Source organism: Lolium rigidum, chromosome 3 (genome assembly GCF_022539505.1).
Source record: "Lolium rigidum isolate FL_2022 chromosome 3, APGP_CSIRO_Lrig_0.1, whole genome shotgun sequence".
In the NCBI taxonomy this organism is placed as follows: domain Eukaryota; kingdom Viridiplantae; phylum Streptophyta; class Magnoliopsida; order Poales; family Poaceae; genus Lolium; species Lolium rigidum.
In genome coordinates this window covers 66,593,826-66,738,004 of record NC_061510.1, presented here as the reverse complement: position 1 = coordinate 66,738,004, position 144,179 = coordinate 66,593,826, and the positions used below count along the sequence as shown (strand labels likewise).

The window sequence follows — 144,179 nt, the reverse complement described above, 5'->3', positions numbered from 1 at the left end:
CCTTGTTTGGGAGAGAGACACGCTCCGCTTTTTCATATGAACACTTGTTCTTCGTTTTACTTTTAATGTTCAATGATAAAAGTTGGAAGCTATTGCACTTATTTATATTTGGTTGGAAACAGAAAATGCCTCATCATGTCTTGGATAATTTGACACTTGGCAATTGTTTTGAGCTCTCAAGTAGATCATGATTAAGTTTTTTTCATGTATTTTAAACCTATTAGTGGAGAACTACTGTAGAGCTTGTTGAAATTGGTTTGCATGATTGGTCTCTTTTAAGGTCTAGATATTTTCTGGTAAAAGTGTTTGAGCAACAAGGAAGACAGTGTAGAGTATTATAATACTTGCAATATGTTCTTATGTAAGTTTTGCTGTACCGGTTCATACTTGTGTTTGCTTCAAATAACCTTGCTAGCCCAAAGCCTTGTACTGAGAGGGAATGCTTCTCGTGCATCCAAAACCTTGAGCCAAAACCTATGCCATCTGTGTCCACCATACCTACCTACTATGTGGTATTTCCTGCCATTCCAAAGTAAATTGCTTGAGTGCTACCTTTAAACAATTCAAAATGCTTCCCAATTTGTGTTAATGTTTTATAGCTCATGAGGAAGTATGTGGTGTTTATCTTTCAATCTTGTTGGGCAACTTTCACCAATGGACTAGTGGCTTCATCCGCTTATCCAATAATTTTGCAAAAAGAGCTGGCAATGGGATTCCTAGTCCCAAATTAATTAACCAAAATAGACACTCCTCCATGGTATGTGATTGTTGGACGGCACCCGAGGATTCGGTTAGCCATGGCTTGTGTAAGCAAAGGTTGGGAGGAGTGTCATCATAATGAAACTAAAATAAAAAGGCACTCCTTCATGGTATGAGATTGTTGGCTGGCACCCGAGGATTCGGTTAGCCATGGTTTGTGAAAGAAAGGTTGGAAGGAGTGCCACCCAAAAATAAAAATAATTCATGGGAGCCGCTCTTTGAAGGTTTGTCTGGCAAGGGGGTTAGAGTGCCCACTACCATTCGTTGACAACAACAAACACCTCTCAAAACTTTACTTTTATGCTCTCTTTATGTTTTCAAAATCAAAGCTCTAGCACAAATATAGCAATCGATGCTTTCCTCTTTGAAGGGCCATTCTTTTACTTTATGTTGAGTCTGTTTACCTACTTCCTTCCATCTTAGAAGCAAACACTTGTGTCAACTGTGCACTGATTCTTACATACTTGCTTATTTGCATTCATCATATTACTTTGTGTTGACAATTATCCATGAGATATGCATGTTACAAGTTGAAAGCTGTAGGATAACGTTGCATAGAAAACAAAAATTTTCCTACCGCGAACACGCAATCCAAGCCAAGATGCAATCTAGAAGACGGTAGCAACGAGGGGTTATCGAGTCTCACCCTTGAAGAGATTCCAAAGCCTACAAGATGAGGCTCTTGTTGCTGCGGTAGACGTTCACTTGCCGCTTGCAAAAGCGCGTAGAAGATCTTGATCACGATCGCTTCGGCGCCACGAACGGGCAGCACCTCCGTACTCGGTCACACGTTCGGCTGTTGATGAAGACGACGTCCACCTCCCCGTTCCAGCGGGCAGCGGAAGTAGTAGCTCCTCTTGAATCCGACAACACGACGGCGTGGTGTCGGTGGTGGTGGAGAAATCCGGCGGAGCTTCGCTTAAGCGTGCGGGATGTGGTGGAGGAGAGAGACCGCTAGGGTTTGGGGAGAGGGGCGCGCTAGGGCACCCTTGAGGGGTGCGGCCATGGTGGTGGCTTGAGTGGCCGGCCAGCCCCTCTCTCCCCCTCTTTATATAGGTGGAGGCCCCAAGGTTTAGGTCAAAGAGTCCGAATAAGACCCCAACAAAACCTTCCAAGTGTCCAAACCTAGGGGAGTGGGACTCCCCCTTTCCTTGGTAGGGTGGCCGGCCACCATGGTGGGGAGTCCACTTGGGACTCCTCCTCCCTTAGGTTGGCCGGCCAAGGTGGGTGGAGTCCCTCTGGGACTCCACCTTCCATCCTTATTTCTTCGGGACTTTTCTAGAACCTTCTAGAACCTTCCATAGAACCTTCCGGATCATTTTAATTCACATAAAATGACATCCTATATATGAATCTTATTCTCCAGACCATTCCGGAACTCCTCGTGATGTCCGGGATCTCATCCGGGAGTCCGAACAAATATTCGAACTCCATTACATATTCAAGTTCTACCATTTCAACATCCAACTTTAAGTGTGTCACCCTACGGTTCGTGAACTATGCGGACATGGTTGAGTACTCACTCCGACCAATAACCAATAGCGGGATCTGGAGATCCATAATGGCTCCCACATATTCAACGATGACTTTAGTGATCGAATGAACCATTCACATACGATACCAATTCCCTTTGTCACGCGATATTTTTACTTGTCCGAGGTTTGATCATCGTATCACTCTATACCTTGTTCAACCTCGTCTCCTGACAAGTACTCTTTACTCGTACCGTGGTATGTAGTCTCTTATGAACTTATTCATATGCTTGCAAGACATTAGACGACATTCCACCGAGAGGGCCCACAGTATATCTATCCGTCATCGGGATGGACAAATCCCACCGTTGATCCATATACCTCAACTCATACTTTCCGGATACTTAATCCCACCTTTATAACCACCCATTTACGCAGATGGCGTTTGATGTAATCAAAGTACCTTTCCGGTATAAGTGATTTACATGATCTCATGGTCATAAGGACTAGGTAACTATGTATCGAAAGCTTATAGCAAATAACTTAATGACGAGATCTTATGCTACACTTAATTGGGTGTGTCCATTACATCATTCATATAATGATATAACCTTGTTATTAATAACATCCAATGTTCATGATTATGAAACTAATCATCCATTAATCAACAAGCTAGTTAAGAGGCATACTAGGGACTCTTTGTTTGTCTACATATCACACATGTACTAATGTTTCTGGTTAATACAATTATAGCATGATATATAAACATTTATCATAAACATAAAGATATAAATAATAACCACTTTATTATTGCCTCTAGGGCATATCTCCTTCAGCTCTCCCACTTGCACTAGAGTCAATAATCTAGTTTACATTTGTAAAGATATAACACCTTGGCCTTATGGTGTTTTATCATGTATTGCTCACGGGAGAGGTTTTTAGTCAACGGATCTGACACGCTCAGAAACGTATGTATTTTGTAATTCATTTGCGTCTCAACGCATCACTCATTTCCAAACGAGTCGGCATTAAATATGTTTGGTCTTTTGGTGGAACCTTAATTCCGCGGTCTGAAATATGTCACTAATATTGTCTCATAAAATATAGCTTCAAAGTTCTGACTCTGTCGGAACTACACCAAGTTCTCAAAGAACCTCTTGACTTAACATCCTTTGTCATTGTCAAAACAATGACATACTCCGCCTTCTTTTGTAGAATCCGTCACAATATTTAGAACTCTTCTAAATCTAGCATAGACAACTTCTAGCTCATTGTGCTACCTTTTAAAAACAACACTTCGTCTAATTTGAGATTGAAATTTTATTTTTATATGTGACAAAACAAATATCGGTGTAATCACCTTACAGCGATTTGTTTGTCATTTCTCCATAAAAAAAAATATATATATATATCCTTGGTTTTTCTAAAGTACTCAAGGATACTCTTACTGTCGTCCAATGATCATCTCATGAATCATTCTGTTATATGCTCATAACATTTTAGAGCACAAGATATCTGATTTTGTACAAATTATTCGTGATCTAAAATCACTCATGTGTTTTTACTCATTGAGTGTCAGACACACTCAAGTCTTGTTAAAAACTTCACATGACAAGAACATCTTCTTAATATTTCTGTATTGAACTACTTCAATATCCATTCTATGTACTTTGACTTAAACTTATTATGTGTTTCAATCTATCTTCATAGATCTTGACACTAAATATGTTTTAGTCCATATCCTTTCATTGAAATTAATTTCTCAATGAAACCTTTTAATCAAGTATATAATTACATCATTTATAACCAACTATATGTCATCTACATAAAGTATTATAAATATGTCTCAGCGCTCCCACTTAATTTCTTGCAAACGCAAGCCTCTTCATTGTCTCTGATGAAATCAAAAACTCTTTGACTATTTCATCTGGTGAAGATTCCAACTCCGCGATACTCACTTCATCCAATTGAAGTTTGTATACCTATCTAGTATTCCATGGATCAAAAAACTCTTGGTTGTATCTTGTATACACCTTTAGTACACACTTCGATAAGTAATGTATTTTGCCATCCTACTAACATATCTCATAAAAGAAATATGTAGTGATTACTAGAATAATCCACATAGACTATAAGCATTGCTACGGAAGATCTAATCTTATCATAGTCAACTCTTTGAACTTTGTCGTAAACAACTTTTCGACAAGTCAAGCTTCTTCAAGGATATTCCATCCAAGTCCATCAATTTTATAGATCCATTTACTTTCAAAAAGTATTCATCTATCTTGGATTTTATGGCGTATAGCCATTTTAACGGAGTCAGGGCCCATCATAACTTCTTTATTTGTAGTTGGTTTATCATTGTTCAAAATCAATCCTTTGTCCACAAATCATTTATTTGATCACAAAGTAAACCATACCTACAAGGTTCAATATGTACTTCGATCTCCATGGCTAAAACACTTTGTAGTCATGGGAGCCATGATCGTCGTGGCCGCTTCCGAAACCAATTCCGATGCTGCGCTACTCTGATCATTATGCTCAGTTTTCATAAACCTTATCAAAATATATTGTCCTCCCACTCAAATACTTCATTAGAAACAATTTCTGGAAATAAGAAACATTGACAAACACTTTTGTCTTTGTCTTGTGGGAAGAATTCCCAATTAAATCTCTCGGGATAACCAACAAAGACATTCATCCGATTTTGGTTTGTAAACTCTTAGACCAAAATTTAAAGAAAGGACTATTAGGATTTATACCCATGCCATAACTCGTATGGTGTCATTTCAACGGATCATGATGATGCTCTATTTAGTGTAAAAGCGGTAGTCACTAAAGCATAATCCACAAAAATATAATGGCATCATAATATTTTATCTCATCATTAATCCAACAAGGTTTGGATACATCTCTCGGATACTTCATCATCACTATGATACTCCAAGAAATGTGAGTTGTAGAACAATTTCATAACTCTCTTAGATGTTCGCTAAAACTAGTAATTCAAATATTTCCACTATGATCCAATCATAGATATTTGACTTTTCTATTACGATGATTTCTACTTCATGCTGAAATTTATTTGAATCCATTCAAATGTTTCAAACTTCTTCCTTATCGAATATATCCACATATATATACTCAATTCATTGTTTGAAGTTTTCATGCAAGTATAAGAATCTTCCGCACACAACTATGCCCGATGATCCATATACATCATCATGTATGTTTCCACTAAGTTAGTTGCCCGTTCAAAACTTGGCCTATGAACGGTATTTTAGTCATTCTCTTTCGTAAAAGATTTGCAAGCGCCAAACGATTCAAAAAATCAAATGACTCCAAAAATCCATTTGCATGGAGTTTCTTCATGCGTTCCTTTCCAACATGACCTAAATGGCGGTTCCACAAATAAGTGGAATTCAAATCTTTTGCCTTATAGCATTTTAGCGTCAGTGTTATGTATGTGTGTTTCACCATTAAGATTTATAATAACTTATCCATCGTACATGGAGTAATGTCATAATTTAAACAACTCATTGTTTTCATTTGACCAGAGCAAAATAACAATTATTAAGTTCTTTATTATAAATTCTAAGGGTTAGATAGAATGCCAACGATGAACATAATAACACTTTATTTTTGTTCCAGGCGTGCATTCCTATCATATTCCTTGTCAGTCACTTAGGCCATTGTATTCTTGTATTGCGTTGTTTTGTATGACACTTCATACCAACCAATATAGTACTAGTACCCAAGAATTTCTTAGTGTGACTTAACTAGGAATACAACCATAACATGTATATCATTTATATACACCTGAGCTAGACTTTCTAGTCTTTTCTTTTCTTTTTGCCAAAATATCTTTTGCAGTTTCTCTTTTAGCTTTCCTCATTATTCAGAAAAACACTTCAACATCAATAACTTCTAGGTTTGTTGGTCTAATACCAATAACCTTGAGGTTCTTACTTTGAAGTTGATCATCATATGACAAGTGTTCTAGATTTCACTAATTAGTAACTATGTAATATGATGAACAATTTCACTCATAATTTTATCCATCAATTCATGACAACTTTCTGAGACCATGTCTATACATGCTAGGCTCATAAAGTTTAAACCTTGGTATTTGCATGTGCAAATCTAGCTTGCACCCGTTGTATGCACACGTAGAATCTATCACACCCGGTCATCACGTGATGCTTCGAAACGACGAGTCTTAATAACGGTGCATATTAAGGATGGTCACTTCATGGATATGCGAATATCGTTAGTGCCCCAATAGTTGGAGGATTGTGACGCCTTGCGTCTTCAACCTTTGTACATTCCCATAAAACTTATGAGTTCATGTAGTCTCACCAAATTATATTCTATCATCTTGCAATAAGGTCTTAGATATCACATATATCTCATACCTTGATTATTTCGAAAACTAAATTTTCAGCTCCTTACTTTTCAAACAGATTTGAACTTCAAGTTTTACGGAGACAAGATAACTTTAGGTACTAATTGAAACCATAGCTCTTTGAATCAACAATGTGAGGTTTACTAAAAGTTTGCAATAGGACTTAATCAATTCTTGATTCTTTAACAATACGGTACCAATCCGTAAAGTTTCTTGTCGGATTTTAACAGTATTTCTATCTCAATAACAAGACTAGCGGATGGTAGAAAACGGATGCCAATACTACAAAATTAATTCAAAATACTACTCAGACTATGTTTATGATAATTAGTTCATGTTTTAATCTAATTACTAATAAACTCCCACTTAATACAACATCCCTCATAGTTGTTAAGTGGTACACGATCCAAATCCACTACACCAAAACCGATCATCACGTGAGATGATGTAGCTTCAATGGTGAACATCAACATGTTGATCATATCATCCATATGACTCGTGTTCAACCTTTCGGTTTCCGTTGTCCCGAGGCCATGTCCGTACATGCTAGGCTCGTCAAGCAAACCCAAGTATTCCGCGTGTGCAACATGGCTTACACCCGTTGTATGTGAATCGTTGAATCTATCACATCCGATCATCACGAGATGCTTCGAAACGACGAACCGTTACAACGGTGCATACGAGGGGAGAACACTTTATTATCTTGATATTAATGTGAGGGATCATCTTATAATGCTACCGTCGCGATCTAAGCAAAATAAGATGCATAAAGGATTAACATCACATGCAGTTCATATGTGATATGATATGGCCCTTTTGTCTTTGCGCCTTTGATCTTCATCTCCAAAGAACGGACATGATCTCCATCATCAACGGGCATGATCTCCATCATCGTCGGCGTAGCGTCAAGGTTCATGGCGCCGTCTTCATGGTTGTTCACCTCATGTAGCAACTATTACAACTACTTTGAAATACTACTCAACATGAAAATTAAAGACAACCATAAGGCTCTCGCCGGTTGCCACAATACAATAATGATCATCTCATACATATTCATCATCATATCATGGCCATATCACATCACCAAACCCTGCAAAAACAAGTTAGACGTCTCTAATTTGGTTTGCATATTTTACGTGGTTTAGGGTTTTCGAGTAAGATCTAATCTACCTACGAACATGAACCACAACGGTGATACTAGTGTTGTCAATAGAAGAGTAAGTTGAATCTTCACTATAGTAGGAGAGACAGACACCCGCAAAGCCTCTTATGCAATACAAGTTGCATGTCGAACGAGGAACAAGTCTCATGAACGCGGTCATGTAAAGTTAGTCCGGGCCGCTTCATCCCACTATGCCACAAAGATGCAAAGTACTCAAACTAAAGATAACAAGAGCATCAACGCCCACAAAACCATTGTGTTCTACTCGTGCAACCATCTATGCATAGACACGGCTCTGATACCACTGTAGGATAACGTTGCATAGAAAACAAAAATTTTCCTACCGCGAACACGCAATCCAAGCCAAGATGCAATCTAGAAGACGGTAGCAACGAGGGGTTATCGAGTCTCACCCTTGAAGAGATTCCAAAGCCTACAAGATGAGGCTCTTGTTGCTGCGGTAGATGTTCACTTGCCGCTTGCAAAAGCGCGTAGAAGATCTTGATCACGATCGCTTCCGGCGCCACGAACGGGCAGCACCTCCGTACTCGGTCACACGTTCGGTTGTTGATGAAGACGACGTCCACCTCCCCGTTCCAGCGGGCAGCGGAAGTAGTAGCTCCTCTTGAATCCGACAAGCACGACGGCGTGGTGTCGGTGGTGGTGGAGAAATCCGGCGGAGCTTCGCTTAAGCGTGCGGGATGTGGTGGAGGAGAGAGACCGCTAGGGTTTGGGGAGAGGGGCGCCGGCTAGGGCACCCTTGAGGGGTGCGGCCATGGTGGTGGCTTGAGTGGCCGGCCAGCCCATCTCTCCCCCTCTTTATATAGGTGGAGGCCCCAAGGTTTAGGTCAAAGAGTCCGAATAAGACCCCAACAAAACCTTCCAAGTGTCCAAACCTAGGGGGAGTGGGACTCCCCCTTTCCTTGGTGGGGTGGCCGGCCACCATGGTGGGGAGTCCACTTGGGACTCCTCCTCCCTTAGGTTGGCCGGCCAAGGTGGGTGGAGTCCCTCTGGGACTCCACCTTCCATCCTTATTTCTTCGGGACTTTTCTAGAACCTTCTAGAACCTTCTGTAGAACCTTCCGGATCATTTTAATTCACATAAAATGACATCCTATATATTAATCTTATTCTCCAGACCATTCTGGAACTCCTAGTGATGTCCGGGATCTCATCCGGGAGTCCGAACAAATATTCGAACTCCATTACATATTCAAGTTCTACCATTTCAACATCCAACTTTAAGTGTGTCACCCTACGGTTCGTGAACTATGCGGACATGGTTGAGTACTCACTCCGACCAATAACCAATAGCGGGATCCGGAGATCCATAATGGCTCCCACATATTCAACGATGACTTTAGTGATCGAATGAACCATTCACATACGATACCAATTCCCTTTGTCACGCGATATTTTTACTTGTCCGAGGTTTGATCATCGGTATCACTCTATACCTTGTTCAACCTCGTCTCCTAACAAGTACTCTTTACTCGTACCGTGGTATGTAGTCTCTTATGAACTTATTCATATGCTTGCAAGACATTAGACGACATTCCACCGAGAGGGCCCAGAGTATATCTATCCGTCATCGGGATGGACAAATCCCATTGTTGATCCATATGCCTCAACTCATACTTTCCGGATACTTAATCCCACCTTTATAACCACCCATTTACGCAATGGCGTTTGATGTAATCAAAGTACCTTTCCGGTATAAGTGATTTACATGATCTCATGGTCATAAGGACTAGGTAACTATGTATCGAAAGCTTATAGCAAATAACTTAATGACGAGATCTTATGCTACACTTAATTGGGTGTGTCCATTACATCATTCATATAATGATATAACCTTGTTATTAATAACATCCAATGTTCATGATTATGAAACTAATCATCCATTAATCAACAAGCTAGTTAAGAGGCATACTAGGGACTCTTTGTTTGTCTACATATCACACATGTACTAATGTTTCGGTTAATACAATTATAGCATGATATATAAACATTTATCATAAACATAAAGATATAAATAATAACCACTTTATTATTGCCTCTAGGGCATATCTCCTTCAAAAGCAACCGCTGAAACTTATATCTTCCTTTGTGTTGCTTCGATGCCTTTACTTTGAACTTATTGCTTTATGAGTTAACTCTTGTGCAAGACTTTTGATACTTGTCTTGAAAGTACTCTTCATGAAAAGTTTTGCTATATGTTATCTATTTGTTAGCAACTATAGATCATTGCCTTGAGTCACTTCATTCATTTCATATGCTTTGTAATAGTATGATCAAGGTTATGTAAGTAGCATGTCACTACAGAAATTATTCTTTTTATCGTTTACTCGCTCGGGACGAGCAGGAACTAAGCTTGGGGATGCTGATACGTCCCCGACGTATCCATAATTTCTGTCGTTCCATGCTTGTTTTATGACAATACTTACATGTTTTGCTTGCACTTTATAATGTTTTTATGCGTTTTCCAGAACTAACCTATTAACAAGATGCCACAGTGCCGGTTCTCGTTTTCTGCTGTTTTTGGTTCCGAGAAGGTTGTTCGGGAAATATTCTCGAATTGGACGAAATCAACGCCAAACCTCCTATTTTTCCCGGAAGGCTCCGAACACCGAAGAAGAGTCGGAGAGGGGCCAGAGGGCCACCACACCATAAGGCGGCGCGGCCTGGCCTGGGCCCGCGCCGGCCTATGGTGGGGAGCCCCCAGGTGCCCCCCTGCGCCGCCTCTTCGCCTATAAAATCCCTTTCGACCTAAAAACACCGTACGACTTGACGAAACTCCAGAAAGACTCCAGGGGCGCCACCACCATCGCGAAACTCCAATTCGGGGGACAGAAGTCTCTGTTCCGGCACCCTGCCGGGACGGGGAAGTGCCCCCGGAAGCCATCTCCATCAACGCCACCGCCTCCACCATGCTCCGTGAGTAGTTCCCCCATGGACTACGGGTTCTAGCTGTAGCTAGTTGGTATCATCTCTCCCATGTACTTCAATACAATGATCTCATGAGCTGCCTTACATGATTGAGATTCATCCGATGTAATCGGTGTTGTGTTTGTCGGGATCCGATGGATTGTTACGTTATGATTGTCTATCTACAAAGTTTATGAAGTTATTGTTGCTGCAATCTTGTTGTGTTTAATGCTTGTCACTAGGGCCCGAGTGGCATGATCTTAGATTTGAGCTCTATACTTATTGCTTAGATTGTATCTACAAGTTGTATGCACATGTCGCTGTCCGGAACCAAAGGCCCCGAAGTGACAGAAATTGGGACAACCGGAGGGGATGGTAGTGATGTGAGGATCACATGTTTTCACGGAGTGTTAATGCTTTGCTCCGGTGCTCTATTAAAAGGAGTACCTTAATATCCAGTAGATTCCCTTGAGGCCCGACTGCCACCGGCTGGTAGGACAAAAGATGTTGTGCAAGTTTCTCATTGCGAGCACGTACGACTATAATTGGAAAACATGCCTACATGATTAATGATCTTGATATTCTGTCTTAATGCTATTTCAATCCTATCAATTGTCCGACTCGTAATTTGTTCACCCAACACTTGTTATTGGAGAGTTGCCACTAGTGTAGATCGTCGGGAACGCCGTATCATCTTTCAACATCATATACTCGTTCTACATGTCATTGGAAGTAGTATCAACTATCTTCTGGTGCCATTGCTCTCGTGTTACTATTACTCGCTGTCGTGTTACTGTTACTACTGCTCTCATATCACTGCTACTTTCACATCACCCCTGTTGCTAGTGCTTTTCCAGGTGCAGCTGAATTGACAACTTAGTTGTTAAGGCTTATAAGTATTCTTTACCTCCCCTTGTGTCGAATCAATAAATTGGGTTTTACTTCCCTCGAAGACTGTTGCGATCCCCTATACTTGTGGGTCATCACCCTTATTTGCACTCGTCGGCTCCTTGAGCTAGTTTCGTCAAGGAAGTCATCGGCTGAACCCAGTTTATCGACTCAGACCCAAGCCCCTTGATTTTTGTAACAAACTTATGCTCGAGCTGATGTGAAACATTGTTCTGCTGCAAAACTTATGCTTGTAATAAACTCTGTGCTAGCAATGTTGCTAGCACACCTTTGTTATGATATTTCTACTTGCACTTCTCCCGATGGGAGTTGCTTCGGATGCTCAACTTGACCATATCTGTCATCCTTTTTAACGTTGTTTCCTGCAGGTTTTCCCAGTGCCCTCATTTGTCGAAGACTCTTCGGGTGTTCTTCCTAAGGGTGATCGGATCCAGCGTATGAAGGATCGGATCACTCAGATGGAAAAGGACCTGCGCAACACTTATGCTTTAGCTGCTATTATCAATAAGAAGAGCGAGATTGCAGCCGAAGTGGAGCGGTACGCTTTTACTGAGCTACATAAAGCTACCAAGAGTTTGAACTGTAAGCTTCCTGATTCCTTTGCCTTTTGTCAACAACGCCTTGTCCGATCCTTTATTGATTCCTTTGCCGGTCATAGCTTTGAACCGTGCGGAAGAGAACAAGCGGATTCACGAGCGAGTGCATGCTTTAACCCAGCTATCCTCATCCGAAGAGATTTTCTCGGCGGGAACACTCGAAGGCTTCGTACTGTCGCAAAATTTCGAGGATCGGGTTCAAGCAAGTCCACCATTTCTTTGACAAGTGCTACAAAGCTATGAGGGTGGTTTGGAAGACGACGTTCCCTTTAAACGCAGTTCCCCTATGCTGTCTGTCTTTGATGTCTGAGTTTGGGAATGCCAAGAAGATTCAAGACTTGGTACGAGCTCAGGTTTTCGCAGGGGCCAGGTTGACGCTTGCCCTTGTGCTTGCACGGTACCCCTCGGCGGATCTGCTTGCTATTGCCAACGCTGTTGCTGACTTCGATACTTTGTATCCGAAGGTATTGCTTCCTGCCAATATAATCGTCGATAAGCTTGAAGGGCATTCGAGGGTACCTGAAGAAAGAGAAGCTCCACAAGGGTGATTTCGTGGATTAGGGTTGTTTTTGTAAATAGGTTAGTTTGACTGCTTTATCCAAGTGTTAGGATTGTTGAGCCAAGAATTTTTATTCGGTAGATACATGTATATGTACTTTTACCGTAGTGGTGCCGTTGGCGATTTTTGAAGGAGCAAATCTTAATTGTCCGCTTAAGAATTTTTCATATTCGTTGGTCAGCAAACGTTTGAGTGATCAGCTCGTGTTGCAGGTCTTGCTAAACCCGTTGTATGTGCAACTTTGCTTTTAACCGATGTATGTTGCGACAGTCACTCCCGAATCTTTCGGGTGTAGTGGTTCTGCCGATGATCCCGTTGTTCATTGATATTTCCAAATGTAAAATATCGAACGTAGGTTGTGTTTATATGTATTTCCACACTCTTGCTATTTACGGCACTCGTAGAGGCATCTATAGCAGAGGGAAGGATTAACATCCTTGTTTGCTTTGTGTCTTTTAGCACTCGTAGAGGCTTTTTTTATGAAGCACGTTCTTCTGCCGCGTGCTGGTGATGCGGCTTAGACGTTTTGAAGTACTGCAATGCTCAACAAAGGATCGAAACTTAGGTTCTCATTAATAAGGTAAGCACGAGACTAGAGGGCGAAAAAGGAAGGCCCTATTTATATAAAGGGGAACAAATTAATGCTAATAAATTGCTTAAGAAAGGAAGGGGTTCTTCTCATCTTCTGGATTTTTCACCACGTTAGTGGTTGCCGCGGCGTTGTTGACTTCACCAGGAGTCTGGGCAATGATTGCCAGCGTCTTGCCATCTCCTGTGCCTTCTATGCCGTCCGCTGCCGAAGCTTTTGCTGCCGAAGCTTTTGCTGCCGAAGCTTCTGCTGCCGAAGCTTCAGGAGCAAGGTCGGCTGGCTTCTTCTTGGTTTCCCTGACATGTTTTTCCTCCTTGATTTCTCGTATCGACAGCTTGGGCAGAGGGTCGACAATTTCTCGTTGTGGCCCAAACTTCGCAGCAATCCTTTGAAAGTCGCGATCACAATTGTCCGAGCGTGAGAAACTTCCATAGACTGTGATGTTCGTCCCGTTGTTTCCAGGCATTTTCAGCTTGAGGTATGCATAGTGCGGCACGGCCATGAACTTGGCATAAGCTGGTCTCCCGAGTATGGCGTGATACTGTGACTCCCAGTTCACTACCTCAAACTCGATCTTCTCCTTCCTGAAATTGTCGGTTTTGCCAAAGACGACGTTCAGGTAAACTTTGCCAAGAGAGTAGCCCGGTGCAGTTGGGAGAATCCCATGGAAGCAGGTGTCTGTTTCTTCTAGCATCTTCATGGTGATCCCCATACTTTTGATTGTGTCGACGAATATCAGGTTTAATCCGCTTCCACCATCCATGAAAACTTTGCTCATCTTGAACCCCCCGATTTGTGCCTCGACTACTAAGGCAGTGTGTCCCGGTTTTGGTATGGTCATCGGGTGATCTGCTCGACTGAACGTACTGCTCTGAGAGGACCACTCGACATACTCGGGGATGTTTGCCATGATTCTTTCTGCCAGGTTAATCTCTCGGGTGAGCTTCTTCATCTCTCTTCTTGAGACACCTGTCCTATGGATCACGCTCATCTGCCCCCGTGGTGGTGGAAACGCCTCGTTGGGTTGATGAGGTTGAGCCTGCTGGACTTGGTGCTGCGGTGGAGGTGGAGGTGGAGGTGGTGGTGGTAGCTGTTGCTGGCCTCCCTGCTGGATGAGTTTATGCATGTCGATGAACTGCCGACAGTCCCTGAGCAGGTGACTCGACTTCGTTTTTCCATCTTTAGAATCGGTATACGAGTGCAGGTAACAGGGAGCGTTGATCTTCTCAGCGTAAGGCAGTTCGGGGGCCCTCTGCTGCCGAGGTTTATAATTTCTACGGTTCCCGGAGTTGTTCCGATTACTGTCCTGTCGATCGTCTCTTCTGTCGTCATACCGATCATCCTCGCCGATCGAGTACCCCGCGGCTACCGCATTGTTGTCATCATAGTTGCGGTTCTTCCTTCTTTTGTGGCGATCCCTTCGGCCACCGGAGTCGTGCTTCGGCTGGTCATCGTCTTCGTCGTCACTGCGCTGTCGTGGCCTTCGCACGTTGTCCTCGCCATCAGCCCAGCTGTTGGCGATTTCCATTAACTTGGTTATGGGTTTAGGCTTTTTGCGCCCGAGTTCTTCTATGTAACTCTCACACCGGACGCCGTCGCTGAAAGCGTCAATTGCTCTGTCGACAGACAAATCTTCGGCAGCGTTTAGGAGTTTGGTGAATCTCCCGATGTATGAGCGCATCGACTCCTTCTGCTTCTGCTGGCAGTTCCGTAACTCTTCAATCCCGACGGGTCTCTTGTACGTTGCTTAGAAATTGGCAACGAAGGCGTCTACTAGATCGTTCCATGATTTGATGGAACCCTTCGGCAGCCCCCTTAGCCGTGCTCGCGCCGAATCTTTGAGATAGAGCCGTAAGCACCTGCATTGCTGCTATTTGGTTCCCCTTATGCAGTATTACAGTCTGCAGGTAGTCGTCTATCCAAGATCTTGGCTCTTGCTGCCCATCGTATTTGGCAGCGTCGGTAGGCGTAGGCTTGAATTTCCTGGGCGGCATTGCCTCGCGGATTCTGTGACTTAAACAGTCGGCTCCCCTGAGCTCGCCGTCGTACTCCTGATCCTCGTCCGAAGAATCGCTGTCATTCTCGTTCCTAGCGGCGCGTCGTCGCCTTGCTTTGTCAATCCTGCTCTGGGTGATTTCATCCCGAGCGTCTCTCGCATGATACTTTGAGCCACTGCCCTGCAGCGTGGTCTTTTCCTTTTTTGGAACTAGATTATTTCCCAGTATCGCGAGACTTTCCAGGGCGCCTCGATGAGCTTTGGCCATGGACCCTTCGAGGCGCCGGTTGATGAGGTATGCAGCAAGGTTGGCGGTTGCTCCCGCAACGGTTTTCGGTCGTGGCATGCCTGCGGTGTCCGTAGTCATAAAGGACTTGGTCGGGTTTGACGTGATTTCTCCGGCATCATCTTCCGAGAGCCTCGGACAGCCTCGACTCCGTGCTTGCCTACCCCTTGGGTATTTCGAGAGGCGCTCGCCTGCGAGCCTCTTCGCCGCTCACTCGGATCGATCTGCCGCGGATAGGCGTCTCTCGAGAGAGGCTTGTTCCTTTGACGAGGTGCTCCCGGTTTTCTCTAGTATAGAGCGATAAGCATTGAGGGTTCCAACCGAGGTTCCCGCGGGGAGCGGTGTGTTGTTGAGTACTGCTGCCCTGGCGGCTGCCCACTCCTCGTCTGCGATGGTGTAGTCGCTGTCGTGGTTGCTGGCGCTGTTTTCGAAACTCGCCCGCCTACTAGAACGAGGAGTATGGCCTCCGTTTCTTCTGTGCCTTGTGTTTACTGTGTTATTGGCGACACAGACCTGATGGTGCGCCGTTCTTCGGGTGGTTCCTTGGACGATGCTATCGATAATGTCCTCTCCTGACGAATACTGGGCATTGCAGATGAACGGGGTGTCTCTCGATCCCATCCCGTGCTTGGTGTCGCAGTTCAAGCAGTAGTACGAGGTTAACTCCGAAGATGTGGGGTCATCGGATCCCACCGACATGGAAGACTCGGAACGAGGAGTCGAGGGCACGGCCGAACTTGTCGAGCCTGTCAGACCAGCCGAAAGGTCGAGTGACGATGACGCGCTTGGACTCGTCGATCTGGAGATAGGCGATTTTCCAGCAGTCGAAGGATTCCCTCCGCGTTGACGTTGTAGTGGACGCTGCCGAAGGTCATCTCCATGTTTCCTTGTAGGTCCGAGAAGTTCGATCGGGAGGAATCGCTGTGCGGGGTGAACTCGTAGGAGCCGAACCGAATCGGGCTTCGCAGGTTCGGCGAAGATGGTGTTAATGAAGTTGCTGGTGAAGTTGCCGGTGGAGTCGCCGGTGTCATGATTGGATCTGCCGATGACCGATCTTGTGCCGACAGGTTTCCCACAGACGGCGCCAATTGTCGAGGGTGCACCTCGGCAATGCCCTCCGATAGGGGCTTAGTGTTGATGGAATCCTGCAAGCTGACACGAGACATCGGTTCGCAGACAAGCGGGGAGGGCGATTTACCCAGGTTCGGGGCCCTCGATGAGGTAAAACCCTTACGTCCTGCTTGTCTGTTCTTGATTATGATGATAATGGGTTACAATGGGGTGCCGAATAGTTCGGCTGAGATCTCGTCGAGTTGGCTAAGCGCTAAGGTAACCTAGCTTTAAGCTTTTGCTGGCTAAGATTGCTAAGATTGGTTGTTCTTCTCGACAGCCCCTCTCCTGGCCTTTATATAGGAGGCCAGGTCTCAAGAGGTCTAATCGAGTACGACTGGGTTTACAATAGATCTATCTCTAAGCTTTCCTTGTTCGGCTCCTTCCGTGTCTTGTACTTCAAGGAATCTTCCGCCGCACTCCCCTGGCGGCCCATCCTGCCGTCGAGTGCCTTCATGGGCCTCCAACTAGAAAATATAAGGTAGGGCAACATTGGTTACTCGAAGGGTAATGCCCACGTCAATCGTGATTCTAGATCAGATCGATGTCCATTAGGCAAGATCGCAAATCGCAGGATCATAAATAACAGTCGTAAAATCGTGGATTCTAATTACGGAATCATAGAATCGATCCAATCTAGTTAGATTGTAAAGTCATTAAACCGTATAATAGAGGAATCAGGATTCTCATTATATACCTTGATACCAACCCTTCTTAAAGCTTATGAATAAAATAAATTCAAGCATATGAATAATTTATACATGTGGATAACATACTAACGAGTAAAAGCATGTCCTTGTATTTTGTAAAAAAAGTATATCATTTGCTAGCCGCAAAAACTAGTTGTTATACAATATACTAGAGTACATTTTATTGAACTTAAAATAGAACTTTGACACACCAATATTCTAGAAGAAAAAAAGATGTGACACATCTTACAGATGGTTATAATGTTTTACAATAAATTACGTGGATATGCTAGTATTTTTTAATTTTAATATATTCAAAAGATGTAAGTTTTCTGTAATTCAAAATATTAGACCATACGCAACTACGGACCTTATACTAATATTTTTCTAAATATACTCTGGTATTCAACTATTCAAAATAGGGGTATGGTCTTCATACTATCATTTTCAAAATATACTCAACTCGTCAGCTATTCAAAATAGGGGTATGGACTTCAAAGGGGATGTTTGCTTTGAGCAACAAACCTAGTTGCTGCCTCTTGCACCCACATGTCTCCTCCATTCCCGACTAGCAATCGACGGTCCAGTCTTCTCTTAGCCAAGCTCTATGCTGCCTCTGGAACTCCGGATTATCACCGGAGTTAGAACATCATTGTTTAAATGATAGGGAAGTCGCCGGTGCAAGACCAATGATGTTATTGTAATGGTTTTGTTCTACTTAATTTATGGATTTTGTCGTTTTCGCAAACAAAAATATGCTTCCTCTACTGAAAACAAAGGTATTTGTCCTTTGACATAATGTGAAAAATATTACATACACCCTCCTCTAAAAAAAAGTTGCTTAATTTTATCTAGATACGGAGATAGAGAGATATGTTTTAGTTGTAGATACATTCGTATTAGAAAAAATGGAGCAGCATTTTCTTGAGAGGCGGGAAGTAGTTCAGTTTGCAAACTTGCTAGAATTTTCAACCATAAGTCCGCACCAACCGCCGCCCTCCTCAACATCATCAAATCCAAAGTGAAGCTTTGGGTTGCCGCGGGTGCAAAGTGTTTGAGTTTTGTAATAATGGGAGAGTAATCCTTTAGCTTCCTTTCGAGTGTTTTTCCTTGGTGAACCTTCGGTCTTGTCTAAACTCTTCCCCTTAATTAATGAATAGTGGCAAATCTTTTGCCACTCGTTTCAAAAAAAAATCCTTTCAAAGGTTCTCTCCGGGGTCCCAGTAAATAAGTGTGGCATTTTTCATGCTTCCCCGCCGGTTGAGCCCTGACATGAAAACACCCCTCAAACAAGTAGCCACCCAGACCATGATCTGAATGCATGCAAATACCAGGACATACCGACCAAGGTACCGAAGATCGTGATTCTGGATCAGATCGATATCCATTAGGCAAGATCGCAAATCGTACGGTCATAAATAGCAGAGCCATAATCGTGGATTCTACTTCCGAACTCATAGAATCGATCCAATCTAGTTAGATCTTAAAGTCATTAAACCGTATAATACAGGAATCGGGATTCTCGTTACCATGATACCAACCATTCTTGAAGCTAATGAATAAAATAAATCCAAGCGTAAGCTTTTGCCTCCGTTTGAAAAAAAAATTATTCATGTGGATAACATACTAACGAGTAAAAGCATGTCCTTGTATTTTGTAAAAAAAAAAGCATATCATTTGCTAGCCGCAAAATCTAGTTGTTACACAATAAAGTAGAGTACATTTTATTGAACTTAAAATAGAACTTTGACACACCAATATTCTAGAAGAAAAAAAGCTCTAACACATCTTACAGATGGTTATAATGTACAAAAAGTTACGTGGATATGCTAGTATTTTTTAATTTTAAGATATTCAAAAGATGTATTTTTTATGTACTTCAAGATATTAAACCATACGCAGCTACGGACCTTATACTATTATTTTTCTAAATATACTCTGGTATTTAGCTATTAAAAGCAGGTCCTCATACTATCATTTTTGAAATATACTTAGCTCGTCAGCTATTCAAAATAGTGGTATGGACTTCAAAGAGGATGTTTGCTTTGAGCAAAAAACCTAGTTGCTGCCTCTTGCAACCACATGTCTCCTCCATTCCCGACTAGCAATCGACGGTCCAGTCTTCTCTTAGCCAAGCTCTAGGCTGCCTCTGGAACTCCGGATTATCACCGGAGTTAGACCATCATTGTTTAAACGATAGGGAAGTCGCCAGAGCAAGACCAATGATGTTATTGTAATGGTTTTGTTCTACTTAATTTATGGCTTTTGTCCTTTTCGCAAACAAAAATATGCTTCCTCTACTGAAAACAAAGGTATTTGTCCTTTGACATAATGTGAAAAATATTACATACTCCCTCCTTCTCAAAAAAAAAAGTTGCTTAACTTTATCTAGATACGGAGATAGAGAGATATGTTTTAGTTGTAGATACATCCGTATTGGAAAAAATTGAGCAGCATTTTCTTGAGAGGCGGAAGTAGTTCAGTTTGCAAAGTTGGGCTCTACCCCACACACACCTTTTAAAAGGAGTTTGTCCTTGCTGGAAGAACAGTGCTTCATAAAGGTATTTCCGTATGATTGCGTGATGTTCGAATCTCACAGACTGTTTCACGTTTGTTGCTATGGCTGAAGTGCAAGTTGCGTTAAATCTTCAAACTACCATTTCTTTTATTGTTGGGTGGTTCTTGTCTAGATCAAGTAGTACTATATTCTTTGAAGTTGATGATGGGATTATTTGTTCCATCTACCCAGTTGATGTAGAGTATATAACTTAGAAGTTTGTATGGCACGGGAACTCATACGGTCCTCCCCTTTATCGTTGTTCTTCTTTGGCTGAATGAGCAGTGCTTCCTTTCATGAAAAAGAAACGGAGCGGGCATCTCTTTCACTTGACGGCTACTCTTCTCCTCTGCATTACTATCCGCTCCAAACTTTCTTTAAAATTGCCTCTCGTTAACATAGGAAATTTCTAAAGGCGGTGCTATTATTTGCCTTGGACTAAGCTAGTGACCTCCTTCTTTCTGATGATCTCTCACACTCATGCACGGTTCGGTCAGAATGGCAGGTTTATAATGCAAGGCGTCACCGACCGTGTCCCCAATTCCCCATTGAAAGCACCTCCATAGCCGACTTTTCCGATCTTACAATTGATTAAGGTGTTTCGATCAACAAGTTCGGTTCACTCACTACGGGAAAACTGCGCTTTGCCGTGCGACAAATCGCACGGCAAAGGACCTTATATGCACGGCAAAGGCTCTGCCGTGCGTGGACGCACGACAAAATCTACCCGGCAAAGGATCCGACGGTAAAGAAGACGTTGCCGTGCGCATGAACATTTCGCACGGCAAAGGCCTTTACCGTGCACACTGTTGTTTGCCGTGCGGGCTAGGGTTTGCCGTGCTGGCCAGCGTTGCCGTGTGGGGCAGCGTTGCCGTGCGGCAGCTCTGTGCCGTGCGGCTGGCTTTGCCGTGCGCTAGCACGCACAGCAAAGGCCCTACAGGCACGCCCCCAGGAGCTCTCAGGTCTACAGGCTGCCGCCACATGGCTTCTTTGCCGTGTGTGTGCACATGACAAAGTGACCAAATGTCCTTTGCCGTGTGCATACACACGGCAAAGAGCCCAGTTTTTTCATTTTTTTTGCTGTTTTTTTGCATATTCCCTGCATTTCAAAAATAGCAATTGACAATATAGCATATACAACATATAATCTTCAACATATCATCACCAAACACTACGGGAACACACAAATATATCAAACGCACATATCCATGCATACAATGCATTACATAGAGTCCATAGTCCATCCACACAAGTTAAATAGCAATAATGTCCATTATTACAATCCATTACAAGTGCATGTGGACATATGATATGTGTGAAAGTGTGGTGGAAGGTGTAATTGTGCAAAAGTAGCCCCCCTAAACCCTAAACCCTAAACTGGGGAGGCTTCGAGCCCTAAACCCCTAGACCCTAGACCATTAACTACACGTGCTGACACCGGAGCTACAAAACCCTACATCATAAACCCTAACCCTAACCCTAAACCCTAAACCTATACCTAACCATAAATCCTTACCTTGACCCTAAACCCTAGCCCTAACCCTAAAGATAACCCTAACCAGTAGAGCAGGCACACCCTCGATCGTGTGATAATGGCTCTAGTTGCCGGTGTATGTGCCAAAGGGTCCCAATCTTGGTTCTACATGTGTATATGTCCTAAACAAAGCTAAAAGAATGAAAAAGTACATTGGTGCACCCCCGCGCGGAGAAATCTAGGGGGGTAGACCCGCCGAGGCACACATACCGCTGTTTTTTTGGGGGGAAGGGGGAGAACGACCGCCGGAGCACTGGAAGCCCACCAAATCTTGCATGTGGAACTATGATATGTGTGAAAGTGTGGTGGAAGGTGTAATGGTGCAAAAGTAGCTCCCCTAAACCCTAAACTGGGGAGGCTTCGAGCCCTAAACCCCTATACCCTAGACCATTAACTACACGTGTTGACACCGGAGCTGCAAAAGCATGCATCATAAACCCTAACCCTAACCCTAAACCTATACCTAACCATAAATCCTTACCTTGACCCAAAACCCTAGCCCTACCCCCTAAATCATAGCCCTAACCCTAAATCTAACCCTAACCAGTAGATCAGGCACACCCTCGATCGTGTGATAATGGCTCTAGCTGCCGGTGTATATGCCAAAGGGTCCCAATCTTGGTTCTACATGTGTATATGTCCTAAACAAACCGAAAAGAATGAAAAAATACATTGGTGCACCCTCGCGCGGAGAAATCTAGGGGGTAGACCCGTCGGGGCACACATACCGCTGTTTTGGTGGGGGGAGGAGGGGGAGAACGACCACCGGAGCACCGGAAGCCCACCAAATCTTGCATGTGGACCTATGATATATGTAAATATGTGGTGGAAGGTGTAATGGTGCAAAAGTAGCTCCCCTAAACCCTAAACTGGGGAGGTTTCGAGCCCTAAACCCCTAGACCCTGGACCATTAACTACACGTGCTGACACCGGAGCTGCAAAAGCATGCATCATAAACCCTAACCCTAACCCTAAAACCTAAACCTACACCTAACCATAAATCCTTACCTTGACCCTAAACCCTATCCCTACCCCCTAAACCCTAGCCCTAACCCTAAAGCTAACCCTAACCAGTAGATCAGGCATACCCTCGATCGTGTGATAATGGCTCTAGCTGCCGGTGTATGTGTCAAAGGCTCCCAATCTTGGTTATACATGTGTATATGTCCTAAACAAATCTAAAAGAATGAAAAAGTACATTGGTGCACCCTCGCACGGAGAAATCTAGGGGGTAGACCCGCCGGGGCACACATACCGCTGTTTTTGGGGGGGAGGATGGGGAGAACGACCGCCGGAGCACCGGAAGCCCACCAAATCTTGCATGTGGACCTATGATATGTGTGAAAGTGTGGTGGAAGGTGTAATGGTGCAAAAGTAGCTTCCCGGTGTGACCTTCTCACATTTGGGCGATAACACTTAGCAGATTTTCCGAAGCGCCGATTGCTCCGAAACCCTCATATATGTGGGGGATGAACATGGAGAGTAATTTTGTATTGCACATTGTCTTAAGTAACACTAATAAATAGTCATCACAAAGTAAAACTAATTAAAAAATAAATATAAGTGTTAGATAAAATAAAATAGAAAGAAAAACAAATAAAACGAATGGTGGCGCACGGCAAAGAAGGAATCACACGACAAAGAAGCCTTTGCCGTGCATCTTGTCTGCCCGCACGGCAAAGGGAGCGCCACGACAACATCCAGACCCTTTGCCGTGCAGCATTTCTTTGCCGTGCGGCGTGCACGGTCTTTGCCGTGATGCCTTTCTTTGCCGTGCGTGCTGCTTAGACTTTGCCGTGCAAAGGTTCTTTGCCGTGCGCCGCTTCTGAGTATGCCGTGCGGTTGTTCGTTGCCGTGCGCTGCTCTAAATCTGTGCCGTGCGATTTGTCTTTGCCGTGAGGGCTGCTTGCTGCGCACGGCAATGATGTCTTTGTCGTGCAGCGCCGCACGGCAATGATTGGCTGCACGGCAATGGATTTTTTTTCTCGTAGTGACTCAAGTCTCAACCACCCTTCTTCCCCTTCAAACCTGGAAACTGTGTGAGGTTGTTTTTTTTGAAAAAGGAGGTGGTAATATATTAAAGTGACAGGAGACGGGTACAATATGCATAGAGGCCCCTAACAGAACTCGCCCTACAGAACCTAAGATTAGAAGATAAGGCATGTAACTTTACAAAGAACACCCCAGAACAAAAAATAGAGAAGCAATCAGGTCCTGGAGCGGCGCCGTCGCCACTCGCCGGCATCCTCGAAGCGTCGCCGCCAAGGAATGGAGAGAAGGAGCTCGAACTCTTCCGTCCGGCGAGAACCCACCCCCACTGGCAACCTGCTCGCCGCCGGGAACGAATCACTTGGCTGCAAGTAGGCGTCGAGCTCCAGTGGGGACAGGGAGAAGCCTCCGTCTTGGAGGTTGAAAACCAGCCGTCGCATCGGCTGCAGATCACAGCGGCCATGGCGGCAGCTGCGTGTTTGCACTTGTTGGGAAACCACCAAAGAAAGAAGAAGAAGAAGAAGAAGAAGAAGAAGAAGATACGGCACCGCCTCCAGTGCTCAACAGCAGCGCCGCCGCTGTCCTCTCTCTTGCCTCCATGGCCGACCAAGAGGAACAACAAGAGTGCTATGCTTGTGCACCAGAAGCAGCGCAGATAAGGCCACCTAGCAACAGTCGACGAAGATCTGGCGTGACTGTGCTCCTCGTCGCCTCCATGGCCGGCCAGGAGCACGATCACGCCGTTGGCTGCAAGCAGGGACGCTTTTCCCCCCTCGCCGCCGAGGCCGGCCAGGGAAAAACGCCTCCCGCCGCAGTCGATGTGCAGAAGTTGGTGCGCCGCCACTTCTTTATTAAGCCGAGCGGCCGTCATCCTCTCTACTCCCACCTCCGACCACCAGAGAAACAGAGAGAGGAGGAAGAACCCTAGAGCGGACGAGATCCAGGCGGGCAGATCTCCTCCACCGCTCGCACTACTGGGCATCCAGCCCCCTACCGGCATATAGCCACTAAACCTAGCTACTCTATGCACACCGGCACCTCCCCTCCACCCATCTCGACCGGCAGCGCCGGCGAGATCGGCTTTGGTTCGGCCCGAACCCTTCGAGGAGGAGCTCAACTACTGTAGCAGAGCGAGAGAGGGGGGAGGGGGAAATGAGAGCGTGCTCTGTGTGAGGTTGTGAACCGTCCATTTCCCCCACCATAACGTCGGTCGACCTGACTACCTTCAAGCTAAGCTCGATCTACCAGCACATCACTAGCTTCATCAGTGAAGTTCCGGGCCACTCTCTTTCCATGCACGTTTGCACATCAAGAACTTGACGCGCTGTGTGTGCTAGCTGACATGGGGGGCAGCCTCAGCCTCAGCCTCAGCCTCGTGTCCCTCCTCGACTACTTCGCCCGCCGCCAGTTCCTCGCCGCCGGCCTCCGCCAGCACTCCGTGACGCTCCCCTACCCCGACGGCGGCTCCTGCTGCACCGTGCACTACTGGGCCCCGCCGGGCGAGCCGCGGCTCCCGCCACTTCTACTCATCCACGGCTTCGGCCCTCGGGCCACCTGGCAGTGGCGCTGCCAGGTCGGGCCGCTCTCCCGCCACTTCCACCTCATCGTCCCCGACCTCCTCGGCTTCGGCGGCAGCTCGTGCGACTTCGCCTCCTCGCCGCCGCCGTCGGAGGCCACGCAGGCGGCGGCGCTCGCGGCTCTGCTGGACTCGGTGGACGGGTTGAAGGGCAAGCGGGTGGCCGTGGCGGGGACGAGCTACGGCGGGTTCGTGGCGTACTGCCTGGCGCGCGCGGCGGGGCCCAAGAGGGTCGGCCCCGTCGTGGTCGCCAGCTCCGACCTGCTTAAGACGGAGGCGGACCATCGCGCCTTCATGAAGAGGGCCGGCGAAAGGTGGAAAAGCGGGGACGAGCTGCTCATTCCCACGGAGCCTGCCGGGATGAAGAGGCTCATGGAGATGACCATGTACCGGCCGCCGCCAGCGCTGATGACACTGGACTTCGTGCTCCGGGACTTCATCCAGGTTCGTACTGTACTGGTGGCACATTTGACTCTTCTTTTTCCTAGTGAAGTCGGTGACACCGTGAACAAGACCACGAACCAGACCTCCAAGACTTCTGCTTCGTCAAAGGAAAAGTTTAGCACTTTAGCTGCTTATTTCATTAGAAGTAAACTGGTATAAATTTGCCCATCGAGATTGAAGAGTGACCATGCGAATTCCGAAGGGATGTGAAATTTCTACAGGTTCAATTACAGAGTTTCAGACTATCACCACAGCCATCATCCTGCTCTTCGTTTGCTCATTTGATATGTCTAAAGTTTGTTTCTTCTAGTGAGCTCTCTCTAATTTCCAGATGGCGCCTATAGTAGTCAAGGTTTATTTTTCTCATAGGAAGATAATTCAAGTTAGACCTTCTAGTTATTATTTTCTTGAAAAGTCATGGATAATTCGCAAACTGCTGCCACACAACACGGACAAACAAACAAATAAGGAGAACACCCTGCCAAACAACAAACACAATAACAACAAAAATATACTTGTTCTACTAAAGAACTGACTAATATATCCTGGTTGGTAGAAGCAGACAACACTTCCAGGTTTATTAAGCAGACAACACTTCCAGCATTTTTCAACGAGGACAAGTGGAAAACAGCATCAGCTCAGCTTGATAGCAAAATGTCCAAACAAAATACTAAGGCACACCTCCTAACAAACTAATCTAGCGTTGTAGCATTAATTTCCCCTTTTCAGATTTAGTAGTTGTACTCCAGTACGGCCACTGCAATAATATGCCGAACTGAAATAATCTACAGCGTTCTTGATGTCATGACTTGATGAGACCTGAGTACCTGACCTCTAATTTCAGCTGTGCTTCAGCCATAAGAACATCAATATCGGTAGAATACAACAGATGTAAACCACTTGCTGTACTGAATCGGATGATCTTGTTGTGGCCTGTCAGAAACTCTTCACGGACTACAGGGAACAACTCATCCATGTTCTAAAGGGGATCACGGTCGGCACAGACAAGTTCCAAGTAGCACCATTATCTCAGGTATACACCCCTCTTTGCTTAGCTGTGTGCGTCTTATTATACGCAGGTTGTTCCCATCATAATCTTCCTGCCCGTGCGTATGTGTCTCAATGTAGGAAGTGCTAATTGTTTGGGGAGAGCATGACCAGTTGTTCCTGGTAGAGAAGGCATCTGTAATTCAAAGGTAACTTTCACTACATGAACTTCACTTCAGTGTATGGCAGAGGAACCTGATTTCATCATTTGTATTGAGCACGGCTCGACTCATGCTCTGCACAAAAAATTACTTTGTTTTCAGATCTTTGGACGGGAAAGCTAGAGTGGAGATCATAAGTAAGACAGGCCACTGTCCACAGATCGAGGACCCATCACGGTTCAACAAAATTTTGAAGGACTTCTTGCTGTCTGCTGACAAGCCTGATCCTGTTTGCATCAAGGACAGCTCGCTATGAGATGAATAGTTTTGCAAATTGCAATAAGTTTGCTTAGCCATCTCGGTCATTTCAGAGGCGGTGTTGGTAATGAAATCAAAGCTACTGCTTATGTACACCAAATTATTTCGACAACATCAATGAGTATAAATGGCCCGGGGAGTCACACAACTCTTCCGTATGTGCACTCTATTTTGGTGAACCTTGTATTTTCAGTTAATTCTTATCTTTGGTCAGTTCTCATTATGATGATTTATTTGAGGAAAAAAATGAAATCTTTACTTGATCTTGATTTCTTCAAGACATGCTCGTCAAAGCCTGAATTCTCTCATGAACAATAATGGGATTCAACATGAGCAATCAATTGTTTTTTTATGCTCCATCACAATCTCTTGAGATACATGCAAAATTATTAAGTTGATCGCATGCTTCAAACCTTAATAAACCATGCCTCATCACATGAGTCCACCATGACGTTAACTTGGATCCATATCTTAAATACATCTCATGTAACCGTCTCTCAAGATTATTTTTAACTGAACATGCAAGAGTTCTGCCTTTGCTTTATAGAAGGGGGAAAATACCCATAAGCTTTACAAAAAAAGACTATACACACCCGATACTCAGCCAACAACAAATTTAAGATTGGTTTGGGAAGTTGGCAAAAAAAAAGTACAGGAGAAAATAGTAAAACAAAACTACCATCATTGATGTCTGCCTAAACCATGCACCTCTTGTCAAGCCCTCTCATCCACCAGCCCCGGTTGCAATTCGACTCCCTGAAGATGCGCCGATTCCTTTCATTCCAAAGATTTCCAAGCAATGTATCCAGCAAGAGTATTGTCTTCGGCAACGTTGTTCTTTGTCCCAGAGTTCGAACTCTTCCACCACCCCTCGATGTTAATAGATGTGGAGGCAATGACCGCCACCCTAGGGTCCGTGGGGCGAGAAACACGCCCTCACTCTCTTGGAAAAAGTGCAGAGCAAGATCAGATGGTTGGCTGTTTGATGATCTAATCTCAAAGACAACATTTGTCGTCAAGTAGCCATCCTTTGTGACAAAGACGATCTGCCATCCAAAAACGATTTTGTGGAAATAGCCAAATGAGGAAACAAATTTTCTCCTCCATCTCCGTCTTCCAAATCTACTCCAAATCGGACAACAGCAAACACCCAAAAATTGTGCCTCATAAGCAGATTTTGCAAAATACCGAGCATCTCCCATCAGGTTGTAGGAAAATTTGTCAAGGCTGTCAGACAAATGGACATCATGAATTCTCCCCCATAACTAAACAAAACCTTGGGCGACATGATACGCTGGAGGAAAGGAGGAAGGGAATCCCGGTCCAACTCTCTATTCCACGCGCAGCAGGCGGCAGACAAGGGAAACGCAGGAACGGCCAGTATATGACCGGCCTTGGGCCTTGTCATACCGTCCCAATTTTCTGCTTCGCCCCAGGAGGAAAAAAGGTTTGGCGTCACATGGCCCGGTATGACCAGCCTGGGGCCCAATTATACCGGCCAATTTCACTGTTTTGAGAAACAGGAGGAAAGGGCAAGGCACCCGGTCATACAGGCCTGAGGCCTGGTATGACCAGTTGAACTTGCTGTTTGGCAGACAAAAAAGATCAAGAAAAGCAATTTTTTCTTTTGAAGTTAGTGTAGGAAGTAGATGAATAGCAATATGTAAGAGCAAATATTTTAATGTAATTCAAGAGGAATTGATTTGATCCAAGTAACAAATAAAAGCTTCGATTCCCCTGTTAATAATGTGGGGTTCCTATACTCAAGCGAAATCCAAAAAAGAAGGACTATTGATGTCAATGATTAGTCCTCTCTAACCTTGTATTCATCAAATACCAAAATAAAGATTAGGAAAAAAATGCCCTTACACCCATGACGCTGGATGTGTTGGTGGAGCCGTTGTTCAAGACATGGAGCATGCAACGTTTTGCCGGAAGAAGCCGACGATGACGGAAGCAGAGCGCCCAGGATAAATACCCCAAAGGCACACCCTCCTTCATCACAACGGACACAGGAAGAGCGTTGAGACCTACAAGATCTACATCCTCAAGAAAAGAGGGCATGGACAAGCTCTAGCAAGGTTGGGTACGGGAATCTCTTGCTGGCTTTAAGGCATCTTCGAGGAGCTCGACTCAGGAGACCTCTCCGAAAGTCGCGAATCGTTCCCGGTAGGCGGCTCGAGAACCCTTGGTAGAGCACACGTAAATGTTCGTGCTGCGTGTCCCCATCAACAAAGGCACCACACGAAGAGGCGCTTCGCGGGAGGGAACACATCCTGGATTCTGCACCTCGATCGATCCATTCCACGCGTTCCCAGCGTACGAAGACGTGTCCACCCTGGGAATGGCATGGCAGACACGTGTCACCATCTCCCTGGGAATAGTGCAGGAGTATTCAATGCCCACCAGGTTTAGTGCATCCTGCCACACTGCGTGCGGAAGCATGGCAATAAGACGACTCAAGGACGACGCGTCGGCTCCAACCATGAGGCTCGCGGACAGCTATGCCACCAGCTTGTGACCTCTCCCGCGGGCCGCCACCTGTTTAGTGTAGGTGTCAAACATGTAGCTATCCCATTGGTAACCCCTTGTGGTATAAAAGGACATCCAAGGCTCAGTAGCAAAACGTTAGAGGGTTGGAGACTTGGGGGTGTGGACCGGAGGAAAAGGAAGGGGGAATCTTAGCTCCCTGTGTAAAGAACACATGAATACAACTCAGACAAGTAAAAAGTAGGGAATCGCTTCGTGCGGCGGATAAAAAAGCTCTTATGTCTTTGTGCTTGCATCGCTCGATCCTGGGTAGCAGCTCTTCGCGCCCACTACCGACATAATACAGGGGGTGAAAACCCCCGATGTATGTGTTCTCGCATACGCGACATATGGCGACCCACCTCCTTGAGGCCTAGTGAAGTGAATGGTTGCGGGATCGAATGATCCACTACTGCGCCATATGGAGAGTCTCACATGCTACTACTGAATCATGGATCAAGCATAATGGTAAAACCAATTATACATATCATTTAATGTACCAAACATGATTGATACTACCGAAATGGAAATTGGGTGAAATTATGGATAAATAATTTGAGCGATCGTGGATCCAACAAAAAGATATGAGTCAAATGGTTATTGACAGAAGAAATCAATTCTGTATGTCATGAATGACATTTTCTTGACAATCTCATGTATTTACACCAACCAATGCATGGTCAAACGAAGAATCCATGATTCTTTCTCGGTATCAAGAATAAGACAAACATTTAAACTTCTATTTTGAGAAAAAAACTGGCAGTGTAATTTTGCAATGAGCTAAGGAGACGAAGACTGGCCGTGCAACTTGTCAATGAAATACACTAATCTTGAAGAGTGGATGGGAAGTTTTTTGATAGCATGTGTTGTCAACATCAGTACATCATCAACCCTCGGACAAGATAAAAGAAAAGAAGCTTAGCCGCCCCGCTGAGAACACCATACTAGCTAGCCGACATTTTCTTACTTGCACTACTTAATTATGATACTGCTATATTTCCTTTTTCTAACTTGGAAGAAGGTACGTTTGGTGTTCAACAGCCCTTCTTCCCTTGCAAACCCGGAATGCTCTGAAGTCTGAACCCTCCATTGTCCCACCAGCAACAGGTCTCTTCCTCTTAAGCTAAGCTCCACCGGTCAGCTCGTCACTTGGATTTCATTCTCTTTCCATGCACACTTGAACAAGAACTTGAGGCTGTGGTGTGCTGCTCTTCTTGGTCAGGCCGGAAGCACCACAAGCTAGAGCCATGGGGGCCAGCCTCAGCCTCGTGGCGCTCATCGACTACTTCACCCGCCGCGACTTCCTCGCCGCTGGCCTCCGCCCCCACTCCGTCACGCTCCCCTACCCCTACGACGGCGGCGACGGCAAGTCGTCGTCGACCTGCACCGTCCACTACTGGGCCCCGCCGGGCGAACCGAAGCTCCCGCCTTTGCTGCTCATTCACGGCTTTGGCCCTTGGGCCACTTGGCAGTGGCGCTGCCAGGTCGGTCCATTGTCCCGCCAATTCCACATCATCGTCCCGGACCTGCTCGGCTTCGGCGGCAGCTCGTGGGACTGCCCCACTGTGCCACCGCCGTCAGAGGTCACCCAGGCGGCTGCGCTCGCGGCGCTGCTGGACTCAGTGGAGGGGCTGGAGGGCATGCGCGTGGCCGTAGCGGGGACGAGCTACGGCGGGTTCGTGGCGTACTGGCTAGCGCGCGCGGCGGGGGCCGGGAGAGTCGGCCCGGTGGTGATCGCGAGCTCGAACGTGCTCAAGACGGGGGCTGACGACCGCGAGGTCCTGAAGAGGGCCGGCGAAGAATGGGGCCGCGTGGACGACCTGCTCCTTCCGGCCGAGCCCGCCGCCATGAGGAGGCTGATGCAGATGGTCGCGCACCGCCCGCCGCCGGCGATAATGTCGCTGGACTTCGTCCTCCGGGACTTCATCCAGGTGCGTATCACTCTGGACTGATTCCACGTTCGACTTCTTCGTTCTTCCGTCCTAAATTAAGGAAGGGTCAAGTCAACAAGGTCGGTCGACGTATCACTACAGGACACATAGCTCTGTATTTTTTCTCTTGGGTTGCTGCAACGTGAACAATGCTGAATCAAAACAGTTACGATATTTTTTGGATCAAGTCAACAAAGTCAGTAGATAAACTTTTCATGTTCATCTAAAAGATTAACGAGACCAACTCGGTTTGGTAGCTAGTATATTAGAGAACAACAAAGATATATTTGATTGGTGTTCGTTCTAATCTATAATTTCTTTTATTAGCTATAGTTGTTACTCTAGCGTGCTAGTCTTTTAACAATTTCTCGTTTGTCTACTGCATCAAGCACAAACAAAACCGTTCATGTTTCCCAAGCACATGCCCGGGATTCAACCCCACGCGTTTCAGGCGCAACTCAATTGCGCAAACTATCGCTTCAGATCGGCGCGCCTCAACCGCAACTCATCGTTGTCTGTTGAATAACAAACTAACGATAAGAACAACTCCAACAGAGATGACATATCGCGCCTACGCTAAAATAACCGATGATATACAGTGCGGGCGGTAGTTTTGTGCCCTCCAGCAGACGCACTAAAATTGCGCGCCATCTAAAACTTTTTCCATGTGCGCACTAAAATTGGGGCGCCATCTAAAACTTTTTCTATCAAATTTTTTTATTTTCCATGTGCGCCATTTTGTGTCCTCCGACGCCCCAAAATTGATGCTTCTAGTCCAGCGCGCGCTATCACCGTGGCTCGCGCGTGAACACGCAACCACCGTCCGGAAATTTTCACGCGCCTGCGCCCTTGATCCCCCCTCGCCTCCGCGCTATTGGGTAAACCATGTGCTTGCTTTATGTTGTTCTTTGGAACTAGATCGTTCAATTTAGTAAGATTGCAGACAACCAACCCATAGCGAATAGCAAGTAGCCTAGTAGCCACAATCCACGCAAAGGGGCAAAACCTATTTATCGCTGTTGTGGGGAATGCGCCCATTAACACCGGATGCTTCTGGTATACCCAGGTTTTGGGAACCTTCTAGAAGTTTCTGTGTGTTTTTTCTGTTTCTTTTGTTCAGGCGGTTTCTTCCCGGTTTTCTTTCAATTTTTCGGTTTTTCTTTTTATTTCCGTCTTTTCCTTTTTCTGTTTCTTCTTTTCTGATTGATATTTTAAACATTTTTAAAAAAATTGAAGATTTTTGAAATATGGACATTTTATATTTCCGAACAAAAAAATTGAACAAATTTCTTTTTTGAACTTTTTTGAACAAAAATTCTTGGAGCTGATTTTATTTTTGATAAAACAATTTTTGATCTATTCGGCTTTATATTGCCGTTCTAAACTAGTCGGAATTCAAAAGAAAAACACAATTAGTCGTTTTGGTTCATAGAAACAAATAAGTGTATTTCTATTGTTTGCTCTATGTAAAATATTTTAAAATTTTACATTAGTCTCACTAGATGAGCCTCACTAGATGAGTCATGTAGTTTCGTATTATAACGATTTGATGTCATATAGGAGTATTTTGATACTATTTTTAATAAAGTAGATCAAAGTTTAAAGAATTTGACTTAATACAAGAGGTAGAAGTAAACTTATTTCAAGATGGGGAGGGGGGTGGGGGTATATGCAAAACTTGGATGCCAAGGTCTAATTTTGCAATCCTGGCCGCTCCTTTGTGCGTCGCGCAAAACACGAGAGAGCTTGCCATAAGGAAAACTCCAATTTCCTACTTTTCGCCCTCACCAGCACGGTCACCACCATGGTTGAATCTGGCATTCCCCTCGTCCTATAAATAGTCGAGCTCGTGGGGATGCCAATGGGCTTTGTGATGGACAATGGTGTGAATTTGGCCCAGGGCCACGCCTGCGTGAACATGGACATGTATGGCCGTCCATGAGCGGTCGAGCAGTTACCCCTCTCCGCCTGCAAGCTCGAGCTGCTTGCGCGAACATTGCCCTAAGTGTATTCCTTGCCACCACTGCTGGCAACACCGTGGCAAGCCGTATCGTCCTCACCTCTACCAAAATCTATGTGATGCTTATATTTGTCGAAGAAAATTTTTAGTTGCCTTGCGGCGTGCCCATTTCAATAAATTTCTGGGTCTAACAACAAGTTCTACTACGACAAATTTTGTCTGACTCCAATGATGAATGGGCGAAGACGGCGGCACGCCTTCAGCTCATTCGAGTGCTTGTAGTCGTTGCTAGGTGACCCGAGAACACACTTGTAATTTTTGTTATTTTTCGATACTGCTGAGGATTATAAATAGTTGGTCGACTTCTCATAAAAAAAATAAAACAAACCACATTAGCTTCGTAGGATAGCAAAATTTCCGGCCACAAACCACAACACCTCCTAGCAATCAAATCTAACACTGTAGCATTGATTTCCTGGTTTTCAGATATAGCAAGCGTTTATTTCCGATCGAAAAGAGAAAATGCACACTGCAATAATGCCGAGCTGCTTATCCTGACGCAGTAGTCAGCATGATTTATCCCTTGTTGATATCGTTGGAGCCTGGAGCGTTAGCACTCTCGTGACTTCGTCAGAGATCCGACCTACAGTTTCAGCTGTGCTTTTCTATCATAAAGATAGCAGTTCAGGTAGATGTAAACCACTACTACTGTATTAGATGCTAAATCATCTGGTATCTGTTGTCTCCTGTCAGAAACTCTACACTAATAGGGAACAACTTAGCCATGTTTACAAGGGGGTCACGGTCGGCACAGACAAGTTCCAAGTAACACCGCTATCTCAGGTCTGTATCTGTGTATGTACATGCTCAACAAATATTTAATTTCAACCAATACGTTCACTGAAACGCTCTGCCGCAGCTAACCTTGTTGCCACGTTGCATGTATCATGTATGGCTACGCAGGAGGTGCTGATTGTCTGGGGAGAAGATGACCAATTGTTTCCGGTGGAGAAGGCTTTTGCGGTTCAGAGGTATAAGTGTATAACTTGTCAAAAGCAGCAACTTTGAGTCGTCTTACGGTGTGCGCTCGTTTAGGTTCTTGACGAACATAATTTTGCCGTTTTTTTGCGGGTAAATTTTGCCGTTTTATTAACTGTCTACCGATGTTTTCACTTTTCAGTGCTTTGGGTGGGAAAGCAAGAGTGGAAATCATGAAGGAAACAGGCCATACTCCACAGACCGAGGACCCGGCCCGGTTCAACCATATAGTGCTGGACTTCTTGCTGGCTGCCGACAAGCATACAAAACCTTCCATCAATGGCAGCTCTCTATGAGTTGCTCAGCCAATTGCATTGTCCACTACGCCATCTCGGCCCATTCAGAGCTACTACCTCAGTTCCATAGTATAGATCGTATATATTTTTCAAAGTTAAACAGTGCGAAGTTTAACTAAGTTTGTAGAAAAAATATCAACGAATATGATGCTATATAACAATATGATAAAAGTATATTTCATGTTGTATCTTGAGGCTTTTTAGGGTAGGCCTACTGGAGAATGTTAATAACCGTACGTCTAGTATGGCACATCCAATGGTTCAGTTTGATCAATACTACTTGATTTAAAAAGTAGTATTTTTTCACCCAAGGGCAGATTTGGTAGGCGCAAAAATACTGACCCATCAAATAAAGGAAACTTTTCCCTCCCTTAACGCATTCCATATATTCGATCCATGTATTGGATATCTTTACGTTCATAGAGAGAAAATACTAAACTAGTTTCTTGTTTATCTCTAACAAACGGGGGTGGAGGAAAATTTAAACCTGAAATCTTACGGGCGGGCGTGTGCCGGATGGACGTCCCGGGCACACGCACCAGGCAGTCCAGTTGTCAGTGAAATGGTAGGCTAGCTGGTATCATGTGTCATTTTTAAAAAAACTATAACTTTTAAACCGTGCGACCAAATTATAATTCGTTTTCACTACTAAAATCCCCATGACGAGAGCTTCGAAACTAGACCATATTTTCATATGTTTCGACGAATTTTTTTAACAAGCAACTTTGATGCGCGGTTGAGCAACTTTATTGTGCAGCAAACCAACTTTGATATGCGACAAAGCAACTTTGGTGTGCAACGAACATGTACATTTTTTGGTACAGGAAGGCACAACTTTGGTGCCCGACAATAATTTTGGTGTCCATGGGAGCAATTTCAATGTGTGACGAAGCAACTTAAGTGCCCTGCATAGCAACTTTGGTGCCCGGCGACGCAGTTTTTGAACCCTGCAGAGCAACTTTGGCGCCCGACCGAGCAATTTTTAGTGTCCTGCGAGCAACTTTGGTACTCGGTCGAGCAATTTTAGTGTCCTGTAGAGTAACATTAGGAGTTGTTGCTGCAGCTGTTGTGAAGCCTACCATCGTTGTGAATCAAAGTGTTTTTGTTGGACACCAAAGTTGCTTTGCCGCATACCAAAATTGTTTTTCCGCACAATAAAGTTGCTCTGTCGTGCATCAAAGTTGCTTGTTAAAAAATTGTGTCGAAACATATGAAAATGTGGTCTAGTTTCGAAGCTCTCGTCGTTTGGATTCTAAAAGTGAAAACGGATTGTAATTTCGCCGCACGGTTTAAAAATTACAGCTTTTTTAAAACAACAAAGTGATATCAACTAGCCTACTTTTTTGACAGCTGTACACATCTTTTCGTGTGAGCACTTTCCATTTTGGTTGACCGCTCAGAATAACTAACAGGCATGCGGCCGCTCGCTAGACGTGTCCAAATTTAAATAGAGTGCCCAAATCTTGGTTCAGAACTTAAAAATTTGTTAATATGTATATACAAAATAACCAGAATGATAATAATTTTCTCACATTGTAAAACAATGTACTGCTTGTTATTAGAGTAAATTTTGTGCAGGGATAGGTTCCGTGGTTTTGGGTGACGAGATTTGATAAATCCTCGGTTGATTGATGATTAGCAAAACAAAATTTATAATAGTGCAAAACTCCATTGCAATGAAGATGCAGTTCTATCTATATGTGTCATGGGCATACCCTTCGGGTACCCATTATTACCATACCTGGCTCGGCCCAATATGGAGAAGGCCCAAGAAGGCAACTCGAATGAGTAGTTGACTAGGACTCTTGTAAAACCCTAGGCTGGTTGCATATATAAAGCTAGCCAGGGCACCCGATAGAGGGGGACAACAGATAGACAACATAGCTCCGCTACGGCGGCCCCTGTAAATATACTTATGATCATATACTAGATTGCTAGCAGCACGTAGGGATCCTCCATCGAGGGTACCCGAAGCTGGGTACGTCGTGTGCCTAATCTCGCTCCCGGAATCTCCATCGTCGCTCTCTCCCGAATCTACAATACGTAGGTATTGGTGAGGTGATCCCTCGTCAATTGACGTCGTCTGTGGGAATCGCGACAACAGGATTTTGTTATCCGTCATCGCTGGATTCATCGACAACCTTCGTTGGGATTGCATCGCAAAAAACTTCATCGCCGCTGGCCAGATTCGATCGCCAAACGTACCGTCAATTCTTTGCTCTAGATGGATGCTGTCGAGTTCGTGCTGGGCTTGAACATGGTGGCGGAAAGGAAAAAGATATGGCTCGGATCATCCATCAGGAGCACAACAAGGACCCAAGTCCCTAGAAGAGCGACTCCATCAAGTCCAATCAACCCGCGAATGATCGCATCCGGCAGGCAATGCCTTGGCTAGCTTCAATATATGCTTATATCTTCAATGCTTCATATTTAATAGCGTAATCTTCAATGTGGATTCATCTCAATTACTTCATCTTGGATTCATCTTCAATGCTTCATATTTAATAGCCTTCAATGGGGTCGACAATTTCATCGGATTCTCTAGTGGAAGTAAAAAATGAGCAGAAGATGTTGCAACTTTCGTCATGACCCAGACGTATGTGGTCATGATTCTCTAGGCAAAGCAAAAACAGGTTACGTATCCATGGAGCCAACACTCGGGGGCTCGACAACGACTTTACCCGCGAGCATAGCTACAACATAATATTTCAGGCGACCACTACTTCGGTGCAACATTTTCAGCAACACTAGGGAGCTCGACACCGATTTTGCCGCGGGCCACAACTACGAAATGGCGCCTAAGCAACAATCATGACATCACCCTAGCAGCGCTCGGGGGCTCGGCTATTTCTTCATCAACAATTTGGCGGCATCTATTTTCACTATTTGGTGGTTTCTACTTCGACTTGAATTCTTTTCTGCACTCGAAGACTTTACGCGCGTTGACTCCGTCGTGCCCAATAAGCTAAGTGTTTCTTTATTTTACATAAAGTTGATTATCATTTATTTTTGCCGCACCCAATACTCGGGGGCTGCGCGGCATAAATTCACTTTACATATCATCGAATCCGAGCGTCTGACACCGCATGCAAAAAAGAGAGTCAAGGAAAATATAGAAAAAGTTTGTTTATTTGTGCAAGAGGAAGCAAATATCAAAGTATACAAGTTCTTGAGCCTATGCCCGGATGCGCGCACCCGACCATAGCCTCGGGGGCTACTCCCATCGGGAGCACTGGTCGCGCACCCGACGAAATCTTCTTCAGGGAGGAACCCGACGAAATTTTCTTCAGGGAGGAACACAACGAAATTGTCTTTAAGAGAGAACTCGATGAAATTGTCTTCAAGAGAGAACCCGAAAAATTTTCTTCAAGAGAGAGCTCGACGAAATTTTCTTCAAGAGAGAACCCGAAGAAATTATCCTCAAGGAGGAACCCGAAGAACTTTCCTCAAGGAGGACCCGAAGAAATTATCCTCAAGAAGGACCCAAAGAAAATTTACTCAAGGAGGAACTCGACAAAATTTTCATCAAGGAGGAACCCAAAAAAAAGAGAAAAAAAAAAGAGGATGGAAAAATCTTCGGGTTCATTGACTCGTCATTTATTCCGATCAACAGCATCAGCGATGTACCTGATGAAAATATAGAAGAACCCAATATATTCGGCCATCCCATCACGCCGCGAAAAATATAGAAGAGTCCGAAAAATGGGTCATTACATCAGCCGAACAAGGCGCTAGACAACATATTCTCGGAACCCGTCCGCCGCGGTAAAAACTCCGAATGCCGTGACTCGTAAAAAGGTCACGAAGATAAGACCCCAGGATCCGTCCTGTGTGGCGTGGTATCGCACCCGTATGAGCTCTGCCACTTTATCCACATCAACAGATGTGAAGAAAAATCCCGGGGGACGTGTTGTGGACCAGATAATTTTGCTGGAATTCAGTTTCGGTAAGTCCTAAAGCAGCACGTTATGAATTACGCTAGTATCCTGAATTCGTGTCCGGGGACGTGAGTTTGACATAGGTTTATCTGGATTTTCCAATAGAGAAATTAACTGGTACCTGATCCGTCAGATGAACGAGCCGCATTTACCAATATCCATGTGCAATATATTTGATGAAGAAAATATAGTGCCTCTTTGGTCTCGAAGAATTTGAAAAAGATAAAAAGCACGGAAATTTCATTCAATTATGTACTTATAGAAAGGTTTGTAGACTCAACCCGACTCTGCGACTCGAGTGGAGCCTACTCCCATCGGGAGCGCTGGATTTCATTATGTCCTCTAACAGGAGACGATAAAAAGAGGGGCTGTGCCCAGAAATATAGCCAAGTTCTTCGTCGAGTAGTACAACTTGAGTCTATGCCCAAGTGCAAGCACTTGCCCCTAGACTCGAGGGCTACTCTCATCGGGAGCGCTGGCCGCGCACCCGATAGAAAAATAACTTCGAGAATCGTCGACATCATCTACACTACATAGGATCTACGACATTGACCTGATATATTTCCGGATCAATGGCCTCGCCTTTCTTCGACTTCGGAGATGATTATGATTAGAGTCTCTAGGCAAGTCTTCGACTTCCCTAGACACTCGGGGGCTACTTTCATGGGCATACCCTTCGGGTACCCATTATTACCATATCTGGCTCGGCCCAATATGGAGAAGGCCCAAGAAGGCAACTCGAAGGAGTAGTTGAGTAGGACTCTTGTAAAACCCTAGGCGGGTTGCATATATAAAGCTAGCCAGGGCACCCGATAGAGGGGGACAATAAATAGACAACATAGCTCCGCTACGGTGGCCCCATGTAAACATACTTAGGGATCCCCCATCGAGGGGACCCGAAGCTGGGTACGTCGTGTGCCTAATCTCGCTCCCGGAATCTCCATCGTCGCTCTCTCCCGAAACCCAAGTCTACAATACGTAGGCATTGGCGAGGTGATCCCTCGTCAATATGGTAGTGGTAAGTTTCGCCAGCTTTTAGACCAGATGGTTCTTGATTTGGGCCACCCTATTTTTTTTCTAGTTATTGTATTTCAAATCATGTGATGTTTTTCATTTATCTAGACATCCATATGGTTTGTTATATAGTATCTATACATCTCTTATATATATCCGGCGATAGTGCCTTCACGGCCTCCTACTGAGCCATTGTCGCCGATGCCGAGGTCAACGTAGTTGCATGTCTCGTGCTTCGACCATGCAATGCGGACAGACAAGGGCGCCACCATCACTCTCAAGTGGTTGCATGATTCTTCAAGGGCAAGCATGAGCTTTGGGTTGTAGCCGGGGTTGTCAGTGACGCGCAATAATACATGGCACCCGACGTCCTCCAACCAAGGCTCCTCCTTGGCCTTCTTCGTCGGGTGCCCCTGCTCCTTCTTCGAGCGGCAGAAGGCGATCCGACCGTGATGTGTCGATGGCTGTCGTGTTGTCTCGTGAAAATCAATGTAGCATGGTGCCACCCGCTTACTCAGCAGGGAGATCGACTCCTCCTTCAGCTCGCTTTCGGACGATGAAGGGTGGGGTGCGCAGAGCCAGGGACAAAAAGAGAGCCATCGAAGACGATGGTGGTGGTGTTGTCCTCCTCAAAGTACATTGTGTCTCTGCACGTGGTGCAGATGGTGGAGGACGAGGCATATGCACTCCGTCGCCCTAGACATGGGCGATGGAAACATCGAGGGTGCACCCTAGAACACCATACCAGCATTCGTGGTCGTCATGGTTTTGTTCTCTATGTTGTTGGTATCCCAAAGAGGGCAGCTCGCTCCATGTCCATCAACGCCTCATCTCAGTTGTGGTAGAGAGCCCACACCGTGTCTACCATCAACTTACGGGCTAAGTCCCTTCACGGCCACGCCACCGGAGCTGTGGCCACTTCCCTTACCGCCCTGCGATATCGTCGACCTCACCAACATGCGCCGGTGCTTAGAGTGGGAGAGAGAAAGAGAGAGGAGGAGGCGCTTGCGGGCTGTGGGAATGTGAGTAGAGGTGGGGCACCCCATGGCTTATTGAAACACGAGAGGAGGCGGTGAGGCGCATTAACGCTGCCACATGGGAAGGCCGCAACAATGTCTGGACGCTCCGTTTGTCGTCGCTCGGGGAACCGTCACCGTATTAATCAAAATTGGCCGGCACTGGATTAGGATGACCAAGTGCTATACCAATGATATGGATGGTCCGTATGTCGGTAAATGACGTGGCATCGACAACGAATTATGTTCGGCGCTCGCGTAACACGCGATTGGGGCCGCGACTGGTATGGTCTTAGGAATAAGAAAAAGCATCTCGTGAAGAGATAAATTTTGGTACCGACCAAAATTGCCAAAACTTTAGTGATTTCGAAATACATTTTGGATTTCCATATTTAAAATTCGAACAAAATTTATCCAAAATTTACATAATCTCCTTGAATTATTTCAAATAAATGATACTTGATAGCAGTTGCGGCCTTGGAGTATCTACTAAAGACTGTACAGAAAAATCGACTGCTATATTTGGCTGAACCCGAGTGTCAGAAGAGGATACACCCCATACGTACATCCAGAAAATGGTCACATTATTTTTTGTGCATGTGTACGGTTAAAATCTTGTGGACAAAATTATTGGTCCTGGACTAAATAGTATCATGGAAATATTAAGTGTAACGTGGCACTCATTGTGGTAACAAATCAACCTAAATCTACGTCACGATTTTCTTATCTCTACTACTTATAAAGGCACGAAGTTACGTGGGAAAATTAGATCTCAACCGTTCGCATTCAAGCAATAAACGATCCAGATTTATTTGTTCTCCCTCCGTCTCTTGCCATACCCACGACCGGCTAATTAAACACCCTCCCCGCTAATTAATCTTCTCTTTCCTCCTCCCGCAGTGCGGTTCCTAGAAATCAGGATCGCAAAGTACTCAGCAGTCACCACGACCTCTCGACCTTCCCTCAAGGCCGCCGCCGCACTTGTGGTTACCTCCTCGAAGTTCGACTCCCTACATCCTAACGCCGGATATCTTTGCCCTGCCGGATCACTCCCCTCAATTGCAGTCTCTTCTAACTGCGTGGAGGCGTCAACTTGGACGACGTAGACGGGAGTACGGGACATCCTGGACATGGTCACGATCATCGTTGCCGCTGCGCCCCCACTCCTCGCGGCCGCCTTCAGCCCATACCTCACAGCGACTGGATTTCCTCTCGATCAGACCAGAAGGTCATACATGGCACTAGCATCAGGTACTTCTTACTTGCGATCTACTCCCTATTACCCTCATCTGTTCGGGCTACTTACCCAATCGGAACGGGTCGAGATGGGATGGAACAGGTTCCGGCTGCTCCAACGATGTCGCTCTTGAATTGATTTGCGAAGGGTCCTTGGATAGGCACTTCGGATCATAGTTTTTTTAAACTGAATTGGGGATTAGTGATACTTTGTATGATCATTGCAAGTAGCTGTCCCAATATAAACCGCACTGATTTCATACTATCCATCTGAACAACATCCTACTTCTTTAGTATCATCTATGAACTGCTTCAAATGCGATCTTTAATAGTAGTTCTGATGGATTCGAATATCCTCAATTCTAAGTTCGATGTTTGCTGCAGGAACATACTTTATTTTTCTCAGGGCACGTGCATTAGTTTTTCATAAAATGCTGGGTTACTAGAAAAAATTAAATGAGTGTGCTGGATAAACAAAGGTGAGATTTTGCTACCCCTTGTACACTGCAGGCCATGGATGCATGTATTCTTTCACTGAACCTGTAGGTATATGTCCCAGCTCAAATAAAGCCCTTCGGAGAGAATGTATGTCTGGACATGGCAGTCATACCTGATTTGTACGGTGTATTAACTGATTGCTATAATTTCTTCCATTTTTTATTCCAACATTAACTAAGGTAGCTGGGGCAATCCTAGAATATCATTTTTGAAAATACTAATGCAATTCTGATTTCTGTAGAGTATTACATAAACAATGACAAATGCCTTCTTTTAATGGCAGCATGGCGGATCATTTTGTTTTATTTACTTGTCAGTATGAGTATCCTTATGATCTTGATACTTTCTAAGAGATTAATAGCTTAGGTGCAGTTTATGAACCTTCTTTTGAAACTGGGATGTTAATATTTTTTCGCATGCATCTGAGTTCAAGATGTTGTTGTGATGTGATTCAAAGATATCATTGTATATTATTACTATATCTGCCATGCTCCATATATTCCTTTTTCATATGAGAGTGAATGGCATTCTGTTGCTATATCTCGGTCTTGCGCCTTAATTCTTGCAGACTGAATAGAAGGTCAAATGCAAAAATTGCACAACCAACTCTTATGCATAAAAACATCAGAAATGTAACTAGGATCCATTGCAGTTCTACTCAACCTTCTTCTAAGTAGCGGAAACAAATCACTATGTGAGTGTGCTCTACCTTTCTTATCTGGTATCTTATATTTCACATCACTTAGGTCATCATTAGGCTCATATATCAGATACAACAAAACTTGAGACCAAGTCTACTCTTGCCGGCCTTGCTTATGGATGGATTGTTAATTCAGGACATTATCTCCACTAAGTGGAAATAAGATCTTGAAAACATGTCAAGTACAACCAAATTCGTGTCTCCCAGTGTAGAGAAATCGTGTAGAGCCATGGTTTATTTTCCTCTTGCTTTTAGTCAAACAAAGAGATGTGTGAATTCTCGAGTCTCCTTTTCCTTCTCATGTTCATGTATAAATGATTCATCCTATTGTTCAAGGGACTTCTGTCATTTTTGTTTTGTTAAAAATACGAAGTATTTGAAACTGAGATTTTACAAGTTTGTGGGAAACAGAATTGGCTATATATGGATACTTTGATATTTCTTGAAAGACATAAATATTGCTTCTGGACTTTTTAAAATAGCAGGTAGAGCTCGCGAACCAAAAACTCCACTCACTTATACTTTATGACTTTGTTGCAAACTGACTGACTTTAAAGTATATACATAATATTTTTTGCTTCATACTGCTGGCTGGGATTTTGTTTAAACATTGTTTCGTTCTACAGTTATTTTTTTACTTAATATTGAATTTCTTGATTTCTTTTCAAGGCTTGAGATTACGATGAAAAGAACTCTGACTTCCCTTAGTTATTGCAGAAGAATCTGCATGCTCTGATATCTGAATGTTGGAGAAAAAAATCTCATGGACATGGAGGGACGAGAGGACCTCATGGCTTCTCATGGACATTCCTTCAAGTTCGGATTGGTCATCAATTGGCTACATCTGAGGGTCCACAATATTTTACTGATGTTTTTATTGTTTGATGATTTGATGGATCTTATCTCTATGATTGGTCTTCAATGGTTTTCTGCTGTAAAGAAGCTTGTGGACACCTTGTTCCAGTTTAATGTTGATCTGGATATCCCATTGCCAATCCTGGAAGAAGATTATCAAAATAATTTTGTCAGCTTCCGGAGATGTGCAATGCTGCTGCACGTGCAATTGAGATGGGGGATGCTGGAGTTGGAATTACCTCAGCACTCTTTGCTCATCCAGTGTACAGAAAATGCTACATGTGTTTCCTTTCAGCTATTTTTGGAGATAATAGACATTCCGTACCGTTTATTCCTGATTTGCTAAATATCTGTAAAACAACTAATTAAGAAGAAGTAGTTGTAATTGCAAGAAACATCATGTACACATTTCTTTCAAATCTCATGTTTGAAATTACAAAAATGATTCCACTACGTTACTCGACATGTGTGGTTTGTTGGTATCCAAGATATCACAGGTTTCATTAGTAATTTTTGAAGATAGTGGTCAATAAGTTATTCATGTATTGGTTATTTCTACAATCAATTTTTTTTTCTTGCATATACCCTATGGAGGCAGTAACTTTTAGTTGTATGATGTTAGTATAGGATGCAAGATGTTGTTGTCAGAAACATGTATTATGGAGGGTGTCATTAGGAAAGTGAAGGGTTAAACCGAGAAATGCTTGTGTCTTGTCAAAATAACTTTATCTGGATAGAGGAATGGTTTGTTTTGAAACTGCATTACATATTCATATTTGGTATTTTGTTAACATTTTATCTCTACTTATGTGGATTTAAGAATCAAATTGATTATAGTATCGAAATTCAGTAATTTTTTTTAAGTAGCGCATCGTGTTTATTTAGTTTGTCAAGTGTCAGTAGTGTTAGGAACAAAATACAATGGGTGTTTTATGCAGGTGGATGTTGGACTAAAATAAAATCTGTTGCTAATCTTGTGATGGGAAGTTAGACATTTTTTTGGGTGATTTGCGTTTGTTTTCAGATGTGTCACCAAGAGACCGAGAGATGCTTCTTCCCTGTCAATGTTATTTTTCTTAGACAAAGTACTAATTCATAGAGAGAATAGTGATTCCTATATTTAAATTGCACTAATATGGTGTATTTAGATTGCATAACTGATTTTGGCGATGGCATCACTGTGCAAAATGTTCGCAAAATCTGGGAGGAAATATGATTGGGAGTGTGTGATATAAAAAAGTAAGATGAGTGTCATTGAGTGAATATATAGACGTGCAATGCACGTGCACGCTTACTAGTCCCATGAAGTTCTGAAAAATACCCCTCAAAAATGTTTGATATTATACACGGGAACCAACACGTGAACCGTTTTATCTCGCGCATGACGATCTCTGGGCGACCTAGGTCGTGACGACGCCGCCGTGGCGGCGGCTGCGTTTTTCCGGTGTTCTCCGGCATCAGTCCCCGTTAGGGTTTTTGTCCTCCCTCCGTGTCCATCCGGAGGTGAGTCTCTGAAGTTCCATCCCGATCTGAAGCTCGCAGCTGCTGTGGAGTAGATTGGTTGGGTGTTTGTTTCCGGTCTGCATGTTAGTTTCAGTCCACGTATGGATTGGTTGGTTCTGGTTGCTCGTCTAGAGATTCTGTGCCATCTAGTTTGAAGTTTTTGAGTTGTTAGAGGTCTGGAAGTTTCTATAGGGTACTGCTCCGAGAAACAGGCAGTGTGTGCTGCTCTGGTGGTGTTCTGGGCTGGAGAGCCGGCCAACTTTGTTTGGCAACATCTGCAGTAAGGTCAAGAGAACATCGGAACATCCTGATTGCCGGGCACAATGAATCTTCTCTCTCTCAATTGTCGGGGTTGCGGGCAAGTCGGGACAGTTAACGAGATTCGAAGCCTTGTAGTAGTACACCTATGATAGTGTTTCTGTCAGAGACAAAATTGTCTGAAGAAAGGGGGAAACACCTGAGATATAGCTTGGGCTTTGATCATGCCTTTGCGGTCAAGTGTGATGGGAGAAGCGGGGTCTGTGTTTACTTTGGAATAGCGACTCATCAGTGTCACTTAAATCTTTTAGCAACTCTCATATCGATGTCATGGTTCAGAATGATCTGACAGGAGAAGGGGAGTGGAGATTCACAGGTTTCTACGGAGATCCAGTGAGACCAAGGAGAAGAAGAAGTTGGGAACTCATGAAATACTTAAGAAGAGAATTTGACAACCAATGGTTGTGTACAGGAGATTTCAATGAAGTTTTGTGTGCATCTGAACAATTCGGAGGAAATGATCGGATGATTGGAAGATGGAGGGATTCCGTGATGCGGTAGAGTATTGCCGAATGATAGATTTGGGCTATCCGGCAATAAGCGCTCGAATTGGCTACGGGGCCTGTTATCCCTAAAACCATGAGTAGTGCGGTCAGGGAAGTCCTGGTGAAATCTATATGCCAGTCTATTCCTACTTACTCGATAAGTTGCTTTCGGCTTTCAAAGAATATATGTAAGAAGCTAACTAGTATTGTTGCTCGGTTTTGGTGGGGTGGCGATGAGAACAAAAGGAAAATACACTGGAAGAAATGGAGAGATATTGCAGTACCCAAATCAGCAGATGGAATGGGATTTAGGGATTTTGAACTATTTAATCAAGTGATGCTAGCAAAACAGGGATGGACGTTACTTGTGAATCCTGAATCTCTCTGTGATAGAGTCCTAAAGGGGAAGTACTATCATGGTTCGAATTTTATGGAGGCCAGGATGAAACGTGGGGCTTCTCACATATGGAATGCCATTATGTATGGGAGAGAGGCCCTCAGTTTGGGTTTGATCAAAAGATTTGGAGATGGTGCAACGATACGCATTTGGGAGGACCCCTGGATTCCATCCAATCAAAGCAAAAGACCAATGGTCAGGTGACCGAATAAAGAAGTTAATTTCGTTCATGAGTTGATTGATGTAGACACAAACTGTTGGAACTATGGGAAGATCGACGAGAATTTCGTCCCTGCGGATGCAACAGCGATTTGTAGAATTCCGGTTGGGAGGTTCATAGATGATACTTGGGCTTGGTTAGAAGAAAATAATGGTTTTTTCTCGGTCCGATCATGTTACAAACTGTTGATTAGAAGACGAGGGGAGACTATGATGCCATCAAGCTCGAGCGAAGGGACAAAAACATATTGGAATAAGATGTGAACATTGTCAGTTCCACCTAAAGTTCGTTGTTTCTGGTGGAGAGTCATTCAAGGCTTTGTTCCTTGTCCCCAAGTTCTAAAACAAAGGCATATGGAACTAATAGGCCATTGCAAAATCTGTGGTGTTGAGGAGGAGACAACTTTTCATGCTCTGTTTGAATGCTCCTGGGCCAAGCAATTTTGGCATGAGTTGAAGGAATCTACGAGGATCAAAGTACCTGAATTATGTCTGGCCACTTGGGAAATAGATCTGGTAGAAGGAAAAATCACGACCATGGAAAATGCAAGTGTCATTTTATGTGGATGTTGGGTGATTTGGACCGAACACAACAAGGTGTGGCATGGTGATAGAAGAAGACAAGTTTTTGAATCAGTTAAATGGACCTTAGAAACCACAATGGATCTTGCCCGTGCAGGCAAGCACAAGGTGCCTAAACCTCCTCGGACATGTTGGAAGAAGCCTGGTCAGAACGTCCTTAAGATTAACGTTGATGCGAGCTTTAGAGAGGTGGAGATGCATGGCTCAACTGGGATAGTGATACGTGACCATGAAGGGGAGTTGATTCTGGCACAAGCTCTCTGGTATCCTCATGCTGCTAGTCCGATGGCAATGGAAGCTCTGGCTATCTGTGATGTTGTCCAGCTGGCGGTGGAGAGATGTTATCACATGGTTGTAATTGAATCTGATGTTCAAGAGGTTGTTAAGCTAATGAAAGAATCTGGCATTGACAGATCTGAAATTACAGGTATAATCCAAGAGGTAAAAGAGCTTAGTGCTTTCTTCACTAGTTTTAGCATCAGTTACATAACTAGAGATGCTAATTTAGTAGCCCATCGATGTGCTAGAAGAGCCTCTACTAAAAGAAGGAGATGTTTGTGGGTAAATTAGAAACCACAGTTCATTATAGATGCTCTTCAGAATGATTGTATCAGTTCTGAGTAATATATAAAGCTCTTTGTTCGCAAAAAAATACCCCTCAAAATACTACTACTCCATAGGACTAGTAAATTGTACCGTAAAAAATATCAAATTCACCTTGTTTTATGGAACAGAGGTAGTACCGTATAATAGATTTCACTAAATTATTTTGACATGGCTAATCAATATAAATATTTGCATATTGTTTCCATTTTAGCCTCATGTCAATGCACAAGGCGTGGTAGATGGGATTTTTTTTGATCTAAATGGTTTTTTTACTCTAAACCACTTATGTCCCCTCTAAATCTTTTAAAGTTTTAATGGTCTCTAATGGTCCGAGAGGATTTTCACAGGGTTTGACATCGTTGAGTTCAGCCATATTGGATGGCGTGACCTAACTAAAGTAGTCAAACAAACATATGTTGTTTTTGATCCATCTTAGACTAAAAATATCCAAGTCTAGTGACTCAGATTGTCCATCCAACATAACGCTTTTTTTTAATAAAGGGCGTTTTATTACTCAAAGTTAAGAAATACACCCGGTCTCTACATAGTTAGGATGCACACAGCCCTCAAAAGAAGTACAGTACCAAAGAAAAACGTTAAAGAGAACACACATAAAAGTGAAAGGAGCCAATTAGGCCATAGGGGCCGTGTAATGTCCCAGGTTTAGAGACGATCAAGGGGTAGATTTTAGAAAGGGATGTGCATTGCATAGTAAATTCTGGGGAAATTTCGCGCTTTTAAACAAAAACTGCATCGAAGGGGGACAAGTTTCTCTCTCGACACCTTACAGGGTTAGGGTTTCGAGAGTGCGACAAACTTGCTTCTCACTTCACTAGTTTAGGGTTTTCGAGAAGAGAGGGGAGAGTTCACATGATTGAATTCTAAATGTTATGACATGATTGAATTCAAAACAAGGTTGAATTTGAATTTCAAATTCAAACATTAAATAATTATCCTAAATAATACAATTAAGGAAAATCATTAGGTAAATAATCAATAATAAACAATACAATTAATAAATAATAGAGCTCATTAGAGAAACCTTGAGCTTTATTGATCAACACACACATAATACATTGTCTTTACAATATTCAGATTTGAAATATGAAATTACAACATATTACAAGAATTGAATAAATAGGAAAAGGAAAAGGCAAATTACAAGATCTCTAAATGCCCTAAACTACATTGTGATCTTCATGAATTCTTTGATCTTGATGATCTTGAGTTCATCCCGATCAAGCACTTGATACCCGCACACATACACAACAAGCAAATTATTAAGCCAAGTGGCAAAGCCACTTGGCAGGTTAACTGAAAAAATGAAATGTAGGGGATATGGTCAATCAGCCGAGCTGATCCTCTCCGAGCCAAGTTCACAGGATCTGGTTCACACGGACACCCAAGCAAGCACACACATCGGTGTGCATGCTCAACACCGAGCACTCGCTTGTGCATGCCGCACACACACACGAGTGAGTCACAAGGGTGGCAAGCGGGAGCTGTCGACCGGTGAGGTTAGAGGACAGCCATATATAAACCCCTTCAACGAGTGAACCCTAGCCAATCCATCGGCGGAATCTCCAAAGGGTAAGAACACCAAGAACGGGAAGAACAGCCGGAGCCGTTCAACCTGTCCAAAGATCACCACCGAACCAAATCAAGCCTCACAAGATCACCGGGAGGAGCAGGGCAAGTAAATCCACCACAAGATCCACACGAAGCAAAACCTCTACACCAACAACTCATTCTAGGAGCTGGAGTGAGGTATACACATCATCATGAACAAACCAGAGGGTTTTGTTCATATATTGCACAGGCATTAGCACAAGCACACAAAAGGGTGGGAAAACCTGGATATATCATCATTTGGTTGCAAAACCATTTGGTGCTAGTAAATAAAGCAAAGGCTAGAAGGAAAACAACCATGGGAACACTGGTTGTGTCAACACAGTGACACAACCAGAGAAATCCATCATGGATTCAATCCTTTAAAGCCATTCAAAGTCACCAAGCACCTAACAGCCTAGCTACACCATCAGAATGGTAGAAACACCAGTTTCTACTAGTTTTGTCAACATCAAAGGGCTTCTGGCAGTCAAACATGATCAGCCAGAAAGCATCTATCCATCACAGAAAGCCACAGGAGAAGGGAGCTATCCTTGACAAGCATCACGATGCTCGCTAGGACTACCTCAACCTACAGCCAAGCACAAGAACCCACACATCACTATCCATATGGATTCAGCTTTAGGGCTAGGGTACACAACAAGGTGTTGGCATCCATCTAGCCCTGTCATAATCAATTGGATGATCACAACGCATAGCAGTTCACATCACTTATCCATTCCGAGTAAATCCGGACAATACAGATAAGTGAACAATACAAATAATCAAAGCATCGTAGCCTTGCCGATGATCCAATGGATCATTGCAAGCAACGAGTGAGGTTTAAACCAGCACCAAGCACACACCGTAGCAAACTCGTGTGACACACACACATCACAGGTTGAGTAGCATGTGGTGCAGACACAACACAGCAGTATTTTACAAGCAACTGATGAACATATGATCATCAGGTGTTGGCTAGAGCATGCCAGAGCATGCTAAGGCATTACTGGCATCAAGTATGAACCAATTAATTAAACAATGGCATCACAGATAAATGAATTGAAGCACAGATAGGATCTCACCAGGGGCACTGGCAATTGCAAGTATGCAATAATTAACCACCACAACTAAGCCTAGGACTAGATTAAGCACACCAGTAGGCCATGAGCATCACTGGAGGCTCATGAGCAATCACAGAAGGACCACAGCCAAAGTTTACAATAAACAGAAATAGCTAGGGAGCACAGTGAGCAATTGAGCAAGAACAGCACAGCACATCAAGCTAGGATCTGTGGCGACAGCAGTAAGCCAAGCACAACAGCAGCATGGCAGTGCCGGCATCTCCATGAGGAGAGGCAGGCTGGGGACTAGAGCATAGCATCGAGGAGAAGGTAAGAAGGGAGATGATGGAGGCGTACTAACCTGGAGCTGCGCGGCGGCGTCACCATGGCGGTACGGCGGCACAGCCTGGCCACGGCAGCGCCAAGCCATGGCCAAGCCAGGCGGTCGCCGAAGCGCGGAAGCTCCAGCACAGGCACGGCGAGGCACACGGCCTCGGCACCAGGCGCGTCGGCGGCGACCAACTCGCCCCAAGACACCACGACAGGGCGAGCGAGGCGAAGGGGGACGCGACGTGGAAGCAGCCGAAGCACGGATCGGCGCGGTGGATCCGAAGCGCCGTTGAACGGCGGATCGGATGCGCCGCATCTCGCCGGCGGCGACCGCCGGAGTTGGTCGGATTAATTCGGCGACGGCGGAGGCGACGCGAGTCGCCGCAGCAAGGGAGAGGATTAGGGTTAGGACGAGCGGCGCGTGGAGAGGAAGTGAGCGACCGACCGCTCGGGTCGGTTGGACCCGAGCTGGTCTAGCCAAACCGTTGGGCCACCCTGACAGGTGGGGCCCAGGGGCATTTCTGCCATTTCACAAATTCACTTTAAATGCACAAACTTTGGAAAATCACTATAATTATTTAACAGCTCTAAAAAAATAATTAAAAATATGATAATTGATCAGCATAAAATTCTCTACCTAAATAAAATATCAAAGAGAATTTTTGAAGACAATTAAGAATGAGTCTTAATTTGAGGATTTAAATAATCATTTAAATCACATATATATTTTTCAATAACAAAAATAAGTCTATTAATGCCTTTGGACTTCAAAACACCTTGACAACATTTCAAGGTTGTATTTTACTCTAAATCAAGGATTCCCAAATCATTCTTAGTATTAACCTCTTACATGAAATACTAACAACATCTGAAGGGGGAACAAACCCTAAAAATGGAATCATGCATAATCGCTTTTTAACCATTGCCCTTATCGGACAATGATGCTATTTTTCAGAACAAGAGGACAAGGGTCAGTCCATACCTACCAACCGCAGAGCTTTGCGGTTGTTCGAGCAAGTTCATCACTTGCTCATGTCATTTGAGTATTTCTATCAAATTACTTGCAAAGTATTATGATTATCACTATTGCACAAAAATCAAAACCACTACTTTCATAACTATGAATATGACTAAGTGGTGGGCAATGGAACCATGGATTGTGTTGATATGGTGGAGGTTCCATTGCACGGGTTTATATCCATCTAGGATTAAACAACAAATGTCGCCAGCGATTCTTGTGCCGTAATATCCGTGTTAACCATAAGATCCGGAGTGGGACGGAGTAGTCAAAAGTGTTTCCACCTCTCGTTCATCAACGGATGCGCTTTACCGTAGACACTTGTTTCTGTCGGCGGCAAGCGGTAGGCTGGGGAAGCCTTAAGTCCCCACGGCACAGTCCGTAGACACTTGTCGTTCGAAGAACAAGCGGTAGGCTGGGGAAGCCTTAAGTCCCCACGGTATTGCGGTCTATGAGGGATTGTAAGGTGTCCGGAACGGTCTATCCATGATGATAGGGGAAGGCATATGAATGCCCGGAACGGTCTCATCATGGATATAGGGGAGGACAATCTTACAAAAGGGTGGGTGTTCGAGGTAGCGGAGGAACATGATTGGCTAGACCTTATACCGGGCCTCACACCGAAGGAAGTGTGGACGGGAAAGCTGCCCGGTTGGCACCAAGGATAAGATCTCTTATGGGTAAAGCAACACACCTCTCGCAGAGTGTAAGAATCGTGACTCCGTCACTCCCCGTTCCGGATTGAGGAACCGCGAACGCGGCCGGAAAGGAGCTCCATGAAGTTCTAGTAAACCGGTGAAGGCCGACGGACATAGCTCTTTGAAATAAAAGCAATCTCTTGAAGAAATGTTTATCAAAACTTGCATTGGTATTAGACTTTCTGGTCTAATATCGTAGCTAGTGCATTAAACACCTCTTATCTATAATGAACTTGTTGAGTACGCTCGTACTCATACCACTCTTAAACCCCATGCTTAGATTGTCTGAATCGTCTGGAGGAGGACTGCGACAACAATGAAGGAGCCGAGATCATCGGCTATGAAGAACCTGACCTCTCAGGAGGTGTTGAAGGCGTAGACTACATCATCGTCTACGGATCCGGGAGGCTTCCGGAGGAGAACAAGCCTAGAGATATCCGAGGAGTAGTAGTAGCCGAGCAAGCACAAACTCTTACCATGTAGCCGCTCGATTAAATAAATGTTTAGTTTAATGAGACTATGGTATTGTAAGCTAAGTTGGGTTCACCTCGAACCCAAGAGTTATCCTCTTAAGACCCAAGAGGAGCTCCAAGACGACTTGTGTATGATGATTGTAATAATATGTGAATGAGTTATGGACCCCGCTATGTTCCGTTGTACTACTCGAGGGATGTAATATTTGCGGAATGGTACTTCGCGAATGTTATATCAACGACCGGCATACTACAACATGCAGTGGTATGCAGTGGTCACCACAGCTTGGTATCGGAGCAAAAGCTTTGACCTTAGGTTGGAACCTAGTAAATGGGACTAAAACGTTAGGAGTCAAATAGGATTAGTAAAGAGTTCTCTAAAAATATGGTGTATATTCAATTGAGAATACAACAATCATATCTTTTAGTGCGATAATTCTTTATTATCTCTATTATGATGCATTATTACTAATCTCATAATCTTTCTATTTCTACAGCCAACATGGCAAGTGCACGACCGGGAAGAAACGTGAAAGTTATGGATTCCACATCGAACGAATACCAAGGAGGACTTGGTGATATCCTTCGAGCCATGTTGCTGGAATTTGGGTGTGATTCCCGATTCCAAGTAAAGAAGTACATGTTCTATGATGGACCGGTGTTGGCCAAGTGCGAGTAGGACTGCGACTTCCCGAGTCTTTGGGATTGAGCGTAGTCATGCCGACCGGGGAAGCAAGAACAACCAATACAGCCTACCATATAGCCGTTATGAGAGCCATAACCGACATTCGGGAGCATAAGACGAAAGCGCTTATGGGTTCCGAATTCACACACATTCCTCATATGGAGGAAGATAATGATCCCATGCTGAACCATTTCAAATATGCCAAAAGAAAACCAGCCGAAGCAGCCAAATACATGGATAACAGCCGTAACTTCATATCATTACTCTTTCAGCTGAACCATCATCTGATAGGAGCTATTGATACGATGCTAGAGGAATTTACCGAACCCAAGGAGGAGAGTAGGGGGAAAGAGCCTATGGAGAATGTAGTGCACACACCAGTTTATTCAGCTGGTGACTACATCAGCTTTGATCCACTTGCACGTGAACCTACACTGCTACACCCGGGAACTACCCGAATAGTTCCTATGGGGGATACGAAGGCGGAGCGGAATCCGGAAACAACCAGCGTTCCGAGACTCCGATCGAGAATTCTAGGGGTTGGCGTTGGGGTAGTGATATTGGAACCCATAGTACTACTGCGTACTATGATGGAGAGATGAATGATGACGCAACAACCCAAAACCAGAGTTATCCTAGTAATGAAGGAGTGGATGGAGGATATCCGACACAGGTTGAGTCGGGTATGGGTTTTGGTAATCCTTATGGTGGGGCTACAGGAGAGTACACCCGATGGGTGGATTATGATGCACTCAACGATCAGTTCATGAACACGGATTTCTCCTTAGGATCATCATCCGACTCGGATTACAAGCCAACGGGGAGACCTTATGTTCCAGTGGTCTATCGTGAGGACGACACGTTCGACTGGATGGAAGCCTGGAATGTACCGGGAGTGAAGACCAATTAGAAGACCACCAAGGGAGGCGTGGCTATAATACACAAGTACCACGTGTATTATAGTTTGTAACATTTGTATAAATTTTGTACATATACTTTAATAAGTGAGTTTGCATACTCACATCGACTTGAGTTATGTAATAAGACCACTTATGTATGTAAATATATGGTATATGTTTTGTATGATTTGGATTTGCTTCTTGATTTCCATTGCGTGACTAGTTCTCAGTGCACAATGTTGAGCTCGTAAAACTTGCGCATGGAGTAATTATGAGTATCATCTTGTGTTGCGTAACTAGGGGGATATGTCGGGAACGTTAGGAAACGAGATCGAAGCGCAGCCGCATGGAGCGCGAAGCAAAGGAAAAGGAAGAGGCTGAGGGTGCAGCCAGAGATCAGTTTCCACCACCACCACCACCCATGACGCAGCAAAACTTTATCCAGTACATGCAACTGGCGGAAGAGAGGCAGCGTGTAACACTGGAGCTGCAGAACAAATTCCTTCAGGATCTAATGCAGCAGAATAGGGTGGAGAGACCGGAGAACCAGGGAGTCTCATTAGCGGACTTCCAAAACACCAAGCCGATATCTTTCGCATACGCGCCAGAGCCTATGGACGCGGAAGATTGGCTGATGGATACCGAGCGCAAGCTCAACACCGTTGGATGCAATGATCAAGAGAAGGTTAGATATGCTACCCATCCGCTATGTGGACCTGCCGCATCATGGTGGGACAACATTGTAGCCGTGTATCCGGCAGAAAGGTATTTACCCGGGAGGAGTTCGCAAGGAAGTTCAGGGAATCCAATGTCCCCGAAAGTATCGTGGAACCGAAGCGTCGGGAGTTCGAGAGTCTCGAGCGTAAGGACAAGGCAATCCCGACCTATGTCGTGGAGTTTTCCAAGCTGTCCGGGTATGCGGTTGAGGAAGTTAATACCGAGGACAAGAAGAAGAAGAGATTTCGAGGGGGTTAAGTCCCCAGCTCAAGGTACAACTGCGAATGATGAGAGCAACGGAATTCCAAGAGCCGGTGGATGCAGCCATCACTCTTGAAGATGACTTTAAACAACCGCAAGAAGAAAAGAGGAAGAAGGCCAAGTATGAGCCGAAGAGGTTTGTTAGTAACAAGCCTAACACCAGCCTTGAGTTTCAAGCCCGTATACAACAACAACAACAACAACAACAACAACAAGCAACTACTATGGTAGTAGGAAGAATCAGGCATTCCAGATCGCAAATCAAAGCGTTTGCAGGAGCTGTGGACTTCCAGGGCATTTTGCCAGGGATTGCAAGAAACCAAGGATTATATGCTTTGGTTGTCGCCAGGAGGGGCACATGCTGAAGGACTGCCCCAAGAGAAACACGGGAGGAGGTCAATCTGGAGGAGGAGGAAGTCGAGGAAACACCGGAGGGAATTGGAAGAATAAGAAGCCCTTCGGCAAGCTGAACTGTACCAGTCTGGAGGAGGTGGTCAATTCCGACCAGTGCGGTGATAGGTACGCTCCGCATCCTCACTCATCCTGGCAAAGTACTTTTTGATACTGGTGCAACTACATCATTCATTTCTCAACAATTCATCATCAAACATGGGATTAGTTGCACTAAGTTAGATACACCCATAACCATACTTTCGGCGGGGGGAACGATATTAGTAACCCATGCCAAACAAAAACAAGTCATTATGATCAATAAGTGCGCGTTTGACGCGGACCTCGTTCATTTTACCGATGAAGGACATTGATGTCATTCTTGGTATGAACTCGGTTAGAAGCTAATGGAGCATTGATCGATCGTGTAAACAAGACGGTGTCTTTGAAAAGTCCCGATGGAAGTAGAATGATCTACCAAGGCGACAAACATACACAGATTGAAGTGGAGCTACAGACTGAATAGCATGAAGGAGGTGAAATTAGAAGATATCCCCGTAGTAAATGAATTCCAGGATGTGTTTCTCACGGAATTACCCGGTATGCCACCGTATAGGGAGATAGAATTCACTATCGACCTAATTCCAGGAACAGCTCCGATTGCCAAAGCACCATATAAAATGGGGCCAAAGGAACTAAAGGAACTGAAGGAGCAATTGGATGACTTAGAACAAAAGGGATTCATTCAAGAAAGTGTTTCACCATGGGGATCACCTGTGATCTTCGTGGATAAAAGAGATGGAGGAAGAAGGATGTGCGGAGACTATAGAAATCTGAACAACGTCACAATCAAGAACAAGTATCCACTTCCAAGAATACAAGATCTATTTGATCATGTTAGAGGAGCGGGAGTCTTTTCCAAGATTGATCTAAGATCCGGTTATCACCAGATAAAGATCAAGAAGGAGGACGTTCCGAAACTCGCCTTTGTCTCAAGGTATGGACACCATGAATACCTTGTAGTACCTTTTGGATTAACCAATGCCCCCAGCAATATTCATGAATCTCATGAATAAGATCTTCATGCCATATCTTGACAAGTTTGTCATCGTATTCATCGATGATATCTTGATATATTCCAAGAACAAGGCAGAACATGCCGAACATTTGAGGTTAGTGTTGCAAACACTAAGGGAACATCAACTCTATGCCAAACTCAGCAAATGTGAATTTTGGCTAGATCAAGTGGAATTTCTTGGTCATGTCATTAGCAAAGAGGGAATCGCCGTCAACCCGAGCAAGGTAGCAAGCAGCTTTAGAATGGGAAGCACCCAAGACTCGTCAAGGAAATCCGAGGATTCCTAGGAATGGCAGGATATTATCGGAGATTCATTGAAGGATTCTCCAAGATAGCAGGACCAATGACAAAGCCGTTAAGAAAGAACACACCATTCGTGTGGTCGAGGAGTGTGAGAAGAGTTTTCAAACTCTAAAAGAGAAACTCACCACAAAGCACCGGTGTTAGCAGGTCCCGAAGTCGGCAAGGACTACACCGTGTACTGTGACGCATCCAAACATGGATTGGGTTGTGTACTCATGCAAGATCGGAAAGTGATATCTTATGGATCGAGGCAACTCAGACCTCATGAAGTAAACTATCCAACACATGACTTGGAATTAGCAGCAGTCGTATTTGCACTCAAAACTTGGAGACATTTTCTCTATGGAGCTAAGTGTGAGCTCTATACAGACCATAAAAGCCTCAAATATTTCTTCACTCGAAGGAACTCAACATGAGGCAGAAAAGATGGCTAGAATTGATTAAGGACTATGATCTGACAATTAATTACACACCAGGGAAGGCTAATGTTGTAGCAGATGCCCTGAGTAGAAAGAGTACCGGAGGAGTAGAACAAGAAATATCACCGGAGTTGAGGAAGGAAATAAGCCAAGCCCAAATACAACTTTGGGAGAAGGAAGCCCATGAAGGATTATCGGCGTTGCAAGTAGCCGATGAGTTGAATGTCAACTCGAAGAATGAGATAATGATGGGTCAGTTGGACGATCCATTCATTGTAGAAGAGATGAGGAGAATAGATGAGGGAAGACCATCAGAATTTCATCGTGGAGAATCTGGATCATTGTGGTTCCAGAAAAGAATTTGCGTTCCGGATATTGCTGAAATTAAGGAAGTAATACTCCGAGAAGCTCATCAAACACCATATTCCATACATCCGGGAAGTACAAAGATGTATATGGATCTAAAGGAACTATTCGGTGGAATAATATGAAGAGAGAGATAGCACAATATGTTGCAGTAATGCCATACCCGTCAACGAGTGAAGGCTGAACATCGTAGTCCGGCAGGGAAGTTACAACCTCTACCTATTCCAGAGTGGAAATGGGAGGAAATAGGGATGGATTTCATCACCGGACTACCCATGACTAATAAAAAGAAGGACATGATATGGGTAATCGTGGACCGGTTGACGAAAAGTGCACACTTCTTAGCAAGAAATCAACAGGACAAAGGAGAGAAACTCATTGATCTTTACATCAAGGAGATCGTGAGTAAGCATGGAGTACCTAAGAAGATAGTATCGGATCGAGGATCCGTGTTCACATCAGCATTTTGGAAGCAACTCCACGAAGCTTTGGGATCCAAATTGGATTATAGTACCGCTTATCACCCACAAACAAAGCGGACAAACCGAGAGAACCAATCAGATCTTAGAAGATATGCTTAGGGCTTGTGCCCTAGACTTCGGAGGATCATGGGAGGAGCATCTACCTTTAGCAGTAGTTTTCATACAACAATAGTTATCAAAGCAAGCATCAAGATGGCACCATTTGAAGCTTTGTATGGAAGGAAGTGTAGATCACCCATATGTTGGTATGAAGCCGGAGCAAGCAAAGAGTTCAACCCTGATTATGTCAAGGAAAAACAACAAATCATTGACATTATCAGAGACAGGCTCAAGATAGCCCGGAGCCGGCAAAAGAGTTACGCCGATCAGAAGAGAAGGACGTGGGAGCCACAAGTTGGAGACATGGTATATCTTAAGGTAAGCCCGATGAAAGGACTTCAGAGATTCGGAGTAAAAGGAAAGTTGAGCCCTAGGTACATAGGACCCTTCAAGATACTGAGTCAAAATCGAGGTTTAGCCTTTGAGTTGGATCTACCGGGAAGGTTAGCTCAAGTCCATAATGTATTCCATGTGTCACAACTTCGGAAATGTTTGAAGACCCCGTATGAACCAATATCACATGAGGAGCTCGAGTTACAACCAGACTTGACATACATCGAGAAGCCAGCCTAAGATTCTCGAGGAAAGCCGGAAACAACTCGTAAATAAGGCGATCAAGTATTGCAAGATACAATGGAAGCATCACCCCGAGAGGGAAGCCACCCGGGAAAAAGAGGAGGACCCGAGGAAAACATACCCCGAGCTGTTCGGTATTACAACCACAACTTCGGGACGAAGTTTTCTTTAAGGGGGAAAGGCTGTAATGTCCCAGGTTTAGAGACGATCAAGGGGTAGATTTTAGAAAGGGATGTGCATTGCATAGTAAATTCTGGGGAAATTTCGCGCTTTTAAACAAAAAACTGCATCGAAGGGGGACAAGTTTCTCTCTCGACACCTTACAGGGTTAGGGTTTCGAGAGTGCGACAAACTTGCTTCTCACTTCACTAGTTTAGGGTTTTCGAGAAGAGAGGGGAGAGTTCACATGATTGAATTCTAAATGTTATGACATGATTGAATTCAAAACAAGGTTGAATTTGAATTTCAAATTCAAACATTAAATAATTATCCTAAATAATACAATTAAGGAAAATCATTAGGTAAATAATCAATAATAAACAATACAATTATATAAATAATAAAGCTCATTAGAGAAACCTTGAGCTTTATTGATCAACACACACATAATACATTGTCTTTACAATATTCAGATTTGAAATATGAAATTACAACATATTACAAGAATTGAATAAATAGGAAAAGGAAAAGGCAAATTACAAGATCTCTAAATGCCCTAAACTACATTGTGATCTTCATGAATTCTTTGATCTTGATGATCTTGAGTTCATCCCGATCAAGCACTTGATACCCGCACACATACACAACAAGCAAATTATTAAGCCAAGTGGCAAAGCCACTTGGCAAGTTAACGTAAAAATGAAATGTAGGGGATATGGTCAATCAGCCCGAGCCGATCCTCTCCAGAGCCAAGTTCACAGGATCTCGGTTCACACAGACACACAAGCAAAGACACACATCGGTGTGCATGCTCAACACCGTGCACCGCTTGTGCATGCCGCACACACACACAAGTGAGTCACAAGGGTGGCAAGCGTGAGCCGTCGACCAGCTGAGGTTAGAGGACAGCCATATATAAACCTCTTCAACAGTGAACCCTAGCCAATCCATCGGCAGAATCTCCAAAGGGTAAGAACACCAAGAACAGGAAGAACAACCAGAGCTGTTCAACCTGTCCAAAGATCACCACTGAACCAAATCAAGCCTCACAAGATCACCAGGAGGAGCAGGGCAAGTAAATCCACCACAAGATCCACACAGAAGCAAAACCTCTACACCAACAACTCATTCTAGGAGCTGGAGTGAGGTATACACATCATCATGAACAAACCAGAGGGTTTTGTTCATATATTGCACAGGCATTAGCACAAGCACACAAAAGGGTGGGAAAACCTGGATATATCATCATTTGGTTGCAAAACCATTTGGTGCTAGTAAATAAAGCAAAGGCTAGAAGGAAAACAACCATGGGAACACCGGTTGTGTCAACACAGATGACACAACCAGAGAAATCCATCATGGATTCAATCCTTATAAAGCCATTCAAAGTCACCAAGCACCTAACAGACCTAGCTACACCATCGGAATGGTAGAAACACCAGTTTCTACTAGTTTTGTCAACATCAAAGGGCTTCCGGCAGTCAAACATGATCAGCCGTAAAGCATCTATCCATCACAGTAAAGCCACAGGAGAAGGGAGCTATCCTTGACAAGATCACAAGTTGTCGCTAGGACTACCTCAACCTACAGCCCAGCACAAGAACCCACACATCACTATCCATATGGATTCAGTTTAGGGCTAGGGTACACAACAAGGTGTTGGCATCCATCTAGCCCTGTCATAATCAATTGGATGATCACAACTGCAAAGCAGTTCACATCACTTATCCATTCCAGTAAATCCAGACAATACAGATAAGTGAACAATACAAATAATCAAAGCATCAGAGCCTTGCTGATGATCCAATGGATCATTGCAAGCAACAGGTGAGGTTTAAACCAGCACCAGCACACACCAGAGCAAACCTGTGTGACACACACACATCACAAAGTTGAGTAGCATGTGGTGCAGTACACAACACAAGCAAGATATTACAAGCAACTGATGATCATATGATCATCAGGTGTTGGCTAGAGCATGCCAGAGCATGCTAAGGCATTACTGGCATCAAGTATGAACCAATTAATTAAACAATTGCATCACAGATAAATGAATTGAAGCACAGATAGGATCTCACCAGGGGCACTGGCAATTGCAAGTATGCAATAATTAACCACCACAACTAAGCCTAGGACTAGATTAAGCACACCCAGTGAGGCCATGAGCATCACCGGAGGCTCATGAGCAATCACAGAAGGACCACAGACCAAAGTTTACAATAAACGTAAATAGCTAGGGAGCACAATGAGCAATTGAGCAAGAACAAGACAAAGACATCAAGCTAGGATCCGTGGCAACAGCAAGTAAGCCAAGCACAACAAGAAGATGGCAAGGCCGGCATCTCCATGAGGAGAGGCAGGCTGGGGACTAGAGCATAGCATCGAGGAGAAGGTAAGAAGGGAGATGATGGAGGCGTACTAACCCGGAGCCGCGCGGCGGCGTCACCATGGCGGTACGGCGGCACAGCCCGGCCACGGCAGCCGCCAAGCCATGGCCAAGCCAGGCGGTCGCCGAAGCGCGGAAGCTCCAAGACGAGCACGGCGAGGCACACGGCCTCGGCACCGGGCGCGTCGGCGGCGACCAACTCGCCCCAAAGACACCACGACAGGCGAGCAGAGGCGAAGGGGGACGCGACGTGGAAGCAGCGAAGCACGGATCGGCGCGGTGGATCCGAAGCGCCGTTGAACGGCGGATCGGATGCGCCGCATCTCGCCGGCGGCGACCGCCGGAGTTGGTCGGACTAATCCGGCGACGGCGGAGGCGACGCGAGTCGCCGCAGCAAGGGAGAGGATTAGGGTTAGGACGAGCGGCGCGTGGAGAGGAAGTGAGCGACCGACCGCTCGGGCTCGGTTGGACCCGAGCTGGTCTAGCCAAACCGTTGGGCCACCCCGACAGGTGGGGCCTGTGGGCATTTCTGCCATTTCACAAATTCACTTTAAATGCACAAACTTTGGAAAATCACTATAATTATTTAACAGCTCTAAAAAAATAATTAAAAATATGATAATTGATCAGCATAAAATTCTCTACCTAAATAAAATATCAAAGAGAATTTTTGAAGACAATTAAGAATGAGTCTTAATTTGAGGATTTAAATAATCATTTAAATCACATATATATTTTTCAATAACAAAAATAAGTCTATTAATGCCTTTGGACTTCAAAACACCTTGACAACATTTCAAGGTTGTATTTTACTCTAAATCAAGGATTCCCAAATCATTCTTAGTATTAACCTCTTACATGAAATACTAACAACATCTGAAGGGGGAACAAACCCTAAAAATGGAATCATGCATAATCGCTTCTTTAACCATTGCCCTTATCGGACAATGATGCTATTTTTCAGAACAAGAGGACAAGGGTCAGTCCATACCTACCAACTCGCAGAGCTTTGCAGTTGTTCGTGCAAGTTCATCACTTGCTCATGTCATTTGAGTATTTCTATCAAATTACTTGCAAAGTATTATGATTATCACTATTGCACAAAAATCAAAACCACTACTTTCATAACTATGAATATGACTAAGTGGTGGGCAATGGAACCATGGATTGTGTTGATATGGTGGAGGTTCCATTGCACGGGTTTATATCCATCTAGGATTAAACAACAAATGTCGCCAACGATTCTTGTGCCGTAATATCCGTGTTAACCATAAGATCCGGAGTGGGACTGGAGTAGTCAAAAGTGTTTCCACCTCTCGTTCATCAACGGATGCGCTTTACCGTAGACACTTGTTTCGTCGGCGGCAAGCGGTAGGTCGGGGAAGCCTTAAGTCCCCACGGCACAGTCCGTAGACACTTGTCGTTCGAAGAACAAGCGGTAGGCTGGGGAAGCCTTAAGTCCCCACGGTATTGCGGTCTATGAGGGATTGTAAGGTGTCCGGAACGGTCTATCCATGATGATAGGGGAAGGCATATGAATGCCCGGAACGGTCTCATCATGGATATAGGGGAGGACAATCTTACAAAAGGGTGGGTGTTCGAGGTAGCGGAGGAACATAATTGGCTAGACCTTATACCGGGCCTCACACCGAAGGAAGTGTGGACGGGAAAGCTGCCCGGTTGGCACCAAGGATAAGATCTCTTATGGGTAAAGCAACACACCTCTCGCAGAGTGTAAGAACCGTGACCCGTCACTCCCTCGTTCCGGATTGAGGAACTGCGAACGCGGCCGGAAAGGAGCTCCATGAAGTTCTAGTAAACCGGTGAAGGCCGACGGACATAGCTCTTTGAAATAAAAGCAATCTCTTGAAGAAATGTTTATCAAAACTTGCATTGGTATTAGACTTTCTGGTCTAATATCGTAGCTAGTGCATTAAACACCTCTTATCTATAATGAACTTGTTGAGTACGCTCGTACTCATACCACTCTTAAACCCCATGCTTAGATTGTCCGAATCGTCCGGAGGAGGACTGCGACAACAATGAAGGAGCCGAGATCATCGGCTATGAAGAACCCGACCTCTCGTGAGGTGTTGAAGGCGTAGACTACATCATCGTCTACGGATCCGGGAGGCTTCCGGAGGAGAACAAGCCTAGAGATATCCGAGGAGTAGTAGTAGCCGAGCAAGCACAAACTCTTACCATGTAGCTGCTCGATTAAATAAATGTTTAGTTTAATGAGACTATGGTATTGTAAGCTAAGTTGGGTTCACCTCGAACCCAAGAGTTATCCTCTTAAGACCCAAGAGGAGCTCCAAGACGACTTGTGTATGATGATTGTAATAATATGTGAATGAGTTATGGACCCTGCTATGTTCTGTTGTACTACTCTGAGGGATGTAATATTTGCGGAATGGTACTTCGCGAATGTTATATCAACGACTGGCATACTACAACATGCAGTGGTATGCAGGGTCACCACAGGCCGTAATACTACGATTATGCAGCCAACTATGTTGGGTAATAAACTCCTTTGCCATATTCTCCAAACGTGTATACGCCTCCTTAAATAAGTCATGATCCTCCAAGCGTTGAAGCGACGATCATAAACGGAGCAAAGGCATACACCGGTAGATGACCTGCATAAGAGAAGAACTTTTATCATTAAAAACATTGTCATTCCTACATAGCCAAAGCGACAATATAACTGCTATCGCTCCCACTCTTATAAGAATCTTAAACCTAGAATCCACCGCGTTTAGCTATTTGCCAATAATATTTGCAACACTGTGAGGGGGAGGGGGTATAAAGTAGAACATATCTGAATGATTGACCATGGAGAACTAGCGAACCGACGCTGGAAGAAAAGGTGTTTTATTATCTCGTCTTCATGACAGAAAACATATTTTGTACACCCATGCCGGTTGTGTTTTGTAAGGTTGTCTTTAGTAAGAATAACACCACGCGAAGGTACCACACAAAAACCTTAGTTTTCAATGGTATCTTCATCTTTCAAATGGATTTATTATTCAACATCGGTTGGATGGGTTTGATTAAGGATTTATACATGGACCCTACGGAGAATACACCATTCTTGTTAAGTCCACGGCAAAATTCATTAGACCCATGTACCAACTAGACTGAAGCTAACCGTTGTAGCAATTCATTCCAAGAAGCCAACTGAGGTCCAATAAGATCACGCATGAACATCATAGATGGTGGAGATGTTTCCATCACTTTCTGTAATGTAGACGAACAATATTGTACAAAGATGGATATTGTTCTCGAAGGATGGTTGCTCCCAATCATTTATCCTTCAAAACCTTATCTCAGACCCATCCCTGATGAAAAAAAAGAACTGTATGTCAAAAAGTGCTTCTTAGTTGCCCTAATACCGAGCCAAAAATGAGAATCTTCAGATTTCCAAATAACTTGAGAAATCGCATTTGAGCCGATATACTTTCTCCGCAACAAGTTTTGCCATACGCCATCCTCAGTTAATGATCTAGCTAGCCATTTTGCTAAGAGGGCCTTGTTCTTAATTTCAAGATCATGACCAACAAGTCCACCTTAATATTTTGGATGGCAAACGACAATATATTTAGTCAACCAATATTTCTTCTGCTCACTATCTCCTTGCCAAAAGAATCTGGAACGGAAATAATCCAATCTATGCTAGACTCCTTTGGGAAACTGGTAGAAATAAATCATATATAGTACCATGTTTGTGAGTACTAAATTTATGAGGACTAATCTTCCGCCTAGAGAAAGCAATTTTCCTTTCCAGCTACTAAGGCGCTTATGCGGTCCTTCCTCTACTAGTTTTCATTCCGCTAGCGTGAGCCTCCAATAATGGATCAGAATGCCCAACTAACTGATTAAAACTTCCTAGCCCACATCCGAAAAGTTCGTTATATAGGTTCGCCTCGTCCTGAGCCTCGTCAAAACAAAACAATTCACTTTTGGGGAAATTAATCTTAAGACCTAACAAATGCTCAAACTCTGAAGTATTAACTTCATATTTTGCACTTTTTCCAGATCATGCTCCATAAAAAGAATTATGTTATCGGCATATTGAAGAATAGACAGTCCACCATCAACTAAATGAGGAACCACTCCTTCAATTTGACCATCAACTTTAGCTCGCTCAATTAAGATGGCCAACATATTCGCCACAGTGTTAAAAAAACATTGGAGATAATGGATCGATTTACCTCAAACCTTTCTTTGTCTGAAAGTATTTACCGACATCATCATTGACCTTGATAACAAAACTTTCTCCAAAAACAAAGGTGTTAATTAATTAAAGCACGTCACTTATCAGAACAACCTTACATTTTGAGTTTTGTTGAAGAAAAAACCACTCTACTTTATCATAGGCTTTTTCAAAGTCGATTTTGAGAATAACTCCATTCAACTTTTTGCGATGCAACACATGGATTATTTAATGCAAGGTCACAACACCATCAAGGATGTATCGACCTTGCATAAAAGAAGTCCCAGTGGGGCGCACCACGTGATCAGCCACCGAGTTGAGCCTAATAGTATTTAAGTTGGTGAAAATCTTATAGCAAACATTAAGTAGATAAATTGTTATATATTGTTGCATCTGTTCTCCATCTTTAACTTTTGGTAATAGGATAATCTCACCAAAGTTGATACGGAACAATTCAAGTTCCCCAACATGAAGTTCGACAAACAAAGCCACCAACTCACACTTTATAGCGACTTAGAAGGTTTGTTAGAACTCAGCCAGAAAACCATCGGGACCTGGCGTCTTATTGTGTTCCATTTGGAAAACAATCTGCCTTGTCTCCTCTTAGGAATAAGGAGCGGTAAGGATATAATTTTCTTCTGGAGTCACTTGAGGAATGTCATCTATCATGGATTCATCCAAGAATACATCCGATCCATCTGGGGCGCCAAACAAACCTTTGTAATAAGACGTAATGTACAAATCGGGCTGCTCATGTCCTTCAATTGTACCCTCGTCCTGAACCAAAAACTGAATGAGTTTCTTCCTGTGTCTGCCATTGGCAACACTATAGAAGTATCTCATATTTGAATCACCTTCCAGCAAGAACTGAGCCTAAAACCATTGGTACCATTTGAGTTCCTCCTCGTGCAGGAGACCAGCTAACTTTGCACGGTACTGACTTTGAAGATCAATTTCATGCGTCGTCAACGGTCTTACTTTAGCGATTGCCTCTAAATCATCAACATAAGATGATAGGCTGAGTTTCTCTTGTTTAAACTGCCTAGTCACGTGCCGAGCCCACCCCGAAGTTATCTACACATGGAGTATAGTTTATCGTTCCACCTTTGGATAGGGGTCGACCCAGCGACTGGCTTGCCCCATACATTCTTAACCAAATCCGAGAAACCATTCTCATATAGTCATCCAAGTTCAAATTTGAACGGACGTCTACGCTGTGGCGCTGGTGCTCCAGTGGTCAAAAGAATAGGAGCCTGATCCAACAAAGCCTCAAGTTTAGGTAGAACCCATTCTGAGACCAGAGGAAATTTTAGTTCCCAATCTGAATCCATCAATACTCGATCTAACTTTTCATAAGTTGGCTCTGGGAGATTGTTTGCCCAGGTAAACTGTCTCCCAACCATTGAAATCTCCCTTAAATCCAAATTATCAATAACAACATTGAATAAAAAAGATCAATGGTTGTCGAAACTACCTTTACTCTTCTCATGAGGATATCTACGCAAGTTAAAATCGCCTCCTATAATAATAGGGTGTGGTTTATCCTTTGCTAGATTAACCATCTCCCGAAGGAAGGCATGCTTATGAACGTCCTGAGCAGCCCCATAGACGATGTCAGAAGCAGAGCACCTAGGATAAATACACCCAATGTGCACCCTCTCTCTTCATCACGGTGGACACAGGAAGAGCGTTGGGACCTACAAGATCTACATCTTCAAGAAAAGAGCGTCTGGACAACGGCTCTAGCAAGGTTGGAAAGGGGAAGCTCTAGCAGTAGAGCTTCTCGAACATGTCTTTGGTGCTAGCCTCAAGACATCTTCGAGGAGCTCGCCTCAGGGGACCTCCCTGGAAGTCACGAATCTTTCCCGGCAGGCGGCTCGGGAACCCTTGCTAGAACACATGCAAATGTTCGCGCTGCGTGTCCCATCAACAACGACACCACACAAAGAGGCGCTTCGTGGGAGGGAGCGCATCCTGGGTTCTACACCTCGATCGATCCGCTCTGTGCGTTCCCAGGGTACGAAGATGTGTCCACCTCAGAAACGACATGGCAGACATGTGTCGCCATCTCCCTGGGAATAGTACAGGAGCATTCAATGCCCATGAGGCTTATGGGTCCTGCCACCATGCACGCGAAAGCAGGACGACAAGACGACTCAAGGACGTCGCGTCGTCACCAACCATGAGGCTCGCAGACAGCTATGCCGCCAGCTTGCACCTTGGCGGCCGGCCACTAATTGTTAGTGTAGGTATCAAACATGCAGCTATCCCATATGGTAACCCCTTGTGGTATAAACGGAGGTCGAAGACTCAATAGCAAAAGGTTAGAGGATTAGAGACTTGGGGATGTGGAACGGAGGAGAAGGAAGGGGGTATCTCTTGTTTCTTTGTGCTTGCATCGCTCGATCCTTGGTAGCAGCTCTTCGCGCCCACTACCGAACAAATACGGGGGGTGAGAACACCGGTGTGCACGTTCTCGCACACACGACATATTGTGACCCTCCTCCTTTGAGGCCTAGCAAAGTGAGTGGTTGCATGATCGAATGATCTACTACTATCCGCCATATGGGGAGTCTCACATACTACTACATCATGGATCAAGCATAATGTTAAACAAATTATACATAACATTTAATGTACCAAACATGATTGTTACTATGGAAGTGAAAATTGGTGAAATCATGGACAAATAATTTGAGCGATCACGGTTCCAACAAAAGGATATGAACCAAATGGTTATTGACAGAAGAAATCAATTCTCTATGTCATGAATGACATTTTCTTGAGAATCTCATGTATTTACACCAACCCATGCATGGTCAAACGAAGAATCCATGATTCTTTCTCGGTATCAAGAATAAGACAAACATTTATAGTTTTTTTTTTGAGAAAAAACTGGCAGTGCAATTTTTCAATGAACTACAGAGGAGACGAAGACTGGCGGTGCAACTTGTCAATGAAATACACTAATCTTGAAGAGTGGATGGGAAGTTTTTTGATAGCATGTGTTGTACATTCATGGGTTGTCAACATCAGTACAGCATCAACCCCGGTCAAAATAAAAGAAAAGAAGCTTCGCCGCCCCACTGAGAACACCATACTAGCTAGCCGACATTTTCTTACTTGCACTTAATTATGATACTGTTATATTTCCTAACTTGAAAGAGGGTACGTTTGGTGTTCAACAACCCTTCTTCCCTTGCAAACTCGGAATGCTGTGAACCCTCCATTTGTCCTACAAGGTGGTCTCCTCCATTTAAGCTAAGCTCCCCCGGCCAGCTCGTCACTTGGATTTCACTCTCTTTCAAGAACTTGAGGCTGTGGTGTGCTGCTCTGCTTGGTAAGGCCGGAAGGACCACCAGCTACAGCCATGGGGGCAACCCTCAGCCTCGTGCCGCTCATCGACTACTTCACCCGCCGCGAATTCCTCGCGGCCGGCCTCCGCCCCCACTCCGTCACGCTCCCCTACCCCTACGACGGCGGCGACGGCAAGTCGTCGTCGACCTGCACCGTGCACTACTGGGCTCCGCCGGGCGAGTCGAAGCTCCCGCCTTTGCTGCTTATTCACGGCTTTGGCCCTCAGGCCACTTGGCAGTGGCGCTGCCAGGTAAGTCCATTGTCCCGCCAATTCCACATCATCGTCCCAGACCTGCTCGGCTTCGGCGGCAGCTCGTGGGACTACCCCACGGCGCCCCCGCCGTCGGAGGCCACCCAGGCGGCTGCGCTCGCGGCGCTGCTGGACTCAATGGAGGGGCTGAAGGGCAAGCGCGTGGCCGTAGCGGGGACGAGCTACGGCGGGTTCGTGGCGTACTGGCTAGCGCGCGCGGCGGGGCCCGGGAGAGTCGGCCCCGTGGTGATCGCGAGCTCGGACGTGCTCAAGACGGCGGCCGACGACCGCGAGTTCCTGAAGAGGGCCGGCGAAGAGTGGGGCGCCGTGCACGAGCTGCTTCTTCCAGCCGAGCCCGCCGCCATGAGGAGGGTGATGCAGATGGCAGCGCACCGCGCGCCGCCGGTGATGATGTCGCCGGACTTCGTCCTCCGGGACTTCATCCAGGTGCGTATCACTCTGGACTGCTTCCACGTTCGACTTCTCCTTTGTTTTGTCCTGAAGAAAAAGTAACGAAGGGTCAAGTCAACAAGTCAGTCGACGTATCACTACACAACACATAGCTCTGTATTTTTTCTTGGGTTGCTGCAACGTGAACAGTGCTGAATCAAACTGTTACAGTTTTTTTTTGGCTCAAGTCAACGAGGTCAGTAGATAAGCTTTCATATTGATCTAAAAGATTAACTAGACCATCTTGGATTGGTAGTACAGTATTAGAGAACAACAATGATATATATCTGGGTTCTAATCTACGTTTTTTCATTAGCGATGGTTGTAGCTCTCCTACCCTGATTTTTTTGAGATTTTAGCATGAGAACTTGTCATCTATTTGACGAATATAACATTCATGTTGCCCGGGCACACGCCCCGTGCCCGGACTTCAACCCCGCATGTCTCAGGCGCTAGTCCATTGTGCAAACTATCAATGTTTGTGGGCTTCATATCAGCGCGCCTCAGGTTAGTAGCTAACTAATGATTATGGTTGTCAGTATCGCGATACAGGTCCTAGTATCTTACGATACTAAGATCTTACCGGACTGAAACGATATGTATTATAATGTATATGCTAATAGAGTGGTATCTTTATGAAAATGCGATACAATACCTTGAATCGATAGTATCCCGATACTTCTTCGAGAGGTGATACCACACATAGGTTAAAAATAATCAAAGAATTAGTTAACCTGTTGAAATAGCCTTATAAGCATGTAATCATTTTATTGGTTTCCGATGTGGAATAAATATACTATTTTCCACCTCTGCATCCCTCATGTGGCGTTGGGTTGCATGCTTTAAGTCTAGAATACGATATACCGCTCCTTTACAAGAACAGTTGCCAAACTGTTCTCGCAAGGGAGTGGTAGTATTGCTTTAAGTCCAGGTAGTATCCTTTTCAAGAAATATATGCCAGGTAATAATTTTATTTAATACATAAATGATTTTTGAAAAATAGAAATATCATAGTATCGTGATACTATGATACGATCCTACGATACATTAATGTTGACGGAAAAACGATACTGCTTAGTATCTCGACACCGAAAACCTTGCTAACGATAACAATTGGCTTTTTGTTTTCCTTTTTCTTTATAAAAAAAGCCACGGTCCACGAGCGAAGGGGACCACCAATGCAAAAGTGCGTACAAGACTAATTTGACATTTATTTTTTTAGTTATACGTGATATAATACGGTATCTACTTATGATACCACTATACTCTTCCTCATCATTAATTATGATGACACGTTAGCTTTTTGTATGCATGAAATGCATGATATATACTATCTATGATATTTATATTGTGAGTAGTCTTACTTCGTCAGAGGCCTGACCTACAATTTCAGCTGTGCTTTTCTGTCGTAAGGATAGCAGTACAGATACTAGATGTAAACCACTATACTATATCTGTATTAGATGCTGAATCATATGGTATTCGTTGTCTCCTGTCAGAAACTCTACACGAATAGGGAACAACTTAGCCATGTTTTCAAGGGGATCACGGTCGGCACGGACAAGTTCCAAGTAACACCGCTATCTCAGGTCTGTATCTGTGTATGTATATGCTGACCAAATATTTATTTCACCCAACACGTTCACTGAAACGCTCTGCCACAGCTAACCTTGTCACCACGTTGTTTGTATGGCTACACAGGAGGTGCTAATTGTCTGGGGAGAGCATGACCAATTGTTCCCGGTGGAGAAGGCTTTTGCAATTCAGAGGTATATATAACTTGTCACAAGCAGGAACTTTGAGTCGTCTTATGGTGTGCGCTCGTGTAGGTTGTTGACGAACAGACGGTCTCCGTTTGTATTGACTTTGTCAACTCTGCTTTCAGGGCTTTGGATGGGAAAGCAAGAGTGGAGATCATGAAGGAAACAGGCCATGCTCCACAGCTTGAGGACCCGGCCCGGTTCAACGAGATCGTGCTGGACTTCTTGCTGGCTGCCGACAAGCATGCATTACCTTCCATCAGTGGTAGCTCTCTATGAGTTGCGCAGCTACTTGCATTGTCCACTACACCATTGTTTGTAATAAGACCGCTTAGCCACCTCGGCCCACTCAGAGTTACTACCTCAGTTCCATAGTATACATGGTATATTTTTTTTCAAAGTTAAACAGTGCGAAGTTTAACTAAGTTTGTAGAAAAAATATCAACGAACATGATGCTATATAACTATATGATGAAAATACATTTCATGTTCTATCTAATATCAAATTCACCTTGTTTTATGGAACAGAGGTAGTACCGTATAATAGATTTACACTAAATTATTTTGACATCACTAATCAATATAAATATCTGCACATTGTTTCGCTTTTAGCCGTGTGTCAATGCGTAAGGCGGTAGCTCGGAGTTCTTTGATCTAAATGGTCTTTTTAGAACTCTAAACCACCTATGCTTCCTCTAAATACTTTAAAATTTTAATGCCCTCCCTTGATCAGCGGCGCCTCAAATTGTTCAAGCTTTGCGACATCAGTTCCAAGATGTGTTCGAAGAACCAACTGGGTTACCTCCCCCCCACGTTCCTGTGATCATAAGACTCCCTTGATTCTGGGTGTCCAGCCCTTTTCCATACGTCCTTATCGCCATTCACCTGCCCTTAAGGATGAGATCGAAAGACATGTTAAGGAGTTGGTGTGAAGTGGAGTAGTTTCTTTTCGAAATGGGGAAAACCCCAGCCTCCGCATCAATAGATGCACGCAACTTTTTATTTATTGTGGTGTTTCAAGTATTTAAAAGTTTACAATCATAGATCAGATAGGATTGAGACATGCATCAACCATCGAAAAGTGAAAAGCAACATGAAACTATCCATTTTGCAGCCTACTGTAAGACAATAGAATTGGGGGAACCGGCTCAACCCTCTAGGGGTGGCCTATTACATTATATATATAATGGGTGTGTTACAATGGTACAATACGTACACGTATACAGAAGCTATACACAGTCTAACACCCTCCCTCAATCTTAGCCACTTCCTAAAGAATCGAGAAGGGTAAGATTGCGCCTACAGGCCTCGAACTGTGGTAGAGGCAACGGCTTGGTGAAGATGTCTCGCAAGTTGATCTTTAGAAGAGATGAACCTGATCCGTAATCGCTTCGTGACACACGTTCCCGTACAAAGTGATAGTCAACTTCAATGTGTTTCGTTCGGGCATGAAATACCGGATTTGCAGAGAGGTATGTAGCACCGATGTTATCACACCAAAGGATAGGAGGCTGCGGTTGGGATATACCCAATTCCTGAAGCAAGGACTGTACCCAAATGATCTCAGCGAGTAGCATCAGCCACAGCCTTATACTCAGCTTCGGTACTGCTACGTGACACGGTAGCTTGTTTCCGAGCACTCCGAGGCGATCAAAGTAGAGCCAAAGAACACAGCATAGCCCCCCGTAGATCGCTCTGTCATCCGGACTGCCAGCCCGGTCCGCATCGAATACGCCGAGAGCACCCCATAGGGATTCGGTCGTATAGAAAGGCCATAAGACACGGTGAAGTCGAACATAGCGCAATATGCGCTTGACAGCAGACCAATGAGTGTCGCGAGGCGCACTGTAAATACCGACAAACTCACGTTGACGAGCATAAGATATATCTGGGCGTGTGATCGTCAAGTACTGTAGACCACCAACAATACTCCTGTAGACTGTTGCATCCTCAGAAGACAGAAGCGCACCATCAACAGCAGTAATCTTGTCAGTAGAAGACATGGGTGTAGTAGTCGGCTTACATGTGAGCATCCCAGCCCGCTGCAGCAAGTCCAAAGAGTACTTCTTTTGTGTCATAATAAGTCCAGCACCACGAGAAGCAACCTCCACTCCAAGAAAATAGTGAAGTTGCCCAAGGTCCTTGACAGCAAAATCAGCACCAAGGGAACGAATAAGAGCATTAGCAGCAAACTGAGAGGAGCTGACCAAGATAATATCATCCACATACACCAACAAGTACATAGTGACTGCAGGCTTCTGTAGAAGAAATAATGAGGAGTCAGCGGCGGACGGTGTAAAACCATGAGCACGAAGAGCAGTCGCAAGGCGGGCATGCCAGGCCCGAGGAGCTTGTTTCAACCCATAGAGTGCTTTAGTAAGACGACAGAGATGATCAGGACGATCAGGATCAGAAAACCCAGGTGGTTGTCGCATGTATACCTCCTCCTCCAAGAAGCCATGAAGAAAGGCATTCTGCACATCAAGCTGCCGAAGAGACCAACCTCGAGTGACCGCAAGAGAGAGAAGAAGCCTGATGGTGGTAGGCTTGACCACTGGACTGAAGGTGTCTTCATAGTCAAGACCATAACGCTGTCGAAAACCGCGAGCAACAAGACGCGCTTTATAGCGCTCAATAGTCCCATCAGAGTGCTTCTTCACCTTGAAGACCCATTTAGAATCAATGACATTAACTCGTGGTGGGGGAGGAACAAGAGTCCACGTCTCATTACGAAGAAGAGCATGATACTCCTGTTCCATAGCCTCTCGCCAATGAGGAATACTCATAGCAGCCTGGTATGTGCGGGGCTCGGAGGACGGATCTGCAATTGCGGCAGCCATACACGCAGCATGCCAAGCGACAGTGCCGTCAGTGCGCTCCTTGGGGCGAAAAATGCCACTTCGGCTGCGCGTATGCGGGCGCAGCACAGGAGCTGTCGATGTCGAAGGAGCAGCCGAGGAGGGGCTGGAGGACGTCGACGGAGAGGGCCCAGCCGACGAGGGGCTGGGCGATGGCGACGACAGTGACCCAGTCGTCGAGGGACTGAGCGATGCACTGCGCGTCGGAGAGACCGAGCCAGGATCTGCCAAAGGCGTCACAAGCGGTGAACTGCTCGGCGAAGGAGGCAGTCCAGGAGAGGCTGGCGACGAGGACGAGACAGGCGTGGGGCTCGGCGGGGCAGTCCAGGACCGGGGCGAGGCCGGCCCAGTGCCAGAAGGCGAGGCAGCCCGCGGCGTGGCGGGCGGGTCGGGCGAGCGTGCATGGGCGCTCGGACCGAGGCCATGCAGGGGCGCAGCACGATCGACGTGCGCGTCGGATGGCAGCGGCGACGAAGGTTCTGGGACCTCCAGAATTTCCAAACGAGCTCCACGTCCAGTGCCTGCACCATGGTTAGGTAAAAGTACAGGAGAGTATGCAACATCATCAAATTGGCCAGAGGCAATGGAAGATGAATGCAAGGAGGGAGACTCATCGGTGGAAACAGGGAGTTTGGCAAAAGGAAACACACGCTCATCAAACACGACATCCCGAGATACGTAGACACGATTAGTAGGAACATGAAGACATTTGTAACCTTTATGAAGGGAACTATAGCCAAGAAAGACACACTTTTTGGACCTAAATTCCAGCTTGCGTTTATTATATGGGCGCAGATGCGGCCAGCAAGCACAGCCAAACACTTTAAAGAAAGTATAGTCAGGCTGTTCATTCAAGAGAAGTTCAATAGGAGTTTTCATGTTAAGAACACGTGTGGGAGTACGGTTGATGAGAAAGCATGCAGTGGTGAACGCATCACTCCAAAACCGAAAGGGAACCGATGCATGGGCCAAAAGAGTAAGACCAGTTTCAACAATATGACGATGCTTACGTTCTACAGAGCCATTCTGCTGATGTGTATGTGGACATGCTAAACGATGAGCAATCCCAAGCGGCTCGGAAGAAGGAGTTGAGGTTGCGATACTCACCACCCCAATCCGACTGAACATGAACAATTTTATGCTTGAGAAGGCGTTCAACATGTTTTTGAAACTGAACAAAAATATCAAACACATCAGATTTGCGCTTGATAAGATAAAACCAAGTAAAACGACTGTAAGCATCAACGAAACTGATATAATAATTATGACCACTAACAGAGGTTTGGGCAGGGCCCCATACATCTGAAAACACAAGCTCTAGAGGATGTTTGACCTCCCTAATAGACTCCGAAAAAGGAAGTTGATGACTCTTCCCCTGCTGACAAGCATCACACACTGATACATCTTTATTACTAGGTGCGGTAGGAAGCTCATGACGACGCAAAACATGGCGAACAATAGGAGTAGCAGGATGACCAAGACGAGCATGCCACTGTGACGGCGAGACGCGAACTCCACTGAAAACGCGAGAGACGCCAGGATGCTCCAGACGATAGAGGCCCTGGCATAGACGCCCACTAAGAAGCACGTCCCTCGTGTCCCGATCCTTAATAAAAAGATCAAACGGGTGAAATTCACAAAACACATTATTGTCAACAGTGAGTCTAGGAACTGAAAGAAGATTGCGCGTCACAGATGGTACTCTAAGAACATTGCGAAGCTGAAGACTCCTATTTGCATGGCTAGTGAGAAGGGATGCTTGACCAATATGGGAGATGTGCATACCTGCTCCGTTGGCGGTGTGGACTTTGTCAGACCCATGGTAGGGCTCGGTGGTGTGGAGCTTCCCCATCTCGCTCGTCAAGTGCTCCGTTGCCCCAGAATCCATGTACCAATGCGGATCAACGGAGTAGGACTGAGTGTGCCCCTGAGACTTCGAAGGCGGGGCGGGGCGATCAGCCATGGCAGCTTGACGCGCATTGTTGCGCGTATCCCGGCCATCATTGCCAAGTCCAAGAAAGCTCTTCTGGAAGCGACGATGACACTTGGACGCCCAATGACCATCAATACCGCAGAGATGGCAGACCCGCCGCCCCCAGCGCCGAGCGGCGTCGAAGGAGGAGCAGGCGCGGACGCGGACGGCGCAGGCCCCTTGCCGGACGTCGGGGCGCCCGATGCGGAAGAGCCGCCCTTGTAGGCAGCATGCGCGGAGGGAGAGCCACGACCACGACTAGCACGGCGCGCCTCAACACGCTGCTCAGTAAGAAGAAGGCGGGAGTATATCTCATGAGCCATCATAGGATTGGAGTGCCCTCGCTCATTGATGATTTCAACCAGGCCATCATATTCTTCATCAAGACCATTGACGATGAAGGAGTTGAACTCGGAGTCCGTGAGCGGCTGGCCAATGGATGCCAGCGTGTCGGCAAGGGACTTAACCTTGTTGTAGTACTTCGTGGCCGTGGTGTCGAGTTTCTCACACTCGCCAAGCTGACGACGGACGGCACTAGCACGAGCCTGCGACTGCGACGCAAAGGAACGCTCAAGGATGGTCCATGCCTCGTGAGAAGTCTTGGCAAAGACAATGAGCCCGGCAACAGCCGGGGTAAGCGACCCCTGGATGGAGGAGAGGTTCGCCTGATCCTGCCCCATCCAAACACGGTGCGCCGGATTGTAGACCGGACCGTTCACGCTGTCCACCAGCGCGGGAGGGCAAGGGAGAGAGCCATCGACGTAGCCAAGCAGGTAATGGCTCCCAAGGAGCGGCAGAACCTGCGCACGCCAGAAGATGTAATTGTCTGGCGACAGCTTGACGGTGATGAGGTTGCCAAAGTGAAACGGCGGAGGCAACGAGCCCGTTGTGAAGACTGCCGGGGGCGCGTACGCCATGGGGGCAGAGACGGGCGGCACGGGCAGGGGCGCAGTTGTGACACCCGCAGGCGGCGATAGCACCGTCGAGGATGCAGACCCTGCCGGAGGCGCGGACGCCGTGAGGGCAGGGTGCACCAAGGCAAGCCCGGTGGCGGAGGATCCAACCGTCCCCGCCGGCGACCCCTCCATCGACGTGAGGGCCAGAGACCCAAGGGCGGCGGCCAAGGAAGCGGGCGAAGAAGAGGCGCCGGAGGTAGCAACCATGAGCGCATGCGGGTTGGAGAAGAAGGAGCCGACGCTCCTGGTCCCGATCGGAGGCTGCTGCAGGGCAGCGGGGTCGACGGGGCGGGAGAGAAGCGCCGCGAGCGAGGCCGGAAGGTAGCCCGCGGTGGAGGAGCCGGAGGTAGCCGCGCTATCCATGGCGGCGACGAAGATCGGGCGGCGATGGAGGTGGGCGGCGGCTAGGGTTTAGGGTGGCGGAAGCGTAGGACCAAAACTAGTCTGATACCATGTAAGACAATAGAATTGGGGGAACCGGCTCAACCCTCTAGGGGTGGCCTATCACATTATATATATAATGGGTGTGTTACAATGGTACAATACGTACACGTATACAGAAGCTATACACAGTCTAACACCTACTAATATGACACGACCCAGTAGCATGGACATAGAAGTCATGTGTAACCGGTTAGCATACGGTTGGATTTAGTAACCATAGGCTCCCTCTGATCCATCGGGAGAAGGTAGGCCCATTGTTGTATCCAATACGTAGCTCATCGGATAACCTATAAAATATTAGTGTCCTTCTATTTGTTAAAAATAATGTCATTCATACTCGTTTAAATAGATCAGCATAAAGCTGATACACCAATTCATATCCTAACTCTATCATTTTTCTTCACCCTGTTCAGCCAATTACCAAACATATTAGTAATGTTAGCAGATAGTGGTATATTATAAGTGAGATAAATTATACACCAAACTATGTTAGCAAACGGACACGAAAGGAATAAGTGTTGTACAGTTTCTAAAGAATCACGGAAACAACATTTTTGACACTCATTCCAATTACGTTTAGCCAAACTATCTTTAGTGATCAACACTTTATTATTAAGGAACCACATGAAGATTTTTATTTTGAGAGGAATTTTTAACTTCCATAAATATTTACGTAAGAACCTGATATTACCGTTCATTAAGTTAAGATACATAGATTCGACGTAAATATCTCTGAATCAGTAAGTCTACACACAAACTTGTCCGGGTAATTGGACAATTGCACTATCAATAACCGTTGACATAAATGTATCCATTGATTCCATTTATGATTATTGAAGGTCCTTCTAAAATCAATACTCAGTGGCGTTTGAGCTAACACATTAGCCAACATAACATGTTTCCACTGCACTACGTTATATAAGGACGGGCATTGCTGCGCTAAGGAAGTATCTGATGTCTGCGCACACTCCTAGGCCTCCAAGAGCAGAGGTTTATAGAACAGCAGCAAGTTTCCCTTAAGTGAATCGCCCAAGTTTTATCGAACTCAGGGAGGTAGAGGTCAAAGATATCTCTCTCAAACAACCCTACAATTAAGATGCAAAAAGTCTCTTGTGTCCCCAACACACATGATACACTTGTCAAATGTATAGGTGCACTAGTTCGGCGAAGGGATAGTAAAACACAGGTGGTATGGATGAATATGAGCGATAATATAAATATACAACAAGTAAACATGCAGTAAAACAGTAAAGGAATGGTGGCAGAAAAGAGCTTCGTTGGCACTAAGGAGTGTGATGTAATATTTGGAAACAAGGCTCAGGGATCATACTTTCACCAGTGACACTCTCAACAATTTAATCATAATAAGATATAAATATAAGCACTTCATCATGCTACTATGAAACACTTTCTTGTTAGATAAAGAACATAAACTCATCGTGCATGGGCTATAAAAGCACACCTCAAGATGCAGCTCCAAGTACCATGAACACCCCACGCTGTCACTTTGAGCATTCATAGGAGGAACTAACATTACACAATTCATAAGGGAGCCACACACGGTACATACCGCGATCACGCAGACCCCAAAGTTCATTTGATAAAACACTAGAGTAGCACAACAACATCTAGATTACAAAGCCCACGATCACATAAAAGATCATATCACGAGAGAGAGAGAGAGAAACCACATAGCTACCGGTACGGCCCCTCAGCCCCGGGGGTGAACTACTCCCTGCTCATCATAGGAGGCAGCGATGGCGATGAAGATGGCGATGGAGTCGATGGTGATGGCTCCGGGGGCACTTCCCCGTCCCGGCAGGGTGCCGGAACAGAGAACTGTCCCCCGAAACTTGGTTTCGGCGATGACGACAGCTACAGAGCTCTTCTTTCACGGAAAAGTTACGCCTCGTAACTTTTAGGGTCAGGAGCTTCTTATAGGCGAAGAGGCGACGCGAGGCGGTGCTCGAGGGGGGAATACATGGGGCAGGGGCGGCCAGGGCCCAGGTCGCGCCTGGCCCATGTATAGCCACCCTGTGGCTCTCCCGGCACTCCCCTTCTGGCTCCCGGAGTCTTCTGGTGAATAAGAATTTTGGTGAATTTTCCAGATTTTTCCGAGCACTTACATTCTTGGACTATTTCTGCAATAAATAGACATAATAAACAGAAACTGGCACTATGGCACTTGTTAATATGTTAGTCCAAATAATGACATAATATGATACAAAGTGCCTATAAAACATGTTGGAATTGGTGCAAACAAGCATGGAGAATCAAAAATTACAGATACGTTTGCAACGTATCAACATCCCCAAGCTTAACTCCTGCTCGTCCCGAGTAGGTAAGTGATAACAAAAATAATTTTTGAGCTGACATGCTATCACACAACCATGATCATGCAATTGTAAAAGCACATAGAGCTGGGATCATAATAACATCAACATGGTAGATATAATATTGCAATGAACTTAGAAACCATGCTGGAGTCATGAAAAGAATCAAATGAAAGACAATGTATAAAGTGCATGAAAAGTAAAGTGATTGTCTAGAGCATAGAAGAAACACAAAGTGGTATTCAGCTTGTCCTTTATAATGAAGCAAAACATAAATGCTAGGACACCTTTAAAGTTCAAGAGGGCGACTAAGAAACAAGTAATTTAAGACAAGCATATCATAATTATGAATCAATCAATAAAATCTTGGGACCATGGACATTAAACTAAGAATGACAACTATGCTCTCATAAGAAGGTGCATATAGCAAGAAAGTGGAGACTCAACATGGAAGTAAAAGAAAGACTCTCTTTGAGAGGCAGGTGGAATTACTCATGTGCTAGAGCTTTTCATTTTGAAATCATAGAGATATTGAAAATGTAATTTGAGAAGTGCACTCAAGTCAACGGTAGTGAAAAATATTTCATGCAATTGGAATTCTTATAAAACTGCTTGTCTCATGCACAATATACTAGTAATCACACCTCGGCCTATTTAGTTCGTGTTCCCAAAGATTATCACTGTATGCATATGTTTCTACCAAGTGTCACAAAGGGGTACCTCCTTGCTTACAAAGGCTCTAGGAGACAATTCCACTTATGATATCTAAGCTTGGGAATATCTCAACCAGAACATCCATACCGGGAAAACAAAGACAACAGATATGGACTACCTCTTTTTTAATGCTTTAAGCATTCAACAACAATATTATCTCGCATGAGATTGAGGTGTTTTAGTCCAGCTGAAACTTCCACCATGTAAGCATGGCTTTCGTTAGCGGCCCAATGTTCTTCTCTAACAATTATGCATAAAGCAACTCATGGAAAATTTACCACATTTACTTCAGCCAAGATGAGTATGCATAGCAACTCACATGACAATCAACAAAAGGATATGATGAAGGCGTCCCCATGTCAGCATGGTTACCGCACAACAAGCGTTATAAGAATTAAAATCACAATTTACCATGAGCAAAAAGTTACACAAAACCGATAGTGATTTGAAATTTTAAAGGTAGTGTTGACGTCAGAAACCCACTGGCGGGCAGAGACGGGCAACACCGTAGAGCCGGGAACAACTAGGGCTGCGGCTGGCCCCAGTCCCTCTGAGCGACGGCCCGCAAAGCCTCCTGGTCGCACGCGCCGATGTTTATCACAAGGGCGTGCCACCTGACCTATACCTGGTCAGGAAGGTGTGGATGATGCCTCGCTTAGTTTCCTGCATGGCACACACGTAAACGTTAAGTACGAGCCTCGATCGGCTCTCAGGTTATCCTGTGAATCGGCTCAAAGAGCCGATCCACCCATGATTCAGACGAGGTGTCCGAATATATGGTGGTCCTGCTTGATCAAGGTAAAGCTAATGAGATCTACGACGATCTGGGGTTTTCACCGCATAATCGGATCATCCTACTCCGGGTTGGGCCTCGCGGCCACGCACGGTGATCGTAAGCCGATCCTAAACAAGGCCTAAAAACCAACACGAGGTTGATCCTCGGAACATCCTGCTTAGGGCCAACGAACGACACCCTACGTGCCGCTGGATCCTCCCCCTTTGTAAGGCCTAACTATTGCAGATATTAAACTAATCCTTGTAGAACAAGGAGCAATCGTAACGGATCAGATCTACTAAACTATGATCAAGCGGGTGCCGCCCCTACACCCAAGATAGGTGTAGGAGCGGCTAGACATGCAAGGGTTGCACTACGAAAGCATGTAACATGAAGAACAATGCTAACCCTAACATGTCTAAGATAACTACGTTGCTCGCCATCAAAAAGGCTTCGATACGAGCAACGCGTGAACAACGTAGGCAGAGCTTGTGCTGCCTAGATCGCAAGATGCGATCTAGGCAGCATGACGCTTACCGGTAGAAACCCTCGAGACGAAGGAGTTGGCGATGCGCCGAGATTTGTTTGTGGTTGAACGTTGGTTGTTGTTTATTCCATAAACCCTAGGTACATATTTATAGTCCAGCGGACTTTCTAATGTGGGCGTGCACCAAACCGTGCACGAGTAAGATTCCAATTTCTAAACTAAGATGCGATCTAATATGTTACAGATACACGGGCAATTAAGCCCAACTTGGTAAAAGGCCGATTCACGTATTTCTTCTATATATATATTTCTTCACGTCCATCTTGATCGCGGCCCACCTCTGACTCGGTCAAATTCTGGTGATAACACATGCCCCCCTGGTTTTGGAAATGACATTTCCAAAATCATTACGCTTTCTTTCGTCGGGTCATGTCGTGGTAGAGCAGAACTGCCGCAGAATCTTCCATAATTGCGCCTCGTCTCCTGGGCTTCTCTGTATGAATTGTCAAGTTCGGCATCACGTCCTCGAGAACCGTCATGGCATTAAATCTCCACCACACTCTCTTTATTTATCTGTGCCAAACGGCTCACCACTCCATCCCCTTGCTCTGCTCTATTCACCAAACCAAAAAACCCTTCCCTCCTGCAGCCATGTCTTCCTCTTCCTCCTCTCGCTCGGGCACCTCCCTCCAACCGTTGCCGAAGAACAAAGAAGAGGACGATCTCCGCTCCGGGGCGCTCCCCATCTCCTCTGACAAGGAGAAGAAGGGAGAAGAAGCGGAGAGGACCAAGGTCTCCCCCTCCGCCAAGCTTCCGCCGAAGAAGCGCTTCCGCATGTGGGCGGACAGCGAGGACGACGATGATGATGAAGAAGAAGAAGATGAGGAGGAGGAAGATGATTCCTCCGCCTCCATTGGGTATCCTCCAACAAAGCGCTTCCGCGGCTGGGCGGATAGCGAGGACGATGATGATGACGAGGAGGAGGAGGAGGCTCCAGCCGATGGCTGGGGCAGCAGCGGCGAGGAGCTTCCTAGGAGCAGCGCCGACGACCTCGACGACGGCGATGATGAGGATAGCGACGACTAGTAGAGTAGGACTAGCAGTAGCAGTGCACTAGGCACTAGATCCCCCTTTTGAGAGCCATCGGCTCTTCTTGTAAAGCTGCTCCTTTGAATTAATGAGAATTGTTCTTCCAATTTCTCCTTTCATTAATCCAATTTCCATCCTCCCGCTTGCCGCACCAAGACCGATAGTAACGAATCGGGCTATTATTGTTTTTCTCGACCGTGGCGTTTTGCAGTCCCGCAGCCGATGACCATCCATCGGCTAATTCGAGAAACCAGTCTCTTCCTTTTCTTGCAGCATCAGCACGGTCCAAACCTCGTACCAGACGACGGCTTTTCCTTCCCAGTTCTTTCTGAGAAGATCATGATGCGATGATGGCCGAGGTAACTCCAATTGGCTCTTAAAAACAAGGCACCTACCAGGCCCATTGCCCCCCGAGTCTTAACCAAGGCAAAACAGAGCTGTATGGACCTGGGCTCGATCATGTCTGAGGGAGCCTCTAATGCAGAGCTAGCCGATTTGAACATAAATCGGCTTCTCAAAGCAGAGAGCCTTCAAGGTGAGCTGCCCCCCGAGTTTCTTCAGTTCTTGTCGGTCAGATCGGCTCCTTGACCTGATCTGCACGTCCAGGTCACTCTTGGTCTTGTCCTTGAAGAGAAGATCCGAGCTCGAGCTCTTAAGTTACTCCATTGACCCTCTGTCTGCCGCATCGGCTTCCATACCCTTAAGTCGATGTCTGCTGCATCGGCTGTGCTCGAAAAATTTTCATTTTTTGAATTTTCAGAATTTTACGGCCGACTTGTGCATCGGCCCCCATACTCCAATACCCATCACCAAAAGATGAGACGCTTCCATTACATATCCTCGTGTTCTATCTACCTGGGTGCCCCCCCGAGCCGATTCTGTCAAGAGAATTGATGGTATCGGCTCTGTTGGATAACATGTTGAACCCGGGCGAGAATGGTGGGTGAGGATAATTTTGGCCGATTGCTGGAATCGGCCTCCATGTTGCTTGTTCGATGAAAGGTTTTGTAATGTCCCTTCATAAATTTTTGGGGCCGATCACAAGGATCAGCCTCGCCATGTTTGCTCATTGACGTGTTCTTGTTACTCGTCCAGGCCGGTAGACAGAACCAGCCCAATCTCTGATTTTATCATGTTGGTGCGCTTGCTGTTGTCCACCTTGAGTGCATCGTGTAATCGTGGAGCACTAAGCTTCGTCGGAAGAACGAGCACCATGTTTGTGCCAGCCGATGTTTCATCATCGGCTTTCCTTTGCTTGGGGCGCCACTCCATTTTCCGTGGACGACCCTCTTCATCCAGGGTTCGCTGAACCTTTGCAGCCTGGATCAGGTCTTGCCTTCCTCAATGTATGCAAGTATAACCTCTCGGCTTCTTCCAGGCCGCGCAATCGTTGAACCCTGCGTTTCGGGAACGGCTGAGTCCGTCGGGGCACCACCTTGGCCGGTGGTACCTGTCTTCTTCTTCTCCCTCGTCTTCTGAATCTTCGAGATCTTCCAACCGAGGGGACTCAGCTCGTTTGCTCTGCGGCGGGAGAGGTCCTAAGCGCTCGAACACGGACACGTTGGCTGCCTCCTTCTTCTTCCGGTTGCATTCTGGGCAATTGCCGATTGTTGGCAATCGGCTCATTCCTGAATCCCAGCAGTGCTCGAAGAAAGGACAATCCCGAGTGCTCTGTCCTCGTCGTCTCAATCCTTTGCCTTTCCCTTGGCACAACGCTCGTGCTCCTCCTCATCGCGATTATGCCGACGATGTCTTCGGCTTCTCTAGCCGGACGATCTCTTTCATCATCATCGCTGGACCGTCGGCGTTGGTCGTACTCGACTCACATACTTGTTGAGGAGGTGATCGAGAGAGGTCGCCGATATCTTATGTTCTTCACTTCTCCTCTCGTTACGTAGCGCTTGCCGTCTTGGCGGAGCCGATCGCGTGGAGCGGCTTCCTCTCGTTTCTTTGCTATGAGAGCAGCTGCCCTCATCTCCATCCTTGCCGGCGTGGTGTCCAAGATCTACCATGTTGATATTGCACAGGAAACCCGGCTGGCACCCGCATGGCAAGCATACTCCACCATGTTTACGGCGGGGAAGGGGTGTGTGTCGACCTTCATGGCGTACTGGTTGAAAATTAGACGCCCGTTCTCTATCGCCGCTTGGATGTGCTGACGCCACACCCTGCAGTCGTTGGTGGCATGGGAGAGCGAGTTATGCCATTTGCGGTATGGCTTTCCATTCAGCTCTTGCGCCGTGGGGAATTTGAGACCTTCGGGTATCTTCAATCGCTTTTCCTTGAGTAGGAGGTCGAAGATTTGCTCAGTCTTGGTCACGTCAAAATCAAATCCCCGGGCGGGCCTGGTGGCTTTACCCATTTGCGGGACACGGGGGTTCCTCCCCGAGTCCACTCAGCCATTGCTACTTCTTGGTCTCCGCAGGAACTTCGTCTTCCTCTGCATCGACCGGGGCTACCGCACGCTTGAACTTGTCTTGGTACAGGTCCGGGTGGCGCTGTTCATATGCTGAAAGTTTCGAACCACGTGCGCCAGCCGAGGATAATCTGCTTGGGAGGCCATGTCCTTGAGCTGTGTTGCAAGGCCTCGCTACTGCCAACTCGATCGCTTCCTTTTCAGTTATACGAACCGAAAAGCATCGGTTCCTAATGGTCCCGAAGCGCTGGATGTATTCCGTCACGGTTCTCCGCGCTTCGACGTAGTTGTGCTAGATCGGCAATGCTAGACTCGGAAGCTTCGAATGATACTGCTCATGGAACTCGCTCTTCCAATCGCTTCCAAGTTTGGATGGAGTTCGGTGGTAGCGATGTGTACCACCCGAAAGCCGATCCCGTGAGGGACTCGTGAGAAGAACCTCACGCGCAACTCGTCCGACGCCGAGATCGTGCCCAGCTGTGCCAAATATCGGCTCACATGCTCGATGGAGCTGGACCCATCCGACCCACCGAACTTTGTGAAGTCCGGGAGCCGATATTTGGGTGGCAGCGGTATCGGTTCGTAGCTGTTGGGGTACGGCTTGGTGTAGCCGAACGCTTTCCTTTTCGGCATCATACCGAACCGATCTTTCGGAATTGTACAAATCTGATCCGCTGTGATGGCTGAAGGTGTCGAACCCTGAAGATTCGCCGGGGTGGCATACTTAACCAGCCATGCTTGCTTTTCCGGTTCTAAGCCAACTGCAGGAGCTGGGCTTTGGAGGGGCGTCGGGGTGGTGTGCTTAGCCAGCCATGATTGCTTCTCAGGATCGGCTCCTGACGTTCCTCCTGCTGTTCCAGAGGCCGCTGTTATTGCAGCCTGGTTCGAGAGTGCCCAGGCGTTGCAGTCCGGCACGTATGCGCACGCGTATCCGTGCGGGACCTCCTTAGGTGGCTCAGGCAGGAATTGGTAGTCACTAGGATCACCACCAACCTTGTAGACGACGTATGCCGATGAGTTCGGCAGTTCCGGTGCTATCCATGCGAACGGCTGGGGCTGGAGCGGCATCTCTCCTTTGAAAGTCCCCAGAGCTGGTCCCGATGGAGAATACCGGTGACTCATGATTTCCTGGACGACGCGCAGAGCGACACGCTCCAAGGTGTTCACCAGGCTCTCGGAGTGGCGGTGCAGCGAATGAGCCACCATGTAGTTGATCTCCTGCCGCAGCGACCTGGTGCGTTCTTCTGACGGGGCGGACAGGTCCACTCCATCGAGCGCGCCTTCGGGTGTGAAACCCTTCCACCCGACGCCATGGGAGCGGGTTCGGTGGAAGGAGCCGATGAGTTCGGCTTCGAGGGTTGCCTTGATCTCGTCATGCTTCTTCTTGAGCTCATCAGGCAGATCCGCGTATGTGACCGGAGTATCTTCCGCCATCTCGGATGTAGATGGCGATGTCGTGGATGTCGTCGATTGTCCCACCGGGCGTGCCAGAATGTGTTGACGTCAGAAACCCACTGGCGGGCAGAGACGGGCAACACCGTAGAGCCGGGAACAACTAGGGCTGCGGCTGGCCCCAGTCCCTCAGAGCGACGGCCCGCAAAGCCTCCTGGTCGCACGCGCCGATGTTTATCACAAGGGCGTGCCACCCGACCTATACCTGGTCGGGAAGGTGTGGATGATGCCTCGCTTAGTTTCCTGCAGGGCACACACGTAAACGTTAAATACGAGCCTCGATCGGCTCTCGAGGTTATCCTCGTGAATCGGCTCAAAGAGCCGATCCACCCATGATTCGGACGAGGTGTCCGAATATATGGTGGTCCTGCTTGATCAAGGTAAAGCTAATGAGATCTACGACGATCCGGGGTTTTCACCGCATAATCGGATCATCCTACTCCAGGTTGGGCCTCGCGGCCACGCACGGTGATCGTAAGCCGATCCTAAACAAGGCCTAAAAACCAACACGAGGTTGATCCTCGGAACATCCTGCTTAGGGCCAACGAACGACACCCTACGTGCCGCTGGATCCTCCCCCTTTGTAAGGCCTAACTATTGCAGATATTAAACTAATTCTTGTAGAACAAGGAGCAATCGTAACGGATCAGATCTACTAAACTATGATCAAGCGGGTGCCGCCCCTACACCCAAGATAGGTGTAGGGCGGCTAGACATGCAAGGGTTGCACTACGAAAGCATGTAACATGAAGAACAATGCTAACCCTAACATGTCTAAGATAACTACGTTGCTCGCCATCAAAAAGGCTTCGATGACGAGCAACGCGTGAACAACGTAGGCAGGCTTGTGCTGCCTAGATCGCAAGATGCGATCTAGGCAGCATGACGCTTACCGGTAGAAACCCTCGAGAAGAAGGAGTTGGCGATGCGCCGAGATTTGTTTGTGGTTGAACGTTGGTTGTTGTTTATTCCATAAACCCTAGGTACATATTTATAGTCCAGCGAACTTTCTAATGTGGGCGTGCACCAAACCGTGCACGAGTAAGATTCCAACTTCTAAACTAAGATGCGATCTAATATGTTACAGATACACGGGCAATTAAGCCCAACTTGGTAAAAGGACGATTCACGTATTTCTTCTATATATATATTTCTTCACGTCCATCTTGATCGCGGCCCACCTCTGACTCGGTCAAATTCTGGTGATAACAGGTAGCACATAAGTAAACACTTGCGGAGTGGCAATGAAATACCAAAAAATAGGTAGATATGGTGGACACGCGTGGGACAACTTGGTTTATGGTGGTTGGATGCACGAGTAGAGCACATACTCAGTACAAATGGAGGCTAGCAAAAAGATTGGATGCGGCCGTCTAAGAGAGCAATAATGATCATAACCATGCATAGCGACAAAACGAATTGATCAAACCATAAAGTGATATCACAAGTCAAAAACTAAATGATCATAGAGGCAAAATTGACTATTTGATAGTCACAACATGGTGCAAGCATGCGCGAAGTTGACCCAATTGAAACATTTGCAGGGGCATATTTTCACCACTATAAAATGCTTTCTATACTAAAAACAATGCATGAAACTTTTAATGGCACAATAAACACTCTCAGCTATTTGAACCGATTCACGATACTCACATAATTGGTAAGCTCGCAAAAACATCTAACATGTCATGCTAAAATAAATGCCATGGTCTATAAAGCTTCTATTTGCATCTAATAATTAACGCACGAAGAATTTTTTTCTCTACTCTTCCAACACCAATCAAATTATTTAAAACCACTCTCATGAATAATAACCAATAAAACCAGAGATATATTCAAACATAACTAAAGGAAACTAACAGGCTCTGAACAAAATATGAGTGGAAAACTCAGAGCTAAACGAAGTACTCGAAAAATAGAACGCTCACAAAACAATGACAATGAAAACTAGAGCGTTCGTATGCAATTAAAGCGGAGCGTGTCTCTCTCCCACACAATAATGCAATGATTACTATTTATTACAGCAAACAAAACAAAACAAACAGAAAATAGAAACAAAGACGCTCCAAGAACAACACATAATGCATGAAGCGATAAAAATATAGTGTATTAAAAAATGACCTGGTGCTTTTTGTTGATGAAGAGGGGATGTCTTGGGCATCCCCAAGCTTTAACGCTTGTACTTCTTGGATATTTCTTGGAGGGTCCAGGGGACATCCCAAGCTTAAGCTTTTGTCCATCGTTCATCTATTTGCATCATTCTTCTCTCCCTACACTTGAAAACTTCCTTCACACAAAACTCATCACAAATCTCATTAACAATGTTAGTGCAATTATAGAAATATATTCAAGTCCACAAACTTCAATATGACATATGAAAGGCATGTAAAATGCATCAGCTACTTTAGCACAACTTCAATAAGGTTCTCTCATCAAAAGAACTAAAAAAGATGGGCAAATGCAAAACAGTGCAAGAATCTATCAAAACAGGACAGTTCGTAAAGATGAATTTTAACGAGGGGGTTACGCTGCGAATCTCGAAAAAATAAGAACTAATGAAAGTTAGATAATAACCTGGGGAATACGCTCGTAAATTGCCAGCTTAAAATGACGTTCTGGTGATTTATGCGAATTTTTCTCGCGGCAGTTCAGAAACAGAAACAGGATAGCAATTTCCCCAAATACCACTTTCTTAACATTAGAAGCAATTCTTGGCACAAAAACAAAATAAAAATAATAAGGAGAGATCATTACAGTAGCAATGACTTCCAAGACTCAACAAAACAGTAAAATAATAGAAATAAAAACATTGGGTTATCTCCCAAGAGTTTTTTCTTTATAGCCATTAAGATGGGCTCAGTAATTTGATAAGATGCTCACATAAAAAATATGAATTGAATCAAATGAGAGCATCAAGAAGCAAATATGAGACATATTTAAGTCTAACCCATTTCCTAAGGAATCTTGTAAGAAAATAAATTATTGAAGCACAAAGCAACTAGCATAGCAAGACAAAATAAGTGGAGCTTAAAAAATTTCAACATATATATAGAGGGGAAACTTAATATTATTGAGATGCATATAACCATGTTTCGCTTTCTCATAATAACTTTCAGTAGCATCCTTGATGAAATCCACAATATAACTATCACATAAAACATTCTTATCACGATTCACTTGCATAATATAATTATTACTCCCCACATAAGCATAGTCATTATTAATAGTAATGGGAGCAAATTTAACAAAATAGCTATCATTATTATTCTCATCACCATAATCATCAAATATAGGAGGTATATTGAAATCATAATTAATTTCCCTCTCAATAGTAGGTGTACTGAAAATATCATATTCATCATTGCAATCATCGTATATAGGAGGCATAGTATCATCAAATAAAATTTTCTCCTCCGTGCTTGGGGGACTAAAAATATCATGCTCATCAATACCAACATCCCCAAGCTTATACTTTTCCATATCATTAGCAATAATGGTGTTCAAAGAATTCATACTAATATCATTGTTATCATCATGATAGAAAAGTTTTATAATTATGTTTATGTTTTCCATTAAGCCGAACTAGTGAAAATAAAAACAAGAAACAAAAAGATATAATTGCAGAATCTAAAGGAGATACCTTCGAGCACTCACCAGCAACTAAATAGCTTAGTAGCCAGAAAATGTGAGTACCTTTTACCTTACCTCCCCGGCAACGGCGCCAGAAAATAGCTTGATGTCTACGCACACTCCTATTTCTGTAGACAGTGTTGGACCTCCAAGAGCAGAGGTTCATAGAACAGCAGCAAGTTTCCCTTAAGTGGATCACCCAAGGTTTATCGAACTCAGGGAGGTAGAGGTCAAAGATATCCCTCTCAAGCAACCCTGCAATTAAGATGCAAAAAGTCTCTTGTGTCCCCAACACACCCGATACACTTGTCAAATGTATAGGTGCACTAGTTCGGCGAAGAGATAGTAAAACACAGGTGGTATGGATGAATATGAGTGATAGTATAAATATGCAACAAGTAAACATGCAGTAAAACAGTAAACGAACGGTGCCAGAAAAGAGCTTCGTTGGCACTAAGGAGTGTGATGTAATATTTGGAAACAAGGTCCAGGGATCATACTTTCACCAGTGGCACTCTCAACAATGCAATCATAATTAGATATAAATATAAGCACTTCATCATGCTACTACGAAACACTTTCTTGTTAGATAAAGAACACAAACTCATCGTGCATGGGCTATAAAAGCACACCTCAAGATGCAGCCCTAAGTACCATGAACACCCCACGCTGTCACTTTGAGCATTCATAGGAGGAACTAACATTACACAATTCATAAGGGAGCCACACACGGTACATACCGCGATCACGCTGACCCCAAAGTTCATATGATAAAACACTAGAGTAGCACAACAACATCTAGATTACAAAGCCCACGATCATATAAAGATCATATCACGAGAGAGAGAAACCACATAGCTACCGGTACGGTCCCTCAGCCCCGGGGGTGAACTACTCCCTCCTCATCATAGGAAGCAGCGATGGCGATGAAGATGGCGGTGGAGTCGATGGCGATGGCTCCGGGGGCACTTCCCCGTCCCGGCACGGTGCCGGAACAGAGACTTCTGTCCCCCGAAACTTGGTTTCGGCGATGACGGCGGCTACGGAGCTCTTCTTCCACGGAAAAGTTACGCCTCGTAACTTTTAGGCTCAGGAGCTTCTTATAGGCGAAGAGGCGACGCGAGGCGGTGCTCGAGGGGGGAATACATGGGGCAGGGGCGGCCAGGGCCCAGGCCGCGCCTGGCCCATGTATAGCCACCCTGTGGCTCTCTCGGCACTCCCCTTATAGGTCCCGGAGTCTTCTGGTGAATAAGAATTTTGGTGAATTTTCCAGATTTTACATAATAAACAGAAACTGGCACTGTGGCACTTGTTAATAGGTTAGTCCAAATAATGACATAATATGATACAAAGTGCCTATAAAACATGTTGGAATTGGTGCAAAACAAGCATGGAGTATCAAAAATTATAGATACGTTTGCAACGTATCAGTATCACCCATTCAAATATCTTCCCAAAAACAAACTGATGATACATCTCCAACTTTGAAGAAACCCCTGCTAAAAACATCACTCTTAACGTACTTGAAGCCCTTCCAAAAAGGGGAATCGGTAGGCTTAACTTCCACTTTAGATAACGTTTTATTCTTCAAATTTTTATTATGCAATAGTTGTTGCCACGTTCCGTTCTCCGTGATTAGTTTAAACAACACCACTTACTAAGGAAACATTTTTTTTTCAATTCTAACACCTCAATTCCTAAGGCTGTTTCCACGACTTGAACCCGTGACCGACTGGTCAGAAGGCAGCAGTTTTTACCTATACGCCAAGGCTCCCCTTCAAATATTCCACTTTGTTAATCTATTTTTTTTCTTTGTATCATCCATTTGCTAGAAAAAAACTCGATCGGAAGAAATCCAAACGTTTTCTCACCCTAGTGGAATTTCAAGAAAGGAAAGCATAAACATCGGTAGACTCGTCAAAACTGAATTTATTAAAACTAAACGGTCTCTGTCTCCGTAAGAGAGCAACTTGCTTCGCCAATAGCCCTTACTCGTCTCCGGTCATCCTAGATAAGAAGAAGGACCACACATGGCGTCTTTGCATCAATTATAGGCACCTCAATGCCTTGACCTGCAAAACCAAATTCCCTCTCCCGGTCATTGACGAACTATTGTATGCGTTATCAGGTTCATCTTGATTCTCTAAGCTCGATTTGCGAGCTGGTTACTACTAGATCAGGCTGTCAGAGGGTGAAGCACCAAAACCACGTTCCAAACTCATCAGGGTCATTTCGGTATAAGGTGATGTCATTTGGGCTAGCTGGAGCTCCCGCCACTTTCCAAAAAGCAATGAACAACACTCAGGAGCCACTGGAGCCACTCTTGCGTTGATGTGCACTGGTATTCTTCGAGACATCCTCGTCTATGGTCTCACTCTATCTTATCACCTACTGGATCTAGAGGAAGTACTCAAACTGATTCATCGAGACCATTGCCAAGTTAAAGAGTCAAATATTCGTTTGCACAAAAGCAATTGTCATACATGGGGCATGTTATCAACGTACAACCGTGCGTCAACGGAGGAGGACAAGATTCCGTCTAGAAAGAACTGGGCTACTACCACGAAACGGGTCAAGGGTTTCTTGGGCTTACTAGGCTATTACCGGAAGTTTGTTTGACACTTCAGAATTATCTGTTGGACACTAATAAATCTACTCAAGAAAGGGCCCCTCTTCATTTGGAAAGCTGAATGTGATGTTGGTTTCATTGATCTGAAGCAAGGACTAATAACTGCACCAATCTTGAAACTACCCAACTTCAACAAACCCTTTGTCGTGGAAATTGATGCTTCGGACATGGGCATTGGCGCAGTGCTGCAGCTAGATGGACATTAGGTCCACTCTCTTTCAGCCACTCAAACTACGCGAAAGAATGTATGGCAGTCCTTTATGATATCGAACATTGTCGTTCTTACCTCCAGCTGGGAGAGTTTTTCATCAAGACCGACCAGCGCAACTTAGTGCACCTTGAAGCGCAACGAATTACTTCAGTTTGGCAGAAAAAGTCTTTTACTAAGATGATTGGGCTTAACTACCACATCTGCTACAAGCGTGGTGACGAGAACCGAGCAACAGATGCGATGTCACGCAAGGAGCCAACCGCCAGTGATGCAGTATTTGCCATCTTTGAATGTAAACCAGAACGGCTCGAAGAAGTTCTCCAGGGGTACCAACATGATGGCCAAGCACAACAGGTACTAGGTGAACTAGGTATTGTCAAAAAGAAAGCTCCCTTCTCCTTGCATGAGGGTCTGCTTCGATACCATCAATGAATCTGGCTTGGCAGCAATAAAACTCTACAACAGAGTGTGATTAAAGCATTGCATGACAACGTCATCAGAGATCATTCCGGCTACTCTGTCACCTATGCCAGAGTCAAGAAGCAGTTTGTTTGGCCACACATGAAGCAGGGCATCAGACACTACGATTCAGACTAGTTCCATTTGCCAACAAGTCAAACCTGATAGTTCAAGGTACCAAGGCTTGCTCCACCCACTGCCCACTCCTTTTTTTTTTAGATTGAAGGCTCCACGAGCCAGACTTTAAATTAATAAAGACCACAACGGCCAGAGTTTACAAGACGCTGAAAAACAGCTTACAGGCGACGAAAAACAAGCACTAAAAAGAAAAAGAAAAACATTGAAGCGAAGCTTGATCATCGACGCCATTGTCCCGCGCTGTGAACTAACTGAAGAGGAAGCGAGGTATTGGAAGCACACCACGGAGGACTTGAACCAGCGTCGAACACCATAGAAGAAACACAATGCCGTACGCTCCACCTCCGAAGAAAACACCCCGTTTTCTCGCCCGGATCGGGGGCGCCGCACCCGTCAAGAGGGGATCCGCTCACCCCCGAGCACGTCCGGACAAAGATATGGGATTGGGAAGGCGCTGAACCCCGCCGCACCGCGACATTGCCGGAGACCGCCACCGCCGCCACAGCACCCGTCACCACGCCGCGACCCAAACTGCCAGAAAAGAACTCACCGAAGCTGCGGGAAAAGAAAGTGCCAGTGCCCATGGCTGGTACCCAGCTCGACCACCGGAGCACTGCGGCTACCGGAGAGGGGACCCTTCCCTCTCACTCACCCGAGCAGAGATCACCGGGGAGAGCAGAACGCCACGCCAGCACTAGCCCTGCAACACAGAAGACGCCCGCTCCCAGCGGCCAAACCACCGTCGACAACACAACCACTGACCTAGCCATCCCAAGGCGGCGCCTTCAGGAAGGGCACGACGCCGGAGCGCCGCCGCCCAAGCCGAGGCTTTTGGGTTTTCACCCGAGATAGGCTAGACAGGGAGGGGACAGAGTACCTCGAAATCGCCTTGAAGAAGGAGATCGGCGCCAACAGCGTCGACGACTTCGTGGCCGCCCCGTCGGCCAAGAGTTTCCCCCGGTCCAGCGCTCCACCTCCAACTGCAGCGCAACCCACCGGAACAAGTCCAGGGTTGGGCAGGGTCGAGCTCGACGCGCGAAAGGCAACGGCTCAGATCCGGCGCGAGAAACCACCGGGGCGATCTCCCCACCGCGTCTCTTCCACCGGCGCCTCGCCACCCGCGTAGCCAAGGAGCACGGCCACCAGCATCAGCAGACAGAGCCCGCCGGCAGGCCCACGCCGCCCTCACCCACGACGAGGCCGCCGCCTCGAAACCCAGGGCCCCACCGAGGCCACCGTCGTAGAGCGCCTCCCGAGCCTTCGGCCAGGCCAGAGACCTGCCGACGGAGCAGAGGGCGCCCCGGAACGGCGACATCGACCGAAGCAGACCCCGCGCGAGATCCTCCAGCTAGCGAACGCGCGGGGAGGCGGGCGCCCAGATCCCCGCCGCCCCCTTCACCGGCGTCGCGGGCTTAGCCCGGCTGCGCCTTGGGGGGCGACGAGGAGAGCCTGAAGGGGGGAAGGGCGGCGGCGGCGGGCTAGGGTTTCGCCCTCTCAGTCGCCTGGAGGGGCGACCCGAGAGAGCAAAATCGTTTCGGTCTCCCACTGCCCACTCCTGATGAAGCTTGGCATGGGGTCTCGCTAGACTTCATCGAAGGGTTACCACCATCGTCCAAGTTCAATTGTATACTGGTCGTGGTTGATAAGCTCACTCGGTATGCACACTTCATACCGCTATTGCATCCCTTTACTACTAAGATAGTTACAAGCCTATATGGACTTTGTCTTCAAGCTCCATGGAGTTCCCAAGTCGATTATCTCAGATCGGGACAAAAAAATTACAAGTATCTTCTAGTAGCAACTGTTCAAGCTATCTGGCACGCAGTTGAAGCTCAGTTCAACCTACCATCTGCAAACGGACAGGCAGACAGAGCGTGTTAATCAATGTCTTGAGACATTTATGCGTGTTTCTCCCACTCTTGCCACGGCTAGTGGTCAAAATGGCTCCCAGTAGTCGACACAAGCCATCATTTTGCTCTTGGGAAGTCTCCGTTTCAAGGTGTTGTATGGCCGTGAGCCTCGCCAGCTTGGTCTCACTTTTTCCGAGGTCATCCATGTACCTGATGTTCACGCATGGCTCGATGAGCGCCAAACAATGATGGAATTGTTGCAACAACACCTCAGTCAAGCTCACCAATCGGATGAAAACACAAGCAGACAAGAAACAATCTGAAAGATCTGTCATGGTGGGAGAGAAAGCTTACCTGAAATTGCAACTGTATGTGCATATGTCAGTCTCCAGGAGAACAAACTTTCTCTCAAGTACTACAATCCGTACTCGATCATCGCCAGAATCGGAGCTGTGCCTTACAAGTTATTCCTGCCGGAGGAATAAAAAATCCACCCAGTCTTCCACGTTCCTCAGCTGAAACCAACCGGGAGGATCAGGTACCTACTGACTTGCATGTTCAGGATTCCTTTTTTCAGGTTCCCCTTGCTATTTTGGACTACCTTTGGCACAAGCCAGCAAACAACATGGTTCATCAAGATTATGTCATGGTCGCACATTGTTCCTGAGGCAACAACATGGGAAGAGTTGGAAGACCTCCACCGCCGTTTTCCTCAAGCTCCCGCCTGGCTACCTCTTCAAGTGTTGCAAACTCACTGGAGGCAAACTCCAACCAAGCCAGTGAAGCAAGGCCTCATCTACTTGACCTACACCGCCACCAAGGACAAGGACACCTAGGACGATCTAGAGCATCTTCGTCATTGCTATCTAGCGTGCCGGCTTGGGGACAAGCCGGTTCTCAAGGAGGGAGGGAGGATTGTCAGTGATGCCACTGACCTCTGTGGTACAGCCCCAAGTGCACACGTCAACCCAACAGTTGAGTCTTCGGCCTAGAATGGCAAGCCCAAGGACCAGCGTGCTCCTGGGGTTCACCCACTTAAGGAGCAAGTCGAGAAGGAACTCAACATCTAGTTGGATCACGAACCCGTCGGTGGCTTTCTTCTCCCCCAAGGCTCTCTTCTTCTCCAGATCTTTGTTCTTGTATCGGAACTCCTGTAATTGAACATGTACACTATTTTGTAAGTGTGAATCGAGGGAAGTGTGCCAACATGATCTACCGTGCATGTTGTTACTGTTGGATTGTTCTGCTTCTTGCCTCGCGCTTCCTGCTGCGAAAAATCTCATTATGTTTCTGATGTTAAACAGGGATTGAAACGGGATGAAATAGAGTGATTTCGTGCACGCTGCCATCGTGTTGTACATTCATGGGTTGTCAACATCAGTATTAGGAAAAAGAAAAAGACAAACATAAAAGAAGAGCATTACCGTCCCGGCCCATTGAGAGAACCATACAAACCGACCTTTTTGATCTTTTACAATTACAAAGATACTCCCATTGTCATATCCTTGTTTTTCCTAACTTGGAAGAAGGTACGTTTGGTGTTCAACCACCCTTCTTCCCTTGCAAACCCGGCATGCTCTGAACCCTCCATTTCTCCAACCAGCTGGTCTTCCTTTAAGCTAAGCTCCATCGGCCAGGCTACCTCATCACTTCGATCCCACTCCCTTTCCATGTACACTTGCTCACCAAGAAGCTGAGGCTGTGGTGTGCTGCTCTGCTCTGCTTGACCAGGCCGATCGAGGTCGAGGCATCCACCAGCTAGAGCCATGGGGGCAAGCCTCAGCCTCGTGCCGGCCATCGACTACTTCGCCCGTCGCGAGTTCCTAGCCGCCGGCCTCCGGCCCCATTCAGTCACACTCCCCTACCCCGACGGCGGCAACTCGTCGTCGACGTGCACCGTGCACTACTGGGCCTCGCCGGGCGAGCCGAAGCTCCCGCCACTTCTGCTCATCCACGGCTTCGGCCCTCGGGCCACATGGCAGTGGCGCTGCCAGGTGGGCCCACTGTCCCGCCAGTTCCACATCATCGTCCCGGACCTGCTCGGCTTCGGCGGAAGCTCGTGGGACTCCCCCACGTCGCCGCCGCCGTCGGAGGCCACGCAGGCGGCGGCACTCGCTGCGCTGCTGGACTCGGTGGAGGGGCTGAAGGGCAAGCGCGTGGCCGTGGCGGGGACGAGCTACGGCGGTTTCGTGGCGTACTGGCTAGCGCGCGAGGCGGGAGCCGGGAGAGTCGGCCCCGTGGTCATCGCGAGCTCCGACGTGCTCAAGACGGCGGCCGATGACAGCGGGTTCCTGAAGAGGGCCGGCGAAGGGTGGAGCGGCGTGCACGAGCTGCTCCTGCCGGCCCAGCCGGCCGCCATGAGGAGGCTGATGCAGATGGCAGTGTACCGGCCGCCGCCGCCGATGATGACGCCCGACTTCGTCCTCCGGGACTTCATCCAGGTGCGTATTACTCTGTACTGATTCCACGTTCCACTTCTCCTTCCATAGACCTAAATTTACAAAGGGTCAAATCAACGAGGCAGTCGATCCTATCACTCAGCGACAAGCTACTGCTCTACTGAGTCACTACTCACTACACTGCATTGGTTCTTGGGTTGCTGGCTGGCTGCAACGCGAACAATGCTGAATCAAACTGTTATTGTATCTGCTACCAGCATAATTCAAATTGCTTGTAGATAAACTTTCATGTTGATCTAAAGATCAACGGGAGCATCTTGGTTGGTGCTAGAGAACAACAACGCCATTGGCTACGTCGGACAGCATAATTTCCAGCCACAACACCTCCTAGCAATTAAATCTAACCCGGTAGCATTGATTGCCCGGTTTTCAGATTTACGTAGCAGAAAATGCACACTGCAACAATGCCGAGCTGCTTATCCTGACCCTGTAGTCCGTATGATTTGTCCCTTGGTGATATTGGATTAGTGGTGGACGGTCGAGTGTTAGCGCTCTCGTGACTTCGTCAGTCAGAGACCTGGACCATGATTTCAGCTTTCTGTCATAAAGATCGTAGTACAGGTTGATGCAAAACACTACTGTGTCATATGCTGATGAATCAGCTGGTATTTGTTGTGTCCTGTCAGAAACTCTTCACAGACAACAGGGAGCAACTTATCCATCTTTTCAAGGGGATCACGGTCGGCACAGACAAGTTCCAAGTGACACCATTATCTCAGGTCTGTCTGTATGTATATGCTCACCTAATATTTCAAGTTTTCAACTAACGCATTCACTGAAACGCTCTGACCGGCCTAACATTTTTTGCCACACTGTAGGAAGTGCTAATTGTCTGGGGAGAACATGACCAACTGTTCCCAGTAGAGAAGGCTTTTGCAATTCAGAGGTATACTTGTCACAAGCAGGAACCTTGAGTCGTCTTACAGTATTTGCGCGTGTAGTTTCTTGACGAACGGAAGGTCTCCGTTTGCATTGACATTGTTCGACTCTGTTTCCAGGGCTTTGGACGGGAAAGCAAGAGTGGAGATCATAAAGAAAACAGGCCATGCTCCACAGCTCGAGGACCCGGCCAGCTTCAACAAGATCGTGCTAGACTTCTTGCTGGCTGCTGACAAGCCTGCAGATCCTTCCATCAATGGCAGCTCCCTATGAGTTGCACAGCCACCTGCCGCTGCGCCATTGTTTCGTAATTAGACAGCTTAGCCACTTCGGCCCATCAGAGCTACTCGGTAGTGTGTACCACCAAATTATTTTGAAATCACTGATCAATATAAATACCTGCACCTCATTTCTCATTTTAGGGCTCGCTTGATTCAAACGAACGCAGTAGAAATTTTTTATGTTTTAAGCATTAGGAGCCTTTGTTAGGTGCCTTGTTTGATTCGTAGGATTGGGATCCTTCGGAACGCATAGGATTTTTTTCTACCTTCAGAATGCATAGGAATTTTTTCTACATGATTGCATTGCACTATGTTTCGGAGGAAAATTTCCATTCACTTAAACTCGTGTTATAATTCTTTGGTTTTTCGTGTGAGTCACACGCTACTCGAATAGTTTTCCTATTGGATTCAACTGGGCAAGTCATTCCAAGCATTCCGTTTTATATTCATATGTTCTAAGAATCCTACGAATCAAACATGTCATAGCCTTGTGTAAAAAAATTTGAAACAGAGGCGAAAATTATGCCCCATTTTATTAATTAAGAAGTTTAGCAAGAATTTAAATTCTACTCCGTATTTACAAATCGGATTACTCATCTGGAATTAATTCACTCAAATGCTTTGCTCACAAGGAAACTCAAAGCTTCTTTTGCTTATTGATCTTGTCGTATATGACCGTAGGTAGCGCTTGCTTGCTTGCTTGTTGTTGGGTCTAATCTTGATATATGTATCAGCATATTTGTTTCAGTACTGCATGTAGCTAGTTAGTGTGCTGTTTAGTTGCATTGTGTAGCAGTATGTTGTGCCGATGGATCAACCAAGAGGCATGCAGGTGTGAGACGCTGAGGCGGAGTGTGAAGATGGCCTTGCCGTGAGAAGCGGCTCTGCATGCAGGAGGTTGAAGGCAACGGGCTGCACAAGCAATCTAGATAAGCATGTGTGTGTTTAGTGGCATAAGAATAGGTCATACAGTTAGCTTGTTAGTGGAGGAGGTCGTATGCATGATAGCCGGGCAGATTGTTGCCTGGCAGCGTCGAGTTAGCTATTTAAGCGTTGTAAGCCAGCTTTGTTTCAGAGAATAGAGAGAGAAGAAAAGCTCGGCTGTGTGAAACAGTCCGAGGCCAAACAACTTTGTATCGCGTGTGTTGTGTGAGACAACCAGAGAAGTAGCTAGCTACGGGAGTTGAGCGATTCAACTCTGTCACTTGTCACACGCATTTCTCTTATTCCATACATCCCAAGCTGTAAGGAGGGTTATGGATGCAATGGCCTTGCAGTTTGGAGTTGTGGAACCGGTCGCGTTGAGCCACCACTCGAGAGAATTTGTTGGCCAATGTTAAAAAATCAATGATGCAGATGCCAAGCCGTTCTTTCAAAAGGCCTCACTCAACCGTTCGTTTGCAAAAGAGGGCAAAGGTTAAAATTTAGGGTGTGACTATTTCTCAGTTAAATCTTTACTATTATATTCGAGTTGGTCGTAGGTCATACAACGTTTCTGTTTAAATTTTTTTTTCTTTTTCTGTTTAAAAAAAGGTCATACAACGCGTTTGGTGAAGGAGATTGGGATCACCCTGTCCATTCAATGTAATCTGACGATCTCCGCTCTTACAACCAACGTTGGATCAAGTCGTCCCTCCACCTTTCCTTGTTTGCTGCTAATTCCGTATCAAATAGCAATCAATGCAAATTAATTCCTTGCCGCATATAGCACTCCCGAAAAGAATCTTACCATGTATCATCAATTAGGCTACGATGAAGATCGGATCTTTCCTCCTTGGCTGTTTGCGTGGTTAATTCTCTCGAGGAAATCATGGTGTATGCCTTGGCTCGTGGGTCTGATCTCCACTTAATTTCCTTCCCTGTATTCTTCAGCCGGATTCAATTTTGTCGTCCACGTCATTGTATGTGCCATGGCAGCTTCCATCACATACATCTCCCTCTCTGCCCTCAAGCGCTGCTGCATCAGCTTCATGCCGCTACCACCGCTTCTACTATGCTACAAGATGGGATTTGATGACGGAGGTCTGACAACCGCAAGGTAGAACTCATTCGGCATGGTGCGCATGCACGAGTAGGGCGTCGTCGAGAGGCCGCGGTTCGAGCTATTGGTTCCGAACAAGATGTGCAACGGGAGGCCTCAAATCCGGATGGTGTTGCTGAAGGAGGCGTGTGAAGAGATAAATCTCGCCTACGAATGTCTAGGTAACCTGTCAATGCAATGGAAGTTGTATACTAATTGCTACAATATCCTGAAAATTAGTATCTAAGACTAACGGTATTTGTTCAGCTGCGCAGATGCAGATTTGTGAATGGTCCAAAGTGTTCATTGGTGTTTTGCGATTTACTTTCCCTTCCATTTTTTGATTTATCTTGGCTTTGTCAAAGTTGCGTACGATGGAGGCAGGTGTATTTTGGCAGTGGTGATAGGAGAGTACTAAACCTTTTCACCACCTAGCTACGAACATGAATTTACATGAGATTACTTCACCAGTGAATTTGACAAATTAAGAATTTACCTACATGACAAATTAAGCTGACCGCCATGGTACTTTGCAACAGATCGGGCGCCACCCAATGCCACACAGAGTTTCCCTGTATGCCGACGATGTCGTGCTTTTTATCCGGCCTGAAGCTACTGAACTGTTGTTGATCAAAGCACTCCTTCAGGTCTTCGGCGATGCAACTGGGCTTCGTACCAACTTCCAGAAAAGTACAATCACTCCCATCCAATGCACGGACATTGACATTGATGCCATGGCTGTAACTTTCGGGTGCCCGGTGGCCCAATTCCCCTGCCGCTACCTGGGTATGCCGTTATCTGACAAGAAACTTTGCAAGCGCGATCTGCAGCCCGCGCTAGACGAGCTGAGCGGCAAGGTGAAAGGCTGGATTCAGGGATCCTTCTCGATTGACGCGAGGCTTACCTTGGTCAAGCATGTCCTGGCGGCCATGCCAATTTTCCAAATGATGGCCATTGCTCCGCCGGTGTGGCTCACCAAGGCTATGGACAAGATTGGGCGTAGCTTCTTCTGGGCCAAGGACGAGGTCGCACCAGGTGGGAAATGCCTTGTCAAATGGCGATCAGTATGCCGCCCGACACTCTACGGTGGCCTAGGAATCCGTGATCTACAGGCCACGAGCATCGCGCTGAGAGCGCGCTGGCTGTGGCAGACTTGGACAATGCCATCCAAGCCGTGGCATGGTCTACCTCTCCCCATCGACGACAAGGTCAGAGCCCTGTTCGCGGCCTCTGTTGTTTTTCACCTGGGCGACGGTGAACGCCTTCTTTTTTGGACTGACCGCTGGCTGGGCGACAATTGTTTCAAGGACCTGGCACCAAATCTGTTCAATGTCTGTACCCGCAAGAAGTTGACGGTAGCTCAAGCCATGAAGGATCAACGTTGGTTGAGACACCTAAAGCGCGACATTCCGCAGCTGGCTGTGATCGAGTTGGTCACAGTTTGGGAGAAGCTGCAGGACGCGGTACTCACGCCGGGCACGCAAGACTCCGTTACTTGGCGTTGGACCGCGGATGGTGCTTACACCGCCGCCTCAGCATATGACGCTCAATTCATTGGCGCCACTGAAACAGCTTTCATTTCTTGCATCTGGGATAGTGACGCCCCTGTGCGATGCCGTATTTTCGCTTGGCTTGCTGTTCAAGGTCGGTGCCTAACGGCTGATATGCTGGCAAGGCGAGGCTGGCCTCACAACGACACCTGCACCCTTTGCACGGCTACTGAAGAATCTGCACATCATCTGCTGGGTTGCTGCCCCTTCACGATTCAGGTGTGGTGTAGAATCTTGCCTTTGGCCAATCTGCCGTCCTGCTTCCTTCAATCGCAACATCAACCCCTGCTTGAATGGATCTCAAACACGCGAAGCATGCTACCCAAGAACAAGCACAGAGGTTGGATCGCTCTAACACAACTTGTCTGGTGGACCATCTGGAAGGAAAGAAACAAGCGTATTTTTCAGGCACGTGAGGACTCAATGGCAAACATCATTGCAACAATTCTGGGTGAAGCAGATCAATGGTTGATTGCTGGACGCAGAAAAGTGTGTGAGCTTCTCCAAAGACCACGAGAACCTGACTAATCCATACTATGTTGTTGTAGAGTTTTTGTAGCTTAGCTCAGTGTTTTACTATTGTTTCTTGCTTGTCCTTAATTTTGTAACTTTTTCCTCTATTATCAATGAAAAGCAGCTCTGCACTGCCTTTTCAGTCAAAAAAAAAAGAATTTACCTACAAATGGTGAAGAAAAAACATTTGTCTTTTAGATAGTAGTATTTACATGAGATTACTTCACCAGTGGATTTGCAAATCAAGAATTCACCTACAGAAGCCTAAATGATCTCTTAGCATCAGCGCTCATAATCAGCTCCCAGTGTTAGGAATCTCATATTTTTGAGGCATGTGCTGCTATGTGCTCCCAGTTCTTGAGCTCTAATTTGATGGCTTGAAAGTAAAATATGATAGCTTGAAATTAAGAATCTAGAATTTGCAGGATGTTAAGTTAATTTCCGTGTACTTGAATTTAGCTCTATATGTACCTCAAAGATTTTTTGTTTGCTGCTCCCTGATGCAGCTAGGCAATGGAAACGGCTACCTAGAAGCAGCAGATAGCCGACGCGATCAGCGAGCCCATGGCACTGGGTCACTGGTACGATGTTTCCATCACCATGAGCCATGCAAGGCAGGGGCCGCAAGGTGAAGCAAGCATGTTTGATGTTTCAGAATTATAACTAGCATGAGATTCATCTAGATAGAAGCGTGAAATAGAGAAGTGGCTAAATAATCATTTATGTATCATTAGGTTCTACTCCCTTCGGTCTCTTTTAATCACTAAACTCAAGTCAATTAAAAGAGATCGGAGAGAGTAGCTTTGAGAATTAGTCAATTTTATATTGCCATGCGAAATTTATGCATGCTTAAGAAACAAAGCATCTTAAAAGCCATGTCTATGACTTCAATCACTTCGAGGAAAACCCTAGCACTCTCGCGTTGCTCCCGCGAGCGGCCGGGAGCCCCTTCGAGCCCACCTCTGTCCCAGATATGTTGGCGCCGGAAGCCACGGGGGTTGAAGATTGCCGCTTTTGCTGGCGGCTAACTCGATGGTGCAGATGTGCGGTGGCCGGCTTGCGCCTCGGTTGGCGTTTGGTGCTATCACAGCGGCGTTCTGCAGTTTCCCTAGGTCGACAGTATGCTTTGGTGGGTTGTCGGGGCGGCGGCCCTAGACGATGGGAGTCCTATTGGTTGGCAGGCGTGCTAAGGACCCTGATGCTGGTCGGTGTCCACGGTCGTGTGGGAGGCGTGGTGCCGGCGAGCTGCATGGTGTGACGGCGGTACGGCTGTTGCATCTTGCGAGGGCGACGGTCGAGACCCCGTGTGGCATGTCGACTGCATCTGCCGGGGGAAACCCTTGCCCATCTGGGTCACGGCGGCGGCGGCCGCGGACATCGTTCCCTTCTTGGAGGCGTCGTGGTGGCGGTGCGGTCATTCCACAGTCTCCGGGTGAAAACCCAAGATCCCTGGATCAGGTGGCAGCGCATCTGCGTCGTTATCTTCTTGAAGATGCCACCTTGGAGTTCTCACGATGTGTGGCGCTCCGTTGTTTGGGTGGTGGAGGTCTGCCTCGGTTTGCCCTCCTCGGCAAAGCTTCCTTTGTGTTCTGCACCCGTGATGTTTCTCGAAGTGCTCGTCCTTGGTGTCCCTTCTTGGCGGTGAGATTTGTTGGCCGATTCTTGGTGGTGGCCGACCTCTGGTGGCGTTTGTGACGGTGGTGATATCTCGTCGGTTGCGGTGGTTGTGTGAGGGAGCGCTTCGAAGCTCTGCTGGCCTTTAATGTCATGGAGCACGTTTTCGTTCCATGATACTGGCGGAGAATGACATGAAAGTCGAGATCTGGGGACTAGCCACTACTAGAAAACAGGCAATCAGTGGCGCACCACTTTTTGCTATCAGTGGCGCACTAGTGGTGCGCCACTACTATCACGCCACTGCTAACAGTTAGTAGTGGCGCACCACGAGTGCGCCATTGGTATGGCTCATAGTAGTGGCGCACCATGACATGCGCCACAGATACAAGCAAGTGGTGCGCCACTACGGTCCTAAAACATCCACAAATATAAGCTAGGGGTGCGTTAGTAGGTTCCTGCAAGGTGCGCCACTACTAGTGTGAAAAAAAGACAAAAAAAAAGGAAAAACAGTAGCTTTTACGGCTCTGCTGCTCGCACGATCCTGTCTCGTTTTCTACCGCGGTAAGAAAATCAAAAAGTACTTAACATTTATTACACAACTAAAAGTACAGCCAGTATGTAACTTTGCAACTAAATCCCTAAAAGAAAAACAAAAAGCAATCAGGTCACAAGAGCACGCCGGCGGAGGCAGGCGTCGGCAGGCGTCGCCGGCGGAGGCAGGCGTCGACGGCGGCCGGTGGAGTTGTAGATCCGTTCGTCGCCGCGCTGTACACCGCCACGCTCCGCACCGTCGCTCCCCTCTTCCACCTCTACGCCCCTGATCACGTAGATCTCGTCGCGGGGGCGGGGAGCGCCACAACGGCGAAGGACCTGGCGGCGGCGCCGCCGCAGGGGACGGGCGGCAGCAGCAGCCACCGGCGCGAGAACGTGAAGAGGTCATCGCCGCCGTCGGTGTGGACGAACTCGACGGCTTGGCCCCTGGCGTGTGGGCGGTGAGGAAGGGAAGGTGGTCGTAGAGCTCCATGGCGACGTTGACGGAGTGGCGGTCCTCGCGCCCGAAGGTGTAGGCCGCGCGCACGTCCACGACAGCCCAGGACGCCGCCGACATCCGGGGGCAGCGGGGGCTGGGGCTCGGGGCGTGGGGGAGGGGAGGGGGTTGGCGCCTGTGCTTGGGACTGGTGGTGCTCGTCGGGGGGCGGGGCACGCTGGCGAGGGCGCCGCCGCGCGTCTCGTCGAGGGAGCCGCCGCCAGAGGTTGGTCAAATTGGAGAGAGGAGAAGAGGAGGGGAAGAAGGGCTTGATCCCCTCCCCGACATCGAGCAGCAGCACCGCGAAGAAGCGTATCGTCCGCGTCAAGTGGTGGGCAGGAAGGGGATGGGCGAGACGGGGAGATGGCGCGGAGGCGTCAGGCAGCAGCACCCAACCACGAGGTCAGTCGACGGGTCTTGGAGGGGGGCGGTGACCGCGTACGTCCAGGAGTGCCGCTCGATGGCCCGCACGAGCGACGAAGCTCATGGCTGGCGCATCGAGCCAGGAAGGCGGAGCAGGGCGGCGGGGTTGAACGGAGGGCATCCACCGGGAGGAGGTGGTCGACGCATCTAGGGTTTGGGGATGGAGGGGGTTGGGTGGTGGGAGTGGCCGTCGTCGAGGGAATCTTGTGGGCGGGGCGGGGCGGGGCGGCCGGCGAGAACCACCATGGAGCGGCGGCTTGGGATGCTCGACAAGGAAGAAAAGGGGATGAGGAAAGGGCGTGAGTGAGAGAGATGGATGCGAGGGGATAAGGTTGGGTTGGGTGGTCAAATTGGAGAGAGGAGCGGCTGTTCTCTAGTGAGGAAAGAAAGAAGGGGCAGCACACATGGTTGGTCCTGCTCGTGACTTAATTGCTGGAGAGAGGAGAAGAAAAAATGGGCGGTGTGGGTGGGTGGGTGGGTCGTGCGGTGCACAGTGGCGCACGAGGCAGACTGCGCTATTGCTGTTTACAGGATAGTGGCGCACCACGTGAAGTGCGCTATTGCTCTTTATAGCATAGTGGCGCACCGTATATGTGATGCGCCATTGCTAACCTAAGACCTGTCTATAATTCTGCTCAAAAATTAGTAGTGGCCTATCACTACACTAGTGCGCCATTGAGAATAAGTTACTAGTGGAGCACCACTTTTTGGTGCGCCACTGCTATATAGCAGTGGAGCACCTGTGTAGTGGTGCGCCACTACTAGCAATCTTACGGCTAGGCCTTTTCCTAGTAGTGAGCTATGGTGGTTAGAGTTTGGGTGGTGATGAGTAGTTGGCTTGGTGATTCGTGACTTGACGCAGCGGTATGCAAGTGTGGGCGACTACACAAGAGAAGTTCAAAGTCTTACCTATCAGGGTGAAAATCCAAGGTCTGGCCTTAGTTGGTTGTGCCTGGCAATGTTCTTGTTAAAGGCATTCTTTTTAGAGTGAAGATTTTCTTCAGGGTGAAAACCTAAGATCTATGATCTGGCGATGACGATGCTTGTGCACTGTTTCTTTCTTGGAGGCGTCTCTTTTGGAGAAGCTGAACTTCTGGTGTTGTCTTGGTGGTGTTAGTGCCGTTGTTTCAACGAATAGATTGTTGTAGCGAGACTTTTCTTTTTGTATTTTTCTTTTTCTTTTTCCGGCTGTGTGCATCCATAGTGCCGCTAGGCAATGCGTTGTTGCAGAGGCTGGATGTAATTGGTATCTCCACGATATTAATATATACTCTTTATTAAAAAAATATTATAACTAATAACTAACACGAATCACGAATCAAATCTAACATGATTGAGCACGAACGAGCTAGCCGAGAACTAGTAAATCCCATAATTTAACTATCTTCATTTCTTAAGCTGGTAGACCGTCTAAATCCTATTTTAACATCGAAGCCAAACTAAAAGACAATGAGGGCGCCTAAATCTTCCATTCCACTTCATAACTATGGAGATGGCCCATAAAAATTGAGCGACTCTACAGCGCGAGCCACACACACGTACTCGTACGTAAGCGAGAGCCGACAGAGTTTGTTTTGATGACGTGCCACTGCTCTGGTAAGCGGTGAACAGCTCTATACGGCCATACCTACCGTCTCACTTCGCCGCTCTAGGTGTACGCCGCCATGGGCATCAGCTTCCTCCCAGTGATGGAGTACCTCTCCCGCCGAGCCTTCCTCGCCGCCGGCCTGTGCTCCCAAACCGCCACCTTCCCCTGCGAAGCCGGTGGGACCCGTACCATCCACTACTGGGCGCCGCCGGGGGAGCCGCGCCTCCCGCCGCTCCTCCTCGTCCACGGCTTCGGCCCCATGGCCACCTGGCAGTGGCGCCGCCAGGTAGTGCCATTCTCCCGCCGCTTCCACGTCGTCGTCCCGGACCTCCTCTGCTTCGGCGGCTCCTCCCCCTGCCCCTCCTCCCCGCCGCCCTCCGAGTCGGGGCAGGCCGCCGCGCTCGCCGCGCTGCTCGACGCGCTCCCTGGGCTCGCCAAGACGACGCGCGTCGCCGTGGTCGGCACGAGCTACGGCGGGTTCGTGGCATACGCCCTGGCGCGCGCGGCGGGGCCCGGGAGGGTCGGCCCCGTGGTGATATCCAACTCCGACCTGCTCAAGACGGCCGAGGACGACAGGGCGCTGCTCCAGCGCGCCGGCGGCGAGCTGGCGAGCACGGCCGACTTGCTCATGCCGCTGGACGCGCGCACCGCGCGCCGGCTCATGGAGCTCACGTTCTACCGGAGGCAGGTCACCGCCATGCTGCCGGACTTCTTGATCGGAGAGATCGTGCAGGTGACCGACAAACCCATTGCTCCGTCTACACTAGTTGACCAAGATCTATTCCTCCTCGCCTACGCTTTCCCAACCCCACTACTCTTCCCACCAACCAAATACACTAGTTGATCACTGGTCAACACATGCCAGTACTGAGCAGTGATCTTGCCGATTTACAGAAACTTTTCACCGATAAGAGGGAAGACAAGATCGAGCTTATGAAGGCTGTAACTGTAGGCACTGATGAGTTTCAGGTTACACCCTTGGAGCAGGTACAACTTTGAATCAAATGCGGAGCAAATTCCACTCGGCCACACGTACTCTGCTTTCTGTTTCACAACTACTGGACTATCATTCAGAGCGGCAACAAATCATCCATTTAACTCTGTATTTGATCCTGTTAATGGCAGGATGTTTTGCTCATCTGGGGAGACCATGACCAGATATTCCCTTTGGACAAGGCATTTGCTGTCAAGAGGTAAATTTTTTTTTTTGAGGAATCTGTCAAGAGGTAATTCACTGCAATACGTTGGGGTTGGGCTTCATAGCCATCCGTGTGCAAAGAACTGGCAGTGCCTTGACTGGTCGATCCTACATTTGCTCAATTTCCTACCATGTATATACTGTAAAATTCCCACACTTCAACGCAAATTCCAGCATAACCCTTTAATTCTTCCTGTTGCTGCACTTATGATGGCTGTAGGTGCTTAGGAGAGAATGTCAGACTGGAAATCTTCAAAGAAACCGGGCATGTGCCTCAGATGGAGGACCCGAATCGGTTCAATGAGGTCGTCTTCGACTTCTTGCTTGCTTCTCTAAAGTCCCCAAACCAACATGATCAATAGTTCATACGGCTAAGCTCTATCCTGAATCCAGAGTACCAGAGAGCATCACCCAGCTTGAATATTTCCGTGAAAACTTGCAGTAATAAGTTGTCCAATACCCTGTTGCTAGCGCATTGTACATTACACGATGTTGTGAAACTATATGTTTCAGTCAATAAAACACTTTTCCTGCTTACTCCACCCCTTAAGCAGGAAAAGTGCTTGCAGTTACTTGTTTGCGTTGGATCCATTCAGGATGTAGCTACAAGAAGCAGCCAAGAAGTATCTATTTCTGACCTGTCATGTCATTTTCCTGGATGTTTTTACAGGACCATTTCCATTGATCATAAATGCAGCAGTATAGGTCCAGTAGGGATTTGCTTGTTCAAATGAAGTGTGCACAGAAGGTTGCAGTAAGCTTTTCATCCTCCCAGATTTTGAAGCTGTTTAATGTTCAGTTTCCCTTGTATGTGGACTCCCTACAAACATGGATTTTCTTTCATTTCCGCAAGCAATCAAGAAAGTGAGAAACTTATGACAAAGGCCAAAACATGTCATTACAGTCAAGAAGTTTGGTTCCTCTACATACATACATTCAGAAAAAGAAAACAGGCCTCAGTGGAATTTTGCATGCCGAATGATTGCAAAAAAGAATGCAGGAAGTCTAGTGAGCACCGTCTGCCTCCTGTGATTTCGCCGAGCGGAATCTCCGCATCCATTTCCTCTGGTTCGCAGTGAGTTCGTCAGGGTGCACTGACCCGGACGCAGCAGCGCTTTGGCTGGGGAGCTCGGCCGGGAGTGCGGCGGCGGTGCCGGTGAGGGCGTTGAGGACCAGGAACGCAAGGATGGGGGACAGGTCCAGTCCACCGAGCGGCGGGACGATGCCCCGGAAGAGGTTCAGGTACGGGTCACACACCGTGCTGCACGAAACAAGCAACATTTTCAGTCAGACAAAAGTCACCCAAGCGAACCAGAGCAAGTAATGTCAGCTACCATCTAAAAAGAAGTAATGTCAGCTAACGTTTCGTCAGGCTAGGAAAAGATTTTCTGCTTTTGCAATCTTGCACCTTGACTCTAATCAAGGACAGGATCGTGATAGGTTAGCGGTGGGTAGCAGCAACCAGTTTAAATTCGTTTATCTTACAAGCGAACCAGAGCAAGCAATGTCAGCTACCATCTAAAAAAGTAATGTAAGCTAATGTTTCGTCAGGCTAAAGCCTTTCCTTCATCGGCAGAGACGTGCCAGTGGAAAAAAAATTCTGCTTTTGCAATCTTGCGTCTTGACTCTAATCAAGGACATGATCGCGATAGCTTAGCAGTGAGTAGCACTAAACAGTTTAAATTCGTTTATCTTACAAGCGAACCAGAGCTTGCAATGTCAGCTACCATCTAAAAAAAAGTAATGCAAGCTAATGTTTCGTCAGGCTAAAGCCTTTCCTTCATCGGCAGAGACGTGCCAGGGGAAAAGATTTTCTGCTTTTGCAATCTTGCGTCTCGACTCTAATCAAGGACATGATCGCGATAGCTTAGCAGTGAGTAGCAGTAAGCAGTTTAAATCCATTTATCTTATGATTATGAATCACCCATCTGACGCAGCTGAAAAAAGACTAGGAATATGATGTTTTCGGTTGGTCGTAGGGGCAGAAAAAGAGTATGATTGTCCTACTGGTGGGATAATGCATTCTGCTGCAGTGTGTTTACCTGAGGGGCGAGACGATGACCGGCGGCGTGTTGGGGAACCAGGTGAGGACGAGCCTGATGACGAGCACGGTGTTGTAGAGGCTGAGGAAGCTGTTGACGCCGTTGGACACAACCATCCCGGCCACGGAGCCGCCCAGCACCGCCGCGAAGCAGCCCTCGACGTTGCCGGCCAGCGGGCACGCCGCCTGCCGCATCGCCACCATCCTCTGCCTCCTGCTCTGCTCATTTACATATCGGGCGGGGGGCCTGCGGCGTTAGATCGTCTGGACTCGTCCTGATCGGATTCCGCGAGGGAGTGGGTGACTGCGTAGCGTACCTGGGAGAAGGTGGAGAGGTGGTCGTGGAAGTCGAAGAGCGGCTTCAGGAGCGGGTGGGCGGCCGCCGCGGCGGCGAGCTCGTCGAGGCGGCGCGCGAGGGGGGCGAGGTCCGGGGACGGAAACGCGCGCGGCTGGTGGACGCCGGGAAAGGGGATGTGGCGTATGGCGAGCAGGAGGGGCGGCGCCGATGCGGGGTCGGCGTGCGGCGAGGCCATTGGATGAGTTGGAGCGGAGACGCCGGGGAGACGTGGATGGCAGACGAGACGAGAGGTTAGAGATAACGTTCGAGACACGAGATATTAGAGATTTCATGGGGTTTAGCCCTCGTACTATTAAGAAATTTGGCAGAAGTTCACAAAAAGGAACATGACTACATGAGCAATTTATACTAGTAGAAGAAAAACAAATTTGTATACAGTACTATGTTTGGGTTTCCTCAAAATATGTCACACTTTTTCTCTCGACCATTTTCTTACCTCCTAGTTTGTCCCGAGATCTGTGCACCCCTTCCATCGCCTCTTTCTCTCCAAAGGGCATCTCCAGCGGCGCGACGCATTTCGGACGTCCAAACGGACGCGTCGTGTCCGTTTGCGTCGGGCCAAATGGTCGAAACCGTTCGGGCGTCCGTTTGCGTCGGGGGTGGCTCCAACGGCACGACGCATAATTTTTTTTTTTCATTCATACGCCATAATTTACATGATAAAAAGGACATAAAAAAGCCAGAAAGGCGTGCTAAAATACGCGATGTCTACTAGTCGTCGTCGCTGACGAGGTCAATCAGCTGCGGCGTCGGCCATGGAAGCTCGTACGCCGGCGGTGGAGGAGGTACCGCCGCACGGGGCGGGAGGTCGTGGCCGGGGATCCCACGCCGGAGCAGCGAGGCGGAGCGCGGACGTTGGAACGCGTCGGCGTGGCCGGAGGAGCGCCCGGTCTCCCCGCGCGAGCGCCGACTCGCGGAGCCGGATTGCGAGCCCGTCCCACAAAGCGAGCTCGTTGAGCTCGTCTCGCTCGCCGGCGCGTCGCCATGGCAATGGCCTCCTCCTCTCGAAATGTCCCGGCGGTCGGGTCTCCGGATCCCACGCCGGTCCGCCGTCGTCGTGGTCGTCATCGCGGCATGGTCACGTCGCCGTCCTCGTCCTCGTCGCCGTCCTCGTCCGCGTCCTCGTGGTCGTTCTCTTCTTCTTCGGCGGCGATCTCGCGCTCGAAGTAGTCTACGTCGGCGAGGTAGGTAGCGCGGCACCGCGCGTCGAACTCCCACGTCCCGAAGGAAATCCAGTTGTAGGAGTTTAGCGCGTACGCCGGATCCTCCCGCAGATCCGGCAGCAAGATCGCTCGGCGGCGGCGCACCTCGTCCCGCCGCTCTCGGCCCTCGAGCGGCACGGGGTGGGGGGGACCGGCACGCGCCGCGAGTTCAGGTACCAGCCCCCTCCCGGCAAGTTCGCGTCCGGCCATGGTACCGGCCGGTTTTCCTCCCATAGCTGCCGCGCGAGGTCAACGCGGACATACCGGCCGACCCGTGCCTTCTTGCCGGAACGCGACCCGCTAGCCTCCTGGTCATTCTTCGTCTTCCGGAACGGCCAGCATTTCTTCCCCATGGCGTCGGTGTGGTGGATACTCTGGGATTTTGCCAATGGTTTTGGTTGGGGAAATGGGCGCCGGCAGCGTCCCTTTAAGAGGCTCCGACGCCATCTCGCCTTCAATGGCCTGCCAGTGCAACGCCTACTAGCTGCGTACGCTCGCGGAAGCCGAGGCACGCCATTAACGCGGCCCCTGCAAAGGCTGCAGGGCGCCGCCCAGAAGTAATACCGCGGAAGACGAAGCAGTTGTGCCGCTGCCAGGCGGGCCCGCGCGAGGACCGAGCGAACACTTTGCGTGTCTGCGCAGCGTCCGCCGAGATGCAAACCTGGCGCATATTTGGGCCAGGTTTACGTCTCCGCGGACGGCCCGGTCACTTTGCATCGCCCCGCTGGAGGTGGTGCCAGACGCATTTCCGGTCACGGCGGACACAAACGGTCGGTCAGTGTCCGTTTGCGTCGCGCCGCTGGAGATGCCCTAAGGCTCAATGGTTAAAACAATAAAATCGTAGTACATTTCTACTAGCTGATGCAATTTTGCCTTCAAATCTGGTTGATGTTATTTTAGCTTTCAATTGCTAGAGTTATATTGGCCTCTCTCACAAGTTTGATATGAAGATATCTGTAAACATCTCTTTAAACCTGTAGTATGTTTAGATCTTTTAACCTATAGTTGGGGGTCCCAGTGATTATCCTTTCACATCGGACATAGTAGTGGGGCTTCATACATAAACTCAATTCGGCTCCCGGGTGCGTATGAACCCTCTACCATAAAACATATTTTCAAGTGTTAAAAAATTTTGACAAAAAAATTTACATGTGCATCTCCATAATATATGTGTATTCGTTAAGTTTCACGGAAAAATGATATTTTTTGTAGTCTAAGCGAAAAAGAGAAAATTTATCTTCTGACAAGTCTTTGTTTCAGCACCAAATTTTGTCTTTTTTACACACGCCACATGACATGTCGATTTTTCATGAAACGACTTTGTGAGCGCGTAGCACATGAAGATGTACGTGCGAAATTTTTGTTTTAATTTTTTTAACATTTTAAAATGTGTCTAACATGTACTTCAAAATAAAGGGAGCATACGCTCCCATGTGCCAAAACATCACTCCCGGCTTCATAGAGTTTATGACTTTATGTTCAACAATGGCATGTAACCTCCTTCACCTACCCTTTAGTCGTTGCGGACGTCTCTGAGTGCACTACATGGGATACATATAGGTCTCTGCCTCGAACTAACGGCTTTGTTTGTTGTTAACAACTATTTGTATGATTGTGCTTTTACTTTTACATTGAGCCATTGAGGGTAAGGTATGACATCCCAACCCATTAAGAAATGGACCCATTGTCTCCCTAGTGGATGCATGATAGATTCATAAGTTCTATATATGTGGCAACTCCGACTAGTATCTTGTGTGAAGCAAGGGCAAAATCACAAGAGAGTTGCTAGGTTTACGGGTGGTATCGGGTTGTATCTAAACCAGTTACAAACCCGGGGATCAACATAAGGCTTTGTCATATTCCTTGGCTCAATCCATTTTCTACTCGTTGTCTTGCATAGACCCTTTCAAGACTGGTATCAAAAAGAGGTATGCCCTCAACGCATGTTGAGTTTTCTTATGGTTAGTACATCCACGTTGAATCTGATAGCAATGACCTGGACTTCCACCGATGTTTTTCTTAGTCGGCAACTTGGCACATTTTCTCATTTTCGGAGTATACACATTAATATGATGTAACCCAACCTAATTAGGTTAGGCCCATGGAACCCAATTGAGATAATATATGGAAGAATGTCATATTGCTTAGGCAGAGAGAACACCACCAACATAGGATACGGGTACCAAATCAGAACAAATGGGTTTACCATTTTGCTTTAGGTGAAGTGAAGAAAAATGGAAATGATTAGATGTATATCTGCAACTAATCAAAAACAAGTTAGGTCCAAGCCAAATTGGAACACAAACTTTACAAGTGGTATCATACGGGACCCACGCCTAGTGTAGTCTGCTAGTTGGTGGATGCTTGCGCACATGTTGGAGGATAATCCCAAATTTCCTAGGAAAATATAGGCAATGAACATATTAGACCAAGGGGACCTAAACAACAAACCATTAGTTCACCACTACACATGTTAAAGAAAAATTTGAATTGTTAGCTTCATAGTGTGTGGCCAACCCAAATAGCGCTTGTTTTAAACCATATTTAGAACCTTGGGGCCTTGCAGAATACACTTTCCACCCATTGCCTCCCCGGGGGTTCCCTAGTCCATGCAATATATCATCATGTGTAATGTGATGGTGAAGACAACATTTTCTTAATCATCCAAAAGTCATAAAGCTTCACAATAAAAACATTCTCAATGATGATTTATCCTTAGAGCTCGTTTCGCATCCCCTCATTTCATTTCACTTCATTCGGTGGAAATGAAATGACACTAATATTGTTATTTCATTGGTCAATTTGAAAATTCCAATCTGGAAAATCATGTTTAGCTGCCATAATGCTTTACCAAACGAAATGATTTCTCGAATGATATCAAGGTTAGGGATATGAATTGACTTTACATACAATACCAATTCCTATATTTTGCAATTGAAATGATGGCTCCAATTCCATGGTAGCCAAACATGTTGGATACGGAATCTTGATTGAATTTTCCAATTCTAGCACAAAGTTATGGCTGCCAATAGAGATAGTGTTACCATACTAATTGACACCTCCCTATCTAAAAGGAAGGCGCATCAATCTTGTGTAAGCCTATAAGCTTCTTTTATGAAAACATGGTACGGAGGATGTCGCCGCACGCTAAAAGTATAAGTACGAGATTAAATATGGTACGACTATGAAAACATTATCTTCCCAGTTTAGCTTCACATGCTAAAAGTGTGAATACATAACATATTTCTTCTGAAGTGAACAATTATATCCACATGATTTCGTGAAGACAAAGAGGGTGTCATTGTGCACGGCACATCCACCCAAAATGCTTCTGTCCATTACAAACCTATATTTCACGTGGAAGAACTGGTCAATGCTCCCATGTGGCACGAGTCCGTTGTCACCCAAGGACAACACCCACCACTTTCCCACATCTAGGTTAACCATTTTGCACGAGTTGAAGAAAACGGGAAATGGATTCGAAAAAAGAGAGGGAAACGTTCAGTTGCACAGTGGGTGGCCAATCAAAAAGTTTAGGTCTTAGCTTGATTGGAACCCAGAGTCCCAGACTATTACCAAAAGTGGATCCTCACACCCAAGTGTAACCCACACTTGGTGCATCCGTGTGCACATGTAGGAGAGTAGTACCACATTGCTTAGGAGGAAGGAGACAACCAACATATTGTGTTAACCATTTTGTAGGAGTTAGGAGCATATCCAGCCGCGTCCCCCAAAAGGATTTGGGGGCGCCAGACATTTGACCTCCCTCAGTCGCGCGTCCGAAGCCTTTTTTTCATTCGGCATAGCCCAATATGGTATCTAGCGCCCCAAACTCGTCCCCACTACACAGGGACTCTACGACACATGGATGCTACCATTGACGTATTTCTCATGAACTCTGCCTTGACCAGGGCAAATATTGATATCATTATGATTCTCCAATTGTGTGGATTCCGATTCCAAACTCAAAGCCACAAATCTACTCATACTCTGAATGCTCCTGATTTTGGAAGAGGCGGCGGCGTGGTCTCTCGCACAGTCGCCTTTCCTAGATCGTAGCTAAATGATTCCTTTTGGTATTGTCGTTTACTTTTTCTGTATCAAATTTCGATCTGGTGCTGTAACTGAACACGGTTTAGAGAACACAGCTGGAGCTGCTCTAAAAAGAACACAAAAGATCAATTGCATATATGTGGTCAACCGGTCAATCCTAATGGAGGTAGTTCTAAGCCATGTTTAAAACTAGCGTTGTGGCAGATTCTCGTGATCTTCACGTCAGCCATTCGACACGTTTTCTCTGTCAGTGGTCATTCGACTCTTCTCCGATGTGTTATATCAATATATATATTTGGTTCGACATTTTCCCCTCCGCAACCTGATTCCGTTAAATAGGTTTGCACTAGTGGAAAACGGGGCTTGAGGCCCGGTGCGTTTGGGCCATCAGTCCCGGTTTCCAAACCGGGACCAATAAGGCGGGAATAAAGGGTTCCCTTTTAGTCCCGGTTTTAATATGCACCAGGTTCAAAGGCCCCGCCATGTGGTGCGGCCAGGGCGCTCGAGGTGGAGGGCCTTTGGTCCCGGTTCGTGGACCGGGACTGGAGGTTCTCTGCCCCAGCAGAAAATTGCCATTTCTCTGCCGCGGTACAGGTTTAGGGTGGAGCAGCGTTTCTCTGCCGCGGCAGAGTTTCAGCAATGCATACATCATTCAAGAACCACAAAACATCGTCATGAATATATAGACATCGTCAACAGTACAAGTAATGCATGCATATTTACAATATCAAGTTGGACCTCTTTACTAAATCTATCTCACAATAATGTGTAACCACTTAGTCTCCCCTCATGCCGTGATTCAGGAACACCAATTGGCTTAAGGTCAGGAATAAAGTCAACACAGAACTCAATGACCTCCTCTGTTCCATATCCCTTGGAGATGCTTCCTTCTGGCCTAGCACGGTTATGAACATATTTCTTTAAGACTCCCATGAACCTCTCGAAGGGAAACATATTGTGTAGAAACACATGACCGAGAATGGAAATCTCCTCGACCAGGTGAACGAGGAGATGCGTCATAATATTGAAGAAAGATGGTGGGAACACCAGCTCGAAACTAACAAGACATTGGACCACATCATTCTGCAACCTCGGTAGAATTTCTGGATTTATTACCTTCTGAGAAATTGCATTGAGGAATGCACATAGCTTCACAATGGGCAGTCGAACATTTTCCGGTAAAAGCCCCCTCAATGCAATCGGAAGCAACTGCGTCATTATCACGTGGCAGTCATGAGACTTCAGGTTCTGGAATGTTTTCTTCTCCATATTTATTATTCCCCTTATATTGGAGGAGAAGCCAGACGGAACCTTGATACTTCTCAGACATTCAAAAAATATTTCCTTCTCTGCTTTTGTAAGAGCGTAGGTGGAGTAATGACGTCCTTTATGTCAACACCCGGATTTTTAAGTCCAGATGCCTATCATGCCATACATCGCAATCCCAGGAAGATTGTTGTTGCGAGACATAATAGTTGATATCATAAGTCATCATTCATTACAACCCATAATTGTCTTACAAACTTAGATCACATGATCCAATATTACACAAATAGTTGATCTAATGATCAACGAACACATTACATAGCGGAAGCGTAATAGAGGTGTACTATCTAATCCACAGGCCAACGCTTGACGTTAGGAGTAGTCCTAGTTGTCGTAGACGTCTTGATGTCCTTCGTCTTGATACTGCTGCTCCTCTTCATAGTCTGGCCATTGGAATAGCCAGGGACACAGCCGTGAGTACTTTGAAGTACTCGCAAACTAATACTAATGTAAGTACTTATCAAATCTAGTAAGGGGGTGCTAAGCTCTAGTTTTATTTGCATAAATCCATTTTTAGTTCACAAGCATTTCATAAAAGACTCTTCAAATGCTAATTAACTCAAGTGGGAACATTAGTGTCATTCCCACAACTCAGTTGTGATTCAAGTCAAGTCACCATTCAATTCATCAACCATTTTCACGAAAACATCTGACACCGGAAACAGTATGGCCTTTCCAACCGTCCGTAACCGTGGACACGGCTATTCAAATAGATTTACACTCTGCAGAGGTTGCACACTTGTGCCACAACATTTGATTACATCCGTCAGGGATAACCCTGAATCATCGTAACTCAGTACGCGGATCATCAACCATAACCTTTCACTTACATACCCTAGTATAGGTACCTCTCCCCATGAGCTTGTCCTCCCAGTGAAGACAAACCGCCAGCCTGGGAACTGCACAGGGCTTGGGCCAGAAAATTCACCTCATTTCACATCATTTCACTTTCAACGGAGGCAGCCTCGGCATAACCCCTATGATGCTTGTTCAGAGAGAACCCATACTTAGATGCATAAACTTCCAGTTAAGCCCTACCCATAATCAGGTATTGTGGGGGTACTCAAAAATTGGAAAGGTATCGCATCCAAACCAACCATCAGTTTTTATCAAAGTTCACCATATCACTCCAGTCATATTCACCTTCAAAGCTCTTTCAATAGAATGACTCATCATTCCAAGCTTTTCAAAGTCATTTGAAAATCACAAGTTCACATCTAGAGTAATCACTTTTATTTGTTAGCACTAGCACTAGTCATGAGGGGTGCTACTTAGCTCATAAACTTCTTAGGCTAAGTTTGAGACTCTTGCTCTACTCTATACTTAGGCCAAAGTTAACTATAAAAGTAAGCTTTAAATAAGAAAAGTAAAAACTTGCAACGTATAAACTTGGGATAGGATCATTGAACATAGGGTAAAGTGGAATGGTGCCTTGCTCAAGAGAGCTTTGCACTTGCAAGAATATTAGCTTGCCTTGGTTGGTGTACTGCTCAAAGTGGTCCTCCTCCTCTTGGTAGTAGACCTCCTCCTCCTGGTACTCCTCGGTACTAGCGTCTAGAAACGGATACGAGGTAACAATCACCAAACAAGCTTAAGATCTAGGCTAAGCACACAAAGGGGTTCACACAATCTATCCTAGCATCATCACATACCTAACATGTGGGTTGACTTGGTTTTTCTTACTTGAAGAAAAATAATTTCCTCTCGTTACAATTATTAACTAGTGCTCTCTTTAGTTCTTTGAGGAAATAATTTCCTCTCATTGAATCTGGTTAAGATTTAATTCCTCCAACAATCATGCATGAATCCATGTTGACCAAGGTCAACCATTCATAATCATCATTTGGGAAAATGATTTAAATGAGGTAGAATACCTCATACAATTTAACAATACCACTTTTGATTTAACATCACCAAGTAATTCCATATGAGAGTAAGTAGACCATGGTCACAACCTCATATTAAGTTACTTGGGACAAGGTTTAAATTAGATCAAGCCTCACATAAGATTTAAAAATAGTTTTGGACAATATCATTTAACTAGAACTAGCCATAAAGCCCTTTATTTAATTTAGGCCATGATCACACAAATTAACCATGTCATATTTTTGCATAAACATGTAGTGTAAGTGAAATGTGAGTTATGAGAGTTGGAAACAACTCAAAAACATTTTTGGTTGATTTTTAATAATTATTTGAAGTTGTAAAAGTCCCTTCCTTGTTCTTTTTTTTTCACATTAATTCTACAAAGAATCTCAAGATGAGACCAGTGTAGTTAGTTAGGAAATTTCATAAGCTTTCCAACGGTATGTAATTCATCAAATTTGGTTGAGCCAATTTGATTCTATTTAAATTTGAAAAAGCATCTGCAAGCATTTTGGATTTAAACAGAAATTCGGAATTTGAATTTTGTGGGCCGCGCGGGAAAGCTAACGGGCCGAAATGGGGGAGAGGGAGTTGGGCTGGCCCAACTGCGCGTCAAGCGCGAGTAGGCCGCCTGACAGGGTGGGACGCAGCTGTCAGTGGCACTTAACAGCCGAATCGGTACGTTTCAACGCGGGCCGTTGGATTAAAAAGGGATCGGACGAACGAGAAGCGTCGTCTTCTCCGGCGAGAGAGGACTCACTGGAGGCGAGGGTTTGATGCGGGCGAGCTCACCGGCGGTTGGCGAGGCAGGGCGGCAACGGTGCTCGAGGTTGTCGACGACGGCGAGTCGAGTGGTGGTCGTGGGAGGAGCTGCGGCGGCGCCAATCGCCGTCTTCGTTTGCGGCGGTGCTGAGGGACTTCGGCGTGCGATTGGGTGGCTGTGGTAACCAATGTGGAGCGGAGAGGGTGCGAGGAGGCTCAGCGAGGAGAGGGGAGTGGAGTGGTGTGCTTAGATGGGGAAGGGGAGGCTCCCTTTTATAGGCGCGAGAGGTGCCCGTGGGGGTGCGACGAGGGCAAGCATGGCGACGACGCTCTGGTGCTCAAAGGGGCAAGGGGAGGGCAGAGCTAGGTAGGCGGCATCTAGGCGACGCTAGGGGGCATGCTAGCTAGGACGGGGACGGTCGGGTTAGCGCTGGCGAGTGCGATGCCGTGCGGCACGGTGACGGAAACACGTCGACGATGTCGACGGCTCCGGCGCGGGCGCATGCACGGGAGCGTGTCTGGCGGATCGCTGTCGTCCAGGTGAGTGCGTGTGAGCAGGGAGAGGGCGAGAGGAGGGCTATGTCGACAGCGGCAGGCGGTGTACTGGCGCGTCCAGAGCGTGTCTGGCGCGCACTCTGGCTGTTCTGGGCGCGTCGGGGCACGTTCCGTTCCCGGCGGTGCGGTGTCGTTCTTCGACGAGGGCTGGTGCAGGAAGGTTCAGTAGGTCCTGGGGAAGCTAGAGGACGAGGTCGGCTAGGCCAGAGGTGAGAGATGGAGTGAGGTGGCAAGGGGAGGGCATGGCATGGCCGGCATGCCATTGGCATGGCCATGTGGCCTAGTTGCAAGGGTTACTATGCAGTGGTTTGGGTGAGAGGGGACCAGGGGACAAGCTTGGTGCAAGTGGAGACAAGAATTATGCCAAACACTATTTAGAATAGTGAAAAAGGATTTGGTTTGATTTGGTTTTCCAACAATTTGCCAAAATGGCCTTATGAAACAATTTTTGAAATTTTTGAATGGGATTGGGTGGAGTTGCTTCAAATGACCAGATACACACATTGGTAGTGGTGGTTTTCAAAGTTTCAAAGAATTGCAAAATTTCAAATAGGGGAGAAACTAGAATCTGTTTCAAAGTCCCAACTTTGCTTTATCCTAGTTTGAAATTGGAAAGGAATTTGCAAGGGTGGTTTTGAGCAAACTTGTTCACCTTGATGTGGTCTTGGATGAGGTGCAAAGGTTTGACAAAGTTTAGTTTTGAAACTCTTAATATAAGGGCTCAAAGTGGGTAAGATATTAAAATTTTCACATATGACCATTATCATATGTGACTTGGTTTTTGATTTTCTCTTCATTTGATTTGGGTTTTCTTGATTCAAGAAGTGTTATTAAGTGTTTAGTAACATTATACAAGCAATGGCTCAAGTCAAATTGGCCTAGATCAAAGTTTTGCAAAATGGCCATAAACACATGTGTGTGTTGAAGTGGATTTTTCTTATTTTTCCATTTTGGTTCACTTGATCCAAATGGGCATGTGTTAGGGTCTAATTAGAGTTAGATTGAGATTGCTAAAGATTTCAAACCATTTGGGTAGGGTATGAATGCATAGGGCAAGATTTGCCATTATGGCTAAGTGCCACATATGCCTCCATGTACCTTTTTATTTTCTTTTTGTTTCACAAAGGAAAATTGGTGGGTAAGCACTAGGTTGGTTTTGTTGAGGTACTTCAACTCATCCAACAAGGTAGTACATGGCCTAACTAATTATTTGCAAAAATATCCATAGGCTCACATAGGCCTTTCTTTTTAAATTAAAACCTTTTTAGTTTGTTTTCTTTTGGAAGAAGAAAAAAAGAAGAGTGAGGTTTAGGGTTTAAGAATATTTCAAAGTAGTTCACAAAAGAATTTTGGCAATCACACAATTATCAAGCAAGCACTATGCATAGCACCTTACTTAAATAAAAGTTTTTGTTGGTTCTCATTTGTGAAAAAAGGGAAATCCATTTTCTCTTTGTTTTCAAATTTGGGATGTTACAAACCCTTCCCCCTTAAACAAATCACGTCCCGAGATTTTAAGAAAAGTTAGGTTCCTAAGAGAGATTGAGCAGCTGGATTAACAGGAAAACATACTTGGCATGGCCTGAGGTGCTTCCTGTGCTTCTGTTGCCTTCATGTGGTAGAGGCGACCGTTGTGGTTGTTCTGGTTCCTTCTGGCTGCGAAACGGCGCTGTTGCTGGGCAGGTGCAGCAGGGTTGGTGGCAGTCTTGGCTATCATTTTGGGGCACTCATTGGAGTAGTGTCCCACAACTCCGCATTCATAAGAAGTTATTGTTGACTTGTCCTTGGGGGTGACGGGGATGGCATTGCTTCCAGTCCTCGGACCAGTGTTGTTTGTTGTTGGTGTTGTTGTTGTTCCCATTGTTGTTGTTGCTGTTGGGGTTGGTTTTGTTGTTGTGATTGTTGTTGTTGTTGCTCCCGGGGTTCGGGGGTCCTCCATGGTTGTTGGTGTAGTTTGGGCGGTAATTCTGAGCAGGTGGCCTATTGTTTCTGGGGGCAAATCCTCCAGCTGAGTTGTTGCGGTACTTCTGGGTATGGTGGGGTCCATTTGGATTCATCATCCGGCGTTTGCGGTTCTCGTTGGCTTGGTGAAGCTTCCCTTCCATCTGGATGGCGGAGTCCACCAGGGCTTCTAGATCAACAAAGGGAATGTTGACCAGTACAGTCTGCATCTCGTCGTGCAGTCCGTTCAGAAATCTTTCCTTTCTCTTCTCGTTGGTGTCGGTTTCGTCCGGGGCGTACCTTGACAGAGTGAGGAATCTGTCGCGGTATTCCACCACGGACATCCTTCCTTGTTTGAGTTCGCGGAACTCGTCTCTCATCTTCTTGATCAGTCCCTGGGGTACATGATATTTGCTAAACTTGAGCTTAAAGTCCTCCCAGGTCATCATTTGTCCCGCATTCATTGCGCGGGCACTTGTCCACCAGGCTCGTGCAGGTCCTGACAGGTAGTGGGTGGCGAACAGTACTTTCTCTGCGGCTTCCACTCCCGCAACTTCAAGGTTGTTCTCCATTGTCCGGAGCCAGTCATCTCGCGTCAAGTGGCTCTTCGGTCTTGCTCGAACATGGGTGGGTTGGTGTTCGAAAGTTCTTCAGCTTTGACCCAGGGTGGTCGTGGTTTCCATGTCCTTGGTTGTTCTGAGGGATCTGCTGCAGTGCGGCAATATTGGCTTGTCGTTCAGCTCTCTCGGCTGCTCGGTCTGCCATCATCATCTGCAGCATCTGCATCATGGCGTCTTGGTTGGTGCCGTGGGTTGGTGGGGCCATCTGAACATTGAGGTAGATGATAAGATAAGAGGGAAATTTCTATGGTTTGTTTGGTTTGAAGTTCAAAAAGTTCAAAACTTGAAAATGTGAGTAGTGTTGAGGGGGTAAAAACCAACAACACTTTTTCATTCATACCAAACATCACTTATTACAAAGCTAACACACCGTTGGTTTGAAGAACCATTCATTCGTTCAACGATACAAGGGAATCCTGATACAAACTCACACCTACTCAAGTGCTTTCGTGATACTACTCTTCATCCGGAATGGTAAGTTCTTCGCCTTCATGGGTAATGTGCTTGGCGAAAGGCGCGGGCGTTTTCCAACTCCTTGCGGGTCTTGTACAACATGAAATCCAGATATGTCACATAGTGGTTCATCTCTGGGTGCGGTGGCATGGTTAGTGGTCTTCCCATGGGGTCATGTCTTGGGTAGTAGATGAAGCGAGTGTTCTTGAGCTTGTTCACATTCTGTACACACAGGCGGGCAATTGCTTCTTGCATAGCTCTGACTATTCCTTCCTTCCAAGTGTTTCCCGTTACAGAAAACCAAATGGTTTCCCATATTGGGGCTCCAAGCTTCCCTCTCAGATCTGCAGTAACTTCCCACCGAGGTTGTCTTCCCGATGAATTGTTGAGTGGCACTCCAAAGAACTCGGGATACGGGTGTCCTAGATATTCAACTAGTTGCTTCAAATCCTTCTCGAACATTAGGTTTCCTCCGTGACCAAGCTGATAGGACTCACATTTGTACTCCATCTGTGAGCAATTAGGATGAGTAAGTTAGAGAAGTGTCAAGTGTGCAAAATTTTATGTAGGATTACAAGGAAAAGTAGAGCATGGGTTTGTCATTTTGAAAAGATCTCAAGGGTAAGAGTAAGAATAAATTTTCATAAATATTCACTTCCTTTGTTTTGAAACTAAGTTTTTCAGACGTCCATTCTAACTAGGGTCTCCTAAGGTCAAACAATGGCTCTGATACCAACTTGTCAACACCCGGATTTTTAAGTCCAGATGCCTATCATGTCATACATCGCAATCCCAGGAAGATTGTTGTTGCGAGACATAATAGTTGATATCATAAGTCATCATTCATTACAACCCATAATCGTCTTACAAACTTAGATCACATGATCCAATATTACACAAATAGTTGATCTAATGATAAACGAACACATTACATAGCGGAAGCGTAATAGAGGTGGACTATCTAATCCACAGGCCAACGCTTGACGTCAGGAGTAGTCCTAGTTGTCGTAGACGTTTTGCTGTCCTTCGTCTTGATACTGCTGCTCCTCTTCATAGTCTGGCCATTGGAATAGCCAGGGACACAGCCGTGAGTACTTTGAAGTACTCGCAAACTAATACTAATGTAAGTACTTATCAAATCTAGTAAGGGGGTGCTAAGCTCTAGTTTTATTTGCATAAAGCCAATTTTAGTTCACAAGCATTTCATAAAAGACTCTTCAAATGCTAATTAACTCAAGTGGGAACATTAGTGTCATTCCCACAACTCAGTTGGGATTCAAGTCAAGTCACCATTCAATTCATCAACCATTTTCACGAAAACATCCGACACCGTAAACGATATGGCCTTTCCAACCGTCCGTAACCGTGGACACGGCTATTCAAATAGATTTACACTCGCGAGAGGTTGCACACTTGTGCCACAACATTTGATTACATCTCGTCGTGGATAACCCTCGAATCATCGTAACTCGAGTACGCGGATCATCAACCATAACCTTTCACTTACATACCCTAGTATAGGTACCTCTCCCCATGAGCTTGGCCTCCCAGTGAAGACAAACCGCCAGCCTGGGAACTGCACAGGGCTTGGGCCAGACAATTCACCTCATTTCCATCATTTCACTTTCAACGGAGGCAGCCTCGGTATAACCCCTATGATGCTTGTTCAGAGGGAACCCATACTAAGATGCATAAACTTCAAGTTAAGGTACTCAAAAATTGGAAAGGTATCGCATCCAAATCAACCATCAGTTTTTATCAAAGTTCACCATATCACTCCAGTCATATTCACCTTCAAAGCTCTTTCAATAGAATGACTCATCATTCCAAGGTTTTCAAAGTCATTTCAAAATCACAAGTTCCCATCTAGAGTAGTCACTTTTATTTGTTAGCACTAGCACTAGTCATGAGGGGTGCTACTTAGCTCATAAGCTTATTAGGCTAAGTTTGAGACTCTTGCTCTACTCTATACTTAGACCAAAGTTAACTATAAAAGTAAGCTTTAAATAAGCAAAGTAAAAACTTGCAAGGTATAAACTTGGGATAGGATCATTGAACATAAGGTAAAGTGGAATGGTGCCTTGCTCAAGAGAGCTTTGCACTTGCAAGAATATTAGCTTGCCTTGGTTGGTGTACTGCTCAAAGTGGTCCTCCTCCGCTTGGTAGTAGACCTCCTCCTCCTGGTACTCCTCGGTACTAGCGTCTAGAAACGGATACGAGGTAACAATCACCAAACAAGCTTAAGATCTAGGCTAAGCACACAAAGGGGTTCACACAATCTATCCTAGCATCATCACATACCTAACATGTGGGTTGACTTGGTTTTTCTTACTTGAAGAAAAATAATTTCCTCTCATTACAATTATTAACTAGTGCTCTCTTTAGTTCTTTGAGGAAATAATTTCCTCTCATTGAATCTGGTTAAGATTTAATTCCTGCAACAATCATGCATGAATCCATGTTGACCAAGGTCAACCATTCATAATCATCATTTGGGAAAATGATTTAAATGAGGTAGAATACCTCATACAATTTAACAATACCACTTTTGATTTAACATCACCAAGTAATTCCATATGAGAGTAAGTAGACCATGGTCACAACCTCATATTAAGTTACTTGGGACAAGGTTTAAATGAGAGCAAGCCTCTCATAAGATTTTAAAATAGTTTTGGACAATATCATTTAACTAGAACTAGGCATAAAGCCCTTTATCTAATTTAGGCCATGATCACACAAAGTAACCATGTCATATTTTTGCATAAACATGTAGTGTAAGTGAAATGTGAGTTATGAGAGTTGGAAACAACTCAAAAGCATTTTTGGTTGATTTTTAATAATTGTTTGAAGTTGTAAAAGTCCCTGCCTTGTTCTTTTTTCACATTAATTCTACAAAGAATCTCAAGATGAGACCAGTGTAGTTAGTTAGCAAATTTCATAAGCTTTCCAACGGTATGTAATTCATCAAATTTGGTTGAGCCAATTTGATTCTATTTAAATTTGAAAAAGCATCTGCAAGCATTTTGGATTTAAACAGAAATTCGGAATTTGAATTTTGTGGGCCGCGCGGGAAAGCTAACGGGCCGAAACGGGGGAGAGGCAGTTGGGCTGGCCCAACTGCGCGTCCAGCGCGAGCAGGCCGCCTGACAGGGTGGGACCCAGCTGTCAGTGGCACTTAACAGCCGAATCGGTACGTTTCAACGCGGGCCGTTGGATTAAAAAGGGATCGGACGAACGAGAAGCGTCATCTTCTCCGGAGAGAGAGGACTCACTGGTGGTGAGGGTTTGATGCGGGCGAGCTCACCGGCGGTCGGCGAGGCAGGGCGGCGACGGTGCTCGAGGTTGTCGACGACGGCGAGTCGAGCGATGGTCGTGGGAGGAGCTGCGGTGGCGCCAATCGCCGTCTTGGGGGTGCGATGAGGGCAAGCATGGCGACGGCGCTCTGGTGCTCAAAGCGGCAAGGGGAGGGCAGAGTTAGGTAGGCGGCATCCAGGTGACGCTAGGGGGCATGCTGGCTAGGACGGGGACGGTCGGGTTAGCGCTGGCGAGTGCGATGCCGTGCGGCACGGTGACGGAAACACGGCGACGATGTCGACGGCTCCGGCGCGGGCGCAGGCACGGGAGCGTGTCTGGCGGATCGCTGTCGTCCAGGTGAGTGCGTGTGAGCAGGGAGAGGGCGAGAGGAGGGATATGTCGACGGCGGCAGGCGGTGTACTGGCGCGTCCAGAGCATGTCAGGCGCGCACTCTGGCTGTTCTGGGCGCGTCGAGGCACGTTCCGTTCCCGGCGGTGTGGTGTCGTTCTTCGACGAGGGCTGGTGCAGGCAGGTTCATTAGGTCCTGGGGAAGCTAGAGGACGAGGTCGGCTAGGCCAGAGGTGAGAGATGGAGTGAGGTGGCAAGGGGAGGGCATGGCATGGCCGGCATGCCATTGGCATGGCCATGTGGCCTAGTTGCTAGGGTTACTATGCAGTGGTTTGGGTGAGACAGGACCAGGGGACAAGCTTGGTGCAAGTGGAGACAAGAATTAGGCTAAACACTATTTAGAATAGTGAAAAAGGATTTGGTTTGATTTGGTTTTCCAACAATTTGCCAGAATGGCCTTATGAAACAATTTTTGAAATTTTTGAATGGGATTGGGTGGACTTGCTTCAAATGACCAGAGACACACATTGGTGGTGGTGGTTTTCAAAGTTTCAAAGAATTGCAAAATTTCAAATAGGGGAGAAACTAGAATTTGTTTCAAAGTCCCAACTTTGCTTGATCCTAGTTTGAAATTGGAAAGGAATTTGCAGGGGTGGTTTTGAGCAAAGTTGTTCACCTTGATGTGGTCTTGGATGAGGTGCAAAGTTTTGACAAAGTTTAGTTTAGAAACTCTTAATACAAGGGCTCAAAGTGGGTAAGATATTAAAATTGTCACATATGACCATTATCATATGTGACTTGGTTTTTGATTTTCTCTTCATTTGATTTGGGTTTTCTTGATTCAAGAAGTGTTATTAAGTGTTTAGTAACATTCTACAAGCAATGACTCAAGTCAAATTGGCCTAGATCAAAGTTTTGCAAAATGGCCATAAACACATGTGTGTGTTGAAGTGGATTTTTCTTATTTTTTCATTTTGGTTCACTTGATCCAAATGGGCATGTGTTAGGGTCTAATTAGAGTTAGATTGGGATTGCTAAAGATTTCAAACCATTTGGGTAGGGTATGAAGGCATAGGGCAAGATTTGCCATTATGGCTAAGTGCCACATATGCCTCCATGTACCTTTTTATTTTCTTTTTGTTTCACAAAGGAAAATTGGTGGGTAAGCACTAGGTTGGTTTTGTTGAGGTACTTCAACTCATCCAACAAGGTAGTACATGGCCTAACTCATTATTTGCAAAAATATCCATAGGCTCACATAGGCCTTTCTTTTTAAATTAAAACCTTTTTAGTTTGTTTTCTTTTGGAAGAAGAAAAAAAGAAGAGTGAGGTTTAGGGTTTAAGAATATTTCAAAGTAGTTCACAAAAGAATTTTGGCAATCACACAATTATCAAGCAAGCACTATGCATAGCACCTTACTTAAATAAAAGTTTTTGTTGGTTCTCGTTTTTGGAAAAAAGGAAATCCATTTTCTCTTTGTTTTAAAATTTGGGATGTTACACTTTATCTCTATCATGCAGTTTTTTGGGGTCTTTCATACGTTGTTGGTCCTCCCGTGCTTCTAGTGTATCTTTTGTCTTCCCGTACACGCCCAGGAAGCCTAGCAGGTTCACGCAACGATTATTCATCACATGCATCATGTCGATTGAAGAGCGGACCTCTAAAACTTTCCAATAGGGTAGATCCCAAAATATAGATTTCTTCTTCCACATGGCCGCGTGTCTGGCTGCGTCATTCGGAATAGACCGTCCGCCCGGACCCTTTCCAAATATTACTTCTAGATCCTTGACCATACCAAATATAGCAACACCATCGCGATGGGGAGGCTTCTTCCGGTGATCAGCCTCACCGTTGTAATGCTTGCCTTTCTTTCTTACGGGATGGGTATGCTGATACGTCTCAAACGTATCTTTAATTTCTTTTGTTCCATGCTAGTTTTGTGACAATACTCACATGTTTTATATACACTTTACATCATTTTGATGCATTTTCCGGCACTAACCTATTAACAAGATGCCGAAGCGCCAGTTCCTGTTTTCTGCTGTTTTTGGTTTCAGAAATCTTACACAGGAAATATTCTCGGAATTGGACGAAACAAAAGCCCACGGTCTTATTTTCCACGGAGCCTTCCAGAAGTCCGAAGAGGAGACGAAGAGGGGACGCGAGGCGGCCACCCCACAAGGCGGCGCGGTGGGGCCCCTGGCCGCGCCGGCCTGTGGGGTGGGCCCCTCGGCCGCCCCTCGACTCTGCCCCTTCGCCTATTTATTCTCTCCATCGCGAAAACCCTAGTACCGAGAGCCACGATCCGAGAAAAGTTACTATGACGCCGTCGCCGCCAATCCCATCTCGGGGGATTCAGGAGATCGCCTCCGGCACCCTGCCGGAGAGAGGAATCATCACCGGAGGACTCTACATCATCATGCCCGCCTCCGGATTGATGCGTGAGTAGTTCATCCTTAGACTATGGGTCCATAGCAGTAGCTAGATGGTTGTCTTCTCCTCTTGTGCTATCATGTTTAGATCTTGTGAGCTGCCTAACATGATCAAGATCGTCTATTTGTAATGCTACATGTTGTGTTTGTTGGGATCCGATGAATATGGAATACTATGTCAAGTTGATTATTGATGGCGTGTAACTCACACGTTCGTTGGGAACCCCAAGAGGAAGGTATGATGCGCACAGCGAGTGATACGTCCAAATTGCATCACTATTTTATATCATAATTTGCTGTTATTCATTGATATATTTCATATTGGGACACAATACTTATGTTATTTCATCTATTTTGCATGTTTCATGATTATTTGGAGATCAAGCACCGGAGCCGGGATTCTCGCTGGAAAAAGCACCGTCAGAATGCAATATTTCGGAAGATCAACTGTGGAAGGGAGTTTTACCAAAAATCCTATTTTTCCAGATGACGAAGGGAGCCAGAAGGAGGGGCCAGGAGAGGACCCAGGGTGGGCCCACACCCTAGGGCGGCGCGGCCCATGCCCTGGCCGCGCCGCCATGTGGTCTGGGGGCCCACGCCCCCTTTCGCCTCCTTTTCTTCGCGAAACCCTTCGTCCCGAAGACCTAAGCCACAGAGGAATCCTCACGAAGGGTTACAGCCGCCTCTGCGGGGCGGAGAACACCAGAGAGAAAAGTATAGGATAACGTTGCATAGAAAACAAAAAATTTTCCTACCGCGAACACGCAATCCAAGCCAAGATGCAATCTAGAAGATGGTAGCAACGAGGGGGTATCGAGTCTCACCCTTGAAGAGATTCCAAAGCCTACAAGATGAGGCTCTTGTTGCTGCGGTAGACGTTCACTTGCCGCTTGCAAAAGCGCGTAGAAGATCTTGATCACGATCGCTTCCGGCGCCACGAACGGGCAGCACCTCCGTACTCGGTCACACGTTCGGTTGTTGATGAAGACGACGTCCACCTCCCCGTTCCGGCGGGCAGCGGAAGTAGTAGCTCCTCTTGAATCCGACAAGCACGACGGCGTGGTGTCGGTGGTGGTGGAGAAATCCGGCGGAGCTTCGCTTAAGCGTGCGGGATGTGGTGGAGGAGAGAGACCGCTAGGTTTTGGGGAGAGAGGGGGTTGGGCGCCGGCCCTCTAAGGGGTGCGGCCAAGGCTGAGCCAAAGAGTGGCTCCCCCCTCCCTCTCCTCCTCATTATATAGGTGGAAGCCCCAAGAGTTCTAGTCCAAGTCTTCGAATAAGACCCCAATACTAAAACCTCCCATATGTGGGAAACCTACTCAAGGAGGGAGTCCCACTCAAGGTGGGACTCCCACCTTTCCTTGAGGTGGGGTGGCCGGCCACCTCTAGGTGGAGCCCACCTGGGACTCCTCCTTTAGGGTTTGGCTGGTCAAGCTTGTGGAGTCCTTCCGGGACTCCACTTTCCATAGTGCGTTTCATCCGGACTTTTCCAGAACCTTCTAGAACCTGCCATAAATGCACCGGATCATTTCCAAACTTGGAATATGACTTCCTATATATGAATCTTATTCTCCGGACCATTCCGGAACTCCTCGTGATGTCCGGGATCTCATCCGGGACTCCGAACAAATATTCGAACTCCATTCCATATTCAAGTTCTACCATTTCAACATCCAACTTTAAGTGTGTCACCCTACGGTTCGTGAACTATGCGGACATGGTTGAGTACTCACTCCGACCAATAACCAATAGCGGGATTTGGAGATCCATAATGGCTCCCACATATTCAACGATGACTTTAGTGATCGAATGAACCATTCACATACAATACCAATTCCCTTTGTCACGCGATATTTTACTTGTCCGAGGTTTGATCTTCGATATCACTCTATACCTTGTTCAACCTCGTCTCCTGACAAGTACTCTTTACTCGTACCGTGGTATGTGGTCTCTTATGAACTCATTCATATGCTTGCAAGACATTAGACGACATTCCACCGAGAGGGCCCGGAGTATATCTATCCGTCATCGGGATGGACAAATCCCACTCGTTGATCCATATGCCTCAACTCATACTTTCCGGATACTTAATCCCACCTTTATAGCCACCCATTTACGCGAGTGGTGTTTGGTGTAATCAAAGTACCTTTCCGGTATAAGTGATTTACATGATCTCATGGTCATAAGGACTAGGTAACTATGTATCGAAAGCTTATAGCAAATAACTTAATGACGAGATCTTATGCTACGCTTAATTGGGTGTGTCCATTACATCATTCATATAATGATATAACCTTGTTATTAATAACATCCAATGTTCATGATTATGAAACTAATCATCCATTAATCAACAAGCTAGTTTAAGAGGCATACTAGGGACTTCTTTGTTGTCTACATATCACACATGTACTAATGTTTCGGTTAATACAATTATAGCATGATATATAAACATTTATCATAAACATAAAGATATAAATAATAACCACTTTATTATTGCCTCTAGGGCATATCTCCTTCGAGCCTCCCACTTGCACTAGAGTCAATAATCTAGTTTACATTTGTAAAGATATAACACCTTGGCCTTCTGGTGCTTTATCATGTTTTGCTCACGGGAGAGGCTTTAGTCAACGGGTCTGACACGCTCGTAAACGTATGTATTTTGTAATTCATTTGCGTCTCAACGCATCACTCATTTCCAAATGAGTCGGCATTAAATATGTTTGGTCTTCTAGTGGAACCTTAATTCCGTGGTCTGAAATATGTCACTAATATTGTCACACACAATATAGCTTCAAAGTTCTGACACTATTGGAACTACACCAAGTTCTCAAAGAATTTCTTGACTTTAACATCCTTTGTCATTGTCAAAACAATGACATATTTTGCCTTCTTTTGTAGAATCCGTCACAATATTTAGTACTCTTCTAAATCTAGCATAGACAACTTCTAGCTCATTGTGCTACCTTTTAAAAAACAACACTTAGTCTAATTTGAGATTGAAATTTTATTTTTATATGTGACAAAACAAATATCGGTGTAATCACCTTACAGCGATTTGTTTGTCATTTCTCCATACAAAAATATATATATATATATATCCTTGGTTCTTCTAAAGTACTCAAGGATACTCTTACTGTCGTCCAATGATCATCTCATGAATCATTCTGTTATATGCTCATAACATTTTAGAGCACAAGATATCTGATTTTGTACATATTATTCGTGATCTAAAATCACTCATGTGTTTTTACTCATTGAGTGTCAGACACACTCAAGTCTTGTTAAAAACTTCACATGACAAGAACATCTTCTTAATATTTCTATATTGAACTACTTCAATATCCATTCTATGTACTTTGACTTAAACTTATTATGTGTTTCAATCTATCTTCATAGATCTTGACACTAAATATGTTTCGATCCATATCCTTTCATTGAAATTAATTCTCAATGAAACCTTTTTAATCAAGTATATAATTACATCATTTATAACCAACTATATGTCACCTACATAAAGTATTATAAATGTGTCTTAGCGCTCCCACTTAATTTCTTGCAAATGCAAGCCTCTTCGTCGTCTCCGATGAAATCAAAAACTCTTTGACTATTTCATCCGGTGAAGATTCCAACTCCGCGATACTTACTTCATCCAATTGAAGCTTGTATACCTATCTAGTATTCCACGGACCAGCAAAACTCTTGGTTGTATCTTGTATACATACTTCATGTATTTTGCCATCCTACTAGCATATCTCATAAAAGAAATATGTAGTGATTACTAGAATAATCCACATTGACTATAAGCATTGCTACGGAAGATCTAATCTTATCGTATTCAACTCTTTGAACTTTGTCGTAAACAATTTTTCGACAAGTCGCGCTTCTTTAAGGATATTTCATCCAAGTCTATAGATCCATTTACTTTCAAAAAGTATTCATCTATTATGGATTTCATGGCGCATGGCCATTTTAACGGAGTCAGGCCCCATCATAACTTCTTTGTTTTGTAGTTGGTTTATCATTGTTCAAAAACAATCCTTTGTCCACAAATCATTTATTTGATCACAAAGTAAACCATACCTACAAGGTTCAATATGTACTTCGATCTCCATGGCTAAAACACTTTGTAGTCATGAGAGCCATGATCGTCGTGGTCGCTTCTGAAACCAATTCCGATGCTGCGCTACTCTGATCATTATGCTCAGGTTCATAAACCTTATAAAATTATATTGTCCTCCCACTCAAATACTTCACTCGAAACAATTTCTCGGAAATAAGAAACATTGACAAACACTTTTGTTTTTGTCTCGTGGGAAGAATTCCCAATTAAATCTCTGGGATAACCAACAAAGACATTCATCCGATTTTGGTTGACTATTAGGGTTTATACCCATGCCATAACTTGTATGGTGTCAATTCAACGGATCATGATGATGCTCTATTCAGTGTAAAAGCGGTAGTCACTAAAGCATAATCCACAAAAATATAATGGCATTAATATTTTATCTCATCATTGACCCAACTAGGTTTGGATACATCTCTCGGATACTTCATCATCACTATGATACTCCAACAAATGTGAGTTGTAGAACAATTTCATAACTCTCTTAGATGTTCGCTAAAACTAGTAATTCAAATATTTCCACTATGATCCAATCATAGATATTTGACTTTTCTATTACGATGATTTCTACTTCATGCTGAAATTTATTTGAATCCATTCAAATGTTTCAAACTTCTTCCTTATTGAATATATCCACATATATATACTCAATTCATTGTTGAAAGTTTTCATGAAGTAGAAGAATCTCCCGCACACAACTATGCCCGATGAACCACATACATCATCATGTATTTTTCCACTAAGTTAGTTGCCCGTTCAACTTTTGGCCTATGAACGGTATTTTAATCATTCTCTTTAGAAAAGATTTGCAAGTGCCAAATGATTCAAAAATCAAATGACTCCAAAATCCATTTGCATGGAGTTCCTTCATGCGTTCCTTTCTAACATGACCTAAATGGCGGTTCCACAAATAAGTGGAATTCAAATCATTTGCCTTATGGCATTTTAGCGTCAGTGTTATGTATGTGTGTTTCACCATTAAGATTTATAATAACTTATCCATCGTAACATGGAGTAATGTCATAATTTGAACAACTCATTGTTTTCATTTGACCAGAGCAAAATAACAATTATTAAGTTCTTTATTATAAATTCTAAGGGCTAGATAGAATGCTAACGACGAACATAATAACACTTTATTTTGTTCCAGACGTGCATTCCTATCATATTCCTTGTCAGTCACTTAGGCCATTGTATTCTTGTATTGCGTTGTTTTGTATGACACTTCATACCAACCAATATAGTACTAATACCCAAGAATTTCATTGGTGTGACTTAACTAGGAATACAACCATAACATGTATATCATTTATATACACCCGAGCTAGACTTTCTAGTCTTTTCTTATCTTTTTGCCAGAATACCTTTTGCAGTTTCTCTTTTAGTTTTCCTCATTATTCAGAAAAACACTTCAACATCAATAACTTCTAGGTTTGTTGGTCAAATACCAATAACCTTGAGGTTCTTACTTTGAAGTTGATCATCATATGACAAGTGTTCTAGATTTCACTTATTAGTAACTTTGTAATATGATGAACAATTTCACTCATAATTTTATCCATCAATTTATGACAACTTTTTGAGACCATGTCTGTACATGCTAGGCTCATAAAGTTTAACCTTAGTATTCGCATGTGCAAATCTGGCTTGCACCCGTTGTAAGCACACGTAGAATCTATAACACCCGATCATCACGTGATGCTTCGAAACGACGAGTCTTAGCAACGGTGCATACTAAGGGTGGTAACTTCATGGATATGCGAATATCATTAGTGCCCCAATAGTTGGAGGATTGTGACGTCCGGCGTCTTCAACCTTCATACATTCCCATAAAACTTATGAGTTTATGTAGTCTCACCAAATTATATTCTATCATCTTGCAATAAGGTCTTAGATATCACATATATCTCATACCTTGATTATTTCTGAAAACTAAATTTTCAGCTCCTTACTTTTCAAACAAATTTGAACTTCAAGTTTTACGGAGACAAGATAACTTTAGGTACTAATTGAAACCATAGCTCTTTGAATCAACAATGTGAGGTTTACTAAAAATTTGCAATAGGACTTAATCAATTCTTGATTCTTTAACAATACGGTACCAATCCGTAAAGTTTCTTGTCAGATTTTAACGAGTATTTCTATCTCAATAACAAGACTAGCGCATAGTAGTAAACGGATGCCAATACTACAAAATTAATTCAAAATACTACTCGGACTAAGTTTATGATAATTAGTTCATGTTTTAATCTAATTACTAATGAACTCCCACTTAATACAACATCCCTCATAGTTGTTAAGTGGTACACGATCCAAATCCACTACACCAAAACCGATCATCACGTGAGATGATGTAGCTTCAATGGTGAACATCAACATGTTGATCATATCATCCATATGACTCGTGTTCAACCTTTCGGTTTCCGTTGTCCCGAGGCCATGTCTGTACATGCTAGGCTCGTCAAGCAAACCCAAGTATTCTGCGTGTGCAACATGGCTTACACCCGTTGTATGTTGAGTTTATCACACCCGATCATCACGAGATGCTTCAAAAACTACGAACAATGCAACGGTGCATACGAGGGAAGAACACTTTATTATCTTGATATTAATGTGAGGGATCATCTTATAATGCTACCGTCGCGATCTAAGCAAAATAAGATGCATAAAAGGATTAACATCACATGCAGTTCATATGTGATATGATATGGCCCTTTTGTCTTTGCGCCTTCGATCTTCATCTCCAAAGCACGGACATGATCTCCATCATCATCGGGCATGATCTCCATCATCGTCGGCGTAGCGTCAAGGTTCATGGCGCCGTCTTCATGGTTGTTCACCTCATGAAGCAACTATTACAACTACTTTGAAATACTACTCAACATGAAAATTAAAGACAACCATAAGGCTCCTGCCGGTTGCCACAATACAATAATGATCATCTCATACATATTCATCATCATATCATGGCCATATCACATCACCAAACCCCGCAAAAACAAGTTAGACGTCTCTAATTTGGTTTGCATATTTTACGTGGTTTAGGGTTTTCGAGTAAGATCTAATCTACCTACGAACATGAACCACAACGGTGATACTAGTGTTGTCAATAGAAGAGTAAGTTGAATCTTCACTATAGTAGGAGAGACGAGACACCCGCAAAGCCTCTTATGCAATACAAGTTGCATGTCGAACGAGGAACAAGTCTCATGAACGCGGTCATGTAAAGTTAGTCCAGGCCGCTTCATCCCACTATGCCACAAAGATGCAAAGTACTCAAACTAAAGATAACAAGAGCATCAACGCCCACAAAACCATTGTGTTCTACTCGTGCAACCATCTATGCATAGACACGGCTCTGATACCACTATAGGATAACGTTGCATAGAAAACAAAAAATTTCCTACCGCGAACACGCAATCCAAGCCAAGATGCAATCTAGAAGATGGTAGCAACGAGGGGGTATCGAGTCTCACCCTTGAAGAGATTCCAAAGCCTACAAGATGAGGCTCTTGTTGCTGCGGTAGACGTTCACTTGCCGCTTGCAAAAGCGCGTAGAAGATCTTGATCACGATCGGTTCCGGCGCCACGAACGGGCAGCACCTCCGTACTCGGTCACACGTTCGGTTGTTGATGAAGACGACGTCCACCTCCCCGTTCCAGCGGGCAGCGGAAGTAGTAGCTCCTCTTGAATCCGACAGCACGACGGCGTGGTGTCGGTGGTGGTGGAGAAATCCGGCGGAGCTTCGCTTAAGCGTGCGGGATGTGGTGGAGGAGAGAGACCGCTAGGTTTTGGGGAGAGAGGGGGGTTGGGCGCCGGCCCTCTAAGGGGTGCGGCCAAGGCTGAGCCAAAGAGTGGCTGCCCCCTCCCTCTCCTCCTCATTATATAGGTGGAAGCCCCAAGAGTTCTAGGTCCAAGTCTTCGAATAAGACCCCAATACTAAAACCTCCCATATGTGGGAAACCTACTCAAGGAGGGAGTCCCACTCAAGGTGGGACTCCCACCTTTCCTTGAGGTGGGGTGGCCGGCCACCTCTAGGTGGGGAGCCCACCTGGGACTCCTCCTCCTTAGGGTTTGGCTGGTCAAGCTTGTGGAGTCCTTCCGGGACTCCACTTTCCATAGTGCGTTTCATCCGGACTTTTCTAGAACCTTCTAGAACCTTGCCATAGAATGCATCCGGATCATTTCCAAACTTGGAATATGACTTCCTATATATGAATCTTATTCTCCGGACCATTCCGGAACTCCTCGTGATGTCCGGGATCTCATCCGGGACTCCGAACAAATATTCGAACTCTATTCCATATTCAAGTTCTACCATTTCAACATCCAACTTTAAGTGTGTCACCCTACGGTTCGTGAACTATGCGGACATGGTTGAGTACTCACTCCGACCAATAACCAATAGCGGGATCTGGAGATCCATAATGGCTCCCACATATTCAACGATGACTTTAGTGATCGAATAAACCATTCACATACAATACCAATTCCCTTTGTCACGCGATATTTTACTTGTCCGAGGTTTGATCTTCGATATCACTCTATACCTTGTTCAACCTCGTCTCCTGACAAGTACTCTTTACTCGTACCGCGGTATGTGGTCTCTTATGAACTCATTCATATGCTTGCAAGACATTAGACGACATTCCACCGAGAGGGCCCGGAGTATATCTATCCGTCATCGGGATGGACAAATCCCACTGTTGATCCATATGCCTCAACTCATACTTTCCGGATACTTAATCCCACCTTTATAGCCACCCATTTACGCAGTGGTGTTTGGTGTAATCAAAGTACCTTTCCGGTATAAGTGATTTACATGATCTCATGGTCATAAGGACTAGGTAACTATGTATCGAAAGCTTATAGCAAATAACTTAATGACGAGATCTTATGCTACGCTTAATTGGGTGTGTCCATTACATCATTCATATAATGATATAACCTTGTTATTAATAACATCCAATGTTCATGATTATGAAACTAATCATCCATTAATCAACAAGCTAGTTTAAGAGGCATACTAGGGACTTCTTTGTTGTCTACATATCACACATGTACTAATGTTTCGGTTAATACAATTATAGCATGATATATAAACATTTATCATAAACTTAAAGATATAAATAATAACCACTTTATTATTGCCTCTAGGGCATATCTCCTTCAAAAAGAGCTCTCCGGCGGGCAGGAATCCGCCGGGGAAATTCCCTCCCGGAGGGGGAAATCGACGCCATCGTCACCGCCATCGAGCTGGACATCATCTCCATCACCATCATCATCATCTCCACCATCATCACCGCCATCTCCTCCGCAGCACCTCGTCACCGCCGTAGCAATTTGGGTTTGATCTTGATTGTTTGATAGGGGAAACTCTCCCGGTATCTATTCATACTTGTTGTTGATGCTATTGAGTGAAACCATTGAACCAAGTTCTATGTTCAGATTGTTATTCATCATCATATCACCTCTGATCATGTTCCATATGATGTCTCGTGAGTAGTTCGTTTAGTTCTTGAGGACATGGGTGAAGTCTAAATGTTAGTAGTGAACTATGGTTGAGTAATATTCAATGTTATGATATTTAAGTTGTGGTGTTATTCTTCTAGTGGTGTCGTGTGAACGTCGACTACACGACACTTCACCATTTATGGGCCTAGGGGAATGCATCTTGTACTCGTTTGCTAATTGCGGGGTTGCCGGAGTGACGAAACCTAAACCCCCGTTGGTATATCGATGCGGGAGGGATCGCGAGGATCTCGAGTTTAAGGCTGTGGTTAGATTTATCTTAATTACTTTCTTGTAGTTGCGGATGCTTGCAAGGGGTATAATCACAAGTATGTATTAGTCCTAGGAAGGGCGGTACATTAGCACGGAGTTCACCCACACAACACTTATCAAAACAATGAAGATTAATCAGCTGTATGTAGCGAAAGCACTAGACTAAAATCCCGTGTGTCCTCGAGAACGTTTGGTCATTATAAGTAAACAAACCGGCTTGTCCTTTGTGCTAAAAAGGATTGGGCCACTCGCTGCAATTATTTCTCTCGCATTTTACTTACTCGTACTTATTTCATCCGTTACATCAAACCCCCTGAATACTTGTATGTGAGCATTTACAGTGAAACCTTCATCGAAACTGCTTGTCAACACCTTCTGCTCCTCGTTGGGATCGACATTCTTACTTATCGAAGATACTACGATACACCCCCTATACTTGTGGGTCATCAAGACTATTTTCTGGCGCCGTTGCCGGGAGTGAAGCGCTATTGGTAAGTGGAATTGGTAAGGAAAACCTTTACTGTTTGTGCTGATTTTATTTCTGCCTGCTGCTATAAGTCATTATGGAGAGATCTTCTCTTCAATTTCTATTTGGGAAATCTACTACTACTGCAACGGTAGTGGATGAGGCGCCAGGTGAGGAAGTAATACCATATAAAATACCTACGAAAATTATTGAACATGTTATGGATAACCGCTATGAAGGGGATGGAACTGTCCATCCTGGTGATCATTTACTGTTTTTGCATGAATTATGCGGGTTATTCAAATGTGCAGGTATTGCTATGAATGAAGTTAGGAAGAAGCTATTCTCTATATCGCTGTACGGTAAAGCGGCGCATTGGTATAAATTGCTGAAGAATGGTGATTCTCTTGATTGGGAGGACATTGTGCCTTTATTCTATTCCAAATTTTATCCTCCAAGTGAAATTCACAAAGATCGGAACCGCATATATAATTTCTGGCCTCATGATGGAGAGAGTATTGCCCAAGCTTGGGGGAGATTGAAGTCTTTAATGCTCAAATGCCCCATTCATGAGCTTCCTGGTAATATTATTATTGATAATTTCTATGCAAGACTTTCTTTTCAAGACAAGACCTTGCTGGATACTTCTTGTTCTGGATCATTTACACGCAACAAAGAAGAGTTTAAAAGGGACCTTCTTGATCGGATCCAAGAAAATACTGAAGGATGGGAGAACGACAAAGATAGAGAATCGGGTATAATTTATGATTATAAATGCATTGAAGCTTTTATGGATACTGATACATTTCGTAATATTAGTGCTACATATGGTCTTGATTCTCAAGTTGCTTGCAAACCTTTATAAAGCTTTTGCCTCTCATTATGAATTGCCTAAGAAGAATTTTGATAAGTATCATGAACCGTATAAAGATAAAATTGATTCATCTATTAATAAGTGTGTTGTAGTTGAAGCTGATGATCACGTTATTCCTGAAGTTTATATTGAAAAAACTCCTTTTCCTGCTAAAATGAAAGAGTACTCCGTTATAAATAGTGCGGTTCATAAAAGTGAAAAGAAACCTAGAGAACCTGCAGAACAAATAAAAGTTGAACCTGCTATTGCCATAGTTAAAGATCTTGTGATTGAAAATGTAGAGGATGGTCATATTATTTTCTGTGAAGATGCTTCTAATATTGTTTCACATCCTAATAAACCCAAACAAGCTAGTGTTCCTATGCTATCTGTTAAAATTGGTGATCATTGCTATTATGGTTTATGTGATATTGGTGCAAGTGTTAGTGCTATACCTTATGAGCTATACACGGAGATTATGCACGAAATTGATTCTTGTGAACTTGAAGATATTGATGTGGTTATTCAGCTGGCTAATAGAGAAACTATTTCACCAATTGGTATTGTTCGAGATGTGGAAGTTCTATGTGGTAAGATTAAATATCCTGCTGACTTTTTGGTACTTGGTTCTGCTTGCTAGTGATTATTGTCCTATCATTTTTGGTAGACCTTTTCTAAATACTTGTGGAGCTATTATAGATTGCAAGAAAGAGAAAATTTTGACTAAATTTGCTGGTGAATCTTATGAGTTTAACTTCTCTAAATTTACTAAAACTCCTTATAAAGCTGATTTGCCTAGTAATGATTTTAAAATGGAGCGAGTGTGCATCTATTGTTCTTGTTCCTAACAATCCTTTGCGGCAACATTTGGAGGATAGCGAGAGTGAAGTTTTTAGGAAAGAAAGAGAGGAGCTTGAGGAGATTTTTCTTCGCCAACCTATTCTCAAACATGATTTACCGGTGGAAGACTTGGGTACAACACCGCCACCAAAGGAAGATCCTGTTTTTGATTTAAAGCCTTTACATGATAATCTTAAATATGCTCATATTGATGATAAGAAAATATATCCTGTTATTATTAGTTCTAAGCTTACAGAGTTTGAAGAAGAAAGATTATTGCAAATATTGAAGAAACACCGAAGTGCTATTGGCTATACTCTTGATGACTTGAAGGGGATTTCTCCCTCTATATGCCAACACGCCATTAATATGGAAGATGATGCGAAGCTTGTTGTTGAACCTCAGCGTCGTCTAATTCCCAAGATGAAGGATGTGGTAAGAAATGAGGTATTACGACTTCTTGAAGCTGGTATTATATATCCTATTGCTGATAGTAGATGGGTTAGTCCTGTGCATTGCGTTCCTAAGAAAGGAGGAATGACTTGTTGTGCCTAATGATAATGATGAGCTCATACCTCAAAGAGTAGTTGTAGGGTATAGAATGTGCATTGATTATCGAAAAGTTAATAAAGTTACTAAGAAAGATCATTACCCTTTACCATTTATTGATCAAATGCTAGAAAGGTTATCTAAAAATACTCATT

At 45.6% G+C, this 144,179-nt stretch overlaps 6 protein-coding genes across 6 annotated transcripts; 5 read left to right on the top strand and 1 right to left on the bottom strand.

Moving 5' to 3' along the window:
• The first annotated feature begins 24,882 nt into the window (after positions 1 to 24,882).
• Positions 24,883 to 27,084, top strand: LOC124694948 (lipase 3-like). Its single transcript, XM_047227869.1, has 4 exons — positions 24,883 to 25,560; positions 26,501 to 26,593; positions 26,689 to 26,756; positions 26,871 to 27,084. Exons 1-4 carry the CDS (start codon positions 24,883 to 24,885, stop codon positions 27,022 to 27,024), a joined length of 993 nt encoding a protein of 330 aa, XP_047083825.1. The 3' UTR covers positions 27,025 to 27,084.
• Positions 27,085 to 30,802: 3,718 nt separating this feature from the next.
• Positions 30,803 to 34,780, top strand: LOC124694947 (2-hydroxy-6-oxononadienedioate/2-hydroxy-6-oxononatrienedioate hydrolase-like). Its single transcript, XM_047227868.1, has 4 exons — positions 30,803 to 31,486; positions 34,200 to 34,289; positions 34,410 to 34,477; positions 34,627 to 34,780. The coding sequence occupies exons 1-4, from the start codon at positions 30,803 to 30,805 to the stop codon at positions 34,778 to 34,780; spliced, it is 996 nt and encodes a 331-aa protein (XP_047083824.1).
• A 34,964-nt stretch (positions 34,781 to 69,744) lies between these two features.
• Positions 69,745 to 72,470, top strand: LOC124694946 (2-hydroxymuconate semialdehyde hydrolase-like). Its single transcript, XM_047227867.1, has 4 exons — positions 69,745 to 70,428; positions 71,931 to 72,020; positions 72,133 to 72,200; positions 72,317 to 72,470. The coding sequence occupies exons 1-4, from the start codon at positions 69,745 to 69,747 to the stop codon at positions 72,468 to 72,470; spliced, it is 996 nt and encodes a 331-aa protein (XP_047083823.1).
• A 25,900-nt stretch (positions 72,471 to 98,370) lies between these two features.
• Positions 98,371 to 100,428, top strand: LOC124696553 (lipase 1-like). Its single transcript, XM_047229267.1, has 4 exons — positions 98,371 to 99,045; positions 99,690 to 99,782; positions 99,882 to 99,949; positions 100,062 to 100,428. Exons 1-4 carry the CDS (start codon positions 98,371 to 98,373, stop codon positions 100,213 to 100,215), a joined length of 990 nt encoding a protein of 329 aa, XP_047085223.1. The 3' UTR covers positions 100,216 to 100,428.
• Positions 100,429 to 109,037: 8,609 nt separating this feature from the next.
• LOC124701734 (4,5:9,10-diseco-3-hydroxy-5,9,17-trioxoandrosta-1(10),2-diene-4-oate hydrolase-like) lies at positions 109,038 to 110,731 on the top strand. Its single transcript, XM_047233825.1, has 4 exons — positions 109,038 to 109,694; positions 109,856 to 109,948; positions 110,087 to 110,154; positions 110,380 to 110,731. Exons 1-4 carry the CDS (start codon positions 109,038 to 109,040, stop codon positions 110,519 to 110,521), a joined length of 960 nt encoding a protein of 319 aa, XP_047089781.1. The 3' UTR covers positions 110,522 to 110,731.
• A 284-nt stretch (positions 110,732 to 111,015) lies between these two features.
• LOC124701735 (ylmG homolog protein 2, chloroplastic) lies at positions 111,016 to 112,798 on the bottom strand. Its single transcript, XM_047233826.1, has 3 exons — positions 112,518 to 112,798; positions 112,202 to 112,419; positions 111,016 to 111,420 (listed from the first exon to the last, which is right to left on the bottom strand). The coding sequence occupies exons 1-3, from the start codon at positions 112,731 to 112,733 to the stop codon at positions 111,165 to 111,167; spliced, it is 690 nt and encodes a 229-aa protein (XP_047089782.1). The 5' UTR covers positions 112,734 to 112,798; the 3' UTR covers positions 111,016 to 111,164.
• Between the last annotated feature and the right edge of the window lie 31,381 nt (positions 112,799 to 144,179).

Excerpts from the sequence above, each read along its gene's own strand:
- LOC124694948 (XM_047227869.1), top strand. The coding sequence starts at position 24,883 with ATGGGGGGCAGCCTCAGCCTCAGCCTCAGCCTCGTGTCCCTCCTCGAC. Across the intron at positions 26,594-26,688 it reads AAGTAGCACCATTATCTCAG|GAAGTGCTAATTGTTTGGGG; the intron begins GTATACACCCCT and ends GTCTCAATGTAG. Across the intron at positions 26,757-26,870 it reads AAGGCATCTGTAATTCAAAG|ATCTTTGGACGGGAAAGCTA; the intron begins GTAACTTTCACT and ends CTTTGTTTTCAG.
- LOC124701735 (XM_047233826.1), bottom strand. The coding sequence starts at position 112,733 with ATGGCCTCGCCGCACGCCGACCCCGCATCGGCGCCGCCCCTCCTGCTC. Across the intron at positions 112,420-112,517 it reads ACCTCTCCACCTTCTCCCAG|AGCAGGAGGCAGAGGATGGT; the intron begins GTACGCTACGCA and ends GTAAATGAGCAG. Across the intron at positions 111,421-112,201 it reads GTCATCGTCTCGCCCCTCAG|CACGGTGTGTGACCCGTACC; the intron begins GTAAACACACTG and ends TGTTTCGTGCAG.
- LOC124701734 (XM_047233825.1), top strand. The coding sequence starts at position 109,038 with ATGGGCATCAGCTTCCTCCCAGTGATGGAGTACCTCTCCCGCCGAGCC. Across the intron at positions 109,695-109,855 it reads TGATCGGAGAGATCGTGCAG|AAACTTTTCACCGATAAGAG; the intron begins GTGACCGACAAA and ends GCCGATTTACAG. Across the intron at positions 110,155-110,379 it reads AAGGCATTTGCTGTCAAGAG|GTGCTTAGGAGAGAATGTCA; the intron begins GTAAATTTTTTT and ends TGATGGCTGTAG.
- LOC124694947 (XM_047227868.1), top strand. The coding sequence starts at position 30,803 with ATGGGGGCCAGCCTCAGCCTCGTGGCGCTCATCGACTACTTCACCCGC. Across the intron at positions 31,487-34,199 it reads TCCTCCGGGACTTCATCCAG|AAACTCTACACTAATAGGGA; the intron begins GTGCGTATCACT and ends GTCTCCTGTCAG. Across the intron at positions 34,290-34,409 it reads AAGTAACACCGCTATCTCAG|GAGGTGCTGATTGTCTGGGG; the intron begins GTCTGTATCTGT and ends ATGGCTACGCAG.
- LOC124694946 (XM_047227867.1), top strand. The coding sequence starts at position 69,745 with ATGGGGGCAACCCTCAGCCTCGTGCCGCTCATCGACTACTTCACCCGC. Across the intron at positions 70,429-71,930 it reads TCCTCCGGGACTTCATCCAG|AAACTCTACACGAATAGGGA; the intron begins GTGCGTATCACT and ends GTCTCCTGTCAG. Across the intron at positions 72,021-72,132 it reads AAGTAACACCGCTATCTCAG|GAGGTGCTAATTGTCTGGGG; the intron begins GTCTGTATCTGT and ends ATGGCTACACAG.
- LOC124696553 (XM_047229267.1), top strand. The coding sequence starts at position 98,371 with ATGGGGGCAAGCCTCAGCCTCGTGCCGGCCATCGACTACTTCGCCCGT. Across the intron at positions 99,046-99,689 it reads TCCTCCGGGACTTCATCCAG|AAACTCTTCACAGACAACAG; the intron begins GTGCGTATTACT and ends GTGTCCTGTCAG. Across the intron at positions 99,950-100,061 it reads AAGGCTTTTGCAATTCAGAG|GGCTTTGGACGGGAAAGCAA; the intron begins GTATACTTGTCA and ends CTCTGTTTCCAG.